The 144,179-nt window shown below is 36.6% G+C and overlaps 2 protein-coding genes across 2 annotated transcripts; one reads left to right on the top strand and one right to left on the bottom strand.

Annotated features, from left to right (window-relative positions):
* The first annotated feature begins 59,034 nt into the window (after positions 1 to 59,034).
* On the top strand, positions 59,035 to 128,186 carry LOC137826727 (putative 2-isopropylmalate synthase). Its single transcript, XM_068632825.2, has 13 exons — positions 59,035 to 59,528; positions 60,324 to 60,536; positions 63,941 to 64,154; positions 64,519 to 64,599; positions 65,902 to 65,994; positions 66,121 to 66,207; positions 67,397 to 67,497; positions 70,694 to 70,727; positions 81,984 to 82,058; positions 99,691 to 99,774; positions 99,872 to 100,006; positions 127,606 to 127,751; positions 127,826 to 128,186. Exons 1-13 carry the CDS (start codon positions 59,161 to 59,163, stop codon positions 127,953 to 127,955), a joined length of 1,761 nt encoding a protein of 586 aa, XP_068488926.2. The 5' UTR covers positions 59,035 to 59,160; the 3' UTR covers positions 127,956 to 128,186.
* Positions 92,722 to 93,581, bottom strand: LOC150025529 (uncharacterized). Its single transcript, XM_090293550.1, is given in 2 exon segments — positions 92,722 to 93,157; positions 93,349 to 93,581. Coding segments are annotated over 2 exon segments (669 nt in total).
* Positions 128,187 to 144,179: the final 15,993 nt, after the last annotated feature.

Here is a 144,179-nt window from a genome sequence, read left to right as displayed (position 1 = left end):
TTGCTGTGATGGTTTAAGCTTTGTTCTGGGGTAGTTTATATGTTGTAATCCACCCTATGATTAAATCTAAAGCATTAGTATTCTCAATCTTTGTGAAAACAAAATGATTTCAAACTAAGTAAAAACAACCGGTTGTTTTGTCGAAACAACCGATTGTTTGTACTTAGGTGTTTTGAGAAAAAGTTTGAAAACTGTTTTGAATGGTTAAACTGTTAAGTACCAAAACAACCGATTGATTCGAGGAAACAACTGATTGTTTGTTTTGGGACCATAACAGAAAAACTGTTTTCTTTGACTGAGCTTTAAATGATTTAACTGCTTACGCTCCAGTCATTAAATGCTTTGACCAATCTTTTAATGCAATTTAAGAGTTTGTTAAGATTTGATAACAAACTACATCTTTGAATATATTCAGAAAAACAGTTAAGAATTAAGAATCTTTGACAAAGTTTTTCTAAAAGAGTTTTTCAAAGTGTTGAGATTGCTAAGTCGTTTGTGATTGATCAAAGTGCTCGAATAGGATTCTGCTTGTATTGATTTCAGATTATCTTCTGTAACAAGTGTAATCCTTGTACTCTGTTGAAAAATTTCGTTTTTGTGTTTGCTGAAGATTGGCTGTGTGTTCTTGAGGTGTTCAAGATCAGCAATCTTAGTATTGGCCAAGGAGAGTGTGTTTCTTGAGGTGTTCAAGGTCATTCTCTTGGTTGTTGTGTAAGTAATCAAGTGGTGATTGCTTAGTGGATATCCTCAGGGTTTCTGAGAAGACTGGATGTAGCTCTGGTTTGGAGTGAACCAGTATAAACAACTGTGTACAATCTCTCTATCCTTAACTCTTTAAATTCAGTTTGTTTGTTGTTTGCTGGTATAAACAACCGATTGTTTCTACGAAACAACTGATTGTTTTTCTGGTTCTATAGCTTTTGCTTGCTGTTTTGGCTAACTGAATTACTGAATCAATTGGTTCCTGAGATAAATTCATTCTAGTTTTTGAAAAGTTTGCGAAAACCCTTTTAAACTATTCACCTCCCCTATAGTTTAAAGCCAACTTTTCTAACAGTTAATTAGATTTGCATTGTTTTTGTTGCATAAAATTTGATTTCTCCATCCTCATTGTGTTCTAAGTGATTGATGAGAATCAAAAAGATGTTGTTAATAGGAAGAATGGACAAGGGTCAAATCATTTAAAGTTCTTCTTATTGGTCTTTTTAAAAGATGAGGCCCAAGCCCAAAGCCCAAGCCCAAGAAGGCCCAAGCCCAAGAAGCTCAAGTCCAAACCATGAGGGGCAAGGCCAAGCATTAAATAAAATGGCATCATTTGAGTTAATTTTGTATAGTTGTAGGAGGTGTGAATATTAAATAAAAAGTGTGAATAGTTAGGGGGGTGTAGACGCATTTTAGGAGGTGCTGAAAATAGGAAGTGGATCACACTTACTTCATGACTAGGTGGCACCAATTTGCATTTGAACTTGGAGGGAACTTGTAAATAGAGAGGTTGGGCTCTTGTAAATTCAGAATTGGATAATTGATATAGAGAAACTCTACTCATTTGGAGAGAGAATTGTGTGAGATTTTGATCTCTTAGCTTAGTCTCATCTTGTGAGCTTTTGGTGAGCTTCAAGTGGCGGCTTCCTTCACTCATCTTGGAACTCCATCACCAAGTGGCGTGATCATTCTCCAATTCCATTCCAGCCTGTTCTTCAACCATCTAAGTTCCATTCCTTTCATCTCCTTGCTGTTTTCATTCATAATCTAGAGTTTTTCATCTTGTTCACCGATTATTTTGTGTTCTATGTGCTGTTTTAAGATTTTGTTCGGTTCATCTTGTTCATTTGGTGTTTTCAATCGGTGCAACTTGTTCTTGATTCAATTCTGTCCAGTTTGATATATTACATGTAGCAATTGTGTTTCTATTGGTGTTCTTGATTTGTTCTTGCTTTCCTTTCAATTCCGCCAAGTGTTTGTGAAAAGGACATGACACTCATTGTTCAATGAGTTTGGCTTCTCTCTTGGATGGCATTATCCTCCATTGAGATGATCTTAAGCCTCCTTAAAGTGTTGTTTCTTGTTAAGTGTCAATCCAACTCATATCATATGGTATCTAGAGCTATGGTTGTATGAAAAAAAAAAATTTGAGTTGCTGGGCACTTTGATTCTGTTTTTGTGATTAGTAATTCTGTTTTTGTGTTTTTTTTTTTTTAGTCTTTCTTGCTGTTTTAATTGTTGTTAATTCATTGTGCTTGAGTCATTTTATTTTTTGAATCCTTACATATTTTGTCTAGTCATGTTTTTTCCTATAATGTCATCAATTCCTTGTAGTACTTTTCTTGCTATCTTTGGTTGATTGCTTTTATTTGAGTACAAATTTGGTTTCTGTTTTTCTTGATCCTTTGGTGCATTTTATTTTTAGTTTTGAGTTCATGCTTGTGTACAAGTTCTTAAACATCACTTCTATTGTGTCTTTTGAAGTTTCTTAATTCTGTTTTTCATTCCAGTATAGGTTCCTCTGTTTTTCTTAAAAACGTGCTGACTGTTTGGTTTATTAAAATATATGTGGTTACTGGAAAATTCTGAAATTCTGGATTTAAGTACTTTGAGGTGTTACAAAAGAGTGAAAAAAAGAAGTACATCAAAATTCAATATACAAAAAAATGATAAATGAAAAACGTACAGTGTGTAAAATTCTGACGCTAGAAAACGGTGATTCGGCAGTAATTTTCGGAAATTTATCACAATTAATTGGCTTACTGTTTTTGAGTGATTCCAATGCCAATTTTTAGATAACATCTTGAATTTTCAGTGGTTAAAAATTCACATTCCAGTTCGCTTTCTACAGTTACAGTTAAATATTTTAAGTCACGCACAGTTTTTAAAAAAAAAATTCCAGTAGCATTGTTTTTGTTTTCTTCATCTATTCTAGTACTATTCTTTAGGACTCCTTTGAGTGCTATCCTTTCATTGTGTGCCTTACTTTTCTTGCTTGTCTTTTAATTCATATTCTTTTCCAGCTTTGTCATATATTGCATTTTGTTTTGGTTTAGCTTTTCTTGCTTATATCTTTTCTTGATTGTCTTCTTGTTTCCTCTAAGTTTTGTGGTAACTTGTTCTTAAGTGAGTGTGGTTTGCTTTAACATTTTTCATTTGAAGCTCATCCAATCCACAAGAGAGGCTTGGTTAAGGAAAGAACACTTTTATTGGAGTGGTTTGAGTACATTCTTTTGGCCTTTTCCAGCAAGCTACATTTTGCTTTATTTTGCTAACAAGTTTCCTTAATTGTTTGTTTCTGTTTTTGTGCCTTTTATGATCATGGATAATTTTTGTAGTGGAGAATCCTCCAAACCTTGCTCACCTCAAAAGGCAGCTCTCTTTGAAGATTTAAAGAATGTTAGACAATCAAATGCACAATATCTTGATGTGATAAGACAAATGGAGGCAAGGCTCCAAAGCTTGGAGATAACCCGTGAAGAATTCATTCAAAACCGGGAGAGAAGACATCATCATCATCATCGGCATTCTTCAAGGACTTCTCACTCTTCTCATGGATATCATGAAGACAATGCACGACAAAGGCACCATCACCATGAAGAGAGGCGCCAACATGTGGCTGTCCCTTATTCACCTAATGTAAAACTCCCTAGCTTTAGTGGTGAGAGTAATCCTAATGTGTACTTAGGGTGGGAGGCCAAGGTTGAGCAAATATTTGATGTAAATGGGGTTATAGAGGATCATAGGGTTAGATTAGCTTCCTTAGAATTCTTAGACTATGCCATGCAATGGTGGCATCAAACTCTCTTGGACATTGACCTACACAAGAGACCGCCCGTGGTCTCTTGGGATGATTTCAAAGCTTGTCTACGCGCTAGATTTGTGCCTCCACTGATGGAAGAGGGCCAAGCACAACCTTCCATGAAAGGAAAGAGCCAAGTCAAGAGCGTCTAGACCCAAGCCAAGCATCTAAGACCAAGCTAGGAGCGTCTAAAGATCAAGCTAGGAGCGTCTAAGATCAAGCTAGGAGCGTTAAAGACCAAGCTAGGAGCATCTAAGATCAAGCTAGGAGCGTCTAAGACCAAGCCAAGAGCGTCTAGAACAAGAAGACTTGGATCAAGATATGAATGGGAAAAGGCCTAATAGCACATATTCCGTGAAGGCCCATCAAGTGTAGTTTAGCTTTAAATGAGGTGTAAATAGCATAACCATGTAGACAATTGTTTAATTTTCTACACATTAGAATTAAGGAAGCATTAACCTTGATTAGCTAAAGGTTTCTAGAAGCCTTTACTAATAAAGGACCATGTGCACCCATGTGCACCCATGTGCCATGTGCACCCATGTGCGATGTGCACCCATGTGCCATGTGCACCCATGTGCTTCACATTTACATTACATTTAGCTAGCATTTCATTTGCACTTAGCTTAAGAATTACGGCCTCCTTAGCCTATAAAAGGAGATGCCTATCAGTTGTATTTGTAAGATTAATTGAATAGTGAAATGCTGCCAAAATTGTGTCATTCTCACTCCTTGCCTAAACTCTCTTAGGAATAGGCTTTTAATCTTCAAACCTTTCACCACCTTCAAAGGGGCTGGCTGAACCTCCCTATTTCCACACTCTTCATGCACCTTCAAGGTCACCATAGCTCCTAGGAGGATCTTGCACATCTCAATCCATAGCTTCCGCACCATTTTTCACAACATCCAAGAAGAGCTCCATGAATTTGCCATCATTGGGTATCATGAGCATAGGTTCTTCAAAGATGAGTAGTTCTTGGTCTTTTCATTTTGAGTTCTTCTTTATTCATCTTGTTTCCATAATTGTCTTGCTGTTTTTTAATTTTTACTTTATTTTGGTGTGCTATTTGGAAGATCCAACCGGTGCACTTTGTTCAATTGATCTTGAACAATCCTTGTGCAATTTGTGATAGGATTCCATACACCTTGAGTTGCTGTTTTTTATTTTAGGTATTTGAGTGTTTATTGCACTTTTATTTGGTTCATTTTATGCTCTTTGAGTCTTTTAATTTCTGAGTCCATATATGTTTTGTCAAGTCATGTTCATCTACAATGTCATCAACTCATAGTAGTCCTTTGTTTGGCTTGATTATTTCTTGATTTTGGGTATTTTTGCTTGTTTTGAAACTGCTGTGATTTTGATCTTTTGGTGCCTTTTATTTTTAGCTTGAGTTCATATTTGTGTTTACATCTTACACAAATTCCTTTTCATCAATTCCATTGTGTTTATCTTTTGGTCTCTTGCTGTTTTTTTCCAGTTTTTACAGAATCCCCTGTTTTACATACTCTGTGCTGGCTGTTTTGTTTCAGAAAATTATTTCCCTACATAGGAAATTTTTTATTCTCTGGATTATGCAAGATTGAGGTGTTACAGAAAACACAAAAAAAGAATCAGCTCAAAAGAGTCAATAGAAAAAAAAATGATAAATATTTTGAAAACAATGTGCAAATCTGGGCGCAACAGTTGGCGTAACTGAACACTGAATTTGAAAAATTTATTAAAAAAAATGGCTCATGCGTTTGGAGTGAAACCAACGCCAGATTTAGTTAAGATCTTGAATATTTTGCATATAAAATTTCAGAATCAAATCTTAAAGGGGCAGCTAAGCATAAATCGAGGAAAATCACGTTCTCTGGCCCACAACAATTTTTCAGTGGTGCTGTTTTTTGATTTTGAAATCTATTCTAGTGTTATTCTTAGGATTCATTTTGTGTGCCTACCTTTATTTGAGTACATTTATTTGCTTGTCTAATATTCTTGGAACTCTTTCTAGTTGTCACAATCTAACTCCATTTGTGTGGTATTGTTTTTCCAATTAAATTGTTTCTTGCTTTCATTCTTTGGCCTCTAAATTGGGTGTTGGAATTCATTCTCAATTGGTGCCTATTTGAGTGGAAATTTGACTTGAGTAAGGTTTAGTCTTCTTGATAGGTGCTGGAATTGGAGAATTAAGTCCTTAATTCTAAGGGGAACAAAAGTAAAGGCAGAAACAAATACTTCTCAAAACACCACAAACACTTGGAGGGCCCAACAAGAAAAGACAACCAAGGAAGTGCCAATAGCAAAAAAAAGATCAAAAAAGGGAGTTTTCTTAATTTTCTTTGCAACTTAACTTGTGTTAATTACTTCTTTAATTACGTGATTAGACGGTGAGTGTGTCTTCAAGGGCTCCAAGTGTCCAAGAAGCCTCACCTAGGGCCGACTAGTGTAGAGTTTTCTAATTAGCAATTGTTAATTGTTTTTAATTACATTTCCTTGCTTAATTAGCTACAGATTTTGATGGAAGAGGGCCAAGCACACCCTTCCATGAAAGGCAAGAGACAAGTCAAGAACTTCTAGACCCCAAGGCAAGAGCATCTAGACCATTCAAGACCAAGCTAGGAGCGTCTAAAGATCAAGCTAGGAGCGTCTAAGACCAAGCTAGGAGCGTCTAAGACCAAGCTAGGAGCGTCTAAGACCAAGCTAGGAGCATCTAAGACCAAGCTAGGACCATCTAAGATCAAGCTAGGAGCGTCTAAGACCAAGCCAAGATCGTCTAGAACAAGAAGACTTGGATCAAGCTATAAATGGAAAAAAGGCCTAATAGCACATATTCCGTGAAGGCCCATCAAGTGTAGTTTAGCTTTAAATGAGGTGTAAATAGCATAACCATGTGGACAATTGTTTAATTTTCTGCACATTAGAATTAAGGAAGCATTAACCTTGATTAGCTAAAGGTTTCTAGAAGCCTTTACTAATAAAGGACCATGTGCACCCATATGCACCCATGTGCCATGTGCACCCATGTGCTTCACATTTACATTTCATTTGGCTTATATTTGTGTAGCATTTAGGTCATTAAATCTGGTCCTCCTTAGCCTATAAAAGGAGGAGCCAACCTCATGTATTCGAAGTTTATTGTGAGTAAAGTTATGCTGCCATTTTGTGCCAAGCTTTGCTTCTCCCTAGAATTCTAGGCTCTAAACTTCACAACCTTCACCTTTCTTTGGGCTGGCCGAACCTCCCAATATTCATACACACCATGCACCTTCAAGATCACCATAGCTCTTAGGAGGATCTTGCTCACACACATCCATGGCTTCCGCACCATCTTTTACATGATTCTAAGAAGAACTTCATGAAATTTGCCATCATTTGGTATCATGAGCTTAGGTTCTTCAAGATGAGTTGTTCTTGGTCTTTTCATTTTTAGTTCTTCTTTATTTCATGTTGTTCATCTTATTTCCATAATTGTCTTGCTGTTTTTTACATTTTAATTTGTTTTGGTGTGCTATTTGGAAGATCCAACCGGTGCACTTTGTTCAATTGATCTTGAACAATTCTTGTGCAAATTGTGATAGGATTCCATACAACTTTGAGTTGCTGTTTTCTTTTAGGTTTTTGAGTCTTTATTGCACTTTTAATTTGGTTCATATTATGCTCTTTGAGTCTTTAATTTCTGAATCCATATATGTTTTATCAAGTCATGTTCATCCACAATGTCATCAATTCATAGTAGTCCTTTGATTGGCTTGATTGTTTCTTGATTTTGGGTATATGATTTTGCTTTGAATCTGCTGTTCATTTGATCTTTTGGTGCCTTTTTAATTTTAGTTTGAGTTCCTATTTGAGTTTAGATCTTACACAAATTCCTTTTCTCAATTCCATTGTGTTTAAATTTTGGTATCTCGCTGTTTTTTCCAGTTTTTCCAGAATCCCCTGTTTCACATTCTCTGTGCTGGCTATTTTGTTCCAGAAAAATATTTTCACTCATAGGAAAATTTTGATTCTCTGGAATATGCAATTTTGAAGTTTTACAGAAAATACAAAAAAAGAATTAGCTCAAAAGAGTCAACAGAAAAAAAATGATAAATAGTTTAAAATCAGTGTGCAAATCTGAGGCGCTACAGCTGGCGTAACTGAACACTGAAATTGAAAAATTTATTAAAAAAAAATGGTTCATGCGTTTTGAGTGATTCCAAAGCCAGATTTTAGCTAAGATCTTGAATATCTTGCATATCAAATTTAAGAATAAAATCTAAAAAGCACAGCTCAGCATAAATTGGGGAAAAACACGTTTCTGGCCCACAACAAATTTCCAGTGGTGCTGTTTTTTATTTTGTAATCTAATTCTAGTGTCATTCTTAGGAATTCTTTTGTGTGCCTACCTTTATTTGAGTACCTTTTATTTGCTTGCTTAATATTTCTTGGACCTCTTTCTAGTTGTCATAATCTAACTCCTTTTGGTGGTACTGTTTTATTCAATTAAATTGTTTCTTGCTTTTGTTCTTTGACCTCTAATTTGGTGCTGGAATTTATTCTCCCTTGGTGCTTAATTGAATAGAAACTTGACTTGGGTAAGGTCTAGTCTTTTGATAGGTGCTGGAATTGGAGAATTAAGACCTTCATTTTAAGGGGAAACAAAGACAAGGCAGAATCAAGCTTTCTTGAAAACACCACAAACACTTGGAGGGCCAACAAGCAAAGACAATAAGGAAGTGCATTTAGCAAAAAGAGGATCAACAAAGGAGGTTTTCTTAATTTCTTTGCAACTTAGTTGTGTCAATTACTTCTTAATTACGTACTTAGACGGTGAGTGTGTCTTCAAGGGCTCAAAGTGTCCAAGAAGCCTCACCTAGGGCCGACTAGTGTAGAGTTTTCTAATTCGCAATTGTTAATTGTTTTTTATTGCTTTTCTATTGCTTAATTAGTTTCGTTTTTGCAAATTGTGTTGCTTTGTTAAGTTTTGTTAATTCTTTTGCTTGGTTAATTAGTTAGCTTGCATTGTTTTTCCTTGCATTAAAATCTGATTTCTTCAACTTGATTGTGTTTAAGTGGTTTACTAAGAGAAAGTTTTGTGTGAAGCATTAAGGGATAGTCTTTGGCTAAGGCAAGGCTTGGTACTTAAGAAGTCCACTGTGACTCACCTCCCTTACCTGGAAGACTACCTTCTTGGACTTCCCTAAATTTTCTCAAGGTAAAATACTTGTATACACAAAGTTTTAGTCATGTCTTCTTCTTCTCATTCTACAAAGTCTATTGGAAGTGAATTAAAATCTTTAAAAATTCTTTTGAAAGAAGTTTCACAAACTGTGCAATCAATTGCATATAGACAATTGGAGAGTGAGACTAAACTTAATGTTTTGACTAAAGCAAAGGATGAGAAGTCTCACATTCTAAAAAAAATACCTTCTCATGCATATATCTCTAAAGATCATGATTCTTTTGGGGAGGGAAGCATTAGAGTAAATGATTATTATCAAGCACCCCCTAGAAGACATAGAAGAGATAGAAAAGAACAAGAAAATCCAAGAGAGGTTAGGGTAGACCAACCCCATTTCCATGGAAAAGAAAATATAGAAGCTTGCCTAGATTGGGAAATGAGTGTAGAAAAATTGTTTGCTTCCCATAAAGAGAGAAAGGAAAGAAAAACACAAAAGAAGAGAGGGGAAGTCGAAAGGGAAGCTAAAGAAAAAGAAGAAAAAGAAAAGCATGAGAAGACCCTTGAAGAACAAAAGGCATGGGAGAAGAGTGTTCCTTCCCACAAGGTCATTTAACAAGACCAAAGATTTAAAAATACCTTTGAAAATATGTGTCTTGTTGAACAACCTCAAAGCCTTACCTTTTGTAAAGGAACACTTGCAATCCTAAGTGAAAAAGAAGAGTCTTTAAAAGAAACTTGCATAGATAAAAATGAAATAGATTATTTCTCATATGTGCTAGGATATCACTAAGTGAATGTCAAGTTTTTTATAAGCATCTACAAAAACAATTTTTTATGTGAAGTAGTGCCTAAAGAAACTTGTCATGTCTTATTAAGACAACCATTGCAAAGTGTACAAATCCTTATAAACAATGGTTGTCACAACGAGACTATCCTTACACATAAGAGAAAAAGTCTTCATGAAGGAGAACTCATGGGACAAATTAGAGTTGATAAAACTCTAGAGCTTTTAAAAGGAAAACTTTTGTCCCCCATGAGAAAAGAAGTTCAAAGACATTACCTTAGGTACAATTCTTGTTTTCAAACTACGCCCAAGGCAATGTCTCATAAACTCTATACTCCTTCACCTTTTGCAAATGATCCTTGGGAAGATATAAATTTCATATTAAAACTCTTCTCTAGAGAAGTGATACATCTTCATGGTTTATCTTCAAGCATAGTGTTGAATAGAGTTCCAAATTTTGCAAACCATGATTTGAGGATTTCCTTTGGAAAACTTGCAACTAAATTGCACACTTTAAATTCTTATCATCCTCAAACGCATGGTCAAAATATATTTGAAAATCTAGCTCTTTCTACTATGCCTAGAATAATCATGAAGTGCACACACAACTCTAGAGGTGAGCAAACATACCATAAAGTAGTTCACAAAACTACTTATATTTCTACTTTTAAAGTTATGTGTGGGTTCAATCATCTTTCTCCTTTTAAGTTGTTACCATCTTCTATAGGATTTATGCCTAAAGAGAAAGTAACCACAAATGAACATTTTAAAATACATAAGATGATTAGAGACCACACACAACCATTAAAAGAGAAACTTTGTCCAAGGTTGCCAAAACCAAAAGAAAAAAAAATGGCAACCTAGTAAAATTAATTTCCAAACTAACACCTATGCCTTATTTGATTATTTCTATAGGTGGACGTTTGATCCAGGAGGACAAGCTTTGGCGAAGCAAAAGGTTGCTATCCGAGATCAAGTCTGTAGATCCGAGGATAGATCTTCTCAAGAAGGAGGAGATGATGGACACCATCCAGCCACAATCATTCCCCTAGGAAGCAAAAGCATTGGATTTGAGGACCAATCCTTTTCAAGAGGGAGGGGATGATGGAAGAGGGCCAAGCACACCCTTCCATGAAAGGCAAGAGCCAAGTCAAGAACGTCTAGACCTCAAGGCAAGAGCATCTAGACCATTCAAGACCAAGCTAGGAGCGTCCAAGACCAAGCTAGGAGCGTCTAAAGATCAAGCTAGGAGCGTCTAAGACCAAGCTAGGAGCGTCTAAGACCAAGCTAGGACCATCTAAGACCAAGCTAGGACCATCTAAGATCAAGCTAGGAGCGTCTAAGACCAAGCCAAGAGCGTGCAGAACAAGAAGACTTGGATCAAGCTATGAATGGAAAAAAGGCCTAATAGCACATATTCCGTGAAGGCTCATCAAGTGTAGTTTAGCTTTAAATGAGGTGTAAATAGCATAACCGTGTGGACAATTGTTTAATTTTCTGCACATTAGAATTAAGGAAGCATTAACCTTGATTAGCTAAAGGTTTCTAGAAGCCTTTACTAATAAAGGACCATGTGCACCCATGTGCACCCATGTGCCATGTGCACCCATGTGCTTCACATTTACATTTCATTTGGCTTATATTTGTGTAGCATTTAGGTCATCAAATCTGGTCCTCCTTAGCCTATAAAAGGAGAAGCCAACCTCATGTATTCGAAGTTTATTGTGAGTAAAGTTATGCTGCCATTTTGTGCCAAGCTTTGCTTCTCCCTAGAATTCTAGGCTCTAAACTTCACAACCTTCACCTTTCCTTGGGCTGGCCGAACCTCCCAATATTCATACACACCATGCACCTTCAAGATCACCATAGCTCTTAGGAGGATCTTGCTCACACACATCCATGGCTTCCGCACCATCTTTTACATGATTCTAAGAAGAACTTCATGAAATTTGCCATCACATTTCATTTGTGTTGCCTTGTTTAGTCATTGCTAAATCTTCTTGCTTGGTTAATTAATTAGCTTTCATTGTTTTCTTGCATTAAAATCTTGGTTTCTCCAACTTAATTGTGTTTTAAGTGGTTTACCAAGAGAAAGATTTGTGTGAAGACATTGAGGGATAGTTTTTGGCTAAGGCAAAGACTTGGTATTTAAGTAGTCCATTGTGACTCACCTCTCTTACTTGGAAAACTACCTTCTTTAACTTCCCTAATTTTTCACAAAGTAAAACACTTCTATACACAAAGCTCTAGTCATGTCTTCTTCTTCTCATTCTGCAAAGTCTATTGGAAGTGAAGCAAAATCTTTAAAAACTCTTTTGAAAGAAGTTTCACAAGCTGTGCAATCAATTTCATATAGACAATTGGAGAGTGAGACTAAACTTAATGTATTGACTAAAGCAAAGGATGAGAAGTCTCAATTTTCAAAAAAATTACATTCTCATGCATCTAGCTCTAAACATCATGATTATCTTGGGGAAGAAAGTCCTAGTACAAATGAATATCATCAACCATCCCCTAGGAGAGCTAGAAAAGAGAGACAAGAAAACCTAAAGGAAGCTAAGGTAGAGATACCTCATTTCTATGGAAAAGAAGATGTAGAAACATATCTATACTGGGAGATGAGGGTAGAGCATTTGTTTGCTTACAACCATGTGAGTGAAGAAAAGAAAGTACCCTTAGCTACCTTAAGTTTTCAATGTGATGCTATGTATTGGTGGAATGCCCTAAAAAGAGAGAGACATCTCCACAAGGACCCTCCCCTTACAACTTGGAATGAGCTTAGGGGAGCCTTGAGATGTTGCCATATTCCCTCACATTACAATAGGATGTTTATGGACAAGCTCTAAGGACTTCATCAAAAAGATATGAGTGTAGAAGAATATTGGCAAAAGATGATATCATATATTGAGAGGGCAAGGATTAACGAAGACAACCATACCTGATGAGAATCAAATAAAGGAGGCTTTTATTAATGGAGGAAGAGGACATCCACCCTCACATTTGAAGTTCTTCCTTCTAGTCTTCTCAAAATTAAAAGAAGACATAAAATAAAGATGAGGCCCAAGCCCAAAGCCCAAGCCCAAGCCCAAGAAGGCCAAAGCCCAAAGAGCCCAAATCCATCCCATGAGGGGCAAGGCCAAGCTTTGAAATACTCTTGTATAGTTTTAGGAGGTGTGGTTATTAAATAAAGGTGTGTGAAAATGTAAAATAAAGTCACATTGTCCATGTGACTTAGGAGAGTGGTGTAGGTGTAGTTTTTGGGAGGTGTCATAGTAGAAAAAGGTCACACCTCCCATGTGACTTGTTTTTGGTGGGAATTTCAAATGAGTTTATTTGAAATTTCCCACCTATTTTTCAGCACCTTAGGCTATAAATAGAGGTGCTTCCTTTGTAAAATTGAGATTTGAATTTTATCTAAAGAAACTATACTCAAAATTGGAGTGAGCATTTGGAGAGCTTTGAGCTTCTTCTCTAGTCTTATCTTGAAGGACCATGGTTTCCTCAAGTGGCGGCTTCCACACTCATCTAGGAGCATCCATTCTTCTAGTGGCGTGATCATCCAACCATTCCTCCATCTTCATGAGCATTCTCTTCTCCTTCCTTTCTTCTTCTTCAATTTGTTCTTATTGCCTTGAGTTTTGAGTTGTTTTTGTTTCGGTTCCTTTAATTTTCCAGCACCTATTTTCTGTTTAGTTTTTAAATTCTGTTCGGTTCTTTTGTTTTGAAGTTCAATTCTGTTCGGTTTGTTCTTTTCCTTCTCCTTTGTTGATTCAATTTGACAATATTTGGTTCATCCAAATGAGTTTGGGATTTGGTACTTGTTTTGGTGAGTTCTTGATCTTAGAACTATGATCCAACTTCTAAGAAAGTGCCTCTACATTTTCCAGCTCAAGGTGATTCCTCAAAGTGTCAAGAATCTTGTTCTATGTGGCTATTGGAATCACATCATGTGGTATCATGAGTCTTAGGTTCTTCTTGTTTAATTGTTGAGTTGTGTGCACTTTATTTTCAAGAGCTCTTTTAATTTCTTGCAATTTAAGTTTCTGTTTTAGAATTTTAATTGAGTTTTCTTGCTGTTTTTCTTTTGCTCCAAGTGTTTGTGGAAAGGTTTACGGCACTCATAATTCTTATGAGTATGGTTGCTCTTTTGGAATGGCATTATCCTTCCTAGAGTATACCTTAAGCTTCCTTTCACTTGTTACAATTTGTGTTGTGTCTTTTAATTTTTGAATCATGTCAAGTTTTGTCTTAGTCATGTTATTCCATATATGTCATTACTTCTAGTAGTACTTTTATTGTTTTGATTGTTTCTTGCTTTGGTGTCATATAATTTTCTGAATTGATGTTGATCCTTTGTGCATTTTCTTTTTAGAATTGAGTTCATACTTGTATTCTAGACCTATACAAGTTCCACTACATCATTTTCTATTATGTCTTTGCTAGTTCATCATTCTGTTTTTTATTCCTATTAGGATTCCTCTGTTTCTGAAAAGAGTGCTTACTGTTTTTCCTTATTGCAACTGATTTACGTACTGTAAAATTCTGAAATTCTGGATTTGAGATATTCAAAGTGTTAGAAAAGAATAGAAAAAAGAATCATTCAAAAATATGAAGTACACAAAAAATGATAAATAAAATAAAAAAGTGTACATTCCTGCCGAAAAAAATACGGTAATCTGGCAGTGATTTTAAAAAATTTATTTCTCTCAATTGGCTTACTGTTTTTAATTGATTCCAGTGCCATTATTGAGTTAACATCTTGAAGTTTCTGTGGTATAAATTTCATAATCCAGTTCGCTCTACAACGTTCCAGTTAAATCAGTCAATATCAAACACAGTTTGCATAAAAAAAAAAATTTCCAGTAGCTAAATTTTTTGTTTTCTTCATCTCCTCTAGTGCTTTTCCTTAGGTTTTCTTTTGTGTGCCTACTTTTCTCATTGAGTTCTTTATTTTCTTGATTGTCTTTCATTCTTACTCTTTGAGTTTGTCTTACGTATAGTATTCCTTTTGCAATTACCTTTCCTTGCTTATACCTTTTCTTGTTTGTCTTTATTGTTTCTTTGGTTTTGTGGTGGTTTGCTCTTAAGATTGGTGTGCTTGCTTTGACATATTTCATTTGAGGATTCCAAGGCCTCAAGATCAGATTCGTGCAAGAACATTATTTCTTTGAGAGTGATCTCTTTTTTCAGCCTCATTTCACTTCGGCAGTTTCATTGCCAAGCTCACTGTTTTTGCTAATTTTGTTTCTTAACTTGTTTGCTGTTTTTGTGTGTTTGCTGTTTTTTATTTGCAAAATGGCTGGCTATTCAAGTGGTGCATATTACAAGCAGCATTCTCCTTGCAAAGTTACAGTCCTTGGTGAAGAAGAACATAGAAGAAGGAGGCATCACCATCATTCTCATGAAGAGAGCTATAACCGTGACCAAAGATATCACCAAGTGTTCAACATTGCTTGTAAAAAAGTCCCTAGTTTTAATGGTGATAGTGATCCTAATGTGTATTTAGAATGGGAGACTAAGGTTGACCATTATTTTCATGTGTATAAGGTCCAAGATGACCAAAAACTTAGATTAGTTTCTTTATCCTTTTTGGGCTATGCCAAAGAATGGTGGCATAAAATTGTAATGGACATTATATATCGCAAGAAACCTCCCGTGGTTTCTTGGAATGCTTTGAAAGAGTGTATGCGCGCGAGGTTTGTTCCTCCTTCTAGGAAGGAACACTTGTTGAAGTTCCAAAGGCTTCCTCAAGGACATAGGATGGTAGAAGAATACTTTAAAGATTTTGAAACAACTTTGACTAAAATGAATATGCATGCTAATGAAGAGTCAAAGATAAAATGGTTTGTACGTGGTTTGAGAAGAGATATTAGAGAAATTGTAGAATTAAATGAGTACTCTTCTTTAAAGAAAGTGTTTCGCCAAGCCATCAAGGTGGAATCCTATCTTTTGAAAACAACTTTCAAAAATACTCATGATGATGATTTCTACAACTCTTCTAGGAAGGATGCCAACAAAATGTCTACTCAAAATTCTCCTTCCAATTTTTCCAAACAAACCATATTTCCAAAAAACGTTTCTACTACAAAACCTTCTACTCCTAAGTCGCCTACCAAAACTTCAAATACCAAATGTTTTAAATGTTTAAGTTTTGGGCACATAGCTCTTCATTGTCCACAAAAGCAAATCTTAAAGATCAACAAAGTAAAACAAGACCTAACTCACCCACCTACCACAAGTAAACAAGAAAAAGACAAAGAAGGCCAAGTTGACATGGGTCTTATCCTTTCACCTCCAAGGTGTTTTCCTTCCTTATCTTTTTCATTACCCAAGGTTCCTATTTCACCACCATCTTGGTTAAAAAATGTTAGGGATGATTTGTTCATACCTCCTAATGGTTGTCACCATTTAAGAGGTCTTTTTCCAAAACATCACATCATTCCCAAACAAATTTTTCCAACTTGGTCGATTTATAGAACCTCCTTTTCTGAAATCCCATTATTTACAAATGCTAAGTCATGTTTACATTTTTCTTCCACTTTTAATTGTAAAACTAAACTGACTTTGTTATATGCAGGGATTCAGAATTCGTGGACGAATTCTCTCCAACTCGAGGAGTATGATGAGAATCAAATAAAGGAGGCTTTTATTAATGGAGGAAGAGGACATCCACCCTCACATTTGAAGTTCTTCCTTCTAGTCTTCTCAAAATTAAAAGAAGACATAAAATAAAGATGAGGCCCAAGCCCAAAGCCCAAGCCCAAGCCCAAGAAGGCCAAAGCCCAAAGAGCCCAAATCCATCCCATGAGGGGCAAGGCCAAGCTTTGAAATACTCTTGTATAGTTTTAGGAGGTGTGGTTATTAAATAAAGGTGTGTGAAAATGTAAAATAAAGTCACATTGTCCATGTGACTTAGGAGAGTGGTGTAGGTGTAGTTTTTGGGAGGTGTCATAGTAGAAAAAGGTCACACCTCCCATGTGACTTGTTTTTGGTGGGAATTTCAAATGAGTTTATTTGAAATTTCCCACCTATTTTTCAGCACCTTAGGCTATAAATAGAGGTGCTTCCTTTGTAAAATTGAGATTTGAATTTTATCTAAAGAAACTATACTCAAAATTGGAGTGAGCATTTGGAGAGCTTTGAGCTTCTTCTCTAGTCTTATCTTGAAGGACCATGGTTTCCTCAAGTGGCGGCTTCCACACTCATCTAGGAGCATCCATTCTTCTAGTGGCGTGATCATCCAACCATTCCTCCATCTTCATGAGCATTCTCTTCTCCTTCCTTTCTTCTTCTTCAATTTGTTCTTATTGCCTTGAGTTTTGAGTTGTTTTTGTTTCGGTTCCTTTAATTTTCCAGCACCTATTTTCTGTTTAGTTTTTAAATTCTGTTCGGTTCTTTTGTTTTGAAGTTCAATTCTGTTCGGTTTGTTCTTTTCCTTCTCCTTTGTTGATTCAATTTGACAATATTTGGTTCATCCAAATGAGTTTGGGATTTGGTACTTGTTTTGGTGAGTTCTTGATCTTAGAACTATGATCCAACTTCTAAGAAAGTGCCTCTACATTTTCCAGCTCAAGGTGATTCCTCAAAGTGTCAAGAATCTTGTTCTATGTGGCTATTGGAATCACATCAATACCACCATAGCTAGGTTTCTAAGTGGTCTCAAACTTGAGATAAGAAACAAAGTTGAACTTTTACCTTATAAAGATTTAAATGACTTGATTCAACTTAGCATTAAAATTGAAAAACAAATTTTGAGAAAACAATCAAGTCAAAAACAAAGTTCATACTATGTATCTTATGACAAGGATGAGTTGCATAAAGGGGAAGAAACATCTCTAGAACTTTCCCAAAACCTAACCAAGCATATCTCTCACTCTCAAGCTAGAGAAATTCCATGTTTAGAATACCTTGGCAATGATCAATTAGCATCTCAATGTTCCAATGAAAGATCTATGATCTTAAGGGACAAAGATGAGAATAGTAGCCAAGAAAAAGAAGCTAGTGAGAGTGACGAAAATGTAAAAATAGAAAAAGCATGAGAAAATCCTTGAGAAACAAAAGGCGTGGGAGAAGAGTGTTCCTTCCCACAAGGTCATTCAACAAGGAAAGCACATTGAACATACCTTTGAAAATATGTGTCTTGTTGAACAACCTCAAAGCCTTACCTTTTGTAAAGGAACACTTGCAAGCATAGAAAAAAAAAGAAGAATCCTTAAAAGAGGCTTGCATAGATTATTTTACATATATACCAAGATATCCCCAAGTGAAGGTCAAGTTATCTATAGGTAACTACCAAACCAATTTTTTATGTGAGGTAGTACCTAAAGAAACTTGTCATGTCTTATTGAGATAACCCCTGCAAAGCATTAAAATTTTCATGAACAATGGTTGTATCAAAAAGACTACCTTCGCACATAAAAGAAAAACTCTTCATAAAGGAGAACTCATGGGACAAAATAGAGTTGATAAAACTCTAGAGCTTTTAAAGGGAAAACTTTTGTCGCCCATGAGAAAAGAAGTTCAAAGACATTACCTTAGATACATTTCTTGTTTTACAAATACGCCTAAGGTAGTGTCTCATGAACTCTATACTCCTTTACATTTTGTAAATGATCTTTGGGAAGACATAAACCTCAATTTTATCTTAGAGCTTCCTAGGACAACAAAAGGTTTTTCCATGGATATGGATAAACTCTTCTCTAGAGAAGTGATAAGTCTCCATGGTTTATCTTCAATCGTAGTGTTGGATAGAGCTCCAAAAATTGAAAACCATCATTCGAGGATACTTTTAGAAAAACTTGAAATTAAGTTGTACTCTTCAAATTTTTATCCTCAAAAGAATGGTCAAAATACAATTGAAAATCTAGCTCTTTCTACTATGCCTAGAGTAATCATGAAAGACAAACACAACTCTAGAGATGAGCATGCACACCATAAAGTAGTTCACAAAACTACTTATATTTCTACTTTTGAGGTTGTATGTGGGCTACATCATCTTTCTTCTTTTGAGTTGTTACCATCTCCTATAGGATTTGTGACTAAGGAGAAAGTAAGCACAATTAAAAATTTTAAAATGCATAAGATGATTAGAGAACACATACAACAATCAACAAAGAAATATTGTAAAAAGTTGCCAAACACAAAAGAAAAACAAAAATGGCAACTTAGTGAAATTAATTTTCAAACTCACACCTCTGCTTTATTTGATGATTTTCGTAGGTACACGTTTGACCCGGGAGGGCACTCCTAGTTCTGAAAGCAAGAGGCTGTTATCCGAGATCAAGCCTGAAGATCTGAGGATAGATCTTCTCAAGAAGGAGGAGATGATGGACACCATCCAGCCACACTCATCCCCCTAGTTGAAGAAAAAGCATTGGATTTGAGGACAAATCCTTTTCAAGAGGGAGGGGATGATGGAAGAGGGCAAAGCACAACCTTCCATGAAAGGCAAGAGCCAAGTCAAGAGCGTTTAGACCCAAGCCAAGCATCTAAGACCAAGCTAGGAGCGTCTAAAGATCAAGCTAGGAGCGTCTAAGACCAAGCTAGGAGCGTCTAAGACCAAGCTAGGAGCATCTAAGATCAAGCTAGGAGCGTCTAAGACCAAGCCAAGAGCGTCTAGAACAAGAAGACTTGGATCAAGCTATGAATGGGAAAAGGCCTAATAGCACATATTCCGTGAAGGCCCATCAAGTGTAGTTTAGCTTTAAATGAGGTGTAAATAGCATAACCATGTGGACAATTGTTTAATTTTCTTCACATTAGAATTAAGGAAGCATTAACCTTTATTAGCTAAAGGTTTCTAGAAGCCTTTACTAATAAAGGACCATGTGCACCTGATGGAAGAGGGCCAAGCACATCTAGCCATGGGAGCCAAAGCCCAAACCATGAAGAGCGTCTAGACCAAGAAGAGCGTCTAGCTACAAGGATGGAGCGTCTAGATGTGGAACTAGACCGTCTAGGTCCTCTCACAAGGTCAATGGCCAAGCATGTTCAAGCCCAAGTGAATGAAGCCACGGATGGAAGAGAGAAGGCTTTGTACATGTTGCATAAAGGCCCATTAGGGGTACTTAGTAATTAGAGTAGTGTAGAAAGCATATTTGAGTGAAACTTTCTAGAAGCTTTCTATGTGTGACCGGTCATGGCACATGGCTTATGATTTGCATTTCATTTGGTTTCCATTTCATTAGCTATTAGCTTAGCTTCTACGTCCAAATAGCCTATAAATAGGAAGGCTATCTCTTGTATTTTCCAAGTTTATTGTGAGTAAAGTTATGCTGCCATTTTTGTGCCAAGCTTTGCTTCTCCCTAGAATTCTAGGCTCTAAACTTCATCTCCTTCACCTCTCCTTGGGTTGGCCGAACCTCCCTAGCTTCATACACATCATGCACCTTCAAGATCAACACCACTCTTAGGAGGATCTTGCTCAAACACCTTCATAGCTTCCGCACCCCTTTTCCTTACATGATTCAAGAAGACCTTCATGAAATGCCATCATTTGGTATTATGAGCTATGGTTCTTCAAGATGAGTTGCTTTTGGTCTTTCATTTTTAGTTCTTTTTTACTTTCATGTTGTTCATCTTATTTTCCTTAATTGTCTTGCTGTTTTTTACATTTTAATTTGTTTGGTGTGCTTTGTGGAAGATCCAACCGAAGCACTCTTGTTCAATTGATCTTGAACTAGTTCTTGTGCAATTTGTGATAGGATTCCATACACCTTTGAGTTGTTATTTTCTTTTAGGCTTTTGAGTCTTTATTGCTTTCATTATTTGGTTCATATTATGCTTTGAGTCTTTAATTTTCTGAATCTATACATGTTTTGTCAAGTCATGTTCATCCATATTGTCAACAATTCATAGTAGTCCTTTTATTTGACTTGATTGTTTCTTGATTTTGGGTCTCTTTAATTGCTTGAATCTGCTGTTCTTTGCTCTTTTGGTGCCTTTTTAATTTTAGTTTGAGTTCATATTGTGTTTAGATCCTACACAATTCTATTTCACAAATTTCCATTGTGTCTAAACTTTGGTATCTTGTTGTTTTTGTTTCCAGTTTTCAGAATCCCTTGTTTCAGATTTTCTGTGCTGACTGTTTTGATCCAGAAAAATATTTCCACTCATAGGAAAATTTTGATTCTCTGGAATTTGCAAGTTTGAAGTGTTATAGAAAGGACAAAAAAAGAATTAGTCCAAAAGAAGCAACATAAAAAAAATGATAAATCTTTTAAAATCAGTGTGCAAACCTGAGGCGCTACAGCTGGCGTAACTGAACACCAAAATTGCAAAATTTATTAAAAAACATTGGTGCATGCGTTTTGAGTGATTCCAAAGCCAGGATTTAGATAAGATCTTGAATATCTTGCATATCAAATTTTAGAATCATATCTTAAAAACACAGCTCAGCATAAATTGGGGAAAAATACGTTTCTGGCCCACAACATTTTCCAGTGGTGCTGTTTTTTTTATTTGGTCATCTAAATCTAGTGCCATTCTTAGGATTCTTTTGTGTGCCTACCTTTATTTTGGTACCTTTTATTTGCTTGCTTAATATTTCTTGAACCTCTTTCTAGTTGTCATAATCTAACTCCTTTTGGTGGTACTGTTTTATTCAATTTAATTGTTTCTTGCTTTTGTTCTTTGACCTCTAATTTGGGTGCTGGAATTTCTTCTCTCCTTTGGTGCTTATGTGAATTGAAACTTGACTTGGTTAAGGTTTAGCCCTTTGATAAGTGCTGGAAATTGGAGAAGCAAGACCTTCATTCTAAGGAGAAGACAAAGACAAAGCCGAAGCAAACTTTCTCAAAACACTACACACATTGGGAGGGCTAACAAGCAAAGACAACAAGAGGGAGTGTCACTAGCAAAAGGAGGATCAACAAAGGGGGTTTTCTTAAATTCCTTACAACTTAATTTGTGTTAATTACCTCTTAATTACGCTTTAGACGGTGAGTGTGTCTTCAAGGGCTCAAAGTGTCCAAGAAGCCTCACCTAGGGCCAAATAGTATAGCATTCTTGATTAGTAATTGTTACTTGTTTGTAATTGCTTTTCTATTGCTTTAGTAGTGACGCTTTGCATGGTTAGTTTTGTTTAAATTTGTGTTAAACCGACTAGTTTTGTTGAATAGATAGCTTACATTGTTTTCTTGCATTTATTTCTCAACTTATTTGTGTTCTAAGTGTTTCACTAAGAGAAAGTCTTGTGTGAAGATATTGGGGGATAGTTTTTGGCAAGGAAAAGGCTTGGTACTTAAGTAGTCCTTTGTGACTCACCTCCCTTACCTGGAAAACTACCTTCTTTAACTTTCCTAAACTTTCTCAAAGTAAAACACCTATATACACAAAGTTTTAGCCATGTCTTCTTCTTCTCACTCTCCAAAGTCTATAGAAAGTGAAGTAAAATCTTTGAAAACTCTTTTGAAAGAAGTATCACAAGCGGTACAATTAATTTCTTTTAGACAATTGGAGAATGAGAACAAAATCAATGAGATGGCTAAAGCTCAAGAAGAGAAATCACAAAAATCACAAAAATAAAAAAAAAACTCATATTCATGCATCTAAGAGCAATGAGTCTCTAGGGGAGGGAAGCCTTAGAATTAATGACTACTACCAACCACCCCCTAGAAGGAATAGGCAAAGGGAGCAAGAGGTGCCAAGGGAAACTAGAGTAGACTTACCTCATTTTCATGGAAAAGAAAATGTAGAAATTTATCTAGATTGGGAAATGAAGGTAGAGCAACTTTTTGCTTGCCATAGAGTAAGTGAGGAACGTAAAGTACCCTTAGCCGCCCTTAGCTTCCAAGGGAATGCCATGTATTGGTGGACCTCTCTCGAAAGAGAAAGGCGTCTTCATAGGGAACCTCCCATTACATATTGGAATGACCTTAGGGGAGCCCTAAGACGCCGACACATACCTTCCTACTACCATAGGGAGTTGATGGACAAGCTCCAAAGACTCCAACAAAGAAACATGAGTGTGGAAGAGTATAGACAAAAAATGGAGCTCTACATGATGAGAGCCTCCATTAGAGAAGAGGAGGATACCACAATAGCTAGGTTCCTTAGTGGCCTATCACTTGAGATAAGAGATAGAGTGGAGCTCTTACCTTATCAAGACTTGAATGATTTGGTTCAACTTTGCATTAAAGTTGAGCAACAAATTTTACGCAAAACATCAAGTCAAAAGGTGAACCCTTACTCTAACTTTTATCCCAAGAAAGAGTTTAGAAGGGAGGGTAGTACATCCAAAGAAAAACCAAAAGAACCTACCAAACCTTTTACCAAAGAAACCTCCACCCCACCCATCCGAGCTAGAGATGTCAAGTGTTTCAAGTGCTATGGAAGAGGACATGTGCAAGCACAATGTCCAAACCAAAGGACTTTGTTTCTTAAGGGTGTAGACGAGTACACTAGTGGCGAGGATGAGCCTAGTGAGAAAGAGGAGGGGGGAGAGGATGAGAGGGTAGCTCCACTAGAGGGAGAATTGCTTATGATTAGGAGAACCCTCAACAATCACCCTAGCACATCCATTGAAACACAAAGAGAGAACATATTTCATACAAGATGCAATGTTTTAGAAAACATATGCTCTCTCATTGTGGATAGTGGGTCTAGTTGCAATTGTTGTAGTGCTAGGATGGTGGAGAAGCTTAAGCTACAAGTAGTTCCTCACCCAAAACCTTATAAACTTCAATGGCTTAATGAAAATGGGGAACTACATGTAGACAAGCAAGTGGAAATCAAGTTTTCCATAGGGAACTACAAAGATAAGGTTTTATGTGATGTAGTACCTATGGAAGCTTGTCATATTTTATTAGGGAGACCATGGCAATTTGATAAGAAAACCTTGCATGATGGTCTCACTAACGAAATTTCCTTCACCCACAAGTATAAAAAGTTTGTACTTAGTCCTTTACCACATTCTCAAGTGGTAAAAGACCAAATACAAATGAAGCAAAAGAGGGATGAGGAAAAAAAAAAAAAAAGCGCTAGAAAAAGAGAAAATCCTTAGGGATAGGAAGGCGTGGGAGAAGAGTGTTCCTTCCCACAAGGTTGGTCAACAAGAAAAGCCTCTTGAAAACGTTTTTGAAAATTTGCTTCTTGTTGAACAACCAAGCCTTATCTTTTGTAAAGGAGCACTTACATGCACTGCCACAAGTAGTGAACTTATGAATTTACCTCCTCAAATAGAAAATCTTTTAAGTGAATTTGAAGATCTATTCTCCCATGAGGGGCCCATTGGGCTTCCCCCTCTAAAATTGACTTTATTCCGGAGGCAAGCCTACCAAATAGGCCTGCTTATAGAACCAACCCCGAGGAAACAAAGGAGATAGAATCACAAGTTCAAGACTTGTTGGAGAAGGGTTGGGTTCAAAAGAGCCTAAGCCCTTGTGCTGTACCCGTCTTGTTGGTGCCAAAAAAAGATGGAAAATGGTGCATGTGTTGTGATTGTCGAGCAATCAACAACATCACCATCAAGTATAGGCATCCAATCCCAAGGCTTGACGATATGCTTGATGAATTGCATGGGTCAACTCTATTCTCCAAAATTGACCTTAAAAGTGGATATCACCAAATTCGAATCAAGGAAGGTGATGAGTGGAAAACCGCTTTTAAGACCAAATTTGGATTATATGAGTGGTTGGTGATGCCCTTTGGGCTTACTAATGCCCCAAGTACATTCATGAGGCTTATGAATCACACCTTGAGGGATTGTATAGGTAAATATGTAGTAGTTTATTTTGATGATATCTTAGTATATAGTAAAACTCTAGAAGACCATCTAAGTCACCTTAGGGAAGTTCTTCTAGTGCTTAGAAAAAATAGTCTTTTTGCAAATAGGGATAAGTGTACCTTTTGTGTAGATAGTGTAGTTTTCTTAGGTTTCATAGTAAACAAAAAGGGGGTGCATGTAGATCCCGAGAAAATCAAAGCCATCCGCGAGTGGCCAACTCCACAAAATGTAAGTGATGTACGAAGTTTTCATGGGTTAGCTAGCTTCTATAGAAGGTTTGTGCCTAATTTTTCTAGTCTAGCTTCTCCTTTGAATGAACTAGTTAAAAAAGATGTTGCATTTTGTTGGAATGAAAAGCATGAGCAAGCCTTTCAAAGGCTCAAAGCTCAACACACCAATGCACCCATTCTATCTCTCCCAAATTTTTCCAAAACTTTTGAGATAGAGTGTGATGCATCGGGGGTAGGCATAGGTGCGGTTTTGTTGCTAGGTGGACACCCCATTGTATATTTTAGTGAAAAACTCCATGGTGCCACCCTCAACTACCCCACCTATGACAAAGAGCTCTATGCTCTTGTGCGAGCCCTAAAGACTTGGGAACACTATCTTGTGTCCAAAGAATTTGTCATCCATAGTGATCACGAGTCTTTAAAATATTTAAAGGGCCAACACAAGCTCAACAAGAGACATGCTAAATGGATGGAATTTCTTGAACAATTTCCTTATGTAATCAAATACAAGAAAGGAAGCACCAATATAGTGGTCGATGCTCTTTCAAGACGGCATACACTCTTTTCAAAATTGGGTGCCCAAATTCTTGGATTTGACCACATAAGAGAGCTTTACCAAGAAGATCAAGAACTCTCATCCATCTATGCCCAATGTCTACATAGAGCGCAAGGAGGTTACTATGTGTCCGAGGGATATCTTTTTAAAGAGGGAAAACTTTGCATTCCCCAAGGAACACATAGGAAACTCCTTGTCAAAGAATCACATGAGGGGGGACTCATGGGCCATTTTGGAGTTGATAAAACTCTAGATCTTTTAAAAGCAAAATTTTGTTGGCCACACATGAGGAAAGATGTCCAACGACATTGTTCTAGATGCATCTCATGTTTAAAAGCAAAGTCTAGAACAATGCCGCATGGACTCTACACCCCTTTGTTGATTGCAAATGCTCCTTGGGAAGACATTAGCATGGATTTCATTTTAGGACTTCCTAGGACTGCAAGAGGCCATGACTCTATCTTTGTGGTAGTGGACCGTTTTAGCAAAATGTCCCATTTTATTCCATGCCACAAAGTAGATGATGCTCAAAATATTTCTAAACTCTTCTTTAGAGAAGTGGTGAGACTCCATGGTCTCCCTAGAAGTATAGTGTCCGATAGAGATCCCAAGTTTATCAGCCACTTTTAGAAAACTCTTTGGGGTAAACTTGGAACAAGACTACAATTTTCAACTTCTTGTCATCCTCAAACGGATGGACAAACCGAAGTAGTCAATAGATCTCTTGGAACTATGCTTAGGGCTATCATGAAAGGCAGCCACAAATCTTGGGATGAGTACCTTCCCCATATTGAATTTGCTTACAATAGAGTAGTTCACAAGACTACTAATGCTTCTCCTTTTGAAGTAGTATATGGCTTTAATCCTCTCACACCCATGGATTTGATACCCCTTCCTACTCCACAAGATTTTGTGCATAAGGAAGGCGTAATCAAAGCTGATTTTGTAAAGAAAATGCATGAGAAGATTAAACTCCAAATACAACAACAAAATGAGAAGTACACAAAATACAACAATAAAGGGAAGAGAGAAATACTTTTTGAGGAAGGAGACTTAGTTTGGCTTCACCTTCGCAAAGATAGATTTCCAACTCAAAGGAAGTCCAAACTAAGTCCCCGAGGTGATGGACCCTTTCAAGTCCTCGAGTGAGTCAACAACAATGCATATAAATTGGACCTACCTCTTGAATATGGAGTACATGACACTTTTAATGTAATTGATCTTTCTCCATTTGTAGGTACCAATGACGATGACGAGCTGGATTTCAGGACAAATCCTTTCCAAGGGAGAGGGGATGATGGAAGAGGGCCAAGCACATCTAGCCATGGGAGCCAAAGCCCAAACCATGAAGAGCGTCTAGACCAAGAAGAGCGTCTAGCTACAAGGATGGAGCGTCTAGATGTGGAACTAGACCGTCTAGGTCCTCTCACAAGGTCAATGGCCAAGCATGTTCAAGCCCAAGTGAATGAAGCCACGGATGGAAGAGAGAAGGCTTTGTACATGTTGCATAAAGGCCCATTAGGGGTACTTAGTAATTAGAGTAGTGTAGAAAGCATATTTGAGTGAAACTTTCTAGAAGCTTTCTATGTGTGACCGGTCATGGCACATGGCTTATGATTTGCATTTCATTTGGTTTCCATTTCATTAGCTATTAGCTTAGCTTCTACGTCCAAATAGCCTATAAATAGGAAGGCTATCTCTTGTATTTTCCAAGTTTATTGTGAGTAAAGTTATGCTGTCATTTTTGTGCCAAGATTTGCTTCTCCCTAGAATTCTAGGCTCTAAACTTCATCTCCTTCACCTCTCCTTGGGTTGGCCGAACCTCCCTAGCTTCATACACATCATGCACCTTCAAGATCAACACCACTCTTAGGAGGATCTTGCTCACACACTTTCATAGCTTCCGCACCCCTTTTCCTTACATGATTCAAGAAGACCTTCATGAAATGCCATCAGCACCCATGTGCATCCATGTGCCATGTGCACCCATGTGCTTCACATTTACATTACATTTAGCTAGCATTTCATTTGCACTTAGCTTAAGAATTACGGCCTCCTTAGCCTATAAAAGGAGATGCCTATCACTTGTATTTGTAAGATTAATTGAATAGTGAAATGCTGCCAAAATTGTGCCATTCTCACTCCTTGCCTAAACTCTCTTAGGAATAGGCTTTTAATCTTCAAACCTTTCACCACCTTCAAAGGGGCTGGCTGAACCTCCCCATTTCCACACTCTTCATGCACCTTCAAGGTCACCATAGCTCCTAGGAGGATCTTGCACATCTCAATCCATAGCTTCCGCACCATTTTTCACAACATCCAAGAAGAGCTCCATGAATTTGCCATCATCCACACTTTAGGAAAGACCTATTGTTGAAACTCCAACGGTTTCATCAAGGCACGCTAAGTATGGATGATTACTTTAAACAACTAGACACGCTTTTAATTAGAGTTCATATGGATGAGAGTGAGGAAGCTAAAATAGCTAGGTTTGTTAGTGGCCTTCGAAGGGACATTCAAGACGTGGTAGAACTACAAGAATATTCTTCATTACAAAATGTAGTTCACCTTGCTAGTAAAATTGAAAATCAAATTGCAAGGAAAAATGCTTTCAAAAATTCTTCTAAAGATAGTTACTACCACTCTTCTTTGAAAAATAGAAATGGCTCTTTTTCAAGTCTCCCTTCTAAGGACTCTACTTTCAAATATAGAGATTCTAAGCCTTCCACTTCCAATTCTAGGCCTAAATCACCAACTAAATCATCTAGTACGAAGTGTTTTAAATGCTTAAGCTATGGACATATTGCTTCTAATTGCCCTTCTAAACGAAATATGTATATGCATGATGGGGTAGTGGTTAGTGAGCATGAGTCCGAAAACTCTAGACATTCCTCACCTTCTAGGTCCCCAAGTGAGAATGAGAGTGAAAGCCCACAAGAGGGTGACCTATTGGTAATAAGACGCATGCTTGGACAAGTTTTAAAACCCTTTGATGAAAGTCAAAGAGAGAATATCTTTCATTCAAGGTGTCTTATTAATGATAGGGTGTGCTCTTTGATTGTGGATGAGGGGAGTTGTGCTAATGTGGCAAGCACAAGAGTGGTAAACAAGCTTGGATTATCTACCATCTCTCATGCCAAGCCCTACAAATTACAATGATTAAGTGAGGTAGGTGAGATTATTGTTAACAAGAAAGTCCTCATTACATTTTCTATTGGTAAATATAAAGATGAGGTCTTGTGTGATGTTGTCCCAATGGAAGCCACACATATTCTTTTAGGTAGGCCATGCCAATTTGATAGAGAAGTTTTTCATGATGGCTTTACCAAAAAAATTTCTTTTAACTTCCATGGGCACAAAGTCATTCTTAAGTCTCTCTCTCCAAAGGAAGTCCATGACGACCAAGTTAAAATGAGAGAAAAGAGAGAGAAAGAAAATTGATGGAAGAGGGCCAAGCACAACCTTTCATGAAAGGCAAGAGCCAAGTCAAGAACGTCCAAGATTAAGCTAGGAGTGTCTAAGACCAAGCTAGGAGCGTCTAAGACAAGCTAGGAGCGTCTAGGACAAGAAGACCAAGCTAGGAGCGTCTAGGACAAGAAGACCAAGCTAAGAGCGTCTAGGACAAGAAGACCAAGCTAGGAGTGTCTAGGACAAGAAGACTTGGATCAAGCTATAAACGGGAGAGTGGCATACTAGCACATATAATGTGAAGGCCCAACAAGTGTAGTTTAGCTTTAATTAGGGTGTAAATAGCATAGCCATGTGGACAAATGTTTATTTTTCTGCACATTAGAATTAAGGAGGAGTTAACCTTGATTAGCTAAAGGTTTCTAGAAGCCTTCACTAATCAAGGGACGGTTTTATGAAGCCATGTGCACCCATGTGCTCCATGTGCTCCATGTGCCCATGTGCCTCCACATTTCCATTTCATTTTGCTTACATTTCATGTGCACTTAGCTTAACATTTACGGCCTCCTTAGCCTATAAAAGGAGATGCCTAGCACTTGTATTTGCAAGATTAATGAGAGTAATGTTATGCTGCCAACATTGTGCCATACATTGCTTTTGCCTAGTTTCTAGGACCTAATCTTCATCTTCATCACCTACCATAGGGCTGGCCGAACCTCCCTTCTTCCATACACATCATGCACCTTCAAGATCACCATAGCTCCTACGAGGATCTTGCACATCTCAATCCATAGCTTCCGCACCTTTTGATCACAAATCCGAGAAGAGCTCCATGACTTTGCCATCATTTGGTATCATGAGCATAGGTTCTTCAAAGATGAGTAGTTCTTGGTCATTTTAATTTTGAGTTCTTCTTTGTTTCATATTGTTCATCTTGTTTTCATATTTGTCTTGCTGTTTTTAATTTTTACTTTGATTTGGTCTGCTATTTGGAAATTCCAATCTGTGCACCTTGTTCAATTGATCTTCAGCAATCCTTGTGCAATTTTTGGTAGGATTCCATACACCTTTGAGTTGCTGTTTTTTATTTTAGGTATTTGAGTCCTTATTGCAATTTTATTTGGTTCATTTTATGCTCTTTGAGTCTTTTAATTTCTGAATCTATATGTGTTTTGTCTAGTCATGTTTTTCCAAAATGTCATCAAATCATAAGTAGTACTTTGTTTGGCTTATTTGTTTCTTGATTTTGGTCTAAATATTTGTTATGAATCTGCTGTGTTTTTGATCTTTTGGTGCCTTTTATTTTTAGCTTGAGTTCATATTTGTGTTTAGATATACACAAATTCCTTTTCATCAATTCCATTGTGTTTGTCTTTTGGTATCTTGCTGTTTTTTCCAGTTTTTACAGAATCCCCTGTTTTGCATAACTCTGTGCTGGCTGTTTTGTTTAAGAAAATTATTTTCCTACATAGGAAATTTCTGATTCTCTGGATTATGCAAGATTGAGGTGTTACAGAAAAGACAAAAAAAGAATCAGCTCAAAAGAGTCAATAGATAAAAAATTATAAATATTATAAAAACAGTGTGCAAATCTGGGCGCTACAGTTGGCGTAACTGAACACTGATTTTGAAAAATTTATTAAAAATAAATGGTTCATGCGTTTGGAGTGAAACCAACGCCAGATTTTAGTTAAGATCTTGAATTATTTGCATATAAATTTTTAGAAGCAAATCTTAGAAGGACAACTCAGCATAAATCGGGAAAAATCACGCTCTCTGGCCCACAACAATTTTTTTCAGTGGTGCTATTTTTTATTTTGAAATCAATTCTAGTGCTATTCTTAGGATCCATTTTTTGTGCCTACCTTTCTTTGAGTACCTTTATTTGCTTGTCTAATATTTCTTTGGAACTCTTTCTAGTTGTCACAATTTAACTCCATTTGTGTGGTACTGTTTTTTTCAATTAAATTGTTTCTTGCTTTAATTCTTTGGCCTCTAAATTTGGTGCTGGAATTGATTCTCAAGTGGTGCTTATTTGAGTGGAAATTTGACTTGAGTGAGGTCTAGTTTTCTTGATAGGTGCTGGAATTGGAGAATTAAGTCCCTAATTCTAAAAGGAACAAAGGCAAGGGTAGAAACAATTACTTACCAAAACAAATACCACAAACACTTGGAGGGCCCAACAAAGAAAAGACAACCAAGGAAGTGCCAATAGCAAAAAAAGATCAACAAAGGGAGTTTTCTTAATTTTCATTGCAACTTAACTTTTGTTAATTACTTCTTTAATTACGTGATTAGACGGTGAGTGTGTCTTCAAGGGCTCCAAGTGTCCAAGAAGCCTCACCTAGGGCCGACTAGTGTAGAATTATCTAGTTTAGCAATTGCTAATTGTTTTAATTGCACCTCTTTGCTTTAGCTAGTTACGTTTTTAATTGTTTTGTCTTGCTTAAAGCTTTGTTAATTCTTGCTTGGTTAATTAGCTAGTTTGCATTGTTTTCTTGCATTAAAATCTGATTTCTCCAACCTAATTGTGTTTTAAGTGGTTTACTAAGAGAAAGCTTTGTGTGAAGACATTGAGGGATAGTCTTTGGCTAAGGCAAGGCTTGGTATTTAAGTAGTCCATTGTGACTCACCTCCCTTACCTGGAAGACTACCTTCTTTGACTTCCCTAAATTTTCTCAAAGTAAAATACTTCTACACACAAAGCTCTAGTCATGTCTTCTTCTTCTCATTCTGCAAAGTCTATTGAAAGTGAAGTAAAATCTTTGAAAACTCTTTTGAAAGAAGTTTCACAAGCTGTGCAATTGATTTCATCTAAACAATTGGAGAATGAGGCCAAAACTAATAAATTGACTAAAGCAAAGGATGAGAAGTCTCAATTTTCAAAAAAATTACATTCTCATGCATCTAGCTCTAAACATCATGATTATCTTGGGGAAGAAAGTCTTAGGACAAATGAATATCATCAACCATCCCCTAGGAGAGCAAGAAAAGAGAGACAAGAAAACCTAAAGGAAGCTAAGGTAGAGATACCTCATTTCTATGGAAAAGAAGATGTAGAAACATATCTATACTGGGAGATGAGGGTAGAGCATTTGTTTGCTTACAACCATGTGAGTGAAGAAAAGAAAGTACCCTTAGCTACCTTAAGTTTTCAATGTGATGCTATGTATTGGTGGAATGCCCTAAAAAGAGAGAGACATCTCCACAAGGACCCTCCCATTACAACTTGGAATGAGCTTAGGGGAGCCTTGAGATGTCGCCATATTCCCTCACATTACAATAGGAAGTTTATGGACAAGCACCAAGGACTTCATCAAAAAGATATGAGTGTAGAAGAATATTGGCAAAAGATGATATCATATATTGAGAGGGCAAGGATTAATAAGGACAACCATACCACCATAGCTAGGTTTCTAAGTGGTCTCAAACTTGAGATAAGAAACAAAGTTGAACTTATACCTTATAAAGATTTAAATGACTTGATTCAACTTAGCATTAAAGTTGAAAAACAAATTTTGAGAAAACAATCAAGTCAAAAACAAAGTTCATACTATGAATCTTATGACAAGGATGAGTTCCATAGAGGGGAAGAACATATACAAGAACCATCTCTAGAACATATAAAGGATCACTTGCAAGCATACGCAAAAAAGAAGAGTTTTTAAAAGAAGCTTGCATAGATAAAGATTATTTCTCATATGTGCTAGAATATCACCAAGTGAATGTCAAGTTATCTATAAGCATCTACCAAAACAATTTTTTATGTGAAGTAGTGCCTAAAGAAACTTGTCATGTCTTATTGAGACAACCATTGCAAAGTGTACAAATTTTCATAAACAATGGTTGTAACAACGAGACTATCTTTACACATAAGAGAAAAAGTCTTCATGAAGGAGAACTCATGGGCCAAATTAGAGTTGATAAAACTCTAGAGCTTTTAAAAGGAAAAGTTTTGTCCCCCATGAGAAAAGAGGTTCAAAGACATTACTTTAGGTACAATTCTTGTTTTCAAACTACACCTAAGGCAATGTCTCAAGAACTCTATACTCCTTCACCTTTTGTAAATGATCCTTGGGAAGACACAAACTTCATATTAGAGCTTCCTAGGACAACAAAAGGTTTTCATTCGATTTTCATGGATAAACTCTTCTCTAGAGAAGTGGTACATCTTCATGGTTTATCCTCAAGCATAGTGTTGGATAGAGCTCCAAATTTCGCAAACCATGATTTCAGGATTCTCTTTGAAAAACTTGCAACTAAGTTGTACACTTTAAATTCTTATCATCCTCAAAGGCATGATCAAAATACATTTTAAAATCTAGCTCTTCCTACCATGCCTAGAATAATCATAAAAGACAAACACAACTCTAGAGATGAGCATACATACCATAAAGTAGTTCACAAAGCTACTTATATTTCTAGTTTTGAGGTCATATGTGGGCTAAATCATCTTTCTCCTTTTAAGTTGTTACCATCCTCTACAGGATTTATGCCTAAGAGAAAGTAACCACAACTGAACATTTTCAAATAAATGAGATGATTATAGAACACATACAACCATCAAAAGAGAAATATTGTGAAAAGTTGCCAAAAACAAAGGAAAAACAAAAATGGCAACTTAGTGAAATAAATTTTCAAACTAACACCTCTGCTTTATTTGATGATTTCCGTGGGTACACGTTTGACCCGGGAGGGCAATCCTAGTTCTCAAAGCAAGAGGCTGCTATCCGAGATCTAGTCTGAAGATCTGAGGATAGATCTTCTCAAGAAGGAGAAGATGATGGACACCATCCAGCCACAACCATCCCCCTAGGACGCAAAAGCATTGGATTTGAGGACAAATCCTTTTCAAGAGGGAGGGGATGATGGAAGAGGGCCAAGCACAACCTTTCATGAAAGGCAAGAGCCAAGTCAAGAACGTCCAAGATCAAGCTAGGAGTGTCTAAGACCAAGCTAGGAGCATCTAAGACAAGCTAGGAGCGTCTAGGACAAAAAGACCAAGCTAGGAGCGTCTAGGACAAGAAGACTTGGATCAAGCTATGAACGGGAGAGTGGCATACTAGCACATATAACGTGAAGTCCCAACAAGTGTAGTTTAGCTTTAATTGGGGTGTAAATAGCATAGCCATGTGGACAAATGTTTATTTTTCTACACATTAGAATTAAGGAGGAGTTAACCTTGATTAGCTAAAGGTTTCTAGAAGCCTTCACTAATCAAGGGACGGTTTTATGAAGCCATGTGCACCCATGTGCTCCATGTGCTCCATGTGCCCATGTGCCTCCACATTTCCATTTCATTTTGCTTACATTTCATGTGCACTTAGCTTAACATTTACGGCCTCCTTAGCCTATAAAAGGAGATGCCTAGCACTTGTATTTGCAAGATTAATGAGAGTAATGTTATGCTGCCAACATTGTGCCATACATTGCTTTTGCCTAGTTTCTAGGACCTAATCTTCATCTTCATCACCTACCATAGGGCTGGCCGAACCTCCCTTCTTCCATACACATCATGCACCTTCAAGATCACCATAGCTCCTAGGAGGATCTTGCACATCTCAATTCATAGCTTCCGCACCCTTTGATCACAAATCCGAGAAGAGCTCTTTGCCATAAAAAATTATATAAAAAGTTCCAAGAGAAGCCTTCTCATGTCCACACAACAAGTTAAAAAGGTAATAGTTACTCAAAAGCCTAGTTTTTTAGCTATTCCTAGGACTATTGAATGTGAGTCGGCTAAGGATAGTCCCACATGTTTGGACAATTTGGTAAAGGAATATGAAGATGTGTTTCAAGATCCTCTTAAAGGCTTACCACCTCTAAGAGGGATTGAACACCAAATAGACTTCATGCCCGGGGTTTCTTTACCAAATCGCCCTGCATATAGGACCAATCCCAAAGAAACTAAAAGAGAAAATGAAAAAGCAAATGAAGTACATGATAAATCGAGTCTTAATACCTTCTCAACTAAATCACTTTTTTTGACTCGCGCTACGCCTACAAGGTGTCCTTCTTCTTTGTCTTTTTCATTACCCAAAGTTCCTACTTATACACCATATTGGATAAAGAATGTTAAGGGTGATTTTTTCATACCTTCTAGTTTTCCAAATAATATCATTTCTAAACAATCTTTTCCAACATGGGCTATGTATAGGACATCTTTTTCTGAACTCCCTACGTTTCAAATTGATAAGTCAAGTTTGCCTATTTCTTCTTGTATTCTCTTATCTAATTGCAAACTGACTTTGTGTTATGCAGGAGTACTGAATTCGTGGACGGATTCTCTCCAACTTGGGGAGTATGATGAGAATCAAAAAGATGTTGTTAATAAGAAGAATGGACAAGGGCCAAATCATTTAAAGTTCTTCTTATTGGTCTTTTCAAAAGATGAGGCCCAAGCCCAAAGCCCAACCCAAGAAGGCCCAAGCCCAAGAAGCCCAAGTCCAAACCATGAGGGGCAAGGCCAAGCATTAAATAAAAGAGCATCATTTGAATTAATTTTGTATAGTTGTAGGAGGTGTGAATATTAAATAAAAAGTGTGAATAGTTAGGGGGGGTGTAGACACATTTTAGGAGGTGCTGAAAATAGGAAGTGGATCACACATACTTCATGACTAGGTGGCACCAATTTGCATTTTAATTTGGAGGGAACTTTGAGTTTCATTTGTGTTTCATTTCAGCCCTCTTCTATTATAAATAGAGAGGTTAGGCTCTTGTAAATTCAGAATTGGATAATTGATATAGAGAAACTCTACTCATTTGGAGAGAGAATTGTGTGAGATTTTGATCTCTTAGCTTACTCTCATCTTGTGAGCTTTTGGAGAGCTTCAAGTGGCGGCTTCCTTCACTCATCTTGGAACTCCATCACCAAGTGGCGTGATCATTCTCCAATTCCATTCCAGCCGGTTCTTCAACCATCTAAGTTCCATTCCTTTCATCTTTTTGCTGTTTTCATTCGTAATCTAGAGTTCTTCATCTTTTTCACCGATTATTTTGTGTTCTATGTGTTGTTTTAAGATTCTGTTCGGTTCATCTTGTTCATTTGGTGTTTTTAATGGGTGCAACTTGTTCTTGATTCAATTTTGTCCAATTTGATATATTACATGTAGCAATTGTATTTCTATTGGTGTTCTTGATTTGTTTGTGCTTTCCTTTCAATTCCGCCAAGTGTTTGTGAAAAGGACATGGCACTCATTGTTCAATGAGTTTGGCTTCTCTCTTGGATGGCATTATCCTCCATTGAGATGACCTTAAGCCTCCTTAAAGTGTTGTTTCTTGTTAAGTGTCAATCCAACTCATATAAGTGATTTACTTAGAAAAAGAATTGTGTGAAGATTTTGAGGGATAGTTTTTGGCTAAGGCAAAGATTTGGTACTTAAGTAGTCCTTTGTGACTCACCTCTCTTACCTAGAAAGCTACCTTCATTAACTTTCCTTTTCTTTCTTGAAGTAAAGTACTTCTAAACACAAAGTTTTAGTCATGTCTTCTCACTCCTCTAAATCTCTTAAAAGTGATGTGAAATCCTTGAAATCTCTTTTAAAACAACTTTCCAAGGATATTCAATTAATTTCATCTAAACAATTGGAGAATGAGGCCAAAACTAATGAATTGACTAAAGCAAATGATGAGAAGTCTCAAATTTCAAAAAAATTACATTCTCATGCATATAGCTCTCAAGTTTATGATTCTTTTGGGGAAGAAAGTCTTAGGATAAAATAATATCATCAACCATTCCCTAGGAGAGCTAGAAAAGAGAGACAAGAAAACCTAAAGGAGGTTAAGGTAGAGCTACGTCATTTATATGGAAAAAAAATGTAGAAACATATCTATATTGGGAGATGAGGGTAGAGCAATTGTTTGCTTGCAACCATGTGAGTGAAGAAAAGAAAGTACCCTTAGCTACCTTAAGTTTTCAAAGTGATGCGATGTATTGGTGGAATGCCCTAAAAAGAGAGAGACATCTCCACAAGGATCCTCCCATTACAAATTGGAATGACCTTAGGGGAGCCTTGAGATGTCGCCATATTCCCTCACTTTACAATAGGAAGTTGATGGACAAGCTCCAAAAACTTCATCAAAGAAATATGAGTGTAGAAGAATATTGGCAAAAGATGATGTCATATATTAAAAGGGCAAGGATTAATGAAGAAAACCATACCACCATATCTAGGTTTTTAAGTGGTCTCAAACTTGAGATAAGAAACAAAGTTGAACTTTTACCTTATAGAGATTTAAATGACTTGATTCAACTTAGCATTAAAATTGAAAAACAAATTTTGAGAAAACAATCAAGTCGAAAACAAAGTTTATACTATGTATCTTATGACAAGGATGAGTTCCATAGAGTGGAAGAACATATAAAAGAAAAATCTCTAGAACTTTCCCAAAACCTATCCAAGCATATCTCACACACTCAAGCTAAAAAAATTCCATGTTTTACATACCTTGGTAATGATCAATTAGCATCTCAATGTTCCAATGAAAGATCTATGATCTTAAGGAACAAAGATGAAGATAGTAGCCAAGAAAAAGAAACTAGTGAGAGTGATGAAAATATAGAAAATCAAGAGAAAACTATTGGGAAGCAAAAGGCGTGGGAGAAGAGTGTTCCTTACCACAAGGTCATTCAACAAGACAAAAGAATTAAAAATACTTTTGAAAATATGCTTCTTGTTGAACAACCTAGCATTACCTCTTGTAAAGGAACACTTGCAAGCATAGTCAAAAAAGAAGAATCCTTAAAAGATGTAATGGATTATTTCTCATATGTGCTAAGATATCACCAAGTGAAGGTCAAGTTATCTATAGGCATCTACAAAGCCAATTTTTTATGTGAGATAGTGCCTAAAGAAACTTGTCATGTCTTATTGAGACAACCATTGCAAAGTGTTCAAATTCTCAATGGTTGAAACAACGAGACTACCTTTGCACATAAGAGAGAAATTCTTCATGAAGGAGAACTCATGGGCCAAATTAGAGTTGATAAAACTCTAGAGCTTTTAAAAGGAAAACTTTTGTCACCCATGAGAAAGGATGTTCAAAGACATTACCCTAGATACATTTCTTGCTTTAAAACTACATCTAAGGCAATGTCTCATGAACTCTATACTCCTCCACCTTTTGCAAATGATCCTTGGGAAGACATAAACCTAAATTTCATATTAGAGCTTCCTAGGACAACAAAAGGTTTTGATTCCATTTTCATGGATATGGATAAACTCTTCCTTAGAGAAGTGCCAAGTCTTCATGGATTATCTTCAAACATAGTGTTGGATAGAGCTCCAAAATTTCAAGACCATCATTTGAGGATTCTCTTGGAAAAACTTGAAACTAAGTTGTACTCTTCAAATTCTTATCATCCTCAAAAGAATGGTCAAAATAAAATTGAAAACATAGCTCTTTCTACTATGCCTAGAGTAATCATGAGACACACCCACAGTTCTTGGGATGAGTATATTTTTCGTATAAACCCTAAACCCTAAACCCTAAACACACCCACAGTTCTTGGGATGAGTATATTTTTCATATCGAGCATGCATACAATAGAGTAGTCCACAAGACTACTAATATTTCTACATTTGAAGTTGTATGTGAACTTCATCCTCTTTCTCTTTTTGAGTTGTTACCATTTCCTAAAGGAATTGTGCCTAAGGAAAAAGTAACCTCTATTGAAAATTTTAAAATGCATAAGAGGATTAGAGAACACATACAACAATCAAAAGAGAAATATTGTGAATAGTTGCCAAAGACAAAAGAAAAACAAAAGTGGCAACTTCATACAATTGAGTTTTATCCAATTGCTCACACTAACTCATTTGCTTTGTTTAAAGATTCCCATAGATGGACGTTTGATACGGGAGGACAAGCTTTGTTGAAGCAAAAGGCTTCTATCCGAGATCAAATCTGTAGATCTGAGGATAGATCTTCTCAAGAAGGAAGAGATGATGGACACCATCCAGCCTAGTTGAAGAAGAAGCATTGGATTTGAGGACAAATCCTTTTTCAAGGGGGAGGGGATGATGGAAGAGGCCCCAGCAACCAAAAGAGCGTCTAGGACCAACCTTGCATGAAGGGCAACCACAAGAGCGTCTAGGACCAACCTTGATTGAAAAGCAACCAAAAGAGCGTCTAGGACCAACCTTGCATGAAAAGCAACCAAAAGAGCGTCTAGGACCAACAAGGTCCATGACCAAGAGAGTTGATGTTCCAAAAAGGCCCATCAAGCGTTAGCATAGTTGTATTTGTGGTGCAAATAGCATAGCATTGTGAACCTTGTTTAATTTTTGCAAATTAGGATTAAGTTTGGATTACCTAGATTAGTTACGGTTTCTAGAACCTACCACACTAATCTAGGTCGGCCATGTAAAGGCTAGGTGGCCATGTGCTCCCATGTACCATGTGCTCCATGTGCTTCCATGTGCTCACACTTACATGTAATTTGGCTAGCATTTCATTTGTATTTGGCTCTTCAAATTCCAGCCCTCCAATCCTATATAAGGAGGTGCTTGACTCTCATTTTGTAAGATTAAATTGAGTATTGTTATGTTGCCAAACTTACTCCCTTGCCTAAGATTTAGGTTTTAATCTTCAATCCTTTCACCTACCAAAGGGGGCTGGCCAAACCTCCCTCAATTTCCCTACTCTCCTGCACCTCCAAGGCAGCCACACCTCCTAGGAGGGCCTTGATCCATCAACAAACCACTAAGCTTCCGCTAACCACCCAAAAACCACAAAAGAGAAGAGCTCAATGCCATCAAGTAGGGCCCTCTTTGTTTCAACAGAGCAACGTTCCAGTGCATCAAGACGAAGAACAAATTCCAGAAGAGACAGACGAAGCTAGAGCTTGTCATCAGAGTCAATCAGCGAGCAGGTCAATTGGTAAGAACAAATGTCTTTAATGAATCCATCTTTGAAAGACCTAACAACAAGTACGTGTGTATATTTGATTTATGATAAATTGGTAAAATGCATTGTAAGTTGATGTTATTGCATTTTGAATCAAGAATCATTTGTTTGATTATATAAATTGTAGAACTCGAATGTACTAGTATTTGATAAATATTGATTTAGTTAATAGTTGTTTTTATTTTTTTTAGTTTGGGTCCATGTTTTGGACTATTGCATGATGTTCCTTCCAGTTGACTTGATCGCCTTCGTACGTCTCACGATACTCCCGCACCCGATTCTCTTTGCCTTCATTCGTGCCTCTCTCAACACCTAAAATCACAAAGAAAAAGGGCGCCCTAGAGGTCGTTTGCACTTTGACGCTCAAGTCAATCTTAGGGCTAGGAAACACCAAAACTTTTAAGCGTAAAGCTCTGTGTAACTGTGTGTGTTAAGCGGCGCAAAATGAATAGCGTACCTTACTAGATTTATCCTTACCCTTTATATACTCCAGGGTTTCCGCTGTTTCCAATACCTAAAATAGGCTTTCTGAGGGTGGGCCCTAGCGCCACTATTACCCACTCTTAGGATAACCTAGCGCGTAGGGCTCCCTAACTGGAGTGCGACCTCTGATGGGATGACTACCTAGATGTCACCTCGTGCACCTGATCTCTGGGATCACCCGGAGTGCCCTAGCTGCTCACCGTGGTCTAGGCTTCTCCCTCACTGATAACTGGTGTGTGGTATGGGGTCCACCTTCTATGGCCCAGCTCTATTGTTTGAGTCACCGATGTCTGATCTCTCAATACATCCTGGTGATCGACGCCTGACCACTCATCGGCACCTTGGTTCACGTGCCTTACGAGACACTGGCCCACGCCGCTCGTGGGACCCAGTTTACATGGCCCCATCATTACTAGTGGTCACCGACGCCTGAGGACTGGTCGGTACACAAGCCCCCCAGTCTCGAGCTGTAACTTTTTCAGCGAAGAGACTAAGTCCACGCCCCTGACGGCCTATGTGGCTTTGTGCGACGGGACGTGAACAGTGCGCCGAAGTGACACCTCTCTGTGTCTGTCTTAATCTGTGCACCCGTGTTTTGATCAACAACCAGGGCTTATCACCATTTGCGCTTCTTAGTTCACGTTAAGTATTTGAAAATGCGCGCTTCCAATCACTGTTCCATTATTCTCAGAAACACCTTTGATTGCTTCGTCTTCTTCCTTGAGCGCTCTCGCGTTTCCCTCTACAAAGTCCAGAACTTTCATCCTATTTTGATCAAAAGGTACGAACTTTACCCATTGATCGCCCTTATTTATCGATTTCGATGCTTGATAACTGCCTGAGACTGTTTAGATTCCTTTCATTTTAAGCTTTCCCTATTTTTTCTTCGTTCCTCTATTTTTCTGGGTTTTCTTCGAGTGTTTTGTGGGGTTTTCTAAGTTTTTGCTGAGTTACGCCATAGTCCCTTTCTGAACCTGCATTTCCCTCTTCTTCTTATTTTTCTAGCTTTCTTAAACATGGCTCGAATGAAAATAACATCCAACCCTCCACCCCAAGTAGATTACAAAGTCTTGTACCCCTGGGCCTCTGCGGAGCTTCTCGCCGAGACCTCTACCCTCACCTCTAGCGAGGATGTGAGGAAACACAGGGACGGAGAGCCTTACTTTGTAGGGCGTGTCTTCGGGCGTGAGAGCGATGCTTACGTTTCCGTCCGACCTTGCAGGGCGAACCTGTGTGCTTCGACGAACGGACCAACGATGGAGAGCCCTACTTTTTCCTATACCAAACCGTCTTCAAACTGATTAAGTTGTGTCTCCCTCTTACTGGCTTCGAGAGGGTATTGTTGATAGAAATCAACGTGGCCCCCGCCCAGCTGCATCCCAACAGCTGGGCCTTCATGAGGGCCTTCTCAATTCTATGCAACCACTTTGGGCATCCTCCCTCGGTGGATATCTTCCTCCATTTTTTCGAGGCTAAGAGTCCGGGGAAGAATCTTTGGGTTAGTTTCAATGGCGTGGCAGGGAGAGTTCTCCTCACGTTGCTCCAATAGTCGTATAAGGGCTTCAAAGGGAAGTTCTTCAGAGTGTGTTGCACTGACCATGACCGCACCCTCCTGGATGGCTTCCCACTCTATTGGGTGAGGAAATTAGAGTTCAAGAAACCGAGGACTCTTGAGGAACTAACTCCTCATGACCGCGAGTTCTGCCAGGTCCTTGCTAGCTTGGGAACAGTGTTCAACACAACTGGTCAAGCATGAGTATGACATTGAGGCCCTAAAAGGCTACATTGGTACCTACTTCACCCTGTCTTGCTTGGTTATGCTTGCTACCATACTATCATGCTTGTACATTTTTCCTCTTCATACTCGTATGTTTACCCTTGTGTCTGGATTGCTTTCTAACCTCTTGAATTCTGAATTTTGGTATAGGTATCATGCTGAATGAGGAGAAACGGGCCAAGCTAGTTGATGCCCTTGCTCGCCGCCAAGGGGCGTCAAGGGCCGCAGGCGGCTCTGCTGTTGCACCCTCCCCCACTTCTTCTACTCCTATTGTCGTGGTCCCTCTTGTCGTCGCCCAAGCATCACTCGCTCCACCTCCCCTTGAGGAAGACAAAGGGGTAGTGGAGATTGAATCTGATGAGGGCTCCGCAGAGGGGCCCGTCTTCAAGAGGCGTAGGCCTATGATAGCGACGACCTCCCGATCCTCCACTGCTGGCCACCCTGCACCGCTCCGAGACCAACCGCCAAGCGCTTCCTCGGCCCCTGGCCTCCTCGCGCTTGAAGGTGGCGGCGAGAGCGCCCCTGCAACCCCATCCGCCCCTGAACTGCCCTCTGTCCTCCAACATGCTCTTAAAGGCTTCCAAACAGGGCTGCCGGAGGACTCGGATGAGGCCACGGCAAGGGAAAGGCTGGACCTCAACTTTGGCGCTCTCCTTGCACAATCTGACGCCCTCATAAGCAGGACTGAGGTGAGGGTCAAGGAATAGGTGAGACTAGTAGAGACCAAAGCTAAGGAGGAAATGACCTTGCTGGCTCGTGCGTTCACCACCCGCGAAACTGCCCTAAAGTAGGAGTTTGCCAACCTCCGCCAAGCTGAAAAGGACCTCTCCAAACGGCTTCATGACAAGATTCAAGAGGTCGTCGAGCTGGAGGCCAAAATCCTGCCCCTGCGAACTCGGGCCATCAAGCTAGAAGAGGCGGCTGAGGCAACTAAGGCTAAGGTGGCGAGGCTTGAAGAAAGATCCACCAATCAAGAAGTGCAGTTGGGTCGTGCTGAGGTCGAGCTCCTTCAACAGGTTGAGAAATTCAAGAAAGCTGAGGCTGAGCTGACCGAGGACGTTGTTGATGCTTATGCTGCAGGGTTCGAGGACATCCTTGCTCAAGTTGCCTACGCGCACCCCGAGATGGAAGCCTCACCCTTTGCAACATCGAACCGTGTTTTAGACGGGCATATAGTGCCAAGGGCTCCTCCCTCTTAGCTTGTACTTGGTTACCAAATGAATAGTTTCTTCTTTTAATACTTTATTCACTTGTAACTTACTTGTTTGGATGCCTCAGACTCTTAACTGCTTTAACTTCCTTGGTCTTGATTTGTCTGAAAACTGCTCTTCTATCTTGCTCAATTATTAGTCGTTGTACCTCGCGCCACGATGCTTCTAACAGCGCTTTCGACAACGCTCGAGCCTTAGGTAGCGCGCTTCCCCACCCCATCCTACCGCATACTCCGTTAGGTAGAGGGTTCGCCTACTAACCTGAATTGACCCCGCCCTTGCTGTATAAAGCCAAGGGGGGGTGTTTAACTGTGAACTGGGTTGTTCAGCCTTGGCGTTCTCACTCGAGGGAGGGAGGTGTTCTCTGCGAACCTACCTTCCCACTCTTGAGACTTCTAACCCAAGGGACAGCTTATAACTGACCTCATCTCCGCTCGAAGGCGGAAGAGGAGTTATCTGGCGAACTCTTTTCGTTCGTTCTTGGTGTTCTCACTCGAGGGGGGGTGTTCTCTACGAACCTACCCTCCCACACTCGAGACTTCTAACCCAAGTGAACGGTCTGCAACTAACCTCATTCTCGCTCAAAGGCGAGGAGGATTTATCTGGTGAACTATTTCGTTCAACCTTGGCATTCTCACTCGAGGGGGGAGGTGTTCTCTACGAACCTACCTTTTCGCTCTCGAGACCTCTAACGCAAGGGAAACAAGTTCGTAACTGACCTCAGCTTCGCTCAAGGGCGAGGAGGAACAACTGCAGCTTGTTGAAAGCCGTCTAGAACATCACATCCGCCGAGCTCCCTTGATCCACCAGTACACAGTGCACCCTCCTCCCAGCGGTTACCACTGAGATCACCACCGGGTCATTGTCGTGGGGAATGACATCTCAGAGGTCGGCCTTGGTGAAGACGAGGTCAACGTCAAGGGCATCATCTGCCCTTTGTGCTTCCACCGACATCACCGCCCGTGCATACTTCTTCCGCTGAGAAGCGGTGCACCCTCCTTCTAAAAAACCTCCTGAAATGGTGTGGACTTCACCATGCACGGGAATTTCACTGGTCACCCCCTGTCACCGCCACGTCCGCAGCACCTTGTGCTTCCTGCAAGTAATCCTTCAAGAAGTCGCTCTTCACCAACTCGTCTAGCTGGTGACCCAGCGCCAAACAATTGCGTATTGGGTGGTCAAACGCTTGGTGGAACTCACATCAGGCGTTCTTGTTGGGCCCGAGCTTCTTGTCGGTCTTTGCGGGTATCTTCAGCCTCTCTGCTATGTTGGGGATAGCGATGAGGTCCTTTAAATCTACCACGAAGTCGTGCCTTGGTGGCACATTTTCCCTTGAACACCCCCTGGTTTGGGCCTTCCTGGGTTTGTAAGGCTGCTGCTTCGCCGGGATCTTCTTCTCTATCGTTGCCTCATGTACCCTTAGGGGTTGAGGTCGACCTGGTGCACGTGGGCGCGTTGGGACAACGCACGCGCGCTTCTCGTTGACTTCTCCCTCTGCGACAATGTGAGCCATCGCCCGACGCCTTATTTCGTTGAAAGTTTTGGGGCGGTTTCTGATGAGCGATTCACTGAAAGGCCCTCGCACAATGCCCTTTCTAAACGCGTGCACCATCATCGTTTCGTCCTTGGTGTTTAGCCTCACCACCTGTGCTCCGAAACGGTTAAGGAACTCCTTTAGGGATTGTCCCTGGTATTGTCTTATGTCAAAGAGATCATAAGAGATAGGTGGGGGAGCCCGATTCGCGATGTATTGTGCTCTAAACAGCTTAGTGAGTTGTGGGAACGACGTCATGTGTTCATCAGGGAGGCTGATGAACCAATCTATCGTTGTCCCCACTAGTGTGCTCATGAACAACTTTCATCTCACCGTGTCAGAGCCTCCCACTAGCATCATCTGCGTATGGAAATCCGTGAGATGAGCCTCTGGGTCCTCCATACAGGTGAAGGTAACTTTGGGCCCTACGAACGTGGCTAGTATCACGACGTCCATGATCTCTTTCGAGAACGGCATCGGGAACTCCCTAGGTGGCATCGTAGGTTCTTGATCCTCCACCTCACGTTCCCCTGCCTGACTTTGCAGATCCCTGCGCAACTCCTCATTCTATCAGCGTAGTTCTTCGTTTGTTTCCCGCGACGCAGCCAAATCAGCATGGATGCGTTCTTGATCCGCTCTTGACGCAGCCACTTCTTCTTGGAGGGCCTGCATCGTTTCCATAATATGTTGCAGGGTGAGGCTTTCGCCCCCGTTTGGTGCAACAAATCCTTGCCTCGTATTTCTCATCTTCTTGATCTTTCTTGTTCTTGCTGGTGGGACAGTGTTTTAGATCGTGCCCCACGGTGGGCGCCAAATGTTCATGCCGGTTGACTCGATCACCTTTGTACGTCTCACGATACTCCCGCACCCGATTCTCTGTGCCTTCGTTCGTGCCTCTCTCAACAACTGAAATCACAAAGACAAAGGGCGCCCTAGAGGCCGTTTGCACTTCGACGCTCAAGTCAATCTTAGGGCTAGGAAACACCAAAACTCTTAAGTGTAAAGCTCTATGTAACTGTGCGTGTTAAGCGACGCAAAATGAATAGCGTACCTTACTAGATTTATCCTTACCCTTTATATACTCCAGGGTTTCCGCTGTTTCCAATACCTAAAATAGGCTTTCTGAGGGTGGGCCCTAGCGCCACTATTACCCACTCTTAGGATAACCTAGCGCGTAGGGCTCCCTAACTGTAGTGCGACCTCTGACGGGATGACTACCTAGATGCCACCTCGTGCACCTGATCTCTGGGGTCACCCGTCCTGGGAGTGCCCTAGCTGCTCACGCGCCATTCCCTCTACAAGCATGGACTCTCGTGGTCTAGGCTTCTCCCTCACTGATAACTGGTGTGTGGTTTGGGGCCCACCTTCTATGGCCCAGCTCTACTGTTTGAGTCACCAATGTTCGATCTCTCAATACATCCTGGTGATCGACGTCTGACCACTCATTGGCACATTGGTTCACGTGCCTTACGAGACACTGGCCCACACCGCTCGTGGGACCCAGCTTATCATTACTAGTGGTCACCGATGCCCGAGGACTGGTCGGTACACATGATATTAGTTTCAAGACATTTTCACTCAAGTGAATAATTATCACTCATGCAAATATGTGAGCAAAAAAAGTATTTGTTCTTGGCCTAATTTTCATTCAAGCAATAGCTTGGCCATTCAAGAGAAAGATTGAGCAAATCAAGTCTCTCTCCTCTAAGAAGGTTTTTGCTCTAGCAAGAAATGCTCACTCAAGCAAAAACCAAAGGTAGGCTTTCAACTAGATTTTCATCCAAGCAAGAAATGATCGCTTAAGCAAAAGTCAAAGGAAGGCTCTTGAATTAGTTTTTTCTTAACCGACATTGTATGTTGATTTGTGATTTTTTTTATGAAAAATATTAAGAAAATTGTATAATTGTATTTATAATGTGGTTGATGTTGTATATAAATATTTTTTTTATAGTATTGTGAATAAAAGTATTGAAATTTATATGGTTTGAATCATATGATAGGTGATGGTATGATAATGCATATTGTTGTATGTTATGTTTAGATACCTAGTGTGGTAGAGTGGTCATATTGTCTCTCATGAATGTGTTGGACCTTAGTGGAAGTGTGGCAATAATACCTAGGATGATATTATGTAAAAATTATACGCAAAACTTACTGTAGAAAATAAATATCATGGTTTCACTAATGATCTAATCACATAGATAAAACATCAATCAGTAAGAAGTTGAAAAAAATTGTACCAATGCTTACTATAGTAGATACAAGTAAACACTAACATAAGATCATGAGCTTGGCTCTTAACGATAGTGGTTTTAATCGATTAGGTGTTAGTTTCTTGTGGGATATACTTCTTTTTTTTTATTAGCAATAAATTAATAGAATAGATAGGGACACTTAGGGGGTGTCCCAACCCTTTTACAAGCCAGTCTATAGTTAAGCGAGCTACATTACAAAACAGAGTTGAAAAGGCACTTAACACTGGAGAGGCTTAAGCTAAAGGGGTACCATTCCAGGGACATGGTCTACACATAAACCAGCAGAAGGGCACACTACAGTGGTCAACAGCTACTATAAGGGTCGGAGGGTGATTTCCTTCCCATCCCTTTTCAACGTGACAAAACTTTCTACTTCTTACAAGCATCATAATGTGCCAAAGAGCCAGCCCCCAACCTCCACTACTAGAAAGATTCCATATCCTCTTGCTTCTTCCTTCTGCATACGTGTCATGGTCACTCTTTTAGTCTTGCAAAGCTTTTGAGTTCACCCTGCATTAGTAGTTGCCATCAAGGGTAACTATATTAGCAACAACCACTGACATATGTGGTAGTAGCAACATTTGAACTTGTAACACCCTGCATCCCTTCTAATCGCTGTCAGGCATACACTTCCCACTATAATATAACCGACCTCCCTACAACACACATGGCAACATCAGCACCTTGCATCAGCCGCAACCTGCTCAGGATGTCCCATCCTAATATACACCAATTCACCCGGCTACATCTGCTGCGTGAACATGACCTTCTTCTTTACTACTTCACAAAACAGGTTCACAAGTTGAAACAATACCAATTCAATTATATCAATACACAACACAATTCCCCTTTAGGCCCCGTTGCAGCACCTAATATGGAGAAATCCTCGTCAGTAGGTGTTGGCCTTTCACATGGTTTAATACCTGCAACCAGACAAAATTAATCCCCAGTATCAAGGGGCCCAAAGCAGCATACACAACATTTACTATCTATACAAACAACAACTCAAACCATCTTCTATGTTCTACTTCCAACATACTCCAACAAGTTCATCACAAGGTTGGTCCATCACAGAGCACCTATCCAGCTAGCTAAGGTAATTACCAATGGAGATTTACCATTCTTTTAACAGCCACAGATGTTGCACCAAACCTTGGCCTCCCTGCAAGAGAGTAGTTCATTTCTTCACCCTACAGAGCATTAGAACACTCCGCTCCCTCCCAGCATAAAGTTTCTTCCTATGGTGATCACCTTCAGCACGTTACTCCTCCTCCTTTGCAGCCAAACTCTGTCATACTTGGCTCCAAGCCAAGATTGATCACACTGACCACACTGTTTGTTCAACCTTCACTTGTGTTTCCTCTACCTGAGATAATCCCTCTCGTCCATCCAGTCCTTACTCCTTGGCCTGTTTTACTCTTCCTGCAAATTCACACCATCTTGTAATCCTCATCACCACTAGCAAACCACATATGCTTGTTTGATTGAAACCACATGTATGACAAGTCTTGTAAAAGGCATTGAGTATGACAAATTTTCTTTTGAATGTTTGAGATCTAATTAAGAATTCTTATATTATGGATGGAAGTGTTTTAATAATGATTTGTCATGTTTATTTTTTTTATGTGAGAATGTGTGTGATTTGTTTTTATGAGTGGAGAATGTAGTTAGTGAAATAATGATAAGTTATGTGAATATGGAGCATATTTTATTGATTTAAATATTTATTATATTAGTTTATCCTAGTGTACGAGTGAGTATGAATTTTTAAGATGTGTGAATATGAACGACTAAGATCACAAGAGTAGCTTACTCTAAAGGTGATAGTAGGGAAGTGAGGCAAATTAAAGTAGTATTTCTTTTATTTTATTTTTTTGTATATAGCTTTTTGAGAACCAATGGTTCAAAATATCTATAGCAAATATATGTTTTGTATATAAAAGATGTGTATAGAGTTTTATTTCTTAAAGTATTATAATTAATTAAAATAGATATGGTTGTTACAAATAAGACTGAAAATGAAATTTGGACCTATATAAAAAACCAATAATTTTCACTTGGAATTGAATAAAGTTAAACTTCGAAAGCCGGATAAATAATTTGTAGCTTCAACACGAAGTCAACAAATGTGTTGCAGTATAAATAACAAAAGAAAACGAGGTAAGAGCAATCGATGAGGGGGGAAAACAGTGGACGAAGGGGGACGACGGAGGATAGCAGAGGACGGGCACAGAGTAACTCTACTACGTTCTTCTTCTCCAACTTTCCAGATGATTACGGCGAAATGGATATGTTCAAAGTTTTTCAGAAGTGGGCTAGGGTGAAAGAGGTGTTTATTTCTCGCAGACCAAACAAATGGGGGAGGCGGTTTGGGTTTGTAAGGTTCTCTCAGGTACGAAATGAGGGGCGTCTGGAGAGAGATCTTGATCAGGTTTACATTGGAAATAGAAAGTTGTATGTGAATACCCCAAAATATCGTAGGCAACAGTTTGAAGGCCTAAGGGGGGTAAGGAGGAACCCGAGGGATATGGGTGTAGAGAATCTGAAGGATAATGGAAAGAGGCATATGGAAGTCTCTAAACACAAGGGTAAGCAGAGTCGTACGGAGATGTGGGTGGAGAGTAAAGGGAATTTGTCTTACCTTGATGCTGCTAGAGGAAATCTAAAACAGCAAAGGATGAGCCCGGGTTTTATAACTCAGCAAAAAACACCACCATGGCTGTGCAAAAGTGTAGTTGGCAAACTCTCTGATGGTTTTGATGAAGAACATCTGGGGAGAGGAACTTGTGAAAGGGGGGTTGAATATGATTCGTGTGAGAAAATTGGGGGATAGATTACATCTGATTACCCCAAGAGAAGGTGAGAATATGGATGATATTATAAAGGATCACAAGGAGTGGTTTGATGATGTTTTTGTCAGTATAGAGCCTTGGTCGGTGTTGAGTGCTTCGAACCCATAGAGTTGTCTGGGTTAGGTGCTATGGAGTACCTTTGTCTTACTGGAGTAGGGATTGCTTTGAAAAAGTACTTGGAGTCATGGCTACGTCGGCGGTGTTAGTTTCCATTGATAAGAATACTTTGTCTTGGGAGGTAGTGGAATATGCCAGACTACAAGTACGTATTCTTAATCTTGATAGCACTAAGATGGCGAGAAGTGTGTGGATTAACAATATTTGTTATAGCGTTCTTATGGAAGAAGAGAATCAAGTTCAGTACAGTGATGGTTGTAAGGTCCATGGTGCCATAGACGAGTCATCAGACAGTGTCTCTTCCTCGGAGACTTATGTAGAGGAAACTGAGCTATCAGTGAAGAATGGAGAGGAGGTTGACAGGTGTTGGGTGGAGGGAAGTGTCGATCAAAAGAGGAGGAGAGAGGAGGAGAGGTAAGAGGAGAAGATGAACAGTACATACAAAAGTCAAAGGTGCTATATATGGGATCTCCCTCGAAAAGAGTTGAGAGTCAGGGAAAAGGTGATAAAGGTATAACTTTTGAAGGAAGAAGGCAGCAGTATGGGCACGAAGGTACAGATTTTACCCTCATCTCTGACCAAATCTGCGGCGCCGCTCACAGTAGTTGGCCAACACATCATGAAGTGGCTAAAATGGTAGTGGAAGTGGAGTGTAAAATTAACCAAGAGGTTATGACTACGGGCTTGGGCCAAGGAAGAGTGATGTCAATGGCCCATTTAGGGGGGGAGTGGCCACTAAAGGCAGCCCAATCTGAAAAGGATGGTGGGGGGTTTATACAACAAACTGCACAGAGGATCCATGTTACAGGGAGTGAAATAGAAAGTATGGTATACGAAAGCCCAGTAAGAGTCTTGGAGGTGGGTGGTTCTGTAGAATCCAAAAGGGCCCCATCTGGAAAAGAAACAAATTCCTTAGGTGAGCAAGTGAAAAGAATTGGTGCGAACCCAAAAAGGTGGGAGGGTAATGGGATACCGTTGCTATGTTTATTGAAGGGAGGGAGTGAAGAAGGACCAGACAAAGGGGTAGTAAAACCAGGAGTTGATGTCCCGAAAGTGCAAGAGGAAGGGAAATGTAATGAGAGAAGTAAGTCTAACTCCCCACCTCGTCGTCGAGAGAAGAAAAGTCTTGCAGAATTGGGGGAACCTTCGTCCCACCCAAGGCGATCTGTACGTATAAGCGAAAGAGTATCTAGATGAGGGTCTGTGTTCTCGTACAAGGACGGTATGTCTTCAATCTCGGATAGGGACATCAATAATTGTAATATTCGATTGCGTCCTAATCGTCTCATTGGGGGGCCTTCGAATTTGTGGGGAATCGGAAAACAAGCAGGGCTAATCTGTCGTACAGATGAAGAGGAGGTGGTAAAATAATATGAATGCATGGAAGAAAGAGATTTGGAGTATGTGAAAGGCTTAAAGGAGGGTAAAAAGAATGGTTTATTATGTTAATAGTCAGCATGAATATAAGAGGGGTGGGGGGGAGCACCAAGGCTAGATACATAAGGCAAATCATTGCATGTGAGGGGGCGGAATTTGTATGCTTGCAAGAAACAAAATTAAAGGCGTTGTCTGAAGCTAAGTGTTATTCGCTGTGGGGGGACAACAAAATTGGATGGGTACATTATGAAGGAGAAAATGGAAGTGGGTGTTTGTTGTCTATGTGGCAGAAGGAAGCGTTTAGTTATATCAGCCACGTGCAGGGGAAGGGATTCATTGTTGTATGGGGGAAACATATCAAATCTGATTCCAACTGTGCAGTAGTAAATATCTATGCTGCATGCACTTTGAGAGAAAAGAAGACCTTATGGGAAGAGTTATCTTCAATCAAAATGGCGTCACAAGAGGTGGTATGGTGCTTTTGTGGTGACTTCAATGCAATTAGAAGACGAAGCGAAAGGGTAGGAAGTAGGGTTAGGGATGATTTATCAAGTGAGATTAACGGATTCAATAGATTTATTGATGACAATCTTCTCCTTGACATCCCCCTTGTAGGTAAGAAGTTCACGTGGTTTAACTCAAATGGGTTGGCAAAGAGTAGACTGGATAGAGTGCTGGTCTCTGAAGAGTGGATGGAAAAGTGGCCTATGTGCAAACAGTATGTGCAACGAAGGGAAGTCTCTGGCCACTGTGCTATAGTGGTGAAGTCTCTGGACAAAGATTGGGGTCCCAAACCGTTTCGATCTATAGATGCTTGGTTGATGGAGAGGGGGTTCGGTGAGATGGTAATGGCTAAATGGAATTCATACTCTATTCAGGGAAGTGGTTTTGTGAGGCTTAAAGAGAAGTTGACGTGCTTAAAGGGAGATCTAAAAGTATGGAACAGGGATGTATTCGGGAATATACAGACTAGTAAGAAGAGGATTGTGATGGAAATTGAGGAGCTCGATTGTCAAGACTGCATAGGTGGCCTAGTGGAAAGAGATAGGTTGAAGAGGATTGAACTGGTCAATGCAATGAGGGAAATGGACAAAAAATTAGATTCCCTTCTGTGCCAAAAAGCTAGAGCTAGCTGGTTTAAGAACGGGGACTCATGCACTAACTTCTACCATTCGTCTTTGAGATGGAGAAGGCTTAGGAATGAAGTAAAAGGTGTTGAGGTAGGGGGACAATGGTGTGAGGAACCGAGTACAGTACGCTCTGAAGCAAAGAAGCTTTTTGATAATAGATTTAGAGCTACGAAAGACTTTGGAGTAAGACTTGATGCGGTTGAGTTTAAGGCCCTCTCCCCGGAATCTAGGCTGGGTCTAATAGCTGGTTTTTCTGAGGTAGAAATAAGGGATGCTGTGTGGCAATGTGAAGGAACAAAGAGCCCAGGGCCAGATGGATTCAACTTCAACTTCATCAAGAAAAACTGGGAGGTCATGAAGGATGAGATAGTGGAAGCGTTGGCTCTCTTTCATGTTACAGGGAGTATTCCAAGGGGTTGTAATGCCTCTTTTGTAGCTCTTGTACCGAAGGTAAGAGATCCTGTTAAGCTTGAACAATATAGACCAATATCCCTAGTTGGTGCCCTGTACAAGATCATCTCAAAGGTGCTAGCGGGGAGGATTAAGAAGGTGTTACCGCTAATTATTGACGAAAGCCAATCAGCATTCTTAAAGGAAAGAGGGATTTTGGACAATGTTCTTATGGCTAATGAGGTGGTTGAGGATCTTAAAAGGGGTGGAAGGACTGGGTTATGCCTAAAAGTGGACTTTGAGAAAGCATACGACTCAGTGAGATGGGAGTTTCTATATGAGATGTTGCATAGGATGGGGTTCCATAGTAGGTGGATTATGTGGATACAAGGATGCCTGGAAAGTGCAACTGTGTCTGTGCTAGTCAATGGGAGTCCCACAGAGGAGTTTAAACCGTCTAGAGGGTTGAGACAGGGTGACCCCCTAGCTCCCTTTCTCTTCATAGTGGTGACCGAAGGACTTGCTGGGCTAGTTAGACAAGCAGTTAAGAATAATTTGTTAACTGGTATATCTATTGGAAGAAATGAGGTTGCTATAAGCATCCTTCAGTTTGCAGATGATACCCTGTTCCTGTGTGAGGACTCTTTCTCTAATGTTTTGACTCTAAAAGCTATCTTAAGGGGGTTTGAGTTGGCATCAGGCCTTAAGATTAATTTCCATAAGTCAAAGATAGCAGGCGTAAATGTTCCTAGTAGCAGTATTGATTGCTATACTGAGACTCTGAACTGTGAGCAAATGAGTATTTCGTTCACCTACCTCGGCATAGAAGTGGGGGGAAATCCAAGGAAGAAAAAGTTTTGGGACCCAGTCTTGGAAAAGCTGAAATCCAGGCTTAGTGTGTGGAAAGGAAGGTTTTTATCTATGGCAGGTAGGATATATCTCTTAAAATCTGTTATTACAGCCATACCGCTATACTATCTGTCTCTGTTTAGAGCATCGGAGTCGGTATGCAAAAGCATTGTTAGCATCCAAAGGAGGTTTCTATGGGGGTGGGGAAAGGAGAAAAGATCGATCTCATGGGTTAGTTGGAAAAATGTATGTAAACTAAAAGGGGAAGGAGGTCTGGGCCTCAGGGACATCTGTATCTTTAATGCAGCGCTCCTGTCTAAGTGGAGATGGCGCATTATATCTAGTGAGAGAGGGAGGTGGAAAGAATGCTTGGAATCGAAGTATGGCACGGAACCTGATAGCGCCCAAACATTAGTAAAAAGGCAGTCCTGGTGGTGGAGAGATCTAGTCAAGGTGTGTAAAGAGGGAGGAGGTGAAGGATGGTTCCGAAAAGAAGTTGGGTGGGCTCTAGGAAAGGGTGATAAAGTGAATTTCTGGGAGGATGTGTGGATTGGAAATCAGCCCCTTAAAAATGTATATCCTAGATTGTTCTCTATATCCTTAAACCAGGGTCAAAGGGTGGAAGAGGTTGGTATGTGGGAGGGAGCGGAGTGGCGGTGGAATTTAAAGTGGAGGCGGGGTAGATTTGAGTGGGAAATCCCGATGGAAATGGATCTTGGCATGCAGTTAGCTAGGGCCATTGTATCTAGGGATGAAAAGGATACACAGAGGTGGAGAGGTCATGACTCCGGTTGTTTTTCGGTGAGTTCTGCTTATGAATGCCTAACTAAGCATGATAGAGGACCCCAAATTGACGTATTCAAGTATCTTTGGAAGATTAAGGCATTCCCAAATGTGATGGTAACAGCCTGGAGGGTGTTGTTGGGAAGAATGCCGACAAGAGAATGTTTGAGTAGGAGAGGGGTCATGCTCAATACAACTGGATGCGCCTTGTGCCAGGTTGAGGAAGAATCGTGTCAACACCTCTTCATAGAGTGTAAATATGCTTGGTGCGTGTGGTCCCTATGCTTCAAATGGTTCGGAATTCTATAATTACAACATAAAGAGCTAATAATTCACTTCGAGAGTTTCCAACTAACTCAATGTAGTAGCAAACAAAATTTGGTCTGGAAAGGAATTTGGGCAGCTGTAGTGTGGTGTATATGGGAGCACAAAAACTCAATTGTGTTTAACCAAGGGGTTGCAGATGTGGAAGAAATCTTCTCAAAAGTCCAGCTCAAATCGTGGCTTTGGATGAAACACAAAGCACATAACTTTAGTTATTCATTTGCAGAGTGGGTCCTGGACCCAATTTCTTGTATCAGGAGTTATAAGTAAGTGTGGCTAGGCGGAGGCAATCTGGTTGTGAGTGGAAAGGTAAAATGTTGATAATGATGGATGTTGTAAACCCCCAATAGGACCATTCAGCATGTCTCGGTCTTATAGACCAATGGATGATTGCTGACACTAAATAAGCTCTGCTTGGGGGTTATACAATGATCTGGCATAACGCTCACTGGAAGAAGTTTGGAATGGTGGTTTAGGGAGCTGGTGGAGTGTTAATCCTATTGCTGCAGGATGGTATATGGTAAGTAGGAATGAATGAGCTTTGGAATTGTCAATAATGAGTAGGTTTTGATGAGGCACAGAGAAGGGTCTTATGGTGCAGACCATGCTAGATGCCAAAAATATCTTATATAGATGTGGTGGTATGTTGAAGAGAGTTTGAAGATCGGGGAGCAGGACCACTAGAGTGTAGTACAACTAAATAGGAAGTGGAAGGTAGAAAGGAGATGCTGGATTTTGTTGGGAAAACACAAGGTATAGCTAGTTTTCATCTGGTGCACGTGGAAGATCTATGGTTTTGCATAGAGAGCTCTAACCAAGCCAGGGTGTGTGGGTTATATGTCTCAAATTGGAGATGGTGATGTGGCACAGGTCTTGTAGTTCTTGGTGGAGGTTGCTGAATGGGAGATAGCATAACATAGCTATATCATGGTGCAACATCTGTAGCATATCAAAATAGCTGGGATGGGCACGGCGTGGCAGGTGTTTAAGCCAGCTGGAAAGGAAGTTTAAGGCCTAAACTTTTCGGTGGTGTTAATTGGGTGGAGGCCTTAAACTTTTGACCTTATAGGGTGAAGTTAAAGATCAATTTGAAGTATCTGAAGACGCTGCTGAAAGCTAATGAGATGGTGGAGGTAGCTGACTCCCTCGTTGCTATGGGAGGTCGTTTGTTGCAGATGTCTAGCAGCTTAATAGAGGACGCAACAGTGCTACATATGTTGATGGTAAAGAATTAATTGTAGAATAAAGCTGAAGATCTCGACAGGAAGTAATTTTGGATGTTACTATAGGTGGTTGAGAGAGGTAGCACCAGTTATTAAGCTCTGGATGTGGAGGTTGTGCTGCAAGTGGTTGTCAAGCAGGTGGAAGGATTACGTTGGGTTTCTGGTGGTTGAAATGCTGGTTAGGGTCTTTGCAGCAGTGCAGCAGAATAATAGAACCAGTATGGGAGCTGGTGTAGGTTTTTATTTATGCAGTAGTTTTATTTATGCAGTAGTGGTTATTCTCTTCCTGTTTTGGGGTGTTCCTTTTGGAGATCCTAAAACAAGGTTTGGAGTTGTAAAGGGTTGGGATACCCCTTTTGTATCCCTCTTAATTTAATTTCATTCTTTGCTGATAAAAAAAAAACAAAAGAAACATACAATAACAACATAAAAACAAAAAAAAAATCCCTTCACACAATCACATCTCTATAGTAATTTAATTTGATTATCGAGATCTGTAAACTAAATTAGAGATTTGTAAGTTCCTATACATCAAATAATATTTGTAATTATCCATATAGATAATGAAAATAATATTTTATAATATTTATATCTTTGGATAGTCTAGAATTATATTTATTGAGCAAAATTATTTATTTACTATTTTTTCTTTAAGTTTACATTGATCAAATAACTGAAAAAAAATAAAAGTTCCATTACAATCCTCACAAATTAAATTTATTATATTTTTAAACTTAAAAAAAATGTATTGGAAAATAAAATAAAACAACTTCTAAAACTAAAAAAAAAGAGTTGAAAATTAACTTAAAAATAACTGAATTAGTATGTGAAAATATGATTTTAATTAATTTAAAAAAAACAAAATTAAATAGTATATATATCATGATGTAACTTCTTTGACAATAAAAATACGACTTTTAAAAAAACTTAAAAAAAGAATATTTCAAAACCATACATTAAATATGATTTCTTCAATCGTGCTTAAAAATACACCTTCTCTTATGAATAATTGTTTTTTAAAAATTTAATCATCCTAATAAACTTTTGAAAAAAATTCACCCCTGTGCTGCTTAAACCGTCATGTAGTATATAATATAATATTTTAAGTAATACGACACCGTATTTCTATTTCCACTGCACTTATTTTCGTTTATGTCCCATCACCAAACTAAAAGGGTGGGAACGTACACCGTATGGTGTGTCCCCTGCTTGCTCCAAAATTAAACTACTTTTTCTCCTTTCAACAAACTCTAATCGTGATTCACTAATGACAAACATCATAATGTTTTTTTAAATTAATATAAGAAAATTAAATATGTAATTATATCTCTATCCTCTTTTACCTTAGTTTTCCTATATTCTTCACTTTCCTCTATTTTACTTTCTATCTTTCTTCTTTTTACTCCCATCTATCCGAATCACCAACCAATATATTCAAAATTCCTATCTCACTTAAAAATGGAGAATAAAATAGTTTATAAATGTATTTCTTTAAATAAATAATGAAAATAATGTGTAATTTTTAAATAGCAAAATTTCATTCTTTAAACACACAACTAATATTAAGTCATAACATTTTTTTCAACAAGGTTACATGTGAGTCGTTATTTAAAAAATATAAAGAGACAATATTTCGTACTAATCAAATCATTAACTTATATATATATATAAAGAATAAATTAAAATATACTTGTTTACCATGAAATAGAAACCAATTTTTAGAGACCAAAATAATTAGTTACAATATTAACTAAATTAGAGACCATTTTACAAACTAAAAAAAAATTGGTATCTAAATTAGTTTATATTATAGTTAAATAGTTTCTAAATTAGTATCAAATTAGCAACCATGATTTTAGAGACCAAATTTAGAAACTAAATAATTGGTAGTTAAAACATTGGTTGCTAATTAGATACCAATTTAGAAACTACTTAACGATAATAGAAACCAATTTAGAAACTATTTAATGATAATAGAAACTAATTTAGAAACCACTTTTTTTTTATTTTCTAAAATGGTCTCTAATTTAGTTACTTTTACAACTATTTATTTTGGTCTCTAAAAATTGGTTTCTATTTCATGATTTTCTTTTAGTGTTATTTTTAAAATATTATATTACTTAATATTTTTTTTATTAGACTTTTTAATTTATTATTAAATTATATTAGATTTTTGAAAATTCAATCTGCGTCTAATCTAAATTTATTAAAATAGATTAGATATAAAATCTATATCCATTTTAATTAGATCAAACTAATTTAGGTGAGACTCGGACTAGACTCAATATAATCTATCTGGACTTAGCTCGATTTGACTTAACATGGGTTTGAACTGTCCTAAACCAATCTCGTATTACATTGGCTCAACTTAACCTTAAGTGGACTTGAGATCTAAGATGATTTAACCTGACTTTAAGTCTACTCAATTCAACTCGACTTATCTTAGCTCGACTTGGGTTTATCGACTTGTTTGACTTCGACTTGATCCAACTTAGCTTGACATGGACCAACTCTGATTTACCTTGACATGGATCAGTCCTGACTTGACTCAACATAATCTAACACAGGCTTAATTCGACAAACCTGACATGGTTTTGACTCGACCTAACTTTACTTGAGTCTAACCTGTCAAAGATTGACCTAAGTCTAGCTAGCACAACTTGATTTAGCCTAATCTAATTTGAGGTTGAACATGACTTGATTTAGCCTAACTTTTACCTTCGGTCTAGTCCAACTTAACCTTGGCATGACCCAATCCAATTGGTGTTGAACTTGACCTGACCATACTTAATTTAACTTTGTGTGATGACTTGTGTCCAACTCAACTCAACCTTTTATGATTTAGGGTCCCAACTTAGTCAATTCCTCTTTATTTGATCCTTACCTAACCTAATATTTCATAAATTAACTAATCAAGATTTTGAATTTTCAAAGTAAAAAAAAAAAAATCAATTTATATTTAATCCAATTCCAATAGTTGGATAACAAATCTAAAAATATAGATTTTTAGATAAATAATTTTATTAAAATAAACTGAAAGTAACATGTATTGAATTTGAAAAATTACCTTAATTAGCCTAAATTTATAATATGAAGCGTGTAGGGGAATGGGAGACTGATATTAATAAAGAAATATGTGATTATACTATTTGGCAGGAAACGTTTAAAAAAAGACAAGAGTGTGAAAAACTTGGTGTGACATTTTTATTGGGCAATCATAGTGATATGAATAAAATTAAGATGCGAGGTTTTTGTGCATGCAGCTGGTTTCATAATACTGGGAGTAGTAAGTAGCAGCATTTCTTCCCCTACAAAAATGAGCATAGAGGAGGACGATCACTCAACCCTGGAAACCAAAGCTTCCAAATTCCAATCAATGGCCACCAACGCCTCCTCTCCACGCGGCCGCCCTCAGTACTACCCCCACCTCATTCCCGACCCCTCCTACGTCCGCATCCTCGACACCACTCTCCGCGACGGAGAGCAGTCCCCGGGCGCCGCCATGAACTCTCAAGAGAAGCTCCGCATCGCGCGCCAGCTCGCCCGCCTCGGCGTCGACGTCATTCAGCCAGGCTTCCCCTCTGCATCTGACGACGACTTCCTGGCCGTCAAAATGATCGCTCAGGAGGTCGGCAACACCGCCGCTCACGACGGACACATCCCGGTCATTGCGGGCTTCTGCAGGTGGCACTATTATTAAAACAGTTTAACCCAACCAATAAAACCATTGTTTTTAAAAATAATTAGCCAACTTTTCTTTTAGTTTATTTTAGATTTAACTACTTCAATTATATTTAACTATGAATTTCAAAAATATGTTTAAGTTTTAAATAATAATAAATTATTATTATTATGTTCTTTTCTTCACTAAGTTTGTTTCTTCCTATGTTTCTTCCAACATCTTCACATACTTCTTTATTATATTTTTTAATTTTAAAATAAATTATCTGGAAAAATTCATACTGTAGAATTGAGAAGGTATTTTCAGATAAAAATATATTCCGAATTTTATAATACAAAATATTTATAAAATAAAGATTATAAAAATTGAAAAGTATTTTTGAATTACAGAATTCAAAAAATATTTTCAGATTAAAAAATTTATAAAATATCTTCTGTAATCTAAAATATATATATATTTTTTTTAAATTAGATTATATAATTTAAAAATTATTTTTAATTTTAGATTATATAATTGGAGAAGTATAAATAAAAAAAAATACAGATTGTAAAATTTATAATGTATCTTTTAAAGACTATATGATCTTTTAGCTTACCTATGGGGTGCCTCGAAGAAGTTATGGAGGGGGAGGAATAAACAGCATTCACTGAGAGTTGGCATCATGGTTCAGTCCATTTGATCATAAATAAAAGATTTATTATTTATTGTAAATAAAAAAAATAAAATTGATATTTATATTAGTATTTGGTTATATTTGAATATAGCATTAAGATGAAGTGAGTTGAATTGATGTGTAGGTGCGTTCGGGAGGATATTGCGGTTGCATGGGAGGCTGTGAAAGACGCGAAGAGGCCACGGCTTTGTACATCCATTGCCACCAGCAGCATTCACATGGAGCACAAGTTGCGGAAGAGTAAGAATGAGGTTATTCAGATAGCCAGGGATATGGTCGCCTTTGCACGGAGTTTGGGTTGCAATGATATTCAGTTCGGTGCTGAAGATGCTACCAGGCAATTAACTATCCTCATTCTCTTCATAAAAACTTATCTTCAATTTTAAGAATAACACTTAAATCAAAATAATAAATTTCAAAAATCTCATATTCAAAACAAAAAGGAAAAAAAATAGTCAAATTTAATACACTTCACTTTTTTTTTTAAAGCTAATATTTTCTTTTAAGTCCCGATATGTTGACATCCCTGCATATGACACACATTTGACGCGGTAGACGTGGTAATGACATGACAAAGTGAGATTATACGCGAATGAGCAGCGCGAACTTCAAAATAGGATAAAAAAAATATTACATCGGTTCATAGAAACAATCGGTGTAATATATTTTTTTTATTCAGAATAACCCATATTACACCGGTTAAGTTATCTAACCGATGTAATATATGATCCATATTAAAAAAAATTGATTTTTTTTTCATAAAGAGTGGGTGAGTCATAAACGTCACATAAGTAACCACTTACAAACACACGAGTAACCAGTTTTGTGTATGCCATAACCTGTGGCTGGGTAACCAACTCTGGTAGGGTTATTACATCGGTTAAACTATCTAACCGATGTAACATATGATTTTTACATCGATTAAGTCATCTAACCGATGTAATATATGGTTTTTATTAAAAAAAATTGATTTTTTTTCATGAAGAGTGTGTGACCATAAATGTCACATAGCTAACCACTTACAGACACACGGGTAACTAGTTTTGTGTGAGCCAGTATATGTGGAAGAACCTGTGGTTGGGTAGTTCTGGTAGAGTTATTACACCAGTTAAGTCATCTAACCGATGTAATATATGGTTCTTATTAATTTTTTTTTTCATGATGAGTGGGTGGTCATAAACGTCGCATAAGTAACCACTTACACACACACGGGTAATCAGTTTTGCATGCGTCATATAAGTAACCACTTACAGACAGACGAGTAACCAGTTTGCGTGTGCTACGAGTCATATATTATAATATAGAGCCAGTGTCACATCCTCACCAAATGTCACGTCTGCAACGTCAATTAATGTCACGCAAGCGGTGTCAAGTCTTTGTTAGTGACAAAGGGTGTTAATAGGTGTCAAGTCTGTGCTAGAGTCCCGATATGTTGACACCCTCTGCACATGACACACATTTGACGTTGCAGACGTGGCAATGACATGATAGAGTGAGATTGCGCGCGAATGAGCAGCGCGAGCTTCAAAATAGGGTAAAAAAGAATATATTACATCGGTTCTTAGAAACAACTGGTGTAATATATTTTTTTGACTCAAAATGACCCATATTACATCGGTTAAGTCATGTAACCGATGTAATATATGACCCATATTAAAAAAATTGATTTTTTTCTTAAAGAGTGGGTGCGTCATAAACGTCACATAGGTAACCACTTACGGATACATTAGTAACCAATTTTGTGTGTGCTATAACCTATGGTTGGGTAACCAACTCTGGTAGGGTTATTACATCGGTTAAACTATCTAACCGATGTAATATATTATTTTTACATCGGTTAAGTCATCTAACCAATGTAATATATGGTTTTTATTAAAAAAAAATTGATTTTTTTTTCATGAAGAGTGAGTGACCATAAATGTCACATAGGTAACCACTTACAGACACACGGGTAACCAGTTTTGCGTGAGCCAGTATATGTGGAGGAACCTGTGGCTGGGTAGTTCTGGTAGGGTTATTACACCGGTTAAGCCATCTAACCGATGTAATATATGGTTCTTATTAAAAAAAAAATTCATGAAGAGTGGGTGGTCATAAACGTCACATAAGTAACCACTTACACACACGGGTAACCAGTTTTGCATGCGTCATATAAGTAACCATTTACAGACACACGGGTAACCAGTTTTGCGTGTACTATGAGTCATATATTATAATATAGAGCCAGTGTTATATCTTCACCAAATATCACGTCTACAATGTCAATTAATGTCACGCAAGCGGTGCCCAATCTGTGTTAATAAAAGAGAGGGTGTTAATAAAACTTTTTCATGTATATATGTATATGAGAATGGAGGTACAGTAATCATTCATTTCATTCGGCTAAAACTTTAATATTTAATTAAATATTAATTTACAAACTAATTTATAAATTTTATTAATAATAAAAATTATTTTAAAGATTATAAAATGACTAATTATTTTTTTCTTTAAAATTAATTTTAGTTTAATAATTTTTTGTGTAATAATTACTATAAATTTTCTTAATCATGATAAAATAGTTGTACATTGTTCCATTTTACAACCTTTTATGTTACTTTAAATAAATACATGTTTAAATTCTTTAAAATTTAAAAAACATACACAGTATAATTGAAAAACAATACTAATTAATATCATCTTTAACTTTATAAATGATCAATAAAAAAAATTCAGAAAATTTCGATATTTAAAAAAAGGAAAGAGTATAAAAAAACAAAAATGTAAAAGATTGAGGTGAACAAAAATCATGACCAAACCTTCACTTGTTATTAGGGGCAAGGCAACCATATTTTAATATTTGATACACATATGCATACACGGTTTCAGTGAGTCACATAACTCAATGGCTTTTTATGGTGTAGAATGTCTCACATATTCAATGCCACTTTAAATAATTTAGGAGAATTAAATAATTTATATTCAACGTGTAAGGGCATATTTTTTTTTTAATTAAAACAGCTTAAATTCTAGATAAACTCAATTTACTAAGATATGCATTTTCAATTAAATTAAAGTTTAGGTTATTTCAACTAAAATCAAACCTAACATAAATAATATTTATGAAAATAAAAATAATCAAGTTTGTAAATGAATAAAAAATATAAACTGCTTCTTAAATTTTACAACATAATATAAGTTTATATTTAAAATAAAATTGATTAAAATTAAAAAAATTGATTAAGTCTCTAAATGAATACAAAATATAAATTATTTTTTAAACCTTACCATTTAATCTCAAATTGATACTTGAAAAAATTGATATCAAATTAATCCTTTAATATTATGATTTAATCGAGTCGCATTTACATACTTCATAGACAAAAGCAAAATAAAATATGTTTTTCATGTACTAAATTGATATGTTATGAAATAAATTGATATCGATTCTAGGACTTAATTAATATGAATGGAGTGGATAAAAGATTCCACAGTAGTTTATTTGAAATTGAACAAAATTTGAAACTTAGCCTCTAAATTTTATATCGAAATTAGTTACAACTATACAATTAAGTTTAGACTCTAAATTTAAGATCATTGGTATCCTTGACTTCAAATATTAAACTAGTTATCATAATCTATTGTACTTGTTGAGTACAATTTTGAATGTAGTGAATATTATGTACATAATCTTTTGTTGTGAGTAATATTGTACATTGATGAATGCTTGTGTTTTGTGTTATTGAATATGTATGAGAGCAGATCCGAGAGAGAGTTTCTGTATGAAATTCTTGGAGTAGTGATTGAAGCTGGAGCAACAACTGTGAACATAGCTGACACTGTAGGCATATTAATGCCATTCGAGTTAGGAAAACTCATAAGTGATATAAAATCCAATACACCAGGAATTGCAAATGTTATTGTTTCCACTCACTGTCATAATGATCTTGGTCTTGCTACTGCTAACACCATAGAGGTATATATTCTTCTGTAATCAAAATTCCAATATCCATGCATCATAGTAAACTTATGACAATCATGTTTAGCACAGTAAACATTTATTAAAAAATAGTATAAACATGAAGAACAGCTCAAACTCATGAAAAAAAATTCATCAATTTTTTATATGAATAATTTTGAAAGAGAAAAACAAAAAATAATTTCTTTTCAAAGTTAAAATTAACTCATATAAATATAAACAAAAATTTATGAGCTTTTTAAATTGAGAATAATTTGTGAACAAACTCACATTTTTTTCTTTTTGAAAAATCTTTACGAAGTTTATTTAAACAATTAAACTAGATTGCAACTTTTTTTTACTTAGTGAAAGCTACTTTCAGGGTGCTCGTGCAGGTGCTAGGCAATTAGAAGTAACAATTAATGGAATTGGTGAAAGGGCTGGCAATGCTTCATTAGAAGAGGTGAGTGTCATCAATACTTTATCATGTAAACAATGAATAATTCAATATTTATCTAGTTGCTTTATTTCTCAATAAATTTTCTTAATTATTAATTAACATAATTGCTGTTAAATATTTTTTTATATTTTCAAGATATTGAGTATATTTATTTTTTCAATTAATATTTTTAAAATTAGTATGAAAGTGGATTTCTAAAAGGATAAATAGGATAATATAACATGACTCATATATATAATTAATGATGGGTTGTTATCTCTTTGCATAAAGAGATTTTGGGGAGTACTCTGCCTAGAGTTTTTTTTTTTTTTTTATGACAATGAATTAATAAAATAGAACTTTTTTTTTATGACAATGAATTAATAAAATAGAAAGAAGATATTTAACGGGTATTCCAACTTTTATATATGCTCTTTCTTAATTTAAGAGTTCATCAATTCAATACATGTTAAGTGTAGTTCAAAAAACTTAAATTAGTAAAGACCCTCCACTCCACAAACAAACCCAACAGAAAAAAGTTCTATACCTAGAGTTTGTATCACATTCAAATTATAAAAATTAAAAATTAGTGATATTACACCAAGAGTGAAGTGAATGACAAATATTTCTTTTTAAATTAGTATCTTTTTTTATAAAGAAGTTTATTTACTTCTAATATAAAAGCAGTAATTTTTTTGTTGTTGTTTGAGAGGATGGTGACCAAATATGATATATTAATTTTGTTTTACTAAATAAAAACAAATGTCTACTTGGTTGATATTACTGTGTGTCATTATTACGTTACAATATACTAATTATAGTGATTATGAATATGTGTCTTTTAATTTTTTATCATTTAGTGACTTAATACCTTACTCATAGATTTAACGGTTGTTAATCGAGTTTTTATTTATTTTGTTTTATAGAGTGTTTAAAATATTTTTTATTTTATTTTTATCTAATTATCTTACTATTTAACTTTTAATGTAATTCTTACTTTTATCTCTTTATTTCCAACTCTTCCATCCACTCACTTACTTTCTTTCTAATCTTTTTAACTTGTTCTCTTGGAGATGAAATAAATGAATTGGTCGAGTTAAAAGAAATTAAAAAAATTGAGTTGACCAATAAGTAGGAGACAAAAAGATGAAGTTAATAGTTATACCATATTTATCAATGACAAAACCAAACGAAAATATACTTGAATAAAAAGGATATTTTAAATACTTAATATAATTGTTTTAATTAAGTCTTTACGTTTTTTTAGGGTTTCTCTAAATTATAGTTATTAAAAACTAACACTTGTCAATTTCATCATTTATATAGGTTGTGATGGCCTTGGTATGCAAGGGAGATCATGTTTTAAATGGTCTATATACAAGAATCAATACACGACGCATATTGGAGACAAGCAAAATGGTTTTATTTATTTATATATTTAAAGTCTTTCGTCTATATTTTAAATCTTATTTATTCTCTCTCCTTTTCTATTTATTTATTTATTTATTTTACTTTGCTCTTTTCAAATTTCCATAATATCAACAGGTTGAAGAATACTCCGGTATGCATTTACAACCCCACAAGGCTCTTGTCGGAACTAATGCATTTCTCCATGCTAGTGGCATTCATCAGGTTAGTTCTGTACAATACATTTTATACTATTATAATATTATAAATATTCTTCACTTATCATTATCCAATATTATTAAAAAATCATTAAAAAAATTAATTTTAGAAACTAAAATAATTAGTCACTATATTGACTAAATTAAATATTATTTTTAGACTAAAAAAATTATTAATATCTAAAATAATTTTTATTATTAACAAATGATTTATAAATTAGTATCTAATTAGCTATCAAGGTTTTAAGTACTGATTATTTATAGTTGGTAGTTAAAATATTGGTAGCTAATTAGATACTAATTTATAAACGATTTATCAATAATAGAAACTACTTTAAATACCAATACTTTTGTTAATCTTTAAAATAGTATCTAAGTTAGTCAATATATTAAATAATTATTTTTTCTCTCTAAAATTGATTTTTATTTAATGATGATCTTTTAGTGAAAACATACATATTTATGTTATTAATTATGATTATGCTAATCTGCATTTTTTAAACTTGTTTACTTAAGTTAATTGTAAAATGGAACAAGTATTAGCAAACACTTCAATTAGTGCAATAGTCAAATTTCAAATAATGTTAGAATAAAATTTGTGTTTCCTTTGATATTTCTGTGAAATTTCAAACTTTGTAATGTAATTCAATATACACAAATAGCTTTACATGAATGAGAAAACTTGCTTGATGTTCTTTGAATCTATTACCCTAGTATATATTTGGTTCTTACTTTTAGATTAAGGTTATCATTTAGCATATAAAACAACATTCTTTCCCTAATTGTATATTCTTATTACAATGAAAACCATTTTGAGAATATATTAAATATTTTGATTAATTTCCAATTACTAAAAGGCCTTTTTGGAGTCAAGAATTGCTTGTCACATACAAATTTTTAAGCATTAAAAATTATTAGGTTGCTGGATTTGTTATCTAGTTAAACATATATAATGATGTGAATTTTGTGATTTATAATAACAATAAATTATATGATTAAAACTTTTTAAATTTCATTTATACAACCCTTGTAAAACTCAAAATTAAATTTAACTATAATTTTATTTTGATTCTTTTATAGGTTAGGTTTCACATTTCTTTCTTTCTTCCACTTCTCCTTTGTATCTAGATTTAACTTAGATGAAACTACTTTTAATTTTATTCAAGCTTTTTCCATTATTAATTTCTACTTTGTAGGATGGGATGCTAAAACATAAAGGTACATATCAAATATTATCTCCAGAGGATATTGGGCATAAAATAACAACCGAAATTGGTATTGTGCTGGGAAAGCTGAGGTATACAATTTACGTATTTTCCTCAATTGACTATCAAATTAAAAGATGGATGAATTGAATTTTTTTGGAAATTATTTTTTTCACAATTTTGTTTTTATGCACTCAAATTGTTATTAGAATGAAAAATACACTTCTATGTTTTGTTCATATATATAATGAGAAATGACATCTCTTTCATTATTTTTATAATTTTTTTTTATAGTTAACATGAACTCAATAACATAACATGCAATATAAATCATGAATATTGTTTGGAACTCAACCACTTCTAACTAAAACTCTTTTGACGACATTCAATGTCCAAGAACAAGCTTATTCCCTAACCTTTGCCCATACAACATATCTAAACTAGTAATTGTGGGTTCTTTTTGTACTCAAACCTTTTTGGGTGCTTTCTTATTAGTTTTATGTTTTCTTTTTGTGCTTGCATATGACACTTGCTTGTCTAGATTCACCACAATGTTGGTAAGCACCTAAGTATTTTTCAAAAAAGGTTTCCTTTTCTCTTTCTTTCCTTTTAATTTGTAACTACACTTATCAAATGCATGTTTGGAGTTTGAAAATAAAATATTTAGAGCCTTAGAGCTCTCAACAATTTTTTTTAAATCATGCTTGCAACATGTAAATTTTTCTTCCAAACTTTTAATTTTCTCAACATTTGATTTTTGAGTGTGTTTCAAGTTTGATATCTTCTCATTGGTTGACACTTGATCCTTTTTAAGTTTTCCATTTTTAGTAATTAAATTTTTAACTTTTGTTTTAGTTTTAAATATTGTTCAATAGTTGAGTTGCAACTTGTGAGAAGATATGAGAGATCATTCTCATTGTCTTGCTTAGATGATGAACAAGATGAGCCTGACATTGTACAAAAAAAGAGTTGAGATAAAAAAATTACCTCTTCGTCTATGTTTTCCATGAGACATAGATTGACATTCTCATGTTTGAGTTCGAATCTTCCTAGGTTGCCATCAAACTCTTCTTTTCAAACTGGAGCTTGCTCTTTAGTGTTAAACACTTTGTCGTCATATGCCTTGGTTTTCTACACTTATATGATGACTTCATAACCACCTTCTTCTTTTTTCTTTTTCAGATATCAATTTTTTTTTGGTAGTAAATCTTTTATTTTCTAGTTATTTCATTTAAGCATCAACTTAAACTTTTACGACATGAGTGACATTTCCTCATCTATTGAGTTGTTAGACTTAACTTCAAAGGTATCAACCTTTTTTTCAAGAGCTTTCATAGCTCTTACATATTTCTGTTTGACCTGTAGTTGTCTTGAAGTACATTTGTAATAGTTTCCCCAAAAACATTGTATCATTTGCAAACTATAAAATTCTTACCTCTACTCTATCCTTTCCAGCCTTATAACTTGAATACATACTTTTCGGATTTTTTTTTGTCTCATTAATCCATTAAACCCCTTTTCAGTTATTATGAATAGGAAGGGGATCTACTTTTGGAAACCCTATCTACATATTAAATTCCTTTGCAGGTTTTTCATTAACAAATATAAAAACTAAGGACTCAAAATATTCTCCTATTCACTCTCTATTTTATGTAAAAACACAACATGTTAAGCATATAGTCCAAGAATCCCAATAAAAAATTTTGTTTTTATGTCATGAACACCTTAGAATATTCATACAAAAGTTAGTTAACTTTACTCCTTTGGTTGAATATATCACAAATTTCACATATTATATCTATATAGGCCATGTGCCATATATTTACAAATACTTGTACGTGTCTTATATAGTTTGCATGATATTTTCCATCCTACATAAACTAAAATTGTAATTAATTTCTAATTAATCTTATGTTAAATGGAATACTAGTTTAATTTCTAAATGTATGTTTGCTTGTATATTGAATGATAATGATGTTAGAATATATGGCCTTAAACGATGGGGGGGGGGGGGGGGGGTGAATTGTTTAAGAGGGGTTTTTGAAAACTTTTCCAAGTAGAACAAAATCCTTTGTGTGAAACCAGATCAGAATTTCAGTTAGCCAAGAATTTAAGCACAAAACAACAAAGCACCAGAAAATCAATCGGTTGTTTTTGTGAAACAATCGGTTGTTTCTGCGAAACAATCAGTTGTTTATACCAATAAAGCAATAACAACTGAATTTAAAGGAGTTTAAGGGAAGAAAGAGATACACAAACAATTTATACTGGTTCACTCTTAAACCAAGAGCTACATCCAGTCCCCAGAAGCCACTGGACAATCCACTAAGCAATCAAAACAGATTACACACAAACCACCAAAGTAGTGTGACCTTGAACCCTTCAAGAAACACACTCACTTTGGCACAACACACACCAAGAATGATGATCTTGACCACCTCAAGAGCACACAACACTCCTTGGCAACAACACCAGAAAATACAGAAGATTCAAAACGAATTACACTTGTTTACAGAACAATCTGAAATCAATACAAATGCAATCCTATTCCACTCTTCCTTGAGAAAACCCAAAGCTTGATGTGAATGTTCAAAACTTGAAATCAATCTTTGTCACAACTGAAAAACTCAAATCTGTTTCTCTTGTTTATTTCAAAACATAAACAAACCATTTATACTTTTCAAAGATTGGTCAAAGCATTTAATAGAGGAGCGTATTTAATTGGAAATAATTTAAAACACACTCAACCACCAAAACAGAATTCTGTTAGGATTTTCAAAGAAACAATCGATTGAAACCACGAAACAATCGATTGTTTTGGTGTGACAACAAGTCAACCAACCAAAACAATTTTCAACCTTTTCAAAAACAACTAAGAGTAAAACAATCGGTTGTTTTGACAAAACAATAGGTTGTTTTTCACTTAGTTTGAAAAACACTTTAAACTCAAAAATGTTTTAAAACATATTAGCTTTATATTCAACAAAGAGTGGATTACACTTTTAAACTACCCAGATCCTATCCTAAACACAGCAGCAACTCCACCCTTGCATCAAACACTTGGATTTGGATTCTTCAAAGCCTTTGATCACTCTAGATCAACAAATGATATTGATGAGAGACTAACCTAACTTAAGTATTTTAAATAACATTATGTTTAGTGGGATACTAATTTATTACTACTTCACCTATAACTTTTTTTCATTAATTTTGTATTTTAAATCTTATGCAATTTAGTATTGACTTGTATTCTATCCATTTCTATTTTCTTTATATTTGTTTGTGTAGTGGACGTCAAGCTTTGAGAAAACGACTGAAAGAGGTATACATATATTTTTTCATTGCTTGTTCAGATACTGAATTTTATGAAAGAATGTAACTTTTAGGAGGATATAGAATACCATGTTTAACTTTTTAGCTAAAGGTAATTTAAAATTTTATATTAATCTCAGTGCATAATTTATTTCCTTAATGAGCTAAATTAAAATCCCAACAAAGTAGGTGGTAGTATAATGTTTTTCATAGCATGCTTTTCTTTCTTATTCCATATATATTTGGTTTTCCTAATTTCCTTTCCTTGATTAATGGTCTTTTTCCTTATTAATTTTTAAAAATATTTTATGTATGGATATTGTATGATTCAATATCAATTAGAACTCAGCACTACCGTAGTATGTGAGATGACCAAAAAGGCTTTAGATCGTTTGTTAAACCTTGATAATATAAATATTAACCCTCATTGTAATTAGGATGTTGAGAGAGCACATAAACCATGATGGAAAAATTCTGCAAGGTAGGGAGAATGGCGTAATGGTTGGAGGGTTAATTAAGAGATAGGAAGAGAAGTATCCCTTTACTTTTCTCATTTCTGAGTGATCTGAAGGAATATGAAATGTGGAACTCTTTAAAAAGATGGAGAAAAGTAAGCAAAAATTTCATATCAAAGAAACTCACAAAAAGGGGACAAAGATATGGGTTTGTCAAATAAAAAGATGTGGTAAATTAGGAGAATTGGAGGAACAACTGGACCAAATATTGATTAGAAGCAAGAAATTGCATGTTAAGGCACCAAGATTCCACAAGAAATAGGAGCAAAATGAAAAAAAAAGGAAATACATATAAAAAATATGTTGGAGCGTGATGGAAAAAAGGGAACATTGGGCGTGAAAGGAGAAGGTGCAAAGTGTCTCATATGCGAAAGTGGTGACAAGATTTCGAAAGGAGGTGAAGATAGGGCCATAAAGAGTGAAGGAAAAAAGAACCACTAAAACATGCATACAAATCATTCCACTACGATTGTTCTTATTAATGGGATAATTTCTACAATATACATTGTGGAAGAGATGCTAGTGGTGATGAAACAAGAAAATCTAGAAGAAATAACATCTGAAGAAGGATATGGGGCAAGCAACGATGGAAGTGGTTTAATATATTTAGAGACGATGTCTGAAGTGGACCACAAAGAGGAAGAAGAGAATCTCAGAAGTAAGAAAATCGGGGAGAGGGATGAAGAAGCCACCATTGTGTGGTAGGAAGATGGGGTGAACAGGACGAGCTTAACTGAAAAGTCACATGCTGACAACAAATAACATAGATCATTGGACGAGTAAAGATCCTTGTATGAAAATTGTAACTTGCGATGAGGTAAACATAGCAGAGAAAAAAGGGTGTACAGGGACAAATACAATCAGAGATGTGCAAAAAAATGACAAGGCGTAATGGGGTTGAGCAAAATCTGATAAGAGAGATAAAAAGAAACTCATATGGAAGTCAAAATCATAAAAATGGTAAACAAAATGCGTAAATTATGAAGAAGCGGATAAATGTAATGAAATCAAAATGCGTAAAGAGTTAACCTAGATAGGTGAACAAAATGGTGAGTTTTAAGATTAAAAAAGAAATAGGTGAGGAGGAATAGGGAACACAAAATAAGAAATAAAGGGTAGAAATACACAAAAGTGAAAAGGGAAGGAGAAGAAGGAGACCTAGATAACTAACAAAGGAGAGTAGAACAACAAAACCGGGAGAAAATAACAAGGAAAGGAAGAATCTCAACTAAGGAGAGATGAGCGATAAGAAACACTTAGGTTGATAAATTACTGACAACATCCAAAATTAGGATGAAGAAAAGACCATGACAATGAAGCACAGTCAGAAAAGGTTAGTAGTTCATTTCCTAGGCAATATTATTTATGCTAGGGGTATAAAAAATTGTAATAGATTGTTTTGTTTATGTAATGAGAGGGAGGAGATAGTTAAGTTGTGGCAAATTGGATAAAAATCTAGGGGTTAAATATAATGAGAACAATAACTATGTTTTGAATAAACTGAAATGGATGGAGGAAAAAGATGAGAACCAAATTGGAATGGAAATAAGAAAGATTCTAAAGTTAAATATAAGGGGGCTAGAAGGACCGATAAAGTGGAATTACTTGAGGAAATGCATAAGAAGAAATAAATATAGATATTATGTATTTAGGAAACTAAAACATATACAATTTCATTGGAAATGTGTTACAAAATATAGGGTGAATAAAACAGGGGCTCCTTTTTATTTGGAGGAGGGTTATGTTTAAGAGTGACAGTTTTATGAAGGGACAATGATTTCTGAGAATGTAAAAATGATATCGTGTAATATAGTAAATGTTTATGCACCATCAAATTTAAGGAAAAAAATTATGGGAAAAGCTAATAGAAATTAGAAGAAATGATGGATGTTTTTTTTTTTTTTTTGATCGGCAAAACAAATAAATAAAATGGAACCACTTCAGAGGTGGTTCAACCCTTATACACATAAAACTCAACACCAAACCCGCGAAAGACCACCAAAACTAACTAAACAAAGCCTCGCCCTTACTAAACCTACAAACAAACTTCAGGAAACTAACCTCATACACACCAATGGTTCTAGACACCAGTCAGAAAAGGAGAAAGAAACACCCCGAGACTTTGTAGTGACCCAGTACCAAACTTTAACTTGAACCAATGCAAAAACTTCAGACGCATCAACCACTCCTCCTTTGAAAATTATGCGATTCCTGTGACTCCAGATTTCACTAACCACCCCAACCCATATTGTGTCCCATACAATACGAACCGACTCAGAAGGTATATTCAACCTAAATTGATCGAAGTTAGACCTCGGCTCTATATGAGACACAAACAAAACCCCAATCCACCTGTAACATAAACTCCAAACTCGCCAAGCGAAACTGCACCCGAAGAATAAATGGCTACAGGACTCTTCCTCCTTCCCACACAAAATGCACCTCAAACTTTCAACCAGCACCCCTCTTCTACTAAGATTTATCCTAGTAGCAAGCTTGTTTTCCAACACCCTCCAAGCCAAAAGCAAAGCAGAAGGAACTGCCTTGCACCTCCATAACTTGCTAAAAATCGGCGAAGCATCCACCTCCTTGTCCTTCCTGACAAGGTTGTAAGCAAAACTAACTGTAAAAGTTTGGAGACCCCCCTCCTTCCAAATCCAACTATCAATCTCTCCTGGGGTAGCCCCAGCCCCAAGCAGAAGTTGGCTCATCTGATCCACCATCGGGTTCTCCCAATCGAAGAACAATCTTCTCCAAGCTAGTTGCCAAACCCATCTTCCATTAGACCAGAAACCACACTCCAACAATTTTGCGTTTTTGTTAGAGCTAATCGAAAATAGTCTTGGAAAAACGTTCTTCAGCACCTCGCCCTTCAACCAGCTATCCTTCCAGAAATAAATATCCTTTCCGTCGCCTACTTTCCACTCAAAGCTGTCTTCGAAACTTCTCCCCCAACCCTCCGAAGACCAAACCTCTCTCAAATCCTTCCACCAAAGAGAACAACTCCTGCTTTTACCTCCCTCTCCCAGAAATCTCCACCCACCATATTTTGAATTGAGAACTTCCTTCCAAAGGCCTCCCTCGTCCGAGCCCAGCCTCCAAATCCACTTTCCCAACAAAGCCAAGTTGAACAACTTTGGATCTATAATACCTAACCCCCCGAACTCACGAGGCTTACAAGCCAAGTGCCATGAAGCCCAAGCGATCTTCCTTCCGTCTGCACCCCACCCCCAAAGAAAATTTCTTTGTATCTTAACCAACTTCCCAGCCACCCCAGAAGGCAATTTGAAAAGCGACATAAAGAATAACGGAATAGACGAAAGCACCGACCTGATCAGGCATATCCTCCCAGCCATCGACAAACATCTTCCCTTCCACCTACTTAATCTGGCCTGAACTTTCTCAATCACCCCATTCCAAAAAGCACCGCGCTTATGACTCCCTCCAACTGACATTCCCAAGTATAAGAACGGAGAAGCCATCGTATCACAATTAAGAATCGCTGCAAAACGCTGAAGCGTGACCTGATCCATCCCAGTCCCTCCAATCCTACTCTTCGCAAAATTAACCCTCAATCCAGAAGAGAGCTCGAAACACTGCAAAATCGCCTTGATGCTAAACACACTTTTGACATTTGCTTCACAGAAGAACAGGGTGTCGTCCGCATATTGTAACATATTTACCTTTACTTTATCCTTTCCGACTTCCATACTGTCAATCAACTTCTTTTCTTCTGCTACCCTTGTCACCCCAGCTAACCTTTCTGCCACAATGAGGAAGAGAAAAGGAGCAAGCGGGTCACCCTGACGAAGACCCTTTCTAGGAAAGAACTCCTTAGTTGGACTTCCATTTACCAAGACAGACACCGACGCTGACTCCAAACACCCCTTTATCCACCGAATCCAACGATCGCAGAAACCCAGCCTCCTTAACATGTAATATAAAAAATCCCAATTTACCGAGTCATAAGCCTTCTCATAGTCAACTTTAAAAAAGATACAACGCTTTCTCTTTCTTTTGTAATCCTCTAGCACCTCATTAGCAATGAGCACACTATCCAATAAACCTCTTCCTTCAAGAAAAGCCGACTGTCTAATATCAATAATTTTTCCAATCACCTTTTTCAAACGCAGGGAAAGCGCTTTAGAGATGATTTTGTACAGACAACCTACTAGAGAAATAGGTCTAAACTCCCCCAGTTGTTGAGGATTTTCAACTTTTGGAATCAAACAGAGAAACGACGCGTTTGATCCTCTTGGCCAACTACCAAAACCAGCAAAATCTTTCACTGCCGCCATCACATCCTTCTTCAAAACGTCCCAAAAAGATTTTATAAAACCAAAGTTAAACCCATCAGGTCCTGGACTTTTTGAACTATCGCACCCCCAAATCGCTGCTTTGACTTCTTCTTCAGTAAAAGCACCAACTAACATATCATTGTCAGCTTCCGAAATAGTATTGAAACTAACCTTGTCCAGTCTGACCTGGCAATCATCGTTCCTGGCGAACCTCTCTTCAAAGAACTTACACACCTTAACCTTTACCTCCTCCTTATTATCACACCATTTATTATTATCGAAAACACCATGCAACTGGTTCCTTGCCCTTCTCCATTTTACCGCTGAGTGAAATAACTTCGTATTGAGATCCCCCTGCTTTATCCAGCTCTGCCTTGCTTTCTGAAATAAAATCGCCTCTTATTTAGACTTGGACTCGGTAATTTTAGCAAAGAGCGACTTTCTTTCGTCCCTTTCAGACTCAACTAACCCGACTTCATCATCATGAGAGTCTAACTCGTCTAACCTTTTTTGGATTTCCTTACTAGCCTGATTCACATCTCCGAAGACTTCCTTGTTCCACACCTTCAAATCAGCTTTTAGCTTTTTCAACTTTTCTTTAAACACAAAAATTCCCCCACCCATCACCTTGTAAGAAGACCAACTCAAACTCACGAACTCCTTAAACCTGATATCTTTCAGCCACACATCCAAACATCTAAAGGGCTTCGGACCCCAATCCACTGAAACTTCCTTCAAGATAACTGCACAATGATCCGAGACTGATCTATTTAAGACGAATTGTTGGCTGTTTGGCCAAAAATCCAACCACTCCTTAGATACTAACACCCTATCAATCCTGCTTTTTACCAATCCGTTGGGCTTGAACCAAGTAAACTTCCTGCCTACCAACGGAATATCTACCAACTCTGAACTTTCGATGAAATCATTGAAACTCTTTATTTCTCTAGAATAGTCAGAAGACGAAAACACATTCTTCCTTTCCTCCTGCCTTCTGATAGAATTAAAATCCCCAATGATACACCAAGCCTTTGATAATTGACCCTGTCTGAAACCACTAACCTCGTTCCACACCTCTTTCCTTTCCTTTAAAGAACCGGAACAATAAATTTTCACAATAGTTACGTGGGTTCTGACGCCCGTCTTCCAAATCCCTTCTAACACCGTAAAATTCCTTCCGTTTACAGAACTTGACAACTGAAACGACTTATTACTCCACATCGTAATCAATCCGCCGGCGCTGTTAACTGCTTTGTTTTCCACCCAATCCACTTCGTTTGTTCCCCAAAGAAGACACACCTTTTCTCTGCTAAAATCCGAACACTTCGTCTCTTGTAAACACACCATGTCTACCTGCTCCCTGCTGACCAAGTCCCTCACATAATTCCTTTTTACTGCTCCGCCTACCCCTCTGATATTTAGACTAAGAATCTTCATTGACAAACTTACTCCTTTCTTTCCACATCTTTCTTGTAGTCACTCCACCTTGATTAGATAGTGAATAAATGCCATTTAAAACTTCTTCATCTCGGCTGGGGAACGAAAATCCTGCTTCTTTCCCTACCTCCCAAACACCTGCAGCCACGTTCTTATCGGTCTTTACCCAGAAGATCCTATTACAATTCTCAATTGCACTGTCAGAAGTGAAGATGGAATTCGACGAACTGCCTGTTTGATGAACCAGAAAAACTTGATCCACTGAGGGTTGTTTCCCTTCTACTTCTCCAACCAAACTCGAGCGCCTACCCTTCAGAGAAACCCGATTGTCCCCACCATCCGCGCAGCCTTCCACTCCCGCTAACGTTCCTCCCGAAAGTGAAAGCCTCCCACACTCCCTCGAAGATGGAATCCCGGTCTTCCTTGCTTCCTTCTCATCTTCTAACCTATCAATGTCAAGAATCAAGCACCCAACATCCCCTTCCCCTTCCATCCTAGCCCCTGATTGTTCCAATTCGTCCAAAGATGGGTTTGCCATTAATGAATCTTCAACCCTACTTACAAAACCCGTCTGAACCGAGTCGAACTCATATGCGGCATCCTCCTTAGCGCCATTTGGAAGACCCAAGAGCCTTGAATCCTGTTTCAGTGTTAACGGACAATCCAACTGCTCATTAATTGCCCACTCCTCGTCCTTCCCACTCACTACTCTTCTTTCCAAGCATCCAATAAATGGGAAGCTCTCCTTTAAAAGAGAAGAGGTCCCACATCCAACTTGCTCCGCGCCATAAGTGCTCTCCTCGTGCACTGCAGCCTCTCCAACCACATTGGAAATGCACCCTATTGGGTCATTCTTGTTGCCTTTAATCACACGTTCATCAACATTCTCGGCAACTGCAGCTCTCCCTGCCTTTTCTTCTTCTACTGCCACAGTCTTATTGGACAAAGCCAGGTCACCATTTAATATTGGCTCCACTTTCTTTGTCTTAGAACCACTAAAAGTGTCGTGCACCAATGACCCTCTTAAAGGCTCTTGAACCAACCCCTCATGCAGCTTATGCTCCTTTCCAAGGCAACTCAAACCCAGCTTGCCTTGGACCGTCACCTCAACCTCAACCCCCGGTCTTCCTTCACCGGCGTCGCCCACTCCTCCATCTCCGGCCACGCCAATCCCCGAATCCACCGAATCACACACACTAGCCCCTAAGCTACCTTCATCCGAGCTCTCTTCGGTGTCTACCTCAGAACCACCACCAACCCACCTGCCAAGACATAACTCTGGAAAACTCATCTCTTCTTCAAAAGTCACCTTACACACGCAGTCATTAATACTAAACTCCTTCACCAAATTGACAACGGTGCTTACCAGCAATTTAACCCTAAAACGTGCAAACTCCAACACTTCTCTCTTCTCGGTTGCCTCATCAATCTCCACCACCTCCCCCACCACTGCTCCTACTTTATGAAAACTCTGATTGCACCACAGCTGTAACGGGATTCCTCTGCAACGAATCCAAGCAAAACGTTCTTTCGAAGCAAACGAACCATCCCAAGGCGTAACCGACGAGAACACTTCGTCAAACCATGTTCTATTATCTGCTATGATCTTTTGCAGGCTCCCTCTTTCGACGCATGAGAGCAGAGCAAAACTTCCCCCCAGATATCTCACATTGACTAGACTAAAACCACCCATCACAAAGCTCTCCTTAATCAATTGCATGCATGGAAACTCCTTAAAACAGCCAACGTAACTTCCTTCTAGCCAAGACTCCTGTTCTAACTCCACTGTAATCTGCGTAACTTTCTCATCCCCCTGTGAACTGCTTACGTTCTCACCAACTCCGTTCTTGACTACACTGTCTGAAACAACTTGAGCAAACGAAAACTGCTTCGTCTGCTTTCCCTTCACGTTCCAAGCTTCCCTAGGAAACGTTGTGTTCGTCTTTGGACTCCACTCGAGCCTAGCCTCTTCATTTCTCTGCTTCCTTGGCCCATCCTTCCTATGATATTTGGGGAGGTTCACCTGCAGCTTCCAGGTGCCAATCCAGATTGCATCCAACTCTCTTTCTAGAGAAAAAACGTCGTTCACTCCCTGAAACCTTACAAAGCCGAACTTTCGGTTCCTTGCGTTGAGTTTTCTTAAGACAAAAACATCCAAAACCCTTCCCCATCTTTGAAAAACCTTCCAAAGATCTCTCTCCATAAAATGTTCGGGAAAGTTGGTGAAGAAGAAAGAGGTGTCCGCCATACTTACTCTCTCTCTCTTCTCTCTCTTCTCTCTAGTGTGTGGTGCATCCCAAAGAGATTTTATTTCCATAAGATTAGATGAAGAAAGAAAGGGCAAATGGCAAGATGGACAAAACAATAGACATTAAGGTGTTTAATGATTTTTTTTTAGAATATGGGCACGGTTGATCTACTAATGTAGGAGGTAAATACATTGGTATTGATCAAATGCAACAACTAAAAGTAGAATTGATAGGATATGTGTATTTAGAGAGTGACTGCAGATTTGGAAACAATCAGCACAATATGTGCAACCAAGAAGTGTATCAGATAACTATTCTCATGTGTTGAAGACATCAAATAGGGATTGAGGCCCAAACCATTTAAATTCCCTGACAATTGGATATTTGTCAAAGGTTTTAAAGAAGCAATGAAGCAAAAGTGGAACAAGTATCAAGTACAAGGAAATAGTATGCATATTATGAAAGTAAAAAATAAAATGGTTATAAAGTTGTGGAATAGAGAAAATCTTGTGGATGAGATTAAATCAAGATAGAAGATCATGGAAAGAATTAGGGAATTACATATGTTGGACAATGAATAAAGTTTGAAGGAAGAAGGGATGAAGGAAAGACAAATAATGTTTGTTGAGAGGCAACAAGTAAAAAGCTATTATTAGGGGTGAAAGTGGGGAAAAATGTGGAGATAAATCTGCTTCAATTCGCAGATGATATTACATTTATGTGTGAAGAATCCTTAGAAAATGTACAAGTTTTCAAGTGCGTTCGGAGGTGTTTTGAATTTATGTCTGAATTGAGAACCAACTTTTCTAAAAGAAGATTGAGGGCTTGGGTGTGGACAAAAATAAGATGATGGTATTTGCAAGCATTCTAAACTGTAAAGTGATGACACTATTAATGGCATATTTGGGAATGCCACTGGGAGGAAATCCTAGAAAAGTAGAATTTTGGGAACCGATGTTGCAAAAGATAAGGAAGAGATCGACATGATGGAAAGGCCAAAGTTTATCATTTGCAGGGAGAGTGAGTTTAATCAATTTGATTATTAGAATTATACCTCTATTATATGCCATTATTCAAATTGTCTATATCAGTGCAAAAACGATTATGAGGATGCAAAAAGAGTTTCTATGGGGATGTGGGTCTCAAAGAAAACGTATTTTTTGGGTTAGTTGGGAAAGAGTATGCAAATTGAAAGAGTGGGGGAGATTGAAAATTAATGATATAAAGCTATTTAATGAAGCATTGTTAACAAAATGGAAACGGAGGTTGATGGGTGACGAACAAGGATTATGGAAGAAGGTGGCAGATGAGTCAAGATGGTGGAGTGATTTGAGGAAAGTGTGTGAGTCTATAGAGCATGGAAACTAGTTTGATAAAACAATAGAGGAAAAATAGGAAGAGGTAACAAAAATCTATTATGAAAAGATAAATGGAATGGGGAGATGAATGTGGAAAGCAAGTAAAAATGGAGAAGATGGGAACATGAATAGGAAAACAATAGGAATGGAGATTTAAATGGAGAAGTGATCTTGAGTGAGAACTTGATCAAGTAAATCAAAGGATAAGTGAGTATGGAAATGAGGAGATTCAAGATCATTTTTAGTGACATCAACATGCAAAATTATATAGGACAACTTGAATGATGATGAGGAATTCTTCAATAAGTATGGGAGATGACAATGATACCAACGACACTTCTTTTTGCATGGAGGTTAGGTTTAAACATTATTGCAACCAAGAATAACCTCGGCAGAAGACAAGAGAAGACAAGTGAGTATGAGGAACCCTATGTCTGTGTGGGATTGTAAAGGAAACATGCTCTCATATAAATTGTCAAACTATTAGTGGTAGGGAATGTTTGTAACATATGGATAAGGGTAGATAGAGTTCATCCAAATAACATTAAGATGCATTTGCTACAAACTTAATGTATGCTTGAGAAAAAAAGAAAACACAACATGAACAAGTGTGTGGATAGAAATTGTATGCAGCGTATATCAAATGGAATGGCTGATGCTGAGGAGATGTTTGCATTGGCATAACTAAAAGTGTAGGTGTAGATAAAGAACAAGTTTAAGAATATTAACTTTACACACTCAAATTGGTGCTTATGTATTGTTTAGAGAGTATAAAATAATACAATAACACATAGAAGAAAGAGATGGGATAGTAAGAGGTAAAGGCCATATATGAATGACATGGAAGTAAAATAACTAGACAATGAATATTGAAGAGGTACATGGTCTCAAAGAAGAAAGGGATGTGGAAAGATGGGGAAAGACAGAAAAGTTATACATGATTATATATGGAGCACAAACACATAAGCAAGTGGTGCTAGTAAGGTATAATGAAAATATGCAGATTTAGCCGCAAGCTTTGATAAATGTTCTCAGTGAGCAGGTTGGGGGTGCGTATTGTAGAGATCCAAAAATGTAATATATACTGTGTTATTAATAAAATGATAAATTATAGTTGCTTATAAAAAGAACTTGGAATTGTTTTTTTTTTTTTTCTTACTTACCAATTATAATTATTATATGACAATATAACAACCTATTTATTGTATTTTTTTATAGAGAGAATTTATGATAAAGTGAATGTTATACATGTTATATTAAAAGGAGAGTTTTATAATAGAATGAAGGAAATCAATTAATATAAATTTCTTTAGAAGTTTTTCAATTATTTTATTGAAGCACACTATAAATGCTAAAAGTATATTTAATGCTACCCTTATTTACATAGATTATATTCTCCACTGTTTCAGCTTGGTTATGAACTTAAAGAAAAAGAAGTTGATAGTTTGTTTCTGCCCTTCAAAGCAATGGCGGAGAAGAAAAAGGTTAAGATATATAGTCATTTTCTTTTTTTCCATATAAACGGGTGGTCTGCGTGTGCATGCATATTAAGTAATGAGAGAAATGAAAACTATAAATGTAAGTTATACAATCATATATGAAGGAGTAAGATTAAAACTTAAGCGATTCAATAACTATTTAAAAAGTTATATATGCAATTTCTTTGAAACTATATCTTTTCTTATAAGAAGAGACATGTTATTAAAAGGTTTTCAACCTTAGGAGAAGATTTTCAAGGAGTGGAAACATAATGTGTATTGCAAATTTCCCATTTAAGCACAACCCCACCCTTATACAAAACTAGAACTTCCAATGACAATTCAAATAGATATAACATTATATTTAGATAGGTTAAAAATAATTGATTTAATTTAGTGAGTCCATTAACTCTTTATATGACAATTATATAAACTTAATAAGCAGAAACTAATTTAATTCATTACGAGACAATGAGAGTGTATTAAATCAAAATATACAAAAAAAAAAAATGGTATTAAAGTTATATTATTGTTAGATTAGTAGTTATATAAAATAATATGATACTTGAACCTAGTAGGTACTTTCTCACTGCTTAAGATTAATTTTAGCAATTATTCTATCCATAATCACTTTCCATACCACATGTTGAGTTGTAGTTTTTTTATCGGCAAAAAATGAATAAATAATGAAGGTATTTCAGGGATACCTCAACCCTTATAAAAAAGACTCAAACCTCTCACAAGTCCTCAAGAACATGAATTTGACTAACTTGAAATTTTAGAAACGGACCTCATGCAAACTAGTGGTTCAAGACACCAATTAGAATAAGAAAAACATGCTAGTCTAACATTTGCAGTTACCCACGACTAAACCTTCAACTGGACCATCATGAAGATTTCACTATGATCTATAGTTTCGTTCCTAAAAATCTTCTTGTTCCTTTGTTTCCACAATTCTCCAACTATTGCTACCCATACACAAAACCAAATGTTGTTGACTACATCACTTTCCTTGGTCAATCTGAACTAGGCAAAGTGCTTTTTGGGGTCATAATGTGCGATCAATGCCACCCCCATCCAATCAAAGCATTTTGTCCACACCAACCAAGCTACCATGCACGTACAAAACATATGTGACATTGTTTCCTCTTCCTCCCCACACATACTACATAGACTATTCTCCACTGATATCCCTCTCTTCACCAAATTTGCTTTAGTTGCTATTTTGTCCTCCAACACCCGTCATGCAGTCAGATGAGCAGATGGTTGGGCCTTAATCCGCCAAAACTTCCTCATACATCGGTCCACCTTCCCCCTGCTCTTCGTCTTTAAGGATCCTATATGCTGATTTGACAGTATATTTTGCTGTTTCATTTTCCTTCCATACCCACCTATCATCCTTTTCCATGTTTATACACTTGCTCCCCATCAGCCTTCCCATCTCTAACTCTTGGTGTTTTTCCCATTCGAACAAACTTCTCCTCCATCCTATCTTCCATACCCACTGAAGATTACTATTCCACTCCCCTCCTTGCCATAACTTATCGCCCTTGCCAGAACAAATAGAGAAGAGTCTTGGAAACTTATCTTTTAGAGCCTCGTCGCCCAACCATTTGTCCTTCCACAACATAATTTCTCTCCCATTCCTAACCTCCCAAATGCAATTATCCTCGAAGCTTCCCTTCCATCCCTCCGACCTCCAGATCTCTTCCAGATCTTTCCAACAAAGGGGTTCTGGCCTACCAATCCTTTGGTTCCTCAGGCTTCTCCATCCTCCGTACTTCGATTCCACCACCTCTTTCCACAATCCTCTTTCTTCACTGTCCAACCGCCATATCCACTTTCCTAAAAGAGCCACATTGAACTTTCTTAGCTCCAACATTCCTAGCCCTCCTATCTCCTTTGCCTCACAAACTTTTTCCATGAAGCCCACGCTACCTTCCTTCCTTCTGAGCCCCACCCCCATAAGAAATTCCTCTGCATTCTCTCCATGTCCTTCGCCACCATAACTAGTATTTTGTATAACGAAAAATCAAACAGGGATAAAGAAGATAACACTGATTTAATCACACATAATCGGCTCGCCATAGAGATAAACTTGCCTTTCCATCTTCCTAATCTTTTCCTCGTGCTCTCCTCCACCCCCTCCCAGAAACTTTGCCTTTTATGGCTCCCGCCAATGGGCATTTGTGTGATACACTCTGATCTCCCAAAAGGTGGTATATATACTAACTTTCACTCTCGGGATTGATGTCTACTCCTCAAAGATTAGATTATAGGCAACAATATACTAATTTGATTGTATACTCCAAGTCATCATTTACCTCTCACTCCCACAAATCAACTTGTTTTTTTTAATGAGGTTTATGTTTTACAACATTTACGCTAATTTAGTTTTTAGTGCCAAATCAATCAATAAATTTATACTTGTCTAATGTATTTCCAAGTTGGAAAACAAGAAATCAAATTTGAATATAAAGTTTAAGAAGACAACCAATAACTAAAGAGATAAGAGTAGACAAAAAAAATATAAGAAAATATAGGATATCCGGAGAGAGAATAAAACCAACAACTAAAGAGAAAAAATATATAAAAAAAATCTATAAAAATTTGGAAAAATACAACAATCCAACTATAAATGGGAAAGTAATAAGAAAAAATAAGATAAATTCTACATTCTTAAAATTAAGAATCACAAGGGCAAAGAAGAAACGCATATACATATACTATTAGGTTACAAAAATAAGAAAAATTGAGTAAAGTAGTATATTTGACTCATATTAAACAAAAGATTGATCAAATGCTAACAATGTCTTTTGGTTTGAGTAGTACTATTAACTCATTACACAAGTACGAAACTGTTGATGATTTTGATATTCTTTTGTTACAAGCAGTATTATTTTTCATGAGTATGTGTAGAACTGCAATTTGCATGAGTCATAGCATTTAAATATAGTTACACATCCTTTGATGCTTCATTTTATGGCTAAAAAATATCATTGAAAACAAAACATCAAGAGAACGCAAGGACTCTCACACGTTTGTGTTTGACTAATTAATGAAGGAATTTTAAATTTGAGATACATGATGTAATTGACTTCACTGTCAAGTTTAATTAGACAATTGACTTGTAATTATTATTTTTCAAATACAATTAGTTTCATTATGACCTCTAAGTAGGGTATTATTGTACTTCTCATCGTACTTTCATTTTAAAAACATACATGTACCTATTTTAATACAAGCACAGGTAGAAACCTTTTAATCTATACCATTGTACCCAAAGTACTTTTTTTTATTAGCAATGAATAAATGAAATTAAAATGAAACACTTTAGGGGTGTTCCAACCCTTATACATAAGAAACACTCTTAGTTTAAGCATTCAACAAGCACAAGCACAACAAAGTTAAGTGACACACCACTTAACTCACAAAACTTAAACTAGTTAAGGATGCCTAAGCCCAGAGATTGTTCCTGCAAAAACCAGCAAAGGCACAAACCTGTTGGCAAGGCAGCTGCTGTAAAACCAAGCTAACAACAAAAGAAATTGACCAGAGAGCAAGTCCTACAAATTACACAGAGTTGTACCGTGTACACCCAAAACAACCCCATCCCCTACTACACTTTCGAGCACTGGCCTCCCTCAAAAACCTCAACAAGGAAAGCATATTTGGATCCTCTATATAGACTTGGTTGCAGCAAAAAACCACCGCTTTATAAAATAAGACCTTGGTCCCGCCAAAACACTTCTCCAGTTTTAACACCTTCTTAGAAAAAGGGACCTACCTAGGAACCAAAGCTTTTCTTAAACCACCTAACTCTATACAACTTTGCATACATATTAACAAGGTAGTGCTACAACAGACCAGACAACCCTGCAGCCACCAAAGCAAAGCCTCCCCTGTATCAGAACCAGGACACAAATAGATATAAAAGATCTAATTCCATTTGGGAGATGGTTAGAAGCAGAGCCTACACTGCATACCCTTCCTGGGCTGCCATTAGCCGCAAACCACATGCAACCCGCAACCCATTTAGAGCCTACTATACTACTCCTACTAGGGAGAGGTACTGTAACCTGGACTTGACATCCCAACAATGCCCACTTGCAAGCCAATCAGCACAAAAGATAGGAACGACAATAGCTCCAGCTGGGATTGGGTTACTTAAACAAGCCAGAGTCATCACCCTCCTTCCTCCTCTGTAGCGATTTGATTCCTTCTGGTCCCCCTTACTTATAGCTCTTGATACAAGACATTGGGTTCAAGATCCAATCCACGAAGGAGTAATTAAACATGTGTACCTTATGCTTCATCCATAACCATGATTTAAGTTGGGCCTTTTGAAAGACCTCTTATGCGTCTACTTCTCCTTGCTTGAACACAACCGAGTTTTTGTGCTCCCAAATGCACCTTACAATAGCTTCCCAAATACCTTTTCATACCATCTTTTGTTTGTTGCTGGCCTGGGTCAAAAGGAAGCTCTCAAAGTGGTTCTTTAAATTGTTATGTTGGAAAAACAAAATACCAATCCACCTATAGCATAAAGCCCACACACTCAAAGCCACATCACATTCCATAAAAAGGTGTTGACATGATTCGACCTTGGCTTGGCATAAAGCGCATAAGGAGGATTCCAGCGCCACCCCTCTCCTACTCAAGCACTCTCTAGTTGGTAGTCTACCCAACAGAGCCCTCCATGCAGTGGTCGTAACATTGGGGAAAGCCTTGGCCTTCTAGAGAAGCTTAAACACTTCAAGATGAGGGCCTCCGCCATTCTTAGCTAAGCACTCATAGGCTGATTTCACAGAGAAACACCCCTTTTCATTGTTCCCCCACACCCGAACGTTCTGCTCCTCCCTATTGACAGTAGCCCAGGATATGTGTATTGCAAGATCTGTTTCCATCAACGATTCCCACTCGAATTTGTCACGCCTCCACCTTAAGGTCCACCTCCGTAATGACCCTTCCCACACACCTGCCTCTTCCACCTTCTGCCCCTTATTTGACGACAAGGAATGCAATATGGGGAATAAGGTTTTAAGATTAGTATTCCCAACCCACACATCCTGATGGAGATCAAGCTCAAGTGGACATGGAGGCCAATCATCAAGAGCAAGAAGAGGTTGAGGCTCAAGTGGAGGGCGCCCATGGAGGTCAAAGCCCACCTCAAAGGCTTACAAGAAGCATGTTCAAAGCTTTAGGAGCTAATGGACGTTTATTTTCTCTTTTTGTAATTTCTTTGTTTGAAGGTGCTTAGAGGGAAACATTAGAAACCTTTTTTGTTAAAGCATCTTTAGGTCTTTAGATTAGGAGTCTTAGGGGAGGTGCGTTAGTAGATAGGTGTAGGAGTAACAGGGAGGCGCCAAAGTGAGAGAGAAGGTCACACCTTCCTCATGACTATAGTTGGCGCCACTTTCATTTGTATTTGGGGGGAATTTTGAATTCATTTAGCTTTGCATTTCAGCACCTCTAGGCTATAAATTAAGGTGTTGCCTTTGTATTTTTCAGATTTCAATTTTGATTAGAGAAACTATACTCAATTTTTGAGAGAGCATTGGAGAGCTTTGTGCCTTCTTCACTAGTCTTATCTTGAGAGTTCCATGGTTACCTCAAGTGGCGGCTTGCACACTCATCTTGGAGTCACCATCCTCTAAGTGGCGTGATCATCCAACCATTCTTCCATCTTCATGAGCTTTCTCTTCTCCTTCCTTCCTTCTCTTTTCATGTTCATGTCTTAGTTTGTGTTCCTTGTCTTTTTGGTTCGGCATTTTGAATTTCAGTTGGCTGTTCTTCTTTTGTTTTTGATTTTGGTTTGGTGCTTTTAATTTTCCAGCAATTCTATTCGGTATTCTTGCCTTTTGTTCCATTTTAATCGGTTCAATTTGACAATACATGGAACTTCCATGAGTTTGGGTTTTGGTACTAGTCTTGGTGAGTTCTTGTTCATAGAACCTTGATCCAATTCTATGATAAAGTGCCTATCTCATATCCAACTCAAGATGATTCCTAAGAATGTCAAGAATCATTCATATTGTGCTATTGGAATCATATCACATCCTCCCATAATTTTTCTTTGTCACCACGACCTAGTTTCCATCCAATTTCTGCTTGGAACCAACCATCTTCTCCTCCCTCTCTACACACTTTATCAAGGTCCCTCCACCACCATGATTGCAATTTCAAAGGTGTTTGCATGACCTCACTTCCACTTCCATATTTGAACTCCAGGAGATCCTTCCATCTCCCTTTCTCGTTCGAGAGACAATGCCATCTCCATTTGGCCAATAAAGCATAATTAAACAACCGTATGTCTGTGTGCCCCAACTCTCCCTCCTCTCTTGATTTTCACAAGTTTTTCCAGCTTACCCATGAAATCGACTTATTCTCCTTCCCCCAACCCCACAAAAATCTCCTTTGGATACTAGTAATGCTCTTACAGACCGAGTCCGGTGCTTTGAACAGAGACAGGTAATACAAAGGTACTGTAGTGAGAATAGATTTGATAACACAGATTCTCCCTGCCATGGATAAGAACCTCTCTTTCCACACACTGAGCCTAGCTTCCATCTTGTTTAAGACCGACTCCCAGAACTTTTTCTTCCTTGGGTTGCCTCCCACCTCAAGCCCCAAATATTTGAACGGTACTTCCATTTGAGCACAATTCAAGGTCTTCGTGTAACAAATAAGACTATTTCTATGGACATTGATGCCTGCTAACTTTGACTTATGAAAATTAATCTTCAAGCCTGAGGCTAACTCAAAGCCCCTGAGAATAGCCTTTAGGGTCGTCACATTACTGAAGGAATCCTCACATAAAAACAACGTGTCATTAGCGAATTGAAGAATGCATAACTCAAAATCTTTTCTACCAATCATAAGACCGGAGAGGAGATTAGCCTTAACAGCTTGCCTTACAATCCCGACCAAACCTTCAGCTACTACTAGAAAGAGGAATTGAGCTAACAGGTCTCCCTGCCTCAACCCTCTTTTTGGTTTGAATTCTTCCGTCGGGCTCCCATTAACTAGCACTGAGACAATGGCACTTTCCATACAGCCTCGGATCCAACTAATCCACTTGCTGTGGAAGCCCAGCTTATGTAGCATATCGTAGAGGAACTCCCATCTAACCGAGTCGTAAGCTTTTTTGAAGTCCACCTTAAGACATAACCCACTTTTCCCGCTCCTTTTAATATCCTCTACCACTTCGTTAGCCATAAACACACTATCTAGGATCCTCTATCCTTCAAAAATACCGTTTGACATTCATTAATAATCATGGGGAGAACATTCTTAATCCTTCCAGCCAACACCTTGTAAATAATTTTGTATATGGCACCTACTAAGGAGATGGGTCTGTATTGATCAAGTTGAATTGGATTCCTCACTTTAGGTACTAATGCTATGAATGACGCATTGCACCCCTTCGGTATACACCCTGTTTCATTAAAAAGGGCCATCATTGCCACAAACTCTTCCTTAAAATTTCCCAACTTTTCTTTAAGAAATTGAAATTGAACCCGTCGGGTCTGGGGCTTTTTGAGCCTTCACATTGCCACACTACATCCCTTATTTGCTTCTCTGAAAACCCATCCAGAAGACTCAAATTATCACTCAGTGTTAGAGACTTAAACTCAACCGCATCAAGTCTTACACCTAGGTCTTTTGTCGCTTTAAATCTATTATCAAACAGCTTTTTCGCTTCAATACGAACGGTGCTAGGTTCCTCACACCACAATCCCCCAACCTCAACTCCCTTTACTTCATTTCTAATTCTTCTTCATCTCAAGGAAGAGTGGAAGAATTTTGTACAGAAGTCCCCATTCTTGAACCAGCTTACTCTGGCCTTTTGGCAGAAGAGGGATTCAAGGTTTTTTTATGAATTTCCTTCAATCGACTTACCAGTTCAACCCTTTTCATCCTTTCGCTTTCCAAAAAGACACCATTGCAATCTTGGCGATCTAAGTCCTCAATTTCCTACAAGATCCTCTTCTTAGTAGTCTCGATGTTGCCGAAGACGTCCTTATTCCAAACTTATAGATCGCCCTTCAGACGTTTGAATTTTTCTTTGACCTTCGTGAAAACACTCCCCTGGACTGAATATGAAGACCACCTATCCTTCACCATCTCCATAAAACCCTTTTCCGTCAACCAAGCGTCAATGGTTCTAAATGGTTTAGGACCCCAATCCTTATCCAAGGACTTTACAACTAGCGCACAGTGATCAGAAACTTCCCTACGTTGCACATATTGTTTGCACATTGACCATATTTGCATCCATTATTTAGAGACAAACACTATGTCTAGCCTACTCTTTACCGACCCATTTGAGTTGAACTAAGTATATTTCTTGCAAACATAAGGTAATTCGAGCATAAAGTACTAAATTAATACAAATATTATATTAAAATTTTCATAAAGGTTCACTCTTGAATGTGACATAGTGACGATATAGTTTGTTTTTTAAGTTCTGCATCTCTCTATTAATTAGTCTAAAATTTTCCATAAAACATGCATGTGAAAACATATTTTATGGTTTAATATAATTATCTTTATATTTTTTATTACATGTAACACATATTTATTGTATTGTTGATATAAAATTCAACACATTATTATTTCGTTGATCGGTGTGTATCAGTTTAAATGTTGACTTATGTATTATTAATGTCCGTATACATATTTATTCATATATTATGTTGATATATAATATATCAGCTGGATAAAAAAATCATTTTACCTTTAAAAAAATAAATTTTCATTTATAAATTACTTAAATATATATAACACAAAATTATTCATGCATAACATAATTTTTTTCCAAACATTATATTAAAAATAATTAAACATAGCATTGACTGATTCAATCATTGTAAATATAATTATTTTTTTAATGTAAATTATATAATACAATTATTTAATAAGATATTTGATATTATATATATATATATATATATATATATATATCTTTTGTGTGCGGGGCATGAGGTATGGTAATCCTAGCTTAAAATTCAAAAGATATTTTTTTATGAATTACAATTTAATTTTATAATTTTAATTTATTATATTTTAAAATATAAGTTTTGATTTTTTTTTCTACTATTGAAAAAAAATGTGTAAATATCTTTTGACAGTATGATAAAGTGGACATGTTATACTGAGGTTTAAAAGATTATGAAAATTTTAATTGAATGAAGTGCATGAAATTTACATATACAAGTTACATATACTCTATCTTTTTAGTGTGAATTTGTAAACATTTATGTTTGATTAGGTTGTAATTGTAATACCCACAAAATAACATCTAACTATTATAGTACAAGTTCTACAAATTTTTTTACAAGCTTAGAGTTTGTCAAAACATTCCTAATACATGATTAGGACATATAGAAATACAAATATTTACAATACAGGTTTCAAAATCAACAGCCTAAAGCTCTTCAGACCCTCAAACACCTGTAAGATCATCTACTCGTGTACGTAATAAGTCATCGTAGTTCAAACACAACAAGAAAAGCAAGGGTAAACTAGTGAAAATATAATTTTATAATATACACAATTAAATCAAAAGAGAAAATCAAATTACATGTTCAATTTCTCAATTATTCAATCTTCTTCAAATCCCAACATTAAAACAATCACATAGATATCACATAGGTCCACACATCCAAGATATTCAACAAACAACGTCTTCCGGAAGACCCGTATTAAGTAAGTCTTACCAAAGACTAACACCTGATCCAAAGATTACCAACGAATCCAACAAAAAGGATCAGGGTAAGTTCAATACAACCCAAACCGTGTATCTCATATGTCATGGTGTGCATGAACTCCCCCATCAGCTTCTCACCGTCTGATATCTTAGTTTATGTGACTTAGATCATCAGTGAAGCTCAGAGATCTTTGTTACCACATTGGCATCAATACTTAATACACAACAAACATCAGTCCATACATTATCCCAAATGTATGAATTCAATTCCACACCATTTCATCATACAATATCATTCCAAACAAGATCCACAACATTCAAAAGCGTAATTAACATAGAAAAAACAACACTTAAATATTAAACCAATAAAATCTAATATTTTTACAAATTTAAATAATATTTAAACAAACAACACAATATATAAACACACAACATCCTACAAGAGAAATTGAATATTTTTCGCATTCAGATCTTTTATCCTAGGGTGTTATTAAAAATTAAATTTAGCTTCCCTTACCTTAATTGCTTGCTTTCCAAGCAACTTTTAGAATTTTATTCCCCACAATCTGGATAAGCTTCAAGATTTACGGGTCTAATGCAAGTTATCCAAACAGAACAAAAATTCAATATATAGTAGAATAAGTTGAGAGGATTAAACTTCTCAACTGACCCCACCAAGATCGATGACTAAATCCTAAGGAAAAATAGAGAACAAAGGAACTTTAGAATAAAAATGAACTTACTCTGTTTGAAAATCTGATCGGGTAGAAATGTTCCTTAACTCCTCTGCTACAACGTGGTCTGATCAGATTCTAAAATAGATGAGGTATGAATTGAGAAATTAAGAGAGAAGATAGAAGGGAAAGATGGAGAGAGAAAGAAAGAGAGAAAAAAGAAAAAGAAACCGTGGTGGAGGGGGGTAGGTTCTGTGCGCTTCTTTTTTTTAACGCTGTCACATTATCTCCAACTACAAAAATTTTCGTCCTTGAAAATGAACTTACCAAGAAAGAGATTAGGGTATGATGGTCGTATCTCCTCTTCAATTTCCCAAATGGAGTTTCCAGAGATGACATCCCACAATACTTTCACCATGGGAATACTTCTTTCACGAAGTTGTTTCACTTGTGAATCTAAAATTCTGATTGGCTTCACTTCAAATGACAAATTTTCTTTCACCTGGATGGAATCAGACTCTAGAATGTAGCTAGGATCAGGTACATACTTTCTTAGCTGGGATACATGGAAAATATTGTGAATGTTAGCCAAAGGAGGAGGCAAAGCAATTTCATAAGCCACAGGGCCTATTCTTCGGAGAATTTGGTAAGGTCCTATGAACTTAGGAGTCAATTTCTTGGATTTGAGTGCTCTTCCTACACCAGTGAACGGTGTAACTCTCAAAAAGACATGCTCACCCGTAGAGAATTCTAAAGGTCTTTTTCATGTAAAATATTGTGAATGTTAGCCAAAGGAGGAGGCAAAACAATTTCATAAGCCACAGGGCCTATTCTTCAGAGTATTTGGTAAGGTCCTATGAACTTAGGAGTCAATTTCTTGGATTTGAGTGCTCTTGCTACACCAGTGAACGGTGTAACTCTCAAAAAGACATGCTCACCTGCAGAGAATTCTAAAGGTCTTTTTCTTTTATCTGCATAAGATTTTTGCCTGCTGAGAGATGTTTTCAATCTTTCCTGAATCATTTTGACTTTCTCATTGGTTTATTGTATTAATTATGGTCCAATTAACACACTTTCACCATCCTGAAACCAGCACAGAGGTGTCCTGCACTTCCTTCCATACAATGCCTCGAAAGGAGTCATTCCTATGCTAGCTTGGTAACTGTTATTGTAAGTGAACTCTACCAACGGTAGAATTTCATCCCAACTTCCCAAATGATCTAACACACAAGTCCTAAGCAAATCCTCTAAGGACTGGATAGTTCTCTCTGATTATCCGTCAGTTTGAGGATGGTATGCTGAACTAAGTTTGAGTTTAGTCCCCAAAGCTTCTTGAATTGCTTACCAGAATCTGGGATCTCTATCTGAAACTATGTTGGAGGGTATACCATGCAATCTGACTATTTCATCTATGTAAATCTGGGCCAATTTCCGTATAGAGATTCTCAAGTCTATAGGTAGGAAGTGTGTCGTCTTTGTCAACCTGTCCACTATGACCCAAACCGAGTCATGCTTCCTCAAAGTACGTGGTAAGTGGGTAACAAAATCCATTGAGATACTATCCCACTTCCACACTGGAATGTCTAAATGAGTTAACATGCCTCTAGTTCGTCGATGTTCAATCTTTGATTTCTGACAAGTCAAGCAAGCAACTACAAACTTAGCTACATCATTCTTCATGCCATGCCACCAAGAAGACTTCTTGAGATCTTGATACATCTTGGTCATTCCTGAATGTAAACTGAGCTTGCTTTTATGACCTTCAGATAACACTGTTTGCTTTAGTTCATTATCCTCTGGTATGCATATTCTATTTTTGAATCTCAAAATACCATCCACTCCTAAAGAGAAGTCTTTAGCTTTGTCAGTATTTAATAAGCCCATGAAGTTCTTCAATTTTGAATCTTCCAACTGCTTCTCCTTCACCTTCTCCAGAAATTCATTAGTTATAAAAAGTGTATTACAACTAATGCAATTTGAAGACATGGAAACCTCCAAATTCATACTCCTGAAATCTTCAATCAATGCTAGCTCTCTAATCATAAGCGACGACATTTGTATCTTTTTACGACTGAACGCATCCGCAACAATATTTGCCTTCCCATGATGGTATATTAGCTGGAAATCATAGTCCTTTAAAAATTCGATCCACCTCCTTTGCCTCATATTAAGCTCCTTCTGATCAAACAAATACCTCAAGCTTTTATGATCATTAAACACATCAAAACTAACTCCATAAAGAAAATGTCTCCATAGTTTTAAAGTAAAGACAACTGCTGCCAATTCTAGATCATGAGTTGGATAGTTTCTTTCATGCACCTTTAACTGATGAGAAGCGTAGGCAACAACTTTCTTATTCTGCATCAGAACACAACCCAATCCCTGTTAGGAAGGATCACAAAAAACTTCAAAAGATTGATTGGTATCAGGGATTTTTAATACAGGAGCATTAGTCAACCTTCTTTTCAATTCTTTAAAGCTTCTCTCACATTGTTCAGTCCATGCAAAAGGACGATCCTTCCTAGTCAATTGGGTTAAAGGAGCCACTATTTTAGAAAAGCCTTCTATAAATCTCCTGTAATATCCTGCTAACCCGACAAAGCTTCTAATTTCTGTAACAGTTTTAGGACGTTCCCACTGAAGTACAACCTCCACTTTAGAAGGATCTATTGATATTCCTTGTGCATAGATGACATGTCCTAAAAATTTTATTTTTGACATCCAGAAGTCACATTTTGAAAGTTTAGCATATAACTGTTTTTCTCTCAAAATGTTCAGAACAATTCTAAGATGTTCTGCATGTTCTTCCCTTGTACGAGAATAGATCAAGATATCATCTATGAACATTACCACAAACTTATCAAGAAAAGGTCTGAATATTCAATTCATATAGTCCATGAAGATAGCTAGAGCATTGGTCACACCAAATGGCATAACTAGAAATTCATAGTGACCATACCTTGATCTAAAAGTAGTCTTTGGAACATCTTCCGCTTCCACTAAAATTTGGTGATAACCTAGGCGCAAATCTATTTTAGAAAAGACAACTGCTCCATGCAACTGATCCATCAGATCGTCAATTCTAGGAAGAGGATATTTATTCTTTATTGTTAACTTGTTTAATTGTCTGTAATCTATGCATAGACGTGACAAACCATCTTTATTCTTCACTGATAGCACTGGAGCTCCCCATGGAGAAACACTAGATCGAATGAATTATTTCTCCAATAAGTCTTCTAGTTATTCGGCTAACTCTGCTGGTGCCATTCGGTATGGAGAAATTAACACAGGGCCTGCTCCAGGAATCAAGTCTATTGCAAACTCTATCTCTCTTTTAGGTGGAAGTCCAGGAATCTCATCAGGAAATACATCCATAAACTCCTGAACTACAAACATATCTTTTTGTACTTTATCAGTAACTATAGAACAAGCCAAGAGCATAAAACATTTTGCACCTTCTTGTATCTCTCTCTCAAACTAATGAGCTGAGATGACCTGCATTCCTTCTAATGCAGTGAAAATTAACTTCTTCCGACCACAATCTATAAGGATATGATTAGCAAACAACCAATCCATTCCCAATATAACCTCCAAATCTTTTAGAGGTATACAAATAATGTTGATATTGTATCTCTGCCCATCTATAATTACTGAGCACTCAACACACATGGAAGAAGTTACTATAATACCTTTTGTTGGTGTAGATACCACCAACTCAAATTCTAATTCTCGGACTGGCAACTTAAGTTTCTTAGCACAATCAAAAGATATAAAAGAATGGGTTGCCCCAGAATCAAACAATACAAATAACTGTGTTCCAAGGATAGAAAAAATACCTCTAACAAGGCTATCATACTGTGAAGCTTCAGCTCCACTAATAGCAAAAACTTTGCCAGGAGCTTTGGGTTTTTTATCACTATTTTATTGTATTTGTTGCACTCCTCCAGAATTTGGAGCTCCCAATTGGACACGACAGTCTTTTGTTGCATGACCATACTTGTGACATCTATCACATGTCACATTTGACAGCGAATGAGGGAAAAATCTAACATGTGGTCCATCACATCTAAAACATTTGAAACAAGGTGGTGATTGAGAACTGGGTCTTCCGCTGCTATAAGATTGAGGTATAAATAAGGTTTCTTTCTATCTTCAAATTTAGGCATGCTTTTAGAAGGTCCTCCCACTTGAGGCTTAGCAAGTCTTCTACTATTTTAAAAACTCTCCACTACTTTTGCTTTCTCCACTAGAGTAGGGAAATCTCTAATGGACATAGGAATCACCACTTCTTTAAGTTCTTGCTTCAATCCAAACTCAAATTTTCTACATCTCCAAGCCTCAGTCATGGTCTGGGTGTAGAATCTAGCTAGGTGTTTGAACCTAGTAGCATATTCAGTGACAGAAAGATTTCCTTGTTCCAGCTGCATGAATTCAATTTCTTTTGCATACCTGACACTATCAGGAAAATACTCCTCCAGGAATCTTACTTTGAAGTTCCCCCAAGTGGCATCTTCTCCTCTGTCTTCCATCATTTGCTTCATGCCTATCCACCAAAACTCAGCTTCTTCAATAAGCATATAGACGACATAAGATAACTTTCTCTCTTCAGGGCATTGAGTAGCTACAAAGATTCTTTCTATGTCTCTCACCCACTTGTCTACTCCATCTGGATTTACCTTGCCATTAAATTTGGGTGGATTGTGTCTCAGAAAATCCTCCAAACTAAAGGTATGGGGTTGTTGATGAAGCTGAGATGCTTCTGCTGCTAATCTAGCCGTTTCTAATTGATGAAGGTCGGCCTGATGCTGTTGTGCCATAGTAGCACTCTGTTGTTGCAAGGCTGTTGCCATCATCTCTATTGCCCGAGCTAAGTTGGGCATATCTACAGGTGGAGGAGGAGTAGGTGGTCTACGTGCTATCTTCTAAGCACATAAAGAATTGGATTAGAAATTACTAAAAATTTCCAACTACATCTTTAAGACAAATTAACTTCAAAGAAATAATCATACGAAACAGGTAAAAAATCAATCAAAACTTATCTCTAAAATGTACTCTAGCTACTTAGAATTAAGATAGAAAATAATCTTGATCTAGTCATTAGTGTGCACCCTCACCACTCTATCAAGATTCTTTTCATTCTTAATACTTTCATCTTTATTCATAACAACTAATTTGACTCAAGCACAAAAAAAATTCAAGAAAACAACTTTGTTAAACATCCAATTAGAAACTTTTAGCTAAGTCTTAAAGTTAAACTTAAACAAAAATCTACACACAGCAGAAACACAATAAACCCACTACCCTCAGGTTATCCTAAGGATGAACTGCTCTGATACCATTAAATGTAACACCCCAGAAAATAACATCTAACTATTACAATACAAGTTTTACATATTTCTATACAAGCTTAGAGTTTTTCAAAACATTCTTAATACATGATTAGGACATATAGAAATACAAATATTTACAATACAGGTTTCAAAATCAACAGCCTAAAGCTCTTCAGACCCTAAAACACCTGTAAGATCATCTGCTCGTATACGTAGTACAGTCATCGCAGTTCAAACACAGTAAGAAAAGCAACGGTAAGCTAGTGAAAATAGAATTTTATAATATACACAATTAAATCAAAAGAGAAAATCAAATTACATGGTCAATTTCTCAATTATTCAATCTTCTCCAAATCCCAACATTAAAACAATCACATGGATCTCACATGGATCTACACATCCAAGATATTCAACAAACAACGTCTTTCGGAAGACCCGTATTAAGTAAGTCCTACCAAAGACTAATACCTGATCCAAAGATTACCAGCGAATCCAACAGAAAGGATTAGGGTAAGTTCAATACAACCCAAACCGTGTATCTCATATGTCACGGTGTGCATGAACTCCCCCATCGGCTTCTCACCACCTGATATCTTAGTCTATGTGACTTAGATCATCAGTGAAGCTCAGAGATCTTTGTTACCACATTGACATCAATACTTAATACACAACAAACATCAGTCCATACATTATCCCAAATGTATGAATTCAATTCCACACCATTTCATCATACAATATCATTCCAAACAAGATCCACAACATTCAAAAGCGTAATTAACATAGAAAAAACAACACTTAAATATTAAGCCAACAAAATCTAATATTTTTTGAAATTTAAATAATATTTAAACAAACAACACAATATATAAACACACAACATCTTTGCAAGAGAAATTGAATATTAGGACCACGTCCCTTCCGCATTCATATCTTCTATCCTAGGGTGTTATTAAAAATTAAATTTAGCTTCCCTTACCTTAATTGCTTGCTTTCCAAGCAACTTTTAGAATTTTATTCCCCACAATCTGGATAAGTTTCAAGATTTACGGGTCTAATGCAAGTTATTAAACCAGAACAAAAATTCAATATATAGTAGAATTAGTTGAGAGGGTTAAACTTCTCAACTGACCTCACCAAGATCGATGACTAAATCCTAAGGAAAAATAGAGAACAAAGGAACTTTAGAGCAAAAATGAACTTACTCTGGTTGAAAATCTGATCGGGTAGAAATGTTCCTTAACTCCTCTGCTACAACGTGGTCCAATCAGATTCTAAAATAGATGAGGTATGAAGTGAGAAATTAAGAAAGAAGATAGAAGGGAGAGAAGGAGAGAGAAAGAAAGAGAAAAAATAAACCGTGGTGGAGGGGATAGGTTTTGTGCGCTTCTTTTTTTAACGCTGTCATGGTAATTGCGATAAAGATTCTAAAATCTTTTAACATTGTGACTAAAATTGTAATATCAAACCATATTTTGAAAACCTTCTAGCATTAGAAAAAAAATCAAAATCTCTTGTAGAAGGGAGGTATAATTTTATTTTTATTTGTGATAGAGATGAAGGAAGGGAAGTTTTATTAACAGTTCCAAAAGAATAAAAAATAAAAAATAAACCTTGAAGTTTCACCTTTGTAAATTGTATATATATCCCATTAGAACAATAAAGTGTACCCTTAAGTTGCATTCTTTGATATGAAGTAGAAAATCATACTTAACTTTTGTCTTTGACACTTGTAAAATGTATTGTTTGTTGGATTTAATAATATAGGTGATTAAAATTCGTATTCTTGCACGGTATGCTACTTGTTTACTTTAATACAATAGCTATAAATGTCTTTTTTTTTTGGTATGTTTCATGCTAACATGTCTACAAATATATATTTTGATGAAGTTCTTATTGTTTGATTTCCATTTTGATGTTGATAGGTTGTAACTGATATTGACCTCAAAGCATTGGTGTCATACAAAGTTTTCAATGCAGAACCGATATGGAAACTTGGTGATTTACAAGTACATATACTTAAATTTAAATATGCTTAATAATTTGAAAAAAAATATGCTTGATGTAATGGCTTGACCTGAAAATAAATAATATTTACCAATGTAGGTGACTTGTGGAACTTTGGGTCTTTCAACAACAACAATAAAACTTGTTAATATTGATGGTACTACACATGTTGCTTGTTCAATTGGCACAGGAGCAGTGGATTCAACTTACAAGGCTATTAACATCATTGTGAAGGTTTGAATTTTATTACCACCTTTTTCACTACTATGTTCATTTAATTTTAAGAAGTTTCACTACATCTTGCAACATTCATATTGCTAACTGAGAATTCTTTAAGCATGAATGCATGCACACTTCCTCCTCTAATTTAATGATATATAAAAAGAACTAAGCTTAAAAAATGAAAGTTTATGGCTTTATTGTATTTTCTTTATTTATGTAAGATTATAAATAGATATTTATAGAAAAAAATATATATAAAGGACTAGATGCTTTTCTATTTCAAACCGTGATCATTTGTATAGAAACACTTATTTTTTCTTGTCTTTGAATGTAACCTTAAGTATATAAAGTATTATGTAAAATTCCATATTTATCTAAATAATATTGATATATACTCATTCATATATATATATATATTATTTCAAATTAAAAAAATATGATAATATTTTACTCATATACTCATTTGGTTCACAAACAATAATAGTATATATAACTTTCTTAAAAACATAAAATATGATATTCTAGATTTTTTCGGGTTGATATCAAAATTCTATTATCTGCATCCATACAATGTAGGATATATTTATTCCAACACAAAATAGGAAATGAGTAAGCTAATTTAAACAATTCATCCATTTAAACATTAAAAAAATATGTATCTAAATATATAGTAACTAGGGGTGTTCATGGAAATTCAATCTACATCCAATCCGAATTCATATCCATTTTAACTAAATCATATTCATTTGAATTTTTTTAAATAATTTAAAATAGATTAAATTTAGATTAAAATCCATCTCGATCTAGATCTTGACTGATTCATCTCAATATGGGTCCGGGCTCACTCGGCTCAAAATGGATCCGAGCTCACTCAGCTCAACATGACCTCGGGTTGACTCGGTTCGATATGGGTCCGGGCCGACTCGACTTGGGCTCGGATTGACTTGGCTCGATATGGGTCTGAGTTGATTTGACGTGGGCCCAATCCCGACTCGACCTGAACACGGTGTCATCTTGGCTCGACTTGGGCCTGAGCCAACTCAAAATCGAACCCAAAATCTATTTTGGATAATCAAAAAATGTATCCAATCTATATCTAATCCATATCCAATTAAATGGATGAGACTTAAAATCCAAAAAAAGGATTTCAATTTGAGATAAATCCATTTAAATGAATTAAAAGTAATATGAATTTGGATAATTGTGAATTGGATTTGGCAATTTGATTTTTTGGCCCCCGTTACTGAAGTCAATCTTATTATCATATATTTCTTATCACAACAAAGGACTAAGAAACTATGATGACTTTAAACGACACTTATGGAATATGTTCTAGCATAAACTAATACATAGTCCATAAGCTAACAAAAATCTCAATAGTAACTGCAATCAAGGTAGTTCATTACTTATACTCAACAAATCCTAGTGTAAAAACCTTCATAAACTTCTTGCCACATAATATACTAATCTATATTTCTTAAACTATTAATGAAATTATGATATCTGTTTTCAAAATTTAATTTTGATATTCAATACCACAACCCACAAACTAGGTAGATTACCATCAGACATTTGTCTTTCCTGACCCAACTCAATCATCGCATATCTTAATTTAATTTATCCATTTGCAATCATGTTCTATTATGATTCATTGAAATAAACAATCCATCATAGTATATACATTTAATATATAAAGAAATCCTTTAAAGAACAAAACATAAATTTTAAAATAAAGAGAAATCGATTGAGCAACACGTCTCTAGTAAAAGAGGAAAGTTATTGACTCTCCCTTGCTCAAGCTATAAACTCATTACTTGAGAGACATGCTGATAGGTTCCTCTTCTTCTAGCACTGTCTTGATTTGTAATTTTATATGAATTTGCGGAAGCTGCTAGAAATGGATGTGAGATACTCTAGATTTGAAGTGAAGAAAATGGGTTTGGGAGAGTGAGAGGTGAGGCCAACTCACTAGGAATGAGTCTAGGGTAGGCTACATAAGAGACTATCTTAGAGAGAGCTTAAGAATAAGTTTTTATGGAAAAAATGGGCAGCATAACTCTTCTCATTCAAGTTGAATTTTACAAGAGGATTAACACTCCTGTTTATAGTGCTAAGTGGTGTCCAAGTTCAGAATTTTAACCCTAAAAACTCTCCACTCACATGATGACAAATGTCTCCCTATCTTTGGAGTAAATCCTCTCAAATAGTAGTTTGACAAGTGGCCTATCTACATTGGTGAAAAATCCTCCCCATTGAGGAGATGACATGTGGATGCTCATGCTCTCCTTGCCAAAGCTCACACATACCACGTGAAAAGGTGCAACTCCATGTTTGCTAGACGCACACTCTTCTATCATACAGACGACCTAGGGTTGCATTGGGCTCAATGGAGCCCAATTGTAACCCTAGCTAGACTCTCTATTACTATCTACATCATACTCTAATATTAGCCCAAATACAAGGCCCGAAAGATGAAGCCAAGGCCCACTACATGGCCCAAAAGAAAAATTCATATTCCACTATAAAAATTTATTAATTTTAAAATAAAGTTTAACCCAAAAACGATGATGACTTGTCCCTGTTAAAGCTAACTGAGTTCCAGTCTTCTTTGAAGTCACTGACCAAGACTCTAGTATTCTTTTATGCTATGGAGATTTCTCTGAGATACTCTATACAAACATTCTTTTAAGAGTTTTCTACTTCATTCGTGTTAGATTTGTAGGCCTTAAAAAAAAGGGGAGTGAATTGTTTATGAAATATTTTCGAAAGTTTTGAAGGTAGATTGAAAGCCAATGAGAAATCAATGAAGGAGAAATCAGTTCAGCCAAAAACAAATATGTTTTTAATATGATTCCAGAAAATCAACCGGTTGTTTTTGCGAAACAATCGGTTATTTTTATCAGCAGTTATTTAAAACCAAAGCATAATAGATTTAAATGAGATAAGGATAAAAAGATCAACACAAAAAGTTTTATACTAGTTCACTCTTTACCAAACAATCGGTTGAATTGGCTTGACAACAAGGTCAACCAATTTCAAGCTTTTTCAAATTCTTTAAAAAACATGAAGTGTAAAACAACCAGTTGAAACAACAATTCAACAGGTTGATTTCTCACTTTCTTTAGAAAACATATATTTTCAAGAGAACTTGAAATCAAGCAACCTTGGATCATAACTATGAGTGGATTAACAAATTCAAACTACGCAAAACACATAAACAAAAGCAGCAGTAGAGTCTTCAAGCAATTCACTTGGGTTTGGAGACATCAAAGCCTATGTTCAACAATTAGGCCTACAAAAGATAAACAAAAACCCAATTAGGCTCATATGTGCTAGTAAGTCCCTGAACAAAGCTCTAGGTTTTTATCCTCCTTATTCTATGGATGTTGTAGTTGGATGGGTTTCTATCACAAGATTTGACACTTAAGCAACATCTATTTAAAATAACCTACACAATAACATTTTTCTAAAACTATTATCCAAATTCTCATCTCGTATAACATCAATCAATCATCGTTATACATGAATGAAGAATATGAAAAGAAGAAAGAAATCACTTTAAGAAGAATCACAAGGACCACAATAAGAGAACATATTCTTGTTCATAAACATAGTTCTTTATTTTTTATTTCTTGAAATTAACCTTATCTTCATTGCTCAAACTACCAATCGTTTCTTGAGCATTAAGGATTATTGCTTGAGAAACCTAATCATCGCTTGCACGATATATGGAAATATATCGAGAGTAAGCATGCTCAAAAAAAGGTTGGTTTCATAAACAATTTTTTTATTGTTACATATAATATTTGAGTACTTTTGTTTTTGTTTCCCTATTTTATCCTTATTTTTAAATAATTAGATTAGTTATTTTGCACTTCACTAATAAAAGTAAGAAATAAATATTAAGACTTGATTTTACGATTAAGTTTATATTACTAAATTCCACATATCTTATAAACCTTTTAAAAATTATCCAAAATAAAAAAAATTAAAAAATTTAAGTCTTTGAGAAAATTTAAAAATGAGTTTTGAAATTTTTGGTCATATCCAAATGGAGTCTTTGTTTAACCATTGGATGATCTTTGGTCGAAGGTTAAGGTAGGATAAAGAGGAGTGTGAATCCAACTAACTTTTTTAATCTAGAGTTAAGGTCTTTTTGTTTTTTCAAAACATATCAATATTGTCAAAATTGGACAAAAGTCTTTCAGACAAATGTAAACAAACTCAAAAAAATAAAACACGAGAGTAAAAAACAACATATAACTTCATTTGACTATTAAATTTCCCCTAAACCTAACTCTATTACAATGTAATTGAATTTAGAATAATAATTAATGTTTCTTGTGAACACATAAGTTGAACCCTAACATTAATCAATTAACTTAACACTCTATTTTTTTTCCAGCAATGAATAAATTAAATAATAAGGGATACTTCAAGGGTATCCCAACCCGTATACAAAAGCCTACAAGGCTACAACCACTTGTGGTTAAGGGCAAAGAACCAAAACTAGCTGTTAGATATTATTAGATATAGTTAGATATTATTTGATATTATGAGATATTATAGATATTGTTAGATATCTCATATTTATCTAATGGGCTTAGCCCATATGTTTCTTTTCCTATATAAACATAACCCTATGTGTTCAATATACACAAGGGATTTATCCTATTCTTTCTTTTCCTTTAATATGGTATCTAGAGCATAAGGTTAGGGTTTAGGGTTCAATTTTTATTGGTGAACCCACTATTCATTGGAATTTTCCAGCCACCACCCCACTGTCTCGCCGGAGCTGCCACTACCTCATCGGAGCACCCGTCAGACCCTCGCCGGAGCTGTCATCGGAATCTCGTCGGAGCCTCCGTTGGAGACGCTGCCGGAATCGCTGTCGGAGCCTTCATCTTTGTTGCTACCGCCAATTAACTGGTAACTAGATCTGTCCTTATCTTCTATGGCTTCTTCCGCTGCCGCTGCCACTGTGGCTTCTTCCCTAGTCATTATGTCGGATCCATCTATTTATACTAATTACGTCAATGTTCATCTTTCCATTGACAAATTGGATGGAACCAATTATGACACTTGGGCATCAGATATTAAATTATGGCTTAAGAGTCAAGGTTATGTTGATCATCTTACGCATCCTCTTGTTGTTGAAAATGAGGTTTCTCGTTGGTTGAAAATTGATGCTCAATTATGCATTGTTATAAAATCGACCATTGACTCATCTTTAAAACAAATTTTTGTACCTACGAGACATGTTCAGAAGTTTGGGAACAAGCAAAATTATTATACACGAATGATACTCAACGTCTTTATGGTGTGTGTCAAAATCTTCTCACAATTGTTGCTCCCAAATGTCTTGATGGTACAATGGCAAAATATCTGGGTAACCTTCATGCTCTTCTTCATGATTTTAATGAGTTATTACCTTCTTCCGTAGATCTCTGCACATGTTGGTGCGATTATGGATTCTCCATCTCTCATTCATGCTCGGTTGGGTCATCCTAGTCTTGTCAAGATGCAACAGCTTGTTCCAAGTTTGTCTAATGTGTCTACTTTATCGTGTGAGTCATGTCAGTTAGGGAAGCACATTCGTAGTTCTTTTCCCAGTAGTGTCTCACAACGTGCTTCATCTCCTTTTGCCCTAGTTCACTATGACATTTGGGGACCAAGTCGTATTAAGTCTAATTTAGGATTTCAGTATTTTGTTACTTTTATTGATGATTATTCAAGATGTACTTGGGTATTTTTAATGAAAAACCGTTCTGAGTTGTTTTCTATGAAGTTAAAAATCAATTTAGAATTTCCATCCAAATTTTGCGCAGTGATAATGGACGTGAGTATCTTTCTCATTCTTTTAAAAATTTTATGGCTTCTCATGATATTCTTCATCAAACTTCATGTGCTTATACACCTCAACAAAATGGGGTAGCTGAGCGCAAGAATAGACATCTTGTTGAAACAACTCATACTATTTTAATCCATGGTGATATTCTTCAACGTTTTTGGGGTGATGTTGTTCTTAGTGCGTGTTATGTCATTAATCGCATGCCATCTTCAGTTTTAGATAACAAAATTCCTCATTCTATTTTATTTCCACATGACCCTCTCCACTCTTTACCTCCCAAAGTTTTTGGGTCCACATGTTTTGTTCATAATTTTAGTCCTGGTCTTGATAAATTATCTCCTAAGTCACACAAATGTGTCTTTTTAAGGTTCACTAGATCACAAAAAGGATATAAATGTTTCTCACCTTCTTTAAACCGTTATTTTATTTCAGCAGATGTCACCTTCAGTGAATCTTCCCTTTACTTTAAGTCTTGTCCTTCTCCTTCAATTTCTTCATCTAATCAAGTTAATATTCCTCTTGTTGTGCCTAGTGCACCTAACGATTCACCATCGCCACCAACTCTTTAGGTGTGTAGTCGTCGTCAAACGTCTCATCGTCCATCAGCAGACTCTATTCCGGTGCCAACACCTCATCCCCCTCTGGCTCCTACAGTTGAACTTGATCTTCCTATTGCTATCCGTAAAGGTATACGTTCTACTCGTAATCCCTCTCCACATTATACTGCTTTGAGTTACCATAGACTATCTCAACACTTTTATACCTGTCTTTCGTGTATTTCTTTTGTATCCATTCCAAAAATCTGTAGGTGATGCCTTAGCTCATCCTGGTTGGCGTCAGGCCATGTTTGATGAAATGAATGCGCTTCAGAATAATGGAACTTGGGAACTTGTTCCTATACCATCTAGGAAATCTGAGTTTGTTAATTCAAATAATCAATTAGCAGATATTTTTACTAAATCCTTACGAGGGCCTAGGATTGATTACATTTGTAACAAGCTGGGTACATATGATCTATATGCACCAGCTTAAGGGGGAGTGTTAGATATTATTAGATATTATGGGATATTATAGATATTGTTAGATATCTCATATTTATGTAATGGGCTTAGCCCATATGTTTCTTTTCCTATATAAACATAACCCTATGTGTTCAATATACACAAGGGATTTACCCTATTCTTTCTTTTCCTTTAATACTAGCAAACCCTTATCAAAGAAAAACCAGAAAAAACCAAGCCAAAGCCTTAACACCACCAAAACAGGACTATCAACTACTGAAGTTAGCGGGGATGCCTTTCCTTAGCAGCACCAAACCAGTAGCAAAGAGAGGATATTCAACAAACAGAGACGACATCTCCAGTTGCTCATCATAATACCGTTCCAGCTTTAAAAAATAATAACCATCTCAACAGACCCAAAACCCATATGCAATGATATTAACTGCTCTTCATATCTTACAGTGCTCAAATGAGGACATATTTAAAAGATTTTATCTGTTCTCATGGCCGCATTTCCTTTAAGCACGTCCAACATCTCCACCCGTTCCCCACAATCCAAACTCCTTGTAACAAACCATCTCAATTTCACCATGTATTTAGCATAACCATGACTTATCTAATATACTCAATACTAGCCACTGCACCCACATCAACTTTGAGCAGTCTTTGTCGCCCAAAAAACTTCTTTCCAACCCCAGTGGAGGGTGTATTAGAATGTAATACAGGCTTCAAAAGCCACTAAATTTTTTTTCTACAACTCAGCATCTTGGTAAGGGAATTGATGTGCAACTTGAACTATCAAGCCAGCCTTGAAACAACTCAATCTGCTCCCTGTATCAAACCACCCAAGATCCCCTTCCCTGCAGATTCTGACATTCCTCCATAACTACAAAAACCTGCCACTGCTTGCAAGACACCAATGCGATAGCATCCCTGACTTGGCCTTATGTAGCAACTTCTATGAATTGTCCTTACGTACTCATAGATGACAGTGACTTCCAATGAACCCAAGCTGAAGCTACTATACAAAGAAAAAACTAGAAACCAACAAACCATAAAAACCAGAATCAACAGCTAAAGCAACTGCAACAGCTACTTCACACATATGAAACAGATGAATAGCTATCTAGGGGCTATGCCTATGGCTCTAGCTTCTCCACTTCCACCAAAAACTAGCTCCAACATTCAGTTCCTATACCTACAGACACACCATAACAGATCCCATTTTTCCAGCATATAACTTAAGACTGGTACTCCAAAAACCCCTGCATCTACATGAGAACCTTCTCTGGTGGGAAATGTGCAACCTTCTTCCTATTCCATCATACTGCACCAACCTCATAAATTTCCTTTACGCCTTTGAACCCTACTTATAGCTTTTAATGCATATCATTGGGTTGCTAACCCAGTCTACTAAGGAGTAATTAAAGGAATACACCTTATGCTTCATCCATTGCCATGATTTGAGTTGAGCCTTTTGAAACACCTCCTCCGCATCTACTACCCCTTTCTTAAAAACAATCAAGTTCCTTTGATCCCAAATGCATCTGACTACAGTTTCCCAGACTCCTTTCCATACCAGATTTTGCTTGTTACTGGCTTGGCTCAAGTAAAAGCTTTGAAAGTGCATTTTTAAATCATTCTGTTGTATAAAAGAAATACCTATCCATTTAAAGCACAGAGACCAAACCCATTGAGCATATCTACACTCCAGGAACATATGTTGGCATGACTCTTCCTTTAACTGACACAGTGCACATAGCGTAGAATTCATCATCACCCCTCTCCTACTCAAACACACTCTTGTAGGAATTCTATCCAGCATCACCCTCCAAGTTGTCGTTGCCACATTTAGGAATGCCTTAACTTTACACAGGAGTTTAAAAACTTCTGATTGAGGACCACTAGCTTGCTTAGCTAAGCACTCATATGCTGATTTCACGGAGAACATCCCTGGCACCTCCTTCCCCCACACCTGAACGTCCTTGACATACTTTTTCATAATGGCCTTGGATAAAAGCATAAGAAGATCTATTTCCATTAAAGACTCCCACTCAAATCTGGCACGCCTCCACCTCAGACTCCGCCTCCATTCCGAATTAATCCATTCGCCAACCTCACCCACTGTTTGACCTTGATTTAAGGACAAGGAGTACAGACGGGGAAACTTGGATTGGAGATCGGAACTTCCAATCCACACCTCCTCCCAGAATTTTTCTTTATCTCCACATCCTATATCCTAACCTAATTCTTCTTGAAACCATCCTTTTCCTCCTCCCTCCTTACATATTTTAGAAAGGTCTCTCCACCACCAGGATTGGAATTTGACAACTGTTTGGGCGCTTTCGGGCTCCAAACCGTACTTTGAATCCAAAAGCTCCTTCCACCTTCCATCCTCTTGGGAAATACAACGCCATCGCCATTTAGCTAAGAAAGCATGATTGAACTTATGTATTTATCTAAAACCCAGACTTCCCTCCTCTCTTGGTCTGCAGACGTCTTTCCAACTCACCCAGAAGATTGGCTTCTTCTCTCCCCCCCATCCCCATAAGAATCTCTTTTGGATATTGGTAATCCTTTTACAAAGCGAGTTTGGTGCTATGAATAGTGATGACAGAGTTAATAAGGCCAATTCTTCCTGCCAAGGTTAAGAATCTCCCTTTTCACACACTGAGCCTTGCTTTTATCTTATTTATGACAGGTTTCCAAAACTGCTTCTTCCTTGGGTTTCCTCCCACTTCTTGGCCCAAGTACTTGAACGGTATCCCCATTTGAGAACAGTTCAAATTCTTAGTGTAACATGCTACCGCAATGCTTTGAACATTGATGTCGGCTAGCTTTGACTTATGGAAGTTAATCTTCAAGCCTGATGCTAGCTCAAAGCCCCTCAGGATGGCCTTCAAAGTTACCACATTGATAAGGGATTCTTCGCAAAGAAAAAGAGTATCATCCTCAAATTGTAGAATGCACACCTCTAACATCTTGTTTCCAATCTTGAGGCCTGTCAGCAAATTGGTCTTCATAACTTGTCTTGCTATCCCGGCAAGGCCTTCTGCAACCACAAGGAACATAAAGGGTGCTAGGGGGTCTCCCTGTCTCAACCCTCTTGTTGGCTTGAATTCCTCTGTAGGGCTCCCATTGACTAACACAGACACTGAACCAGATTTCAAGAATCCACGAATCCAGGAAATCCATGAGTTGTGGAATCCCATCCTGAGTAGCATGTCATATAGGAAATCCCATCTAACCGAGTCATAAGCTTTCTCGAAGTCCACCTTTAGACATAGCCCTTTTCTCCCCTTTCTCTTGAGTTCCTCTACCACTTCATTAGCCATAAGCACGCTGTCTAGATCCCTCTTCCTTTCAAAAAAGTTGATTGTCTTTCATCTATAATTGAGGGAAACACCTTCTTCATTCTACTACCCAACACCTTTAATATGATTTTGTACAGGGCCCCTACTAATGAGAAGGGTCTATACTGCTCTAGCTTAGAGGGATCCATGACCTTAGGGACTAAAGCTATAAAGGAAGTGTTACAGCCTTTCGGGACACACCCAAACTCTTGAAACAGAGTCAACGCTGCCATAATCTCATCTTTTATAAACTCCCAACTTTTCCTGAAAGTTGAAGTTGAAACCATCTGGTCCGGGGCTTTTTGACCCTTCACACTGCCATACTGCGTCCCTTATCTCTTTCTCTAAAAACACAGCTAAGAGGCTCTCATTACCAGTCTGGGTTAGTGACTTAAACTCGACTTCATCCAGTCTTACCCCTAGATCTTTCGTTGCTCTGAATCTAGCTTCGAACAGTTTCTTCGCCTTTAAACGGACGGTGCTTGGTTCCTCACACCAGTGGTCCCCAACCTGGACACCCTTCACTTTGTTCCTGAGCCTTCTCCACCTCAAAGATGAGTGGAAGAACCTAGAACAGGATTCCCCATTCTTAAACCAGCTTGCTCTAGCCTTTTGACAAATAAGGGATTCAAGTTTCTTATAATTCTCTTTCAAACGACTTACCAACTCCAATCTTTTCAACCTCTCACTTTTCGCTAAGCCCCCATTGCAATCTTGGCAGTCTAAATCCTCCAATTCTTGTAAAATCCTCCTCTTGGTAGTATCAAGGTTACCGAACACATCCCTATTCCATGATTTCAGATCTAACTTGAGGAGTTTCAGTTTTTCCTTAAGTTTCGTAATGCCATTCCCTTGGACTTAGTAGGACTGCCATTTAACCTTCACCATCCTGCTAAAACCCCTCTCCAAGTACCAAGCATCTATGGTTCTGAAGGGTTTTTGGGACCCCAGTTCTTCTCCACAGACTTAACCACCAGCGCACAATGGTCAGACACTTCCATTCGTAAGACATACTGTTTGCTCATGGGCCATAACTGTAATCATTCTTCCATAACAAGCACTCTATCAATTCTACTCTTAGCCATTCCATCAAGTTTGAACCACGTATAAATCTTGCCTACCAGCGATAAGTCCAACAAGAAATTAGAGTCTATGAAACGATTAAAGCAGTTAACTCACTTGTCTGTTCTCCCCTACCCCCAATACCTTTCCTTTCGCTTATGCTTCTCACAGCATTAAAGTCACCACAAAAGCACTAGGCTAGTTCTTGAGATGCCGATTTAGCATTGGAGAGATCCTCCCATAGCGTCTTCTTATCACTCAAGGCGCATGGAGAGTAGACATTGACCATAACACACCTATTAGAAGATTTTAGATGTTAACCGTAGATAACAATATAACCTTTACCCATCAAGTGATTTTCATAATTAAAAACTTCTTTATGCCACAGAGACAGTAAGCTTTCACTTCCATTGCCCCCTTTATTGTGAATCCAACCAACTTTGTTATCCCCCTAAAGAGAAAAACATCTAGCATATGAGATCTCTTTAGATTTTGTTTCTTGCACACAGACAAATTATGCTCCCTCCCTGATATGATTCCAATAGCTAAATATAGATGATTCTTTGACATTTTATGTAATCAACTTGAGTTGGAGAATGAATAGGCACTTTCAATAGAAATGGATCAATGTTCTATGTTTCAAGAACTCACCAAAACTTGCACCAAACACCAAACTCACATGGAAGACCCATTTCTTGGTAATTGAACCGATTAAAAGGTGCACAAAAGTAAAAGAATCGAAAAGAAAGCTTCAAAACTGAATTGAACCGAACAAATCAATAAGAAATGAAGAAGAATCAAATGGAACCAGCCAAGGAGAAGATGCACCGAAGCATATTAAGAAATAAGCTGAAATACCGAATGAAAAGGCTATAAAAGGAACCTAAGACATGTTTTAGCTTCATATGAACATGGAGATGAAATGAAAGAGATGAAGAAGAGAAGAACTTATGAGAATGAAGAGCTTGGTTGATGGTCACGCCACTTGAAGTGTGAAGGCTCCAAGATAAGTGAGCAATTGCCGCCACTTGAGAGAACCAAGGCACTCAAGATGAGACAAGGAAGAGGAGAAGACAAGTTCTCACACACTCTATCACCAATATGGGAGAGTTTTGCTATATCAATTTCTCAAATCTCCATTATGAAGGACCTAAGCCCTCCTTTTATAGGAGCAAGGGTCGGTCATTTACAAAGCTTATTCTAGAAGCTACCTAAAAGACTCCTACCTCACGCCCCCTACTAAGCTCACTCCCTAAACTAAAGCCTAAAGATGCTTTTACAAAAGAGGTGTCTAATGTTTCCCTCTAAGCACCTTTTGAAACAAAAGATATTATAAAAAGAGAAAACAACCTTCCACTATTTCCTAATTCCTTGAACTTGCTCCTTGTAAGCCTATGAGGTGGGCTAATGACTCTTTGAGCGTCTACACCTTGAGCCTCTACCTCTTCTTGTCCTTGAATATTGGCTTCTATTTCTTCTTGATCTTGATCTCCATCATACTCCCCGAGTTGGAGAGAATTCGACCACGAATTCTGGAGACCTACAGAAAAAGGAGTTAGATCACTGATATTAAATGTATGACTACCAAGGTATGTATCATGCATATCTAACTCATAAGCATTGTTATTAATTCTCTTTAGGACTTGGAAAGGTCCATCACCACGAGGCATTAGTTTGGACTTCCTTTGAGTAGGAAAATGATGTTTCCTCAAGTGAAGCCAAACCCAATCACCCTCATCAAATAACAATGCTTTTCTCCTTTTATTGGCAAGTTCAACATACTTGCCAACCTTCTTCTCAATTCTCATTTTGATGTCTTCATGCAAAGTTTTCACAAAAGAAGCCTTTTCATCCACATCTTTGCACAAGACATCCTCAAGAATGGGAATAGGAATAAGATCAAGAGGTGTTAAGGGATTAAACCCATAGACAACCTCAAAAGGAGAATGTGAGGTGGTAGAATTTACTACACGATTATAAGCAAATTCAACAAGGGGTAGTAAATTCTCCCACACTCTAGGATTCCCGGAAATAAAGCATCGCAACATTTGTCCCAAAGTTCTATTTACCACTTCGGTTTGACCATCGGTTTGTGGGTGACAAGTGGTAGAAAATAAAAGTTTAGTACCAAGCTTACCCCACAAGGTCTTCCAAAAGTGACTCAAGAACTTGGAATCTCTATCGGACACAATAGTTCTAGGAATCCCATGCAAACGAACCACTTCTTGAAAGAAGAGGTTTGCAATATGACATGCATCATCCACTTTGTGCCTAGGAATAAAGTGAGCCATCTTTGAAAAACGATCCACTACCACAAAAATGGAATCCTTTCCCTTTGATGTCTTGGGTAATCCTAAGATGAAATCCATAGAGATGTCAACCCAAGGCATTGAAGGGATAGGGAGAGGAGTATATAGACCATGGGGATGCATCCTAGATTTAGCCTTGCGGTAAGCTATGCAGTTATCACACAAACTATGAACATGTTTATGCATATGAGGCCAATAGAAATGTTCATGCAACACATCCAAAGTTTTGGCAACCCCAAAGTTACCCATTAAACCTCCCTCATGTGCTTCTCTAACAAGAGATAATCTAATTGAGCTTTGAGGAACACAAAGACGTTTTCCTTTAAAAAGAAAGCCATCTTGTATAAAAAAATCTTTGTGTCCTCCTTTGAGACACTCTTGATAGATAAGAGAAAAATCAAAGTCATCATGATAAAGATCCTTAATGTGATCAAAGCCAAGATACTGAGAACCCAAAAGATTTAGCAAGGCATATCGTCTAGAAAGTGCATCGGCCACAATATTAATTTTGCCTTGCTTATGCTTGATCACATAAGGAAATTGCTCAAGGAATTCCACCCACTTAGCATGCCTCTTGTTAAGTTTGTTTTGGCTTTTCAAATATTTAAGAGATTCATGATCACTATGAATCACAAATTCTTTAGGAAAAAGATAATGTTGCCAAGTAAACAAAGCTCTAACAAGTGCATATAATTCTTTATCATAAGTGGAATAGTTGAGATGACTCCCCTTCAATTTCTCACTAAAATAAGCTATGGGGTGGCCCTCTTGAAGGAGAACAACCCCAATGCCTATACTTGAAGCATCACACTCAATCTCAAAGGTTTTAGCAAAATTAGGAAGGGCTAAGATGGGAGCATTAGTCAATTTTTCTTTTAAAATCTCAAAAGCTTTTTGTTGTGCTTCTCCCCATTGAAAAACCACATCCTCTTTCACTATATCATTGAGAGGTGCGGCTATTGTACCAAAGTTGGGTACAAATCTTCTATAAAAAGAAGCAAGTCCATGAAAACTTCGGACTTCATTCATACATGTAGGTGTAGGCCAATTTTGAATGGCCACCACCTTAGTTTGATCCACATGGACTCCTTTGCTACTCACAACAAACCCTAGGAATTCTATATGATGAAGTGCGAACATACATTTAGCAAGGTTAGCATACAAATGTTCCTTCCTAAGGGTTTCTAAGACTTGTCTAACATGCAACCTATGGTCATTCAAAGATAAGTTATAAATGAAGATATCATCAAAATAAACAACAACAAACTTACCAATGAAAGGTCTCAAAACATGATGCATGAGGCGCATGAAAGTACTTGGAGCATTAGTTAAACCAAATGGCATAACTAACCACTCATATAAACCAAAGTTGGTCTTAAAAGCCGTCTTCCATTCATCACCCGATTTGATACAGATTTGATTGTAGCCGCTTTTAAGATCAATCTTTGTAAAGATTTTAGAACCATGCAATTCATCCAACTAATCATCAAGCCTAGGTATGGGATGCCTATACTTAATTGTAATGTTATTGATAGCCCTACAATCCGAACACATCCTCCATGTGCCATCTTTTTTAGGGACAAGGATAATAGGCATAGCACAAGGGCTCATGCTATCTTGGACCCAACCTTTTTCGATCAAAGCCTCTATTTGTTGGTGAATTTCCTTGGTTTCACTTGGATTGGTCCTATAGGGCGGACGATTGGGTAAGGAAGATCCCGGAATCAAATCAATTTGGTGCTCAATCCCTCTCAAAGGTGGAAGGCCTTTTGGAGGATCTTGAAACACATCTTGAAACTCCTTTACCAAATTATCCAAGCCATGAGGACTATCAACAAGTGGTTCTAACTTAAGAGGTCTAGGGATAGCTAAGAAAATAGGATTGTGAGCCACTATTTCCTTTTGGACCTCATGCCTAGACACAAGAAGTGTAGGCTTAGGACTTTTTTCTTTTTCACTCTCCCTCTTTTTCTTCATTAGAATTTGGTCCTCATGGACTTCTCTTGGAGAGAGAGATTTTAAAATAACCTTGTGACCATGGAAATCAAAAGAAAGTTTGTTGGTAAAGCCATCATGAAAAACTTTTCTATCATATTGCCAAGGCCTTCCCAAAAGAACATGGGTTGCTTCCATGGGCACAACATCACATAATACCTCATCTTTGTATTTTGCAATAGAGAAATGGATGAGGACTTGTTTATTCACAACTATTTCTCCTACTTCACTAAGTCATTGCAATTTGTAGGGCTTTGTATGAGAGATAGTAGGCAATCCAAGTTTATCTACTACTCTTGTACTAGCCACATTAGCACAACTACCTCCATCCACTATTAAGGAACAAATGTTGTTTTGAATAAGACATCTTGTATGGAAAATATTTTCCCTTTGACTTGCATCAAAAGGTTGTGAAACTTGTCCAAGAAGTCTTCTCACAACTAACAAATCTCCTTCAAGTGGACTCTCACTCTCATTCTCACTAGATGCCCTAGAATGTGAAGAATGCCTAGGTGAATCCGAATCATGCTCACTCATGACAATTCCATTATGCACAAACATATTCCTTTTAGAAGGACAATTAGCCGCAATGTGACCATAACCCATACACTTAAAGCATTTCTTACTAGACGATTTAGTTAGTGATTTAGGCATAGAAGTAGAAGGCTTAGATTCCTTTGGTTTGAAAGAAGAATCTTTAGAAGGAAATTTAGAAAAAGAATTTTTGTTCTTCCAAGAATTGTTGTAGTAACCATCATTGGGAGCATTTTTGAAAGAATTTTTCTTAGCAAGTTGGGCTTCCACCTTCATTGCAAGATGAACTAAAGAACCCAATGAGGAATACTCTTGAAGTTCAACAATATCTTGAATATCCTTCCTTAGACCACTTACAAACCTAGCTATCAAAGCTTCCTCACTCTCACGTCTATCTACCTTAAGCATAAGCATTTCTAATTCCTTGAAATAAGCATCCACACTTAGCGTGCCTTGTTGAAACCGTTGGAGTTTCAACATGAGGTCTTTCCTAAAGTGTGGTGGCACAAACCTAAGGCGAATTTGATCCTTTAAAGAGTTCCAAGAGTCCACGGGAGGACCCTTGTGATAGATAATGTCCTTTACAACAACCTGCCACCATTTCATGGCATAATCACTAAACTCTAAGGTGGCTAGCTTAAACTTGTGTTCATCTTGGACCTCATGGATCTCAAAAATTTGTTCACATTTAGCCTCCCAATCTAGATACACATTAGGATCATTATCCCCATTGAAACTAGGAATTTTGACCGAAGGGAGCTTAGCCTTTGTGTCTTGGTAGTAGCCATCTTCACGGTGATGCCTTTCTCCATGAGCATGAGGTCTATATCCATGAAAGTGGGGTTGAAATCTCCTTCTTCTATGTTCCTCTTCACGGCCATGATCATTGGAAGAGCCTCTAGATGAAGGTCTATGATAATGACGCTCTCCATGGATAGATTGAGAGGACCTAGCTTGCTTCATTTCAATGCTTTGCAATTTTTCCTCCAACCGTCTAATAACTTCATCTTGGAGTGTAGTGGTTCGCTTGGCCTCTTTTAATTCACCAAGAACAGAAGCTTTGCTAGGAGAATGCTGTTTGTAAGACTCACCACTGGAATATGAAGCCATTTATAAAAGAAAACAGCAAACAAAACAGCAAACAAAGTTAAGAAAACAAGGTTAACAAAAATTAAATTGGAACCAAACTGCCGAAGTGAAGTGTCACTTAAATCACTCTCAAAGAAAGAATACTCCCTTTACCAAGCTGATCTTGAGGCCTTGAGTAACCTCAAATGAAATATGTCAAAGCAAGAGCACACAATCTTCAAAGCCAATCACCACAAAACCAATGAATAATGAAAGACAAGCAAGAAAAGGTATAAGCAATAAAAGGCTATAACCAAAGGAATACTAGATGTATGACAAACTCAAAGAGTAATGAATAAAAGACAATCAATAAAATAAGGTACTCAATGAAAAAGAAGGCACAAAAAAGATACCTAAAGAAAAGCACTAGAGTAGATGAAGAAAACAAAAACAGAACTACTGGAAAATATTTTTGTGCAAACTGTGCTTGATGTTCACTGATTTAACTGGAACGATATAAAGCGAACTGGATTATGAAATTGTAACCACAGAAAGTTCAAAATCTTAGATCAACAATGGCACTGGAATTACTTAAAAACAGTAAGTCAATTAATTGAGATAAATTTTCTAAAATCACTGCCAGATTACCGTATTTTTTTCGGCAGAATTGCACACTTTTTGTTTTTGATTTATCATTTTTTTTTGTACTTGGAATTTTGAAGTACTTCTTTTTTCTACTTTTCTATAACACTTTAAAGAACACAAATCCAGAATTTCAGAAATTTCCAGTGACTAAATCAATTGCAATAAATCGAAACACGTTTTCAGAAAAACAGAGGAATCCTAACAGAAATGAAAAACAGAATTAAGAACTAGCAAAGACATAATGGAAATGATGTATAAGAACTTGTATAGGTCTAAAATACAAGTATGAACTCAAAACTAAAACAAAAAATGCACAAAGGATCAAGAATTAAACTCAGAAACTGTATTACACCAAAGCAAGAAACAAAAAAATACAATAAAAGTACTACAAGAAGTGATGACATTCTTGGAAAAACATGACTATGACAAAACTTGTATGGATTCAAAAAGGAAAAGACAGAAATGTAAACAACAAGAATTAAAGAGCTCTTGAATTAAAAGTGCAACACAACTCAAAATTAAACAAGAACAAACCTAAACTCTAGATACCACTTGATATGATTCCACTAGCAAGATATACTTGATTCTTTGACATTTTATGGAATCAACTTGAGTTGGAGAATGAATAGGCATTTTTAATAGAATTGGATCAATGTTCTATGTTTCAAGAACTCACCAAAACTTGCACCAAACACCAAACTCACATGGAAGATCCATCTATTGCCAATTGAACCGATTAAAATGTGTATAAAAGCAAATGAACCGAATAGAAAGCTTCAAATACAGAATTGAACCGAACAAATCAAGCTAGAACAGAAATGAACCGAACATAAAGTGGAAAGGAAGCACAACACCGAATAGAAAGAAGCTTAAGACATTTTTAACATTTCGTAAAGCATGGAAAAATGAAATGGTAGATAAAGAAGAGAAGAACTTATGAAGATGGAGAGCTTGACTAGTGATCACGCCACTTGGAGTGTGACGGATCCAAGATAAGTGAGCAAATGCCGCCACTTGAGAGAGCCAAGGCACTCAAGATAAGACAAGGTAGAGGAGAAAGCAAGTTCTCACACAATTCTCTCTCAATTTGAGTAGAGTTTCTCTAATTCCAATTTCAATTCTGAATTGTGAAGGACCTAAGCCCTCCTTTTATAGGAGCAAGGGCCGGTCATATACAAGCTTATTCTAGAAGCTACCTCCTTACTAAGCTCACTCCTAAAGCTCACGCTCCTACTAAGCTCACACCCCCCAAGCTTCTATATTTTCCTAAACTAAGTCCTAGAGATGCTTTTACAAAAGAGGTGTCTAATGTTTCCCTCTAAGCACCTTTTATTACACAAGAAACTATAAAAAGAGAAAACAACCTCCCACTATTTCCTAATGCCTTAAATTTGCTCCTTGTAAGCCTATGAGGTGGGCTAATGACTCCTTGAGCGTCTAACACTTGAGCGTCTACCTCTTCTTGTCCTTGATTATTGGCCTCCATTTCGTCTTGATCTTGATCTCCATCACATTAGGATCACTATCCCCATTAAAACTAGGCATTTTGACCAAAGGAAGCTTAACCTTGGTTTCTTGGTGAAATCCATCTTCACGGTGCTGTCTATCTCCATGAGCATGAGGTCTATATCCATGAAAGTGGGGTTGAGGTCTCCTTCTTCTATGCTCCTCTTCACAGCCATGATCATTGGAAGAGCCTCTAGATGAAGTTCTATGAGAATGACGCTCCCCATGGATAGAATGAGAGGACCTAGCTTGCTTCATTTCAACTCTTTGCAATTTTTCCTCCAACCGTCTAATAGCTTCATCTTGGAGAGTAATGGTTCGTTTTGCTTCTTTTAATTCACCAAGAACAGTAGCTTTACTACGAGAATACTGTTTGTAAGAATCACCACTGGAATATGAAGCCATTTATAAAAGAAAACAGAAACAAAACAGCAAACAATGTTAAGAAAACAAGGTGAGCAAAAAGAAATTGGAGCAAAATGCCGAAGTGAAGTGTCACTTAAATCACTCCAAAGAAAGAATACTCCCCTTTACCAAGCTGATATTGAGGCCTTCAGTAACCTCAAATGAAAGATGTCAAAGCAAGAGCACAAAATCTCAAAGCAAATCACCACAAAACCAAAGAAACAATAAGAGACAAACAAGAAAAAGGTATAAGCAATAAAAGGCTATAACAAAAGGAATACAAGATGTATGACAAACTCAAAGAGTAATGAAGAAAAGACAAGCAAGAAAATAAGGTACTCAATGAAAAAAGAAGGCACACAAAAGAGACCTAGAGAAAAGTACTAGAGTAGATGAAGAAAACAAAAACAGAACTACTGAAAAAATATTTTTCTGCAAACTGTGCTTGATGTTCACTGATTTAACTGGAATGATATAAAGCGAACTGGATTATGAAATTGTAACCACAGAAAGTTCAAGATCTTAACTCAACAATGGCACTGGAATTACTCAAAAACAGTAAGCCAATTAATTGAGATAAATTTTTCAAAATCGCTGCCAGATTACCGTATTTTTTTGGCAGAATTACACACTGTTTGTATTTGATTTATCATTTTTTTGTACTTGGAATTTTGAAGTACTTCTTTTTTCTACTCTTTTATAACACTTTGAAGAACATAAATCCATAATTTCATAAATTTCCAGTAAGTAAATCAATTGCAATAAGGCAAAAACAGTTTAGCACGTTTTATGGAAAACAGAGGAATCCTAATAGGAATGAAAAACAAAATTAAGAACTAGCAAAGACATAATGGAAATGATGTATAAGAACTTGTATAGATCTAAAATACAAGTATGAACTCAAAACTAAACATAAAATGCATCAAAGGATCAAGAAACAAGTTCAGAAAAACTGTATTACACAAAAGCAAGAAACAAAAATGACAATAAAAGGACCACAAAGAATTGATAACATTCTTGGAAAAACATGACTATGACAAACCTTTAAAAGGATTCAAAAAGGAAAAGACACAAACACATGATAGGCACAATTAAGAAAACAGCAATAAAACCCAAAATTAAGCCTAAAAACAGAAAGATAAACACAGGAATGTAGAGTTCTTGAATTAAAAGTGCAAAACAACTCAAAATCAAACAAGAACAAACCTAAGACTCATGATACCACATGATATGATTCCAGTAGCTAGATATAGATGATTCTTTGACATTTTATGGAATCAACTTGAGTTGGAGAATGAATAGGCACTTTCAATAGAAATGGATCAATGTTCTATGTTTCAAGAACTCACCAAAACTTGCACCAAACACCAAACTCACATGGAAGACCCATTTATTGCCAATTGAACCGATTAAAAGGTGCACAAAAGTAAAAGAACCGAAAAGAAAGCTTCAAAACTGAATTGAACCAAACAAATCAATAAGAAATGAAGAAGAATCAAATGGAACCAGCCAAGGAGAAGATGAACCGAAGCATATTAAGAAATAAGTTGAAATACCGAATGAAAATGCTATAAAAGGAACCTAAGACATGTTTTAGTTTCATATGAACATGGAGATGAAATGAAAGAGATGAAGAAGAGAAGAACTTATGAGAATGAAGAGCTTGGTTGATGGTCACGCCACTTGAAGTGTGAAGGCTCCAAGATAAGTGAGCAATTGCCGCCACTTGAGAGAACCAAGGCACTCAAGATGAGACAAGGAAGAGGAGAAGACAAGTTCTCACTCTATCACCAATTTGGGAGAGTTTTGCTATATCAATTTCTCAAATCTCCATTATGAAGGACCTAAGCCCTCCTTTTATAGGAGCAAGGGCCGGTCATTTACAAAGCTTATTCTAGAAGCTATCTAAAAGACTCCTACCTCACGCCCCCTACTAAGCTCACTCCCTAAACTAAAGCCTAAAGATGCTTTTACAAAAGAGGTGTCTAATGTTTCCCTCTAAGCACCTTTTGAAACAAAAGATATTATAAAAAGAGAAAACAACCTTCCACTATTTCCTAATTCCTTGAACTTGCTCCTTGTAAGCCTATGATGTGGGCTAATGACTCTTTGAGCGTCTACACCTTGAGCCTCTACCTCTTCTTGTCCTTGAATATTGGCTTCTATTTCTTCTTGATCTTGATCTCCATCACTCCCTTCCTATAATATGTCTGATATACCTAGCTTTGGTACCTCCCCCTAGACCTCTTATGTTTAAATTAACTATAATCATAAGAACACATCCTTCTTACCCTTCTCAGCACTCTTCATAATCTCCAAATCTCTTACTTCTAAACAAGAATATTCCTTGACTACCTTCTGTTCATCCCCGCGACATGTGATCCCTACTCGTCTACTAATCTCCCAAAGCTTAGACGGTTCCACTGACGATTCAGGGTCGCACATTTGTAGATTACAATTGTCAATATCTTTGTCAGAAAGAGAAACTGAAGTCGTACCTTGTCTGAATTGAGAAGTATTTCTTGCCTGAGAAGATCTTATGCTTAATCTTACGGAACACCTTGGGTGGGTATTTGAAACTCCCAATTCTGACAGGCCTTTCATCTTGCCTCGGTGTTGAGTGGTTTTTGAAAACCAACCTGTTGTCGCTTCATGGTCTCCTGGGCAGTACGAGGCCCCTAGGCCAATATCGTCTTCCCTAGCTTTGAGTTGCTGGTAGGAACACTGCAACCCTTCTTGCTCCAATTTCTTCTTCACTGACCCATACTCCGTTTCTGTGTTACCTTTGATGCTTGCCTCATACACGGTATTCCACTCCTCCTAGGATGAATGCGTCTTCAATCCTCCTTGCGAACTACCAGGATTATTTTCTTCCTCACGCTCTAACCTGAAAGCTATCTGCGCTAGCCCTGACTCGGATCCGCCAATTCTTGCTTTCGCCTGGCCCTTACCTACATGGGCCTCCATCTTTCTCAGTTGGCCCAAACCCACTTCGATTTCCCTCTGAGTATTCATACTTTCTATGTCTACCACAATTCTTGCCAGCTCAGCGTGTTCACGGGATTTATTATTAGCAAAATCGCAGGCTTGTTCAAATTTGTTGACAAAAATAGGTTTTACAAATGCCTTTTACCTATGTGTTTCTTCATACGTTATAGGTTTTACACCTTTCCTCTGACATGCTCTGCTTCTTGAAGATGATTCCTCAAATAGGACCTTTGACTTATGTGCCTGTCCTTCTTCCAGCTCCCCATCTCTGACCTCCTTTCCTTTTGACTGGAGTTCCACCCCTGCTCTACGGTTACACTCCTCCTCATCGCTTTTCATTGATAAAATAGATTCTTCTACAAAGGTTTCTGATGAGGATATGTTATCAGAAGAATCATAGTTGTGATGGTAGCCTTTGCACTGGCCTGCTGTGAAAAATGGAAGCTCCTCTTCAACAGAGATACTTAGTGTATGATCGTTGATCCTCATCTTCTTTGCCACCATAACGTAGCAATTAATCTCAAGTTTGACTTGCAATTGAGCAAACTCTAGATTTTCCCATAGCAACGCGGCTTTGTCAATAGAAATCAAAGTGGTCACTTCACCTACCACTCTTGCAAAACAATCTTCATTCCACAGAGAAATCGGTAAGCCATAACACCTCACCCATACTGCTTTGTGGCTCGCTACCCGTGACTTTTTCCATGGATCGATACTAACAAAGATGCTATCGAACCACTCTCTATTTAGCTTTATCAACTCCTTCATGTTCTCTCCTTCTCTAGGTGTAAGGAGAGCTAGGTTGTCCCCCATAGATCTCACTATTACCATGTTCATTCCCCCTCTTACAAATTCTTCCCCCAACTGTTTGAAGTCCAGATCAGCATTGTATTGTCCAACTACATTTCTCTCCATCCACGGTAGAGTATGTACTTGTGTTTTAAGAGTTGGTCCTTTCCAATCCCATCGTGCATGTCCTTTAATAGCATCCGCAAAGGATGTTTTCCCCCTCTTTTCCACCCAGACCTCCTTCCTCTTGGGCACATTTTCAATGGAATCTTCCAACTTCCTCTTCTCGTACTTAGGCCTCACCGTATTCGGATGCCTAGAATCCTTTCTCTCCACCCTGGGAAGCTCCACTTGATGACGATGGTATTTCAGAATGTTCACGAAGAGTTTTTTGTTCCCTATGTATATCTGGTCAAGCTCCCTCTCCATCTTCCCCGTATTTCTCACATCAAAAAATCTGACAAACCTGAATCTTCTTCCCCACTTGTTTAGTCTACGTGAGATAAAGACTTCTTTCACCCTTGCGCATCTTTGGAAGATTTTTAACATGTCCGTTTCTCCAAAGCCACTGGGAAAGTTCGAGAAGAAAAACGTTGTAAAATCATTAGACACAACAGGTGGTTTACGAACAGAACCATGGCCACCGCGTCTCTCAGAAGTGTGTGCTCTGCTTCCCATTTGGACAAGTATTCCTTACTAAAATTTTAAAATAATCATGAAAAATAGTAGACCATATGCTCTAGATTATGACATGTTACTAACTTAACACTCTAATGATAGAAACAACCAAAAAAAAACCATCATAAGTTTAACAATTGTGTCAAATTCAATCTTATTCATTCTAACATATTTCAAACAATTTCTAATACCTAAATTACATTGAATTAACCCTATATCCATTTCAATTACTTTTCTAATTTAGGTATTTAAATATGACAACATTATGTTCTCACTCACACAACTACTTAAATCATAGATATAAAATCAAATTTCATTCAACTACTTCACTTAACAATTCAATTTCAAGCACATTCTTCTACATTGGTTTTTTTTTTAATTCAACAACATTTCTAGTTAACTTTCCTTACTTGTATGAAACTTTATTCTAGGAAATATTAACTCCAAAGTCTATAAAACTCTAAAAGTTTGCACATGAGTCTTCAAATAGTTTCCAAGAACTAAATTTTGGAAGGCATAATATCATTACTAGCTCAGACTAACATAAATTATGTATCTCTCAACTAGTTAAACATATTGAATGTAAATACTCACGAGAAGAACTAAAGAAAATAAGAGTTTAAATTGTCAGAAAAAAAGAAAATTCACTCATATTAAGATTCTAATAAGGTGATCTTAACCTAAACTCCATCACCTATTAAATGGAAGAGTCTAAACGAGAACAAATAAATAAATGAACTATATGAGAAATATAAACAAAATTCAAAGGATGTAGCTTTAAAGAAATAACTAATTATAAAAAATAAAGTATAAAATATTTTACCTTTTATTTATAATATTTTAAAATAAAAATCTATTATTCATTTAATTTAAACAATTTTCTAGAAAAACTGTTAAAATTTTACATATTGCCATAAAAAAAATTTGGTCCAAAAAATATACAACACATGAAACATGACATTAATAAAGATTCAATATAAAAAAAAAAACACAGCATTCTTTTTTCCTTAATGTCAAATATGAAGGAAAAAATTATACTTGTTTAAATATCTAAATAGAATACTAAATAATAATTGCATAAATGTTATACATTCTCACGTGATAAAAAAATATCAATTAGAAATATTAAAAACAATAAAAATATCAAATGTGTGTACCACAAGAATTTTTAATTAAATAAAATTGAGTTTTTCATTCATTGAAATGCAATACATTGATTGAATGAAAGGGTAGAAAAGAAAAAAAATGTAATCAAGATTATGATGAAAGAGAAAAAACGTTGAATATACTAGTAAACTTGATGAGTATAGAATGAGTAAAACCATCGAAAGAAAAAAAAATAAAAATTATGTAGCTTCAAATAAACAAAACTAAGGACAAAAAGAATAAAGAACATATGTTTTGTAGGTTACTTAGCAAACTAAGGGTTCCATGATTGAATACTAAAAATAGAGAGTCAAATGTTCTTATCTGAAAAAATACAGAATAAAAAAATATTAAAAAGAAGGAGAAATATTCAAATGTATGTCCTAAATATTATTTGATTAATTTAAATTGAGGTTTGTGTTTCCTAATATACAATACACCATTTGAACACAACTACACAAATAAAAAAAATGTGTAATCAATATTGTGATATGATAGAAAATACCTTGATGAGTATAGAATGAGTAAAACCATCGAAAGAAAAAAAAATAAAAATTATGTAGCTTCAAATAAACAAAACTAAGGACAAAAAGAATAAAGAACATATGTTTTGTAGGTTACTTAGCAAACTAAGGGTTCCATGATTGAATACTAAAAATAGAGAGTCAAATGTTCTTATCTGAAAAAATACAGAATAAAAAAATATTAAAAAGAAGGAGAAATATTCAAATGTATGTCCTAAATATTATTTGATTAATTTAAATTGAGGTTTGTGTTTCCTAATATACAATACACCATTTGAACACAACTACACAAATAAAAAAAATGTGTAATCAATATTGTGATATGATAGAAAATACCTTGAGGATCTGAGTGAAATTTGAGTGGGAGAGAATGAAAAGTTGTGTAGAGAAAAAATATTATCCAAATGAAACAAAATTAAGGATAAAGAATGGGGAAGAGGTAGATATTTGCACATCCATCCCCGTCCTCATACTTCACTTAAAGATCTTTTTAATATTACTCAATACTCATATCCATGTCTAATTAATGCGAAAATTCTGTCAAAGTTGAGACATATTCCAATAATATCTACAAATAAAAGTTTATTTGTCATTTCCAATCACTATTGTTATAATTTACAATAGAAAAATCACACCAAATTAAAAAAAGTTAAATTTTGAATTTTACAAACTTGACAAAAAGTTTTAAAAGATTTTTAAAATTATGAATTGACTTAGAATCTTAAGATGTAGAAAGTAGGATCATGCAATTCTAATATTCCTATAACATCAAATAGGGTTGAATAAATATTAAGCATATGAAAAATATTAAAAAGCTAAGGGTGAGAGAAAATAAAAGACATGAGATTTATACTATTTAGTCACAACTTACACTTCTGGAAAATCCACTTTGTAAACTTGTTTTACAAGAAATCAAGAATCAATATAACTCTTCACCACGTAAAGCCTTTTCTTTAAACTAAAACTTGGACCACATTGTAAGACTTTTATATAAGATCCTTTGGAGAGTGTAAGCTCTCAAGAACGTACAAACCATGATATAAAGAATGAAATCGGTTGACGTGTTGGATTAAAAACTTATATTCTCTCAAATTTAAGAGGAAAAAATCCAATAAATAAAATTTAATCTGCGAAAAATTTAAACGATCTTTGTTTTAGAAACACAAGTTTTTTTTTTTCTCATCACACATTCAATTAGTCTCATAATTGAATTGATATAGAAGACTTTTAAATGAGATATAATTGATTTAAACAGAGATGATATTTCTTATTATGTTATTTTTGGGGTTCTATTACTAATATATTGATTATTACATCTAGTTTTTTTTTTAAAAAAAAAGAATTGATCAGTAGACTATCTAGCTTTCAACTTACGAAAACAAATTTAGCAAGTTATTTCTTTTTTTCCACTTTCAAAAACAAAAAATATTATTTAACAAATGAATCAATTTTTATTTATTTTATTGTGTCTGATTAATTTTAGTATTGAAAAGAGTTTTCATAATTCATTAGGTTATTTCTAACCCTAAACAATAAAAATCAAAAGACACAAGAATGTACAAATAGTGTTCCTACAGTCTCATTCTAATAATTTTTTTAAAGAGAGGCTACGATGTGCAAAAGAAAATAAAGCATAGGACTTAATGATTTAATAATCAAATAAACTATCAAAACTCATAAAGAAATCAAAAGCATTAAAGTCTTCCAACACATAAACTACTTTATATCCTTTTCTCATATCTTACTATTTTATGTAGGAACCAATAAAAGTTTTGGAATACTCATTGAGTTCAGTGACAGAAGGCATTGGTATAAATGCCACTGCACATGTTGTAATTTGTAGGGAGAACAATCATACTTCTACTTATGCTTTGGCCAGAGATGTTGCTTATCCAACATTTTGGTATGGTAATTGCAAAAGTTTATTTCTTTACTCTATCTTTTTTTTTTTAAACTTATACTTTACATTTGTAACAGTGGGACTGGAGCAGAAATGGATGTTGTTGTTGCAAGCGTTGAGGCCTATCTTGTTGCAGTGAATAAGTTTTTACGATGCAAGGAATCAGTTATGCATTCACAAGGAATTCAAATTTTTGAATTGTTTTGAACTTGTGTTAGATGAAAAAAAAGTGAGAACAATCAAAAGTTATTACCCATGTATTCAATACCTACATGTTAGTCACTAAAATATATACCAACAATTGTATCATGACCATTGTTTCCATGGATGGTAAAAGTATTACCGACCATCAAAGTGAATGCTAGTATTACCGACAATCAAAGTACAAACCTTACTTTCTGGGTCAATTTTTTTAATGATCACTAAAATTCATTTTGACTTCTATGGTAAAAATCTATTTCAAATTCTCTTTTGAAAACTGGATATTTTATTTTATGATAACTATGTTGCACATCCCATTCGTCTTTTGTATCTCAATACAAATTAAAATGTTATTAATTCTTCAATAAAGATCAATGTATTACTCGTGAAAAAGGTTTAAAGATGACGGTTATTTTCAATTTATAATGACGGTTATATAGCTGCATTTGATTTACACATAGTCTTAAATCCAATACATAAGAAAGTGGCTATTTAGCCGCATTCGTAAATGAGATTTATAAATGCGACTATGGTAAATAGCCGCATTTTATATGCTTATGAGTGATCTTTAAAAGGGAGGAGTAATGCATTTACGAATGCGGCTATTTATCATTGCCACATTTATAAATCACATTTACGAATGCAGTTATGGTAATAGTCGCATTTATAAATATTTCTGCTGGATTTAAGAATGTGGCTATGGTAAATAGCCGCATTTATAAATCTTTGTGTTGGATTTAAGAATGCGGCTATGATAAATAGCCGTCGTTGTATATGGTTTTTTTTTAGTACAATTTGTTTAATACTTATACCCATATAAATTGACCTGATCAATTATAACCCAGTAAGACAAATACATAAATTCAGAGAATTAATTTTTATATATTGATAAAAAATGTATTACAAACACTAATAATATATCTTTATCTATCTAATTCCTACACTATTCATTAACTAACCTTGAGTTATAAAAATTTAGGGAATATGTGGACAAAGAATGTCTCACATATGATATGGCTTCCGAAGAGATTGGTTGCTCATCCGTGAAAAACTGCATTTCAAAATATGGTTGACATAAATTAGTTTTAATGTATATGGTAAAGAATTATAAAAATAATTTACCACAGGTTACCACATGCCAATTACTTTTAATGCCTAGTCTTACAATGGTAACCATCCATTGTAAAATGTAATAGCCCCACTCATAACTTCCTGGTTGTTTATTACACTATAATTCAATAAAAAGTAAAAGTTAATATTGATAAACAATAAAAAGAGAAAGAAAAGGATTACAAACCTTTAGTTTTATCCAGTTCAGATTTTGAATATTTGAACTGGATCGACCTTTTAGAATGTTATATCCACGCCAAGAACTGATTAATACAAAAAATTATGTTAGTAAATGCTTAATTAGTAACATATGAAGTTAAATTTATAGTGTACTTACCTATCAATAATATTCTTAAAACTTATGGATGACTTCTTGTGTAGGGAACATAACCACACAACAGTCTTATCAACCATTGATAAGACAAGTAACTGTTAATGACCCCTATAACTTCCATGAAAAGATTTAGTAAATATTTAAAACATGAAATAGTAATAATTGATGACATATAATTAAACTTACTCATTAATATAAAGGCATAAATAAATTTCTTTTCCCTATTTTTTTCAGGGTGTTAGTGATGTATGATTGGGTTTCATTTGCCTTTGTTCCAATGGGATTAGTATATGCGGGATCTAAGAATCCATACACATTTTCCTTCTCCTCAGTGATAGAGACACCATTCAAAAACCTACAAGTTATTAGTTAAAGCATAATCAAAAGCTAATTTAACACAAAGTAAATTGAAATATAGGTAAAGATATTTACATAAAAAAAATTGAATTATATTTATATTGAGCTTCTGATCCCCAGCTACAAATTCTAACAAATCTCACATGTATATGTACAGTGACAACTCAATATTTATTTCAAAAAACGTATCATCCCATGGAATTTCCAGAGGGTCTCGACCAATCTGTTTAACAACTACAGTTAAAAAGCTATAGGATCGTCAATCGGAACTTGGTTTCCGACAAGGTTTCTACAAAATAAAGAACATTATCAAATTAGATGTAATATATAAATATCAATTAATATAATGAAATGAAATTATTACCAAAGGTTCTAGCATAATTCGAATGAGGTTTCTAGGCCAGACTACGAATGCCTGAAATGCATCGGCCACAGTTGTTACCTCATCTGAAGGTAGTGGAACATGAGCATCAGGTACTCGTACTCTATCAACTGTTACCTTCGCCACATTAGGTGGTGGCCTCTTGATAGACTTTTCCAATGGCCACCACCTGAGGAAGCATGTTGCCCTCTACCAATAGCTCACATTGGCTCGTCTGCCCAATGAAATCCTCCTCTTATGTTGTAGGAGTCGCACAACTCCCCTTTATGCTCTTAGAAGCGGAACTAAGAAGCGTCTCAATCGTCGGCTCAACACAAAGTTGTTGCGATAGTAATTCCTGTCGCAACTCTAGCCGCATCCGATCAACCTCCTTTCTCATCTCCTCCATTAATTCTTGATGTATCTTACTCATCATTTTTGCTTTGGTCTCTTGGGGAGAGGAGGATAAGTGTCATGGTGCAACTCCAAAATATAGTTTAACTCCAACCCCTTTTCCAACTGCACGAACACGACCACAGTGCTCAGGTTGTCCAATTGCTTCAACCAGGATATCACGACGAACTTCAGGGAAACAATTACCCTGGGCGCTCAAGGAATCATGCAAGAGACCAAAATCATATTAGTTTTTAATATAATAATGCTTTAAAATAAATGCAAGAGAGGATAAAAATAACTTACAATTTTTTCTGAGACTATCTTTGATTGCTCAGAACTAAATGCACCCGACTTTTTAATTAGAGTCCTCTTCCATTTTACATGGAGCAAAAGGTGGTGATGGAAGAGAAGTGACCCCTGTATCAATTTCAGATCCAGTCCCCTGTCTAGATTGCTCATTTTCCTCCATTTGTGATTGTTCAAGTTTTCGATACCCGAACGAGACAGTACGTGCTTGGTAACATTCTTTAAAGCTATCTCTTGAGCTTTCTTCCGACGATCCTGTCATAAATGAAATAAACAAAGTGAATTAACTAGTGTTAAGTTATTGATGTTATATAAACAAAAATAGTTAAGTACATTCACTTACCTTTCAAGCTTCACATTCATGGCTTTGAACAAAAACACGTCATGTCTCTTCATCAATATGTTTGTACTTTCAACAAGGATTTTCGCCTTTAAGCTTGCCAAAAATATATTTCATCGTTAGTGTTGACTTAAACTGACAAAATTTAAGTCCGATATTGGATATAATGTTTGATTGAAGCGATTCCACATTAGGATTTTAAAATTTGCTTGCAAAATAATATCATCAAATTAAAATTAATCAATGAATATTAAAAAGCATGTTCTGATCATCCTTTGACACATCATCCCAAGAATTAATCAAAATGGAGAGCCTCTCACGAGAAAGAACTCTAAGATAGTTGTTAAACGTCTCAGCATTTGGACCAAAAGCCAATCCAGTGTTGATATCAATGTCAACACATCTCACCAGCAACACATGGACACCTGATCTTTGCCCTATCATGACCACTATTATTACTTTGCGCAAATTGTATAAATTATTTTACTACTCTTTCGTACTCATCACTTATGCAAACAAAATTAATCCAATTTTGATCCATTATATTCTGGAATAATCATTCAGGTGTTTTCTAATGATTGTTCTATCTCACACGTTTGCCTAGGGTCAAACACTTCCGGACTCAATACCAACATGATAATTCTATTCTAAACTAACAACTAACATAATATAAATTAATAATAAATACTAAATACACAAATTAAAAATCCTTAAATTAATTATAATATTAAATAATATAAATCTATCTACCATATGATAATTTAATAATTCTATTCTAACATAAAAACAAATATAAATTTTAAAAAATAAAAATTATAATAAATAAAAAATTAATAACATAAACAAAATGTAAAAAATTTAAAACACCACTAACCTTGTGCGTGAAGGAAACGATGGTGGTGAAGAGTGGCGCAGGGCAGGCAGTGGCGGCGGCAACGGAGTCAGCAGCGACGACACAAGGCGGGAACAATGACGAGGAAGGCACAATAGAAAGCAAATAAAAACTTTCCCAACGAAACAGTGACCTTAGCAGTGACATAAGACAAAACATAAGAGAAACAGAAAACATACAAAAATCAATGGTGAAGAAGAAGAGTGGAAGATAATGCTTACCAATGGCACGAAGACAATGCAAACAAGAGAGGAAGCAAAGAACAGAGGATGCACAGAAGAGCAAGGAAGTGCAAGAGAAAGAAGAGTATGAAAACGTAAGTGGTGCGATTCTAAGGTAGGGTAAAAAAGGATTTACGAATGCGGCTATTTGTAAAAGCCACATTCATAAATCAAACGCTTTGATTTAAGAGTGCGACTATTTGTAATAGCCGCATTCTTAAATCAAGTAATAGTCGCACGGGTCTTTGTTTTAACATTTTGTACTAGTGTATGTACGTATTCTAGTGCATATTACAAATCCTTCGTGCATATCTACAATATCATATTTTCTTTTGACTTTCTTCCCTGTTGCATTTTAGTTTTATTGCATAAGGTTACATTTCTTCTCCATGTTTATTCTGTTGAACTTGAAGCTTAAATGTCTCCAAATCTATGAAGTTTGCTTGAAGACTAGCTTGTTGCTTGTGGGGCATGGATTCTGGGTAGATTAGAATTTTTCAATCCACTCTTAACTTGATCCAAAACTAAATCAATCATGTTCTTTAAAGAAAAAATGTTTTTCAAAGTAAGTGAAAAACAACCTGTTGATTTGTCGTTTCAATCGGTTGTTTTACACTTGGTAGTTTTGGAAAGGATTTGAAAAGGCTGAAATTGGCTAACCTCACAGTCAAAACCATTTCAATCGATTGATTTGCACTTTTAATCAATTGATTTTGTGAAAACATAATAGAATTGGTTAAATCTGTTAAAACTATTTTTGCTTATTTCAAATATGTTTTGGCCCTTGATTGATAGTCTGAAACGACTATTTTTAAGGCTATATAACTGGTTTTTAAATCTCTAATTTGAGAGAGAGATCAGATTACAAAAGATCAAAGAGATTTTCAAAAGATTGCAAGATTACTAAGAGTTATGCATTGGTTAAGAGTGGAGTAGGTTCTACTGTATTCATTTTTGTATCAGGTGTGATCCTTTCTGTTCTTTGTTGTTCTTTAACTCATTTTGTAAAAGTGTGAGAAACTGGTGTCTACAGTTAGAGAGTGTTATGACCTGTAGTGGTTGTTTTTCAAAGAGGGTGAGTGTTGTTGAAGGGTTCAAATCACCTCTTTGGTGCTTGTGTTGTGTAATCTGTATTTGATTGCTTAGTGAAATACCCAGGGGTTTCTAAGGACTGGATGTAGCTCAGGTTAAGAGTGAACCAGTATAATCCTTGTGTGTTCAATCTCTCTATCTCTCACTACTTATAAAATCGTTTGATTTGTGATATTTCAAAGTACTGATAAAAACAATCGATTGATTTGTAAAAACAATCGATTGATTTTCTAGAATCAAATTAAAATAGTTTTGTTCATTGGCTTATCTGATTGCTTCTTCTATGATTTTGCATTAATATTCATTCTTGCCTAGAATTTGCAAAAAAAATTCAATAAACAATTCGCCCCCTCTTGTTTAAAGGCCTATAATTCCATCATATTCTTGTGTTTCCAGACAAGTACAATAAAGCTCTTTAGCATTAGAAATGCCTTCTTTATTCCTTTTTCATATGGGAGTGGATTGAAAGACTTCATATTATGGTCATTCTTTGAGGGGGTAGATGATAGTTAGTAAAGATGTTGTGCTTGATATGGGAGAAGGAGATGGTGAAGTTTGTGAAGTAGAACCGTGTCCACAACAAGACTTAAATGAACTTTTCAGCAATTCTGACCTACTGCATTATTCAGGGAGGATGAAGATGATGAATTACTAAATAAGGACAACAATGATGATGAACTTCATGAAAATAAATCAATGTCATAGTAATAATAACCTCAGTTTAGCTGTACTATTAATATGTTCATTCATCTACCATGTGCATGTATGAAGCCTTTTATATATCTTCAATTTTAATATATCTTCACATTTAAATTATCTTGTTGGTTACTTCATTTTTATGTGCAGATATGCCTAAACCTAAAAGGATCAAGAACTTGCCTAAACCTAAAAGGATCAAGAACTTTCTTAAGTCAGTTGCTGGTTCAGACAAATCTGTGGCCAACTATGTAAACATTAATGTTAAGTCTTCTACTACACAGGACCAGACAATAACTACTTTTGCAAGTCCATTTGGATCTCCACTACCACAAGCATCTCAATTTATACACCAATAAACCACACACTTACACAACCACAAACTTCACAACTTCCACAATCACAAGCTTCACAAGTTCCACAACCACAAACTTCACAAGTTGAACTTTGAAGATACATTCACCGTCTAATGCTCAATTAATCCACTAATTATTCAAGGTTTTGCAAATTATAATTCAAAGAAAATACAAAGAAAATTGAATTGAAAAAATTTAGAAATTATTATTTTATGCAATCCTTCTTTTCTTTTTGGCACTCCTTCTTTGTGTAAGTGTTTAAGCTCACTTGTTGTTGTCCTCTTGCTCAACCTCTCAAGGATATTCAACTTTAAGAATTCAAATCAGCACCTACTAAGTGATAAAGCTCTCACCAAAGATGTTAGCTCCAAACTTAACAATGCACCTTTGAATTACTTATCCACCAAGAAATGAGGTCAACAAAAGTTAGAGCAACAAAAATCAATTTGAAATTGGAATACAACAAAAGGAGTTGATATATGACAACTTGAAAGAGTAATAGAACAAAAATTAACAAGCAAAAAAAATAAGGTACACAACAAAAGGATAGCACACAAATTGAACCTAATGAACGACACTAGAATTGGATTAATAAAACCAAAATAATACTACTGGAATTTTGAGGTTTCAAATGCGTGACTTAAAAAATTTATGCTGAGCTGGATCTTTTAAATTTTAATTTTAATTTTAAAATACAGACACCTCAAGATCTTAACTAACTTTTGGCGCTGAAATCATGCTAAAAGATTGCAACAATTATTTATGATACATTTTTCAAATCTGATGCCACTTCACCGTTTATTTCGCGCTAGAATTGCACACTGTTTTAATTTGATTTATCATTTTTTTTATATTTCGAATTTTGCTTCACTTTTTTTTTGCACTATTCTTCTAACACCTCAATCTATTTATATCCAGAATTTCATAATTTTTCTCCAACGAATTTTAATTTCATAAACAGAAACAACCATCACAGAATATAGAATCCTAATCTAGAATTAAAAACAGTTTTAATAAACTTCAAAAACACAATAGAATTGATGTATAGGAACTTGTGTGGATCTAACACACAAGTATGAACTCAAATCTAAAAATTAAAATGCATCAAAGGATCAAGCACATAATTATAAATCTGGACTCAAAATTAAAATCAATGAACCAAAATTATCAAGAAAATTACTACATAGAAGTGATGACAATTTAGGGTGTACATGACTTGAAAAAACATATATGGATTCAAAAATCAAAATGACTCAAACACAACAATATGAACCGATTAAAATTGCAAGAAAGATTCAAATCTAGCAAAATTAAAACAACAACATCAAAACTCAAAGGAATTCTACACAAAATTGAAATTAAAAGCTCAAGAACAATTTGAACACATTGCACCGATTGGATTTATCCAAACAACATCTAAATCAAAATTAAAATGCAAAAACAACAAGACATTCAAGGATACAAGATGAACAAGACGGAATCATGAAGAACAACACAAAATTAAAATAAAAATAAGAAGGCACACTTAGCTCTTGAAGAACCTAGGCTCATGATACCACTTGATGGAGTATGCCTTCATCCAATTTGCAATTTCTTTGGAGGAGTGGCGGAAGCATCAATGAAGGAAGATGAATAAGGAGCTCATGTAGAGCTTGTGGATTCCTTGAAGGTGCATGCTAGGTGTGGAGAGTGAGTGGTGAGGCCATCTCACTTGGAATAGGTGAAAATTGAAGACTAAATGTCTATCCTAGAGAGGTAGGAGACAAGGAGTGAAATTGACACAATTTTGGCAGCAATTCACTCTATATTAATCTTCGAAATTCATGAACCAAGCACCTCCTTTTATAGCAATGGAGGGCCAGAATTTGAATAGCCAAATACAAATGATATGAAAGCTAAATTCAAATGGAGTTTGCCTTTGAATTTGGCACCTATTTTTGGACATAGCACATGGAGCATGTGATGGAAAGCTTTTAGCACATGTAAAACATGTGGAACATGTGCACTCTTCTCCATGGCTTAGTCATAATCGGCCTTGGTTAAATTAGGTGTTTAAGGAACCCTAATTTAACCTAAGTTGGTTTTTAGGTGCCAAATTTCATCTAAGGAAAAATAACAAATAAAATTTCCTATTTTACTTTGACAAAATTAAAATCTTCTCTACACTATTTAAACTAGGATCTAGGCTTCTTCAAACATATAGAGAAATGTTTCTCTGCCATCAGTAGCAGCATCCATGTCCTCTTGTATCTTCTTTACCATAGAGCTAGTTGTGGCCCTGATCTTCTAGTTGTTGGGCTTGCACTTGGGCTTATGCTTGGGCCTCTTCCAGTAATTGTTTATGTTTTGATGAGTTGGAGGTCTTCTTGAATATGTTTGTACATTCCTTCAACCTATAGTTGTCCTCTTGATTGGTGGGCCTACAAAAATAAACAAAAGACCAATTAGACCCATATTTACAATTAAATCAATAAACAACCTCTAGGTAGTCGTCCTCCTTATTATATGGTTGTGTGAGGTTGGACGGTTTCCATCAATTTACATGATGAATAGAATCCGTACGTAACGTTCACTTTACATACGGATGTAATAATCGGTATGTAAATGAATAATTTATTGTAGTAAACTCTTGCCCTACAGGGACTTCAATGACTTGATCCAACTTTGCATAAAAGTTGAACAACAAATTTTAAGAAAATGATCAAGTCGCAATGAGAGTACTTATTCTAGTTCCTATACCAGGAAGGAGTATAAGAAGGAAAGGGATGATAGTTTTTTAAAAGATGAATGAAAGTTAGAAACTCCCAAAAACCTAGAAAAAGGAAAAGGTGTGTCCACCCCCCACACCCGCACTAGAGATATTCATTGGTCATATAATATCCCAATGTCCAAATAGGAGAACCATGATCCTAAGGGGTAAGGATGAATATAGTAGCGAAGAAGATGAGTCTAATGGGGGAGAGGAAAAATAAAAGAGTGAGGGGGAATATCCTTGTGAGGGAGAATTATTGATGATAAGAAGAACCCTCAACAATCAACCTAACATGAAACATGAAACATGAAACACAAAGAGAGAACATTTTTCATACAAGATGTAAAATTTTAGAACATACTTGTTCTCTCATTGTGGATACTGGATCTTGCTGCAATAGTTATAACACTAGGTTGGTTGAAAAACTTGATCTACAAGTTATACCCTACCCAAAACCTTATAAACTGCAATGGCTAAATAAAGATGGGGATTTAACTGTAGATAAGCAGGTAAAAGTCAGTCTTTTGTGGGGAACTATAATGATATTGTTTTATGTGATGTAGTACCCATGCAAGCCTGCCATATCTTATTGGGAAGATCATGGCAATTTGATAAGAAAACTACCCATGATGGTCTTACCAACGAGATTACTTTTTTACCCACAAGGAAAAGAATTTTGTACCTTATCCTTTAACACCTTCACAACTGGTAAAGGACCAAGTACAAATGAAAATGAAAAGAGAAAGTGAGAAAAAAAAATCGAAAATCAAGTAATACTCCTTAGGGGCCTTGCTAAAGCATGGGAGAAGAATGCTCATTCCCATAAGGTCATTCAGTTAGAACAAAAAGTGTGAAGAAAATGAAGTTAAAAAAATACTTCTATCTCAACAACCTTCAGGCCTCCTTCTTTGTCAAGGAGCACTTACATGCACTGCCACACTTTCAAAATCTAGTGTTCTACCTCCTAAGGTCAAAATCATTATAAAATAATTTGATGATGTATTCCCTAAGGAAGGACCAATTGGACTTCCACCTTTCAGGGGCATAGAACATCAAATTGATTTAGTACCAACAAAACAAGTACAACACATAGAACATCAAAGGACTTCCACCTTTTGGACTGAGTAATTCTCCTAGAACTTTCATGAGGCTTATGAATCATGTCCTTAGGGATTGTATAGGTAAATATGTATTAGTTTATTTTGATGATATCTTAGTGAATAGTTAGAGTCTAGAGTCTCACCGATGTCATATTAAGGAAGTATTATTAGTTCTTAGGAATAATAATTTGTTTGTTAATGTAAATAAATGCACTTTTTGTGTAGATAGTGTAGTGTTTTTAGTTTTCATAGTTAACAAAAATGGGGTTCGTGTTGACCCCAAGAAAATCAAAGCTATTCAAGAGTGGACCTCACATAATGTAAGAGATGTTAGGAGCTTCCATGGTTTAGCCATTTTTTATATAAGATTTGTTAGGAAAGAAAGACACTTCATTCTATTGGACAAAGAAACATGAGAAAGCCTTTCAAAGGTTGAAAAGCTCAACTAACTAATGCACTCATTTTGGCTTTACAAAACTTTTCAAAAACTTTTGAGCTAGAGTGTGATGCATCAGCAGTAGGCATAGGTGCAGTGTTATTGCAAGGTGGGCACCCAATTGCATATTTAAGTGAAAAAATACATGGTGCAGCCCTCAATTATCCCACCTATGACAAAGAGCTTTATGCACTTGTGAGGGCTCTGCAGACTTGGGAACACTATTTGGTTTCAAAAGAATTTGTCATTCATAGTGATCACGAGTCTCTGAAATATTTGAAGGGTCAGCATAAGTTGAACAAAAGACATGAAAAGTGGATGGAATTTCTAGAGAAATTTCCATATGTTATCAAATACAAGAAAGGCAGTACAAATATTGTGGCAGATGCTCTATCTCGAAGACATGCCCTCTTTTCTAAACTTGGAGCCCAAATTCTTGGATTTGTAAACATACTTGAACTTTATAAAGAGGATCCAAATTTTGCACCCACTTTTGCTAAATGTTAACATAGAGCACAAGGGGGTTTTATGTTTCTGAGGGGTACTTGTTTAAAGAATGAAAACTTTGTATACCTCAAGGAACACAGAGAAAACTCCTTGTGAAAGAGTCACATGAAGGAGGACTCATGGGCCATTTCGGAGTTGATAAAACTCTTGAGCTTTTAAAAGGATAATTCTTTTGGCCCCACATGAGAAAAGAAGTTCAAAGACATTGTCATACATGCATTTCATGTTTAAAAGCTAAATCTAAGACAATGTCTCGTGAACTTTACACTCATTTACCATTTGCTTGTGATCCATGGGCTTCCTAGGACACAAAGGGGTTTTGATTCCTTTTTTGTCGTTTGTCGTAGTGGATAGCTTTAGCAAGATGACTCATTTTATACCCTGCCATAAAGTGGATGATGTTAACAACCTCTCTAACCTCTTCTTTAGAGAAGTGGTAAGACTTCATGGTTTACCTAAAACCATAGTTTCAGATAGAGATCCTAAATTTGTTGGGCATTTCTCGATAACTCTTTGGGAAAGGCTATGAACTAAGTTGAACTTTTCAACATCTTGTCATCCTCAAATGGATGGACAAACAGAATTTGTGAATAGATCTCTATCAACTATGCTTAGGTTAATCAAGAAAGAGGACCACAAATCTTGGGATGAGTACCTTCCTCATATTTAGTTTTCATATAACAGAGTGGTCCATAAGACTACTAATATTTCTCTATTTGAGGTTGTATATGGGTTTATTCCTCACACTCCTTTGGATTTCTTACCTTTACCTAATCCACAAGAATTTGTGCATAAGGAAGGGGTAACAAAAGCCGAGTTTGTAAAGAAATTGCATGAGAGGATTAAAAATCAAATACAAAAACAAACAGAGAAATATATAAAAGATAATAATAAGGGGAAAAGAGAGATGATTTTTGAAGAGGGAGACTGAGTTTGGCTTCATCTTAGAAAAGATAGATTCCCTAGTCAAAGGAAGTCTAAGCTTAGTCCTCGAGGAGATGGTCATTTCCAAGTTCTCAAGAGAATCAACAATAATGCTTAATAGTTAGACCTACCTGAATATGGAGTGCATGCTACCTTTTATGTTATGGATCTAACACGTTTTGCAGGTAACACAAATGAAGAGGAAAAGACATGTGATTTGAGGACAAATCCTCTTCAAGGGGGAGGGGATGGTGGCAGAAGGCCCAACTCAAAACCAATCACTACAACTATGGCAAGGAGGATACAAGGAGATTGGAACTCTGCTACTGATGATAGAGACACCCTTTTATATGTGTTCAAAAAAAGTCATAACCTAGTGTAAATTTTCTAGAGTAGAATTTATTTTCTTGCTAAATTTAGAATAGGAATTTTACTTGAAATTTTTCTTAAGTAAAATAGGTTTAAGGTTAGGCATCTAAAAACCAACCTAGGGCATTAAGGCTTCATTCAAGCTCACATTTAACCTAGGCCAGTCATTTAGACCTAAAAATGTCACATGAAGCACACTTGAACATGCTTGCAATGTGACTCATTTTAGGCACTTAATTCAAACATAATTAGTTTGAATTTTCCCTCTCAATTAGTGTAAGCTTGGCCGGACCTCTACCCTATATAAAGAGGTGCTTGGCATAGATTTTAATTATGCTCCATAATTGCTAGCCTAATCACTCTCTTGTTTAAACCTCTATAGGATAGACACCTTTGGTCTTCTTCTCCATCTCTTCAATATGACCAAATCAATCACTTTTCCTACTCTTCATGCACCTACAAGAAAACTATAGCTTCATTGGAACTATCCTTGATCCACTTCCTCCATTAGCTTCTGCCAATTCCTCACAAAATTCAAGCAAGAAAGCAATTCGGATGAAGGCACTATCAGCTAGTGTCAATATATTGGTACGCTTTTCTTTAACATGTGACCATGCTTTATTTTTTTACATGTGATCAAGTTCTCCATCCATAGTCTCATAATTATATGATTGTATACAAAGTAAGAATTTTATTTAAAGATATAAATTAGAAAGCAATATTTTTTTGGTAGCACTAAGCAAATAATTTTGTGCACTTAAATTAGTGAAATATCCTTGTTGAAATCTTAGATGAGTGGAACAGGAAACCAAAGCACAACCATTAAAATTAAAAATGATATGCTAAAAGCCTTTGAAACTCGTAGCCAGTTCTGGCAGAGTCTTTGCAGATTATCCATCTTTTTTTTTATCACATTAACATCAACAATCTTCAAAAGTTCCCCTGTTTTTGAAATTTCCTTGCCTTCTTTTTCTTCCATCAAGCTTCTCACAGCCTTAGAAATTTCTTCTCTGTCAATTTTATGTGTACACACCAAATCTTAAAATATTATTAATTCTTGATGTCAACGTAGCGAAACTGTTTTCGGGATACGCTTTTCTTTAACATGATACCATGTTTTATTTTTTTACATGTGACCAAGTCCTCAATCCGTAGTCTCATAAGAATAAAGTTTTTTAACACAACAAATAGTAAAAAAAAATACTCTACATTTATTTATTAGAATAAAATATTATATTATAATAAAATTATAATTTAGTTAAGTGTCAAATGATTGTATAGAAAGTATAAGAAAAATGTTTAAAGATATACATTAGAGAGCAATTTCTTTCGTAGCACTCAACAAATGAGTGTGTGCACTTAAATTAGTGATTATACATATTAGTTAGGATTGTTCAACAACATATATAACGTAGGTGTCCACATAATTTAATTAGGTAACCACTATTTTGTAACTACATAACTTAAGTTCATAACAAGTGTATAGTCATTCCTGAATTGCTTCGTCTTCTACGATGAAGACATATTTAGGAATCTCCCATAAAAATGTTACATTTATTTTTTTTATCAAATCTAGGGATTTAAGGACGTCAACAACCACAGCCCAATTACCACTGTCTTAGACACGAACAAATGCAACTCTCCACCACCACAAACCACGCCATTGCCAGCCTCCGAAAGAAAAAGAAAAACTAACACACACGAAATGGAGAGGGAAAATGAAAGAGAAAACGATTTAGAATAATGGAGGAAAGAGATAATGTACTTCACATTTTTTATTTTCAACAGAACTTTATGATCTTTAATTTTATGAGAACCTACCAAATTTTAAAATATTATTATTTTTTACATGTATTGGTTATAAGTTGATATCATATCAACGTAACAAAAGTATTTTAAATTAGAATAATTATACATTTACAACCCACATTTTTTATATCAAGAATTAAAATTGTATATGTTCCTACAAGATTAGAACCCTGCAAAACACTTCTTCTTGTTGCAATCTTCTCGTCTTCCTGGTCTCTCGGTTGGGATCTGGTCTGAACACGATGGGGGGTGCCTGCGAAGACACTCTGACGATCAAGTCAGTTCGAGAGTTAAGTATCAAAGGAGTAGGGAGTGAATAGTTACCTCGAGTGTTGTGCCTCTTCCTCTATTTGATTGTTATGGGCCTGCTTTTGAGTCCAATTGAAGGCCCAATTGCACCTTGATCATGCTTTGCGTTTAATCTGGTTTATTCTCGTCTAATAACGTGTTTGTCTGTAATCTTAGTCGGCTAGTCAGCTATCCGGCCATCCGGTAGTACATATGCCCCCCAGGCTTGAATGCAGTCAACGTAATGTAGAGTCTGATGAACTTGGTGTTGCCTTCGGAAGTTTTTTGTGGTCGACAAGTCGTGTAGCCGATAGCTAATGTGAGTGAGTAGCTTAGCGACTTCCCATGTTGTGTGCCATATGTCCGAGAGCGCGAGTGAGGAATGGTCGTTGTACTTGAGGCGCGTGAGCGTAACAGTGCAAGGGGAGGAATGGGGAGGAATCTGGGGAATCTCGCATGATCTGGACCGTTAACTGGGGGTTGATCTAACGGTGGGGAATAGCTTTGACGGTTCACCTTCTGGTTTTTCGATGCCTATAAATAGTGGTGGTAGTGTGGAATTTTCTTCTGTGTGATCCGTGAGCTAGCTCTGAAAGCCCGAGAGTCTAGTTATTGGTTCTTGCAATCTTGACTTATCGAGTGAAGAGTCTTTCAGAGGTAACAATGCCTTCTCTTTCGGTTACCAGCTTATTTTCGTCTGTGTCCGGGGGTGCAAGCAATAGGGGGCCATTGGCCACAGATGTCGTTTCTAGTGATGCCGAGAATGTGGAAGGTTCTTCCCATGTAGCCGGTCCTCTGAGCCGAGAGCATATAGAACCAACGATGTCTCAGTCGAGTGGGTATGAGGGTGAAGAGACCCGAGAGGCCGAGTATTTGTGGGTCAATGAGAAAGTCCGTGAGGTGTTTTCGGAGTTCACAAAGGTTTCCATGCTCCAAGATTTTGTGGAAAGTGTAGATGTTGTGTTAGAAGGTGTGCCTAATGGTGCCTTCGCACTCCGTAGGTGTCGAGAGTTCGAGACCGTTTGTCTGGGTAGGGGGAGGGAGCGTAAATATTTCTTTTATTTTTATTCTTGTTTGATTTCGGATATCCATGTCCCCTTTCCTTTCGATACTTTTACAATGGAAGTGTTGCATATCTTAAATGTAGTACCTTCACAACTACATCCGAATAGTTGGGCTTCACTCCAGGCTTTTCGGATGTTGTGTGAGGTGCTAAGTGTTAAGGCAACCACCGGGTCTTTTTTACACTTCTTTGGTACGAGGCCGGGTGACCGAATAGGTTGGGTTTCTTTGGTCGATCAAGCGAAAAATAGCTTCTTTGCTCCTTACACAACTTCTTATAAGAACTTTAAAGGTGGTTTCTTTAAATTTGTCGTTGAGGAGGAAGGCCGACCGTTTTTCTTTGACGGCGAAACTCCCAGGTTCCCTTTCTATTGGACGAAGGATCCAGCGCGCTTCAATGTATGGCTGAGGTCCTTGATGATCGATGACGACCTAGAAGTGTTGTCGGTTTTGGACCAACTTCCACGCAAGATTCCAACCTGGTCTCTCGTCCGTGCTTACTTATCGTCCGATAGATGTGTA

Source organism: Phaseolus vulgaris, chromosome 8, assembly GCF_051622355.1.
Source record: "Phaseolus vulgaris cultivar YP4 chromosome 8, ASM5162235v1, whole genome shotgun sequence".
NCBI lineage: Eukaryota > Viridiplantae > Streptophyta > Magnoliopsida > Fabales > Fabaceae > Phaseolus > Phaseolus vulgaris.
Note: the sequence above shows the minus strand (reverse complement) of the source record. Positions and strands in the feature narration are given on the sequence as shown.

Coding starts and splice junctions, on each gene's coding strand:
- LOC137826727 (XM_068632825.2), top strand. CDS start 59,161: ATGAGCATAGAGGAGGACGATCACTCAACCCTGGAAACCAAAGCTTCC. Junction 64,600..65,901: donor GCAATGCTTCATTAGAAGAG/GTGAGTGTCATC, acceptor TCATTTATATAG/GTTGTGATGGCCTTGGTATG. Junction 67,498..70,693: donor ATTGTGCTGGGAAAGCTGAG/GTATACAATTTA, acceptor TTGTTTGTGTAG/TGGACGTCAAGCTTTGAGAA.